Genomic DNA, 144,179 nt, shown 5'->3' on the forward strand with positions numbered 1-144,179 from the left:
AAGGTTAAATAAGTTAGAGGAGTGTTAAATTAATTAGAAAACATAAGAGTGCCTTATTTGTTATTAGGTGTAATGTGATTGTTATGTAATCCATGACTGAATAAACAGAGCATATTGTAATAGCCATTTGTCTATTAACTATGTCAAGTGATACAGTCTTAAAGGTAAGGATCACATACAACTTCCATTATGTCTCTGATGCCTACCTGGTTCCAAGTAAGACATCAGTAAAATACATTATATTTTACCTTTACTTAAATCCTTACTTATAGGACAATAATTTTCTCAATTCTCTGTCTTTGTGAAGTCTTGGCTAAAGCCTATCATGGATAGAAATGACCACTGATGTAGGTGTGATTAGTGCTCCTGTATTTTGTATATCTCAATAATTCTCAAACACAAATGGGATTGAGAAATAGACTTTAGGTTAAAATTTGATTCATTCACACATTATCCCCATCAGCCAACTTTCTGTTATCTTACCTTGCATCATTATTATATTGCTTTGCTTATAATTTGGTTTGGGCTATGGAAACTGCATGATCTTATCTCCCTAAGAGCATAGTACCTGGATGGCTGAGAGAGAAGCACTGAGTAAGGCACAACAAAAGGCCAGCACAGCATCATGGAAAGCAGTGATGTTTTGATTGCTAGAGAATCTGGTTTCCGAGGATTCTGTTCAGGATATTTCCATCTAAGTTTATCTGGAAAATGGGCCTCTGGTTTTCTTTTCTTGTATCTCTGTCTGGTTTTGACATTAGAGTGATGCTAGCTTCGTAGAAGGAGTAGGGGAGCAGTTCCTGTTCTCTGAGTATATGAAAAATCTTGAGGAAGAAGTGGTTTCAGTTCTTCTAAAAGGTTTGGCAGAATACAGCTGAGAATCAATCAGATACTTTACTTTTCCTTTTGGAGACCCAAGTATTATTAATAACTTGTCCTGAAGAGTCTGTTTCATTTTTTTCTTTTTTTGACTAGTCAGAGCAAGAGTGGTCATTTCTCTCTCATTCTTTTCTCAAGATAGCAGGAAAAACACACAACCCACAGCCAAGCCCTCCCTCTCAATGCCACTTAAAATTAGACAACTAGTCATTACAGTGGCCCATTTACCCTTGTTCAAGGAAACTGACTGAAAAGAATGTTTATCAAAAACAGCTTTCTCTATGTTCCAAAGGTTAGTGTGGGCATAGACACAGTACAGTAGGGTGGTTTTGTGTCAGAACTCATTAAAACTTCATTCTCTCTAAGAGAAAAACTTGTGTTCAAGAAAATAATTCCATTCCATAGATATCATTCTTTATGGTTTGTTTCTTTCAAAAAGGTTGACTTGTGAACTAGATGTTGTGTGTAAGTGTATGCACAGAGCTCAAAAAGCATTGATATCTGAGTGAATGTACAATCATATGATAATCTGAGTCACATTACCTTCCTATTTTAGTCTTTTCGCCCTTCAATCCAAAGCACTGGACGTCAAAATAGCTAACGGAGGGGATTGTGTACAAAATCCTTCAAGACAGTGCATGTACAATGACTGTATTCTGATCATGACACACGCATCATATCGTATCCATACCTATGTATAATTATAAATTAAAACTAAGAGTCTAGAGGGAGAGTCAGGTTCATCACTGCCAGTGCAAAATTGCCTATTACATACTTAGTAACCTTCCACCCATGATCATGTGAAGCAAAACTAATTTAGCTCAGTGGGTTAGAAAAGAGTAATGAGGGGCTGGAGAGATGGCTCAGTGGTTAAGGCACTTGCCAGCAAAGTCTAACCACAGAGTTTGATTCCCCAGTACCTATGTAAAGCCAGATGGACAAGGTAACACATGCATCTCAAGTTTGTTTGCAGTGACTGGAGGCCCTGGCATGTCTACTCTTATTCTTTGCTTGGTGTGGTGGCACATGCCTTTAATCCCAGAACTGGGGAGACTGAGGTAGGAGTATCACTATGAGTTTTAGGCCAGTCTGAGACCTATCTAGGTCATCCTAGGCTAGAGCAAGATCCTACCTCAAAAACCTCCCCCAAAAGATAATGAAAGTAAGCTGAAGATTAATGAGGAAGAAGAAAGGTCTTAGTAGAATATGGTGGAAGATAAAAGATATAATTGGGAGAATAAGATCAAAATATATCAAATACATGTATGAAAATGTCAAAATAAGGAAAACTATATGATTTTTTAAAAATTTTACATATATATTTTAAAACCACGAAACTCTGCATACATAGTGGATGATGGGCAGAAAGTACTGTGAATTGCAAATAGACAAAAATATTCTAATGTCCTTATCTTAATACCCAAGTAGAAGACAAAGGTGACATTCTTTGGTTAATACTTAAATTTTTCTTGATGTAATGGCTTTTAGCTCCATGTCGAGCAGTGAAAACCTACTTTCCATGCCTAGGTATTGGCTCTTGGCTGTCATCTTACTCAGTGCTTCTCTCCCAGCTGCCCAGCTACTATGCCTGCAGGAGATAAAATTATACAGTTCCCACAGCCCAGATCAAATTATGAACAAGGCAATAAAGTAATAAAACAAGGCAAGATAGAAGAAAGTAAGCTGGCGGGGATAATCTGTGAGTGAATCAAATTATAACCTAAGGTCTATTTCTCAACTCCTTTTGTGTTTGAGAATGACTGTGGTGTAAAAAACACAGGAGCACAAACCCCACCTGTATCAGCGGCCATTTCTATCCACGATGTATACATGAGATTTTGGCTAAGACGTTACAAAGATAATTAGAAAAGTATTTAATTACAAGTAAGGATTCAATTACAATTAAAATATTATACTTTACTGAGTTCTTACTTGGAGTCAAGTAAGCATCAGAGATGTACTGAAAATTGAGTGTAGTCCTTACATTAAAGACAACTTAAGACAGAAGGCCAGGTAGTAGACAAATGTCTATTAGAATATTCTCTGTTTTTTATCAGTCACGTAGTAGATAATAATAAGACCCAACACTTGCATTGCACCTCATAATAAATAAGGAGCAGTTACGTGTATCTATGAAGTCATAGCATCTCCACCATATGAACCTCTGTTACTTTGATGTTTCTGTGACCCAAGTACCAAAGTGGTGTTCTCTTTGCACATGGCCTGTGCATACCCCCTGCACTTGTCAAATCATTCTCAATTAGTCATGATACTTAAGTGATGCCACTGCTATGTAGATACTTGCCCTATGTAGTTTAGCGAATAATGACAGGGAAAATTTTTATACATGTTCAGCTCAGATGCAATATTTTTTTCTTTGTTTTGCGTGTTTTTCAAGGTAGGGTCTCACTCTAACTCAGGCTGACTTTGAATTCACTATGTAGTCTCAGGGTGGCCTCGAACTCATGGCAATCCTCCTACCTCTGCCTCCCGAGTGCTGGGATTAAAGGCGTGTGCCACCACGCCCAACCAGATGTAATATATATATATATATATATATATATATATATATATATATATATATATTTTAAATTTTATTTTATTTAATTTATTTGAGAGCGACAGACACAGAGAGAAAGACAGATAGAGGGGGAGAGAGAGAATGGGCGCGCCAGGGCTTCCAGCCTTTGCAAACGAACTCCAGACGCGTGCGCCCCCTTGTGCATCTGGCTAACGTGGGACCTGGGGAACCGAGCCTCAAACCGGGGTCCTTAGGCTTCACAGGCAAGCGCTTAACTGCTAAGCCATCTCTCCAGCCCTATATGTATATTTTTAAAGCACTTACTAGCATTAAATGAGCCTCCTTGAGTGGCTTCAAGACGCCGGGACAGAGGCGCCCCCAACACCCTTTATCTTCTCAGCTCTTCTGTGAAAATTTTGGCCTTCACGATGACAGTTGCTCAGGGAGTCTTCCTTTACCTGGAACTCTATAATATCCCGATCACAAAACATCACTGATGGGGGCAACTCGGGTCTTGTTTTTGGCAGCTCCGTACTGCATCTGGTCACTGACCAAAGTCCACCATTTGTCAAGGCTGACAGTGGGGCAGAAGCTCTGGTTCCTCTTTAAGTGGTAATGCCTTGTACCAACTTACCCAGGCATTTGCCGAACTTGAACATGTGGTGATGCCACCAGCACTGCCCGGCCTCCTGGGTGTTTCTGATGCTTGTCACACAGCCCTGGCCCTGGCTCAAATGGCCTGGAAGCTTCCAGGTCTTCTTCAGCCTGAAGGCATGGAGGTGGTGGAAATGAAAGAGGAGATGTAATATTTTTTTTTAAAACTATTATGCTTCTGTGGTTGTATGAATTCATATAGAAGGCTAAAGATATTAGCAGACTGTAAGTGTATATAATTTGGGTTCTTTGCTTGGCATTTAAATTTTCTCTGGGGACCATGATCACTTGAGCTGGTAGCTAAAATCCCAGGATTTCACCACTTTGTCATGCATTTACAAACAGACTGAAAGGAACTAAGGATTTATATGACCTACCTAAATTAAATCAAGCTGAGATTAATCATTTAAATAGACCTATAACAAGCATGGAGATCAAAGCAGTTATCAAAAATCTCCCAACTAAAAAGCCCAGGACCAGATGGATTCACTGCTGAATTTTACCAGACCTTCAGGGAAGAACTAACACCATTGCTTCTTAAGCTTTTCCATAAAATAGAAAAAGAAGGAATCCTACCAAACTCCTTCTATGAAGCCAGCATCACCCTGATACCAAAACCAGGCAAAGATAGAACAAAGAAAAAAAAATGACAGACCAATCTCCCTCATGAACATAGATGCAAAAATTCTCAACAAAATATTGACAAACAGAATTCAAGAATATATCAGAAAAATCATTCACCCTGACCAAGTAGGCTTTATCCCAGAGATGCAGAGATGGTTAAACATACACAAATCAATAAGTGTAATTCGTTATATAAATGGACTGAAGAGCAAAAATCACATGATCATCTCATTAGATGCAGAGAAAGCATTTGACAAAATCCAACATCCCTTCATGATAAAAGTCCTACAGAGACTGGGAATAGAAGGAACGTATCTCAATATAATAAAGACTATTTATGACAAGCCTACTGCAAGCATATTACTAAATGGGGAAAAACTGGAAGCTTTCCCATTAAAATCAGGAACAAGACAAGGGTATCCACTGTCCCCACTTTTATTTAATATAGTACTGGAAATCTTAGCCATAGCAATAAGGCAAGAGACACACATAAAAGGGATACAAATTGGAAAGGAAGAGATCAAGTTATCATTATTTGCAGATGACATGATTCTATATATAAATGACCCTAAAGACTCTACCAGAAAACTGTTAGAGCTGATAAACACCTACAGCCATGTAGCAGGATACAAAATAAATACAAAGAAATCAGTAGCCTTCATATATGCTAACAACAAAGACACAGAGGATGAAATCAGAGAATCACTCCCATTCACAATTGCATCAAAAAAAAAAAAATAAAGTACCTTGGAATAAACCTAACCAAGGAAGTAAAGAATCTCTACAATGAGAACTTTAAAACACTCAAGTGAGAAATTGCATAAGACACTAGGAAATGGAAAAACATCCCTTGTTCCTGGATCAGAAGAATTAATATTGTGAAAATGGCAATCTTACCAAAAGCAATCTACACATTTAATGCAATCCCCATCAAAATTCCAATGGCATTCTTCATGGAAATAGAAAAAACAATCCAAAAATTCATTTGGAATCACAAAAACCTGGAATATCTAAAGTAATACTGAGCAACAAAAATAAGGCTGGTGGTATCACCATACCTGATTTTAACCTATACTACAGAGCCATAGTAACAAAACAGTGTGATACTGGCACAAAAGCAGACATGTAGATCAGTGGCATAGAATAGAGGACCTAGATGTAAGTCCAGGTAGCTATAGCCACCTGATATTCAATAAAAATGTCAAAAATACTCATTGGATAAATGACAGCCTCTTCAGCAAATCGTGCTGGGAAAACTGGATATGTATTTGTAGAAGGATGAAAATAGATTCTTCTCTCTCTCCATGCACAAGAATTAAGTCCAAATGGATTAAAGACCTTAACATCATATTGGAAACTCTAAAACTGCTAGTGGAAAAAGTAGGGGAACCCCTTCAACATATTGGTCTTGGCAAAGACTTTCTGAATACAACCCCAATTGCTCAGGCAATAAAACCACAGATTAATCACTGGGACCTCATGAAATTACAAAGATTTTGCACTGCAAAGAACATTGTGAATAAAGCAAAGAGGCAACCCACAGAATGGGAAAAAATCTTCACCAGCTATATATCTTATAGAAGATTAATATCAAGGATATACAAAGAACTGAAAAATTAAATAATAAGAAATCAAATAAGCCAATTAAGAATTGGGCTATGGAGCTAAATAGAGAGTTCTCAAAAAAAGAAATACAGATGGCGTATAAGCATCTAAAAAAGTGTTCTACATCCCTAGTCATCAGGGAAATGCAGATTAAAACTACAAAACTACATTGAGATTCCATCTCATTCCTGTCAGATAGGCTACCATCATGAAAACAAATGATCATAAATGCTGGCAGGGATGCGGAAGAAGAGGAACCCTTCTACACTGCTGGCAGGAATGCAATCTGGTCCAGCCAGTGTGGAAATCAGTGTGGAGGTTCCTAAGACAGCTAAATATTGATCTACCATATGACCCAGCTATACCACTCCTAGGCATATATCCTAAGGACTCATCTCATTTCCTTAGAAGTACGTACTCAACCATGTTTATTGCTGCTCAATTCACAATAGCTGGGAAATGGAACCAGCCTAGATGTTCCTCAACTGATGAGTGGATAATGAAGATGTGGCACTTTTATACAATGGAGTTCTACTTAGCAGTAAAGAAAAATGAAGTTATGAAATTTTCAGGAAAATGGATGGATCTGGAAAGGATTATACTGAGGCAACCCAGGCCCAGAAAGCCAAGTACCACATGTTCTCTCTCATATGTGGATCCTAGCTACAGATGATTGGGCTTCTGTGTGGGAAAGAAAAAACTCATTAGCGGAGGCCAGTAAGCTAAAAAAGAGATATAAAGGGAAGAGAAAGGAAAAGAGGAGGGTTCTTAATATGATGGTATTGTATATATGTAAGTAGAAGAATATATTAACAGGGGTGAAAAGGCCCAAAGTCAGGTCAAGGGAAGAGATTAAATAAAGGAAAGGTGGAGGGGCTGCTAATCAAAATGTAAGAGGATATAGATAAATCATATGGAATCCTCCGGTTTTGGACAATGGAACATTCAGGAGCTGTAGATTGTTGCTATGAAATTTACAGTGCCAGGGATGGGATAACTTCCAGTGAGTTGTTGGCCAGTGAGGTTCCTGATACCCCCAAAACATTATAGGCCATTGCCAAGACTCTTGGTTCCCCACCAGGAATAGATGGTAAGACTCTATTGATGAAGACTGCACATACTTGGGCAGCAAGGCCACGGAGAAATCCTGCTGGAACTGAGCTGATAACCTCCTCCATGTAGACCAGCTGACAGAAAGCTGGAAGAAGCCATTCTACATGCCGTTCAATGGGAGAAAGAGATACCACCAGTGAAGATACTCAACAGTGGACACTGCAAGCCTTATAATTGGCCAGCCAGGCAAAATGTACCAATGGGTGCACTTGTGGCATGTTTATCATGGTGGAAACCAACTGCCCTCTAATTCAACTGGAGGCTAGCTTTATGGGCCTGATGCTGAAAACTTAAAACAGTGGTAGTCATGAGCCCTAGGAGTGTAACGTCTGCTGCTGTCTGGCTAAATGTATATACTATGCTTATCAAACTGCCCAGTAAGCACTTCTCATAATGTTTATACCCTTATATTAATGCTACTCTCACTTTGGGTAGAGAATCTTCTCTTTTCAGATGTCAGTTACCTTGGGACGATTCAGAACATATCATGGTGCTGGAAAGAAGTGACTGGAGTACTGAGTAATATCTTGATCACACCTTCCAACGCTCAGGGTCTAATGCAGAAGAGGTGACAGAAAGAATGTAAGAGCCAAAGGAAGGGTAGGACTCCTTACAACGTGCTCCCTCCAGACATAAAATGGCCTGGATATCCATGACCTCACAGTGCCTGACACTACCTACACAAGACCATCATAAGAGGAAGGAAAGATCATGACATCAAAATAAAAGAGAGACTGACTGAGATGGGGAGGAGATATGATGGAGAATGGAATTTCAAAGGGGAAAGTTGGGGGAGGGAGGGTATTACCATGGGATTTTTTTTATAGCCATGGAAGATGTTAATAAAAATTGAAAAAATTAAATAAATAAATAAAACTGAAAATACCAAATCCTGATGAAGAAATGATCACTTGAACATTGTGTGCCACTAGCTAAAGTATTCAGAAGACATAATAATATGAAAAGTTATTAAGTTAAGAGATGGCTTAGTGGTTAAGGTGCTTGTCTGCAAAGCCAAAGGATCTCGGTTCAATTCCCCAGGACAAAGCCAGATACACAAGGTGGCACATGCATCTGGAGTTTGTTTGCAGTGGTTGGAGGGCCTGGTGCACCCATTGTTCTGTCTCTCTGTCCAATAAATAAATAAATAAATAAATAAATAAATAAATAAATAATATTTAAAAAATATTAAGTTATAACATTAAATAAAGAAGAAATGAAGGAAAACTAATTGCAAGTCTTGATGTCATTTCTAAAAAGTTATATGTACATAGAGAAATAGATTTGAAAAATATAACCCAGTGTAAATAAAATCACAGATAGGTTTGTGGCTTTTTTATTTTTTAAATATGTCATTTATAAATGGTTAAATTGTACATACCAATAGGGTGTGATGTGTTACCTTGATCACCAGTTTTTGAAAATTATCCTTAATTGATAGAGCTTCATATTTGGATGAGAAAAAAAGTAATACAAAACATAGAAGAATACAAAGAGTTTAGCAGTAATGATTAGGGAAGAGGATGAGCAGTCGGTGAAGACAAAGGATGATGAACTAAGTTAAGATGCACAAAAATTTATAAATCGTGGTGTAACACTGCTTCCCCATCACAACTTCTTAAGGTTCTACCAGTGGATATGATGTGCTAAAGAACTGGTCTCTCAAATCTGCCTCATCTCTGAGGATACTCAGATGAGTAAAGAATTGATATTTGGAAAAGACAAAACAAAATTTTCTGATAAATAGCCTATATTCTAAAGTTTGCAATGATAGGAAAGTTGTCAGAGACCCTAATGGCAAAATTAAGCATTAGTTTTCTGGAGAATTACCACTTTAAGATATTTTTAAGATATGTTTCCTTTTGAATCATTCCACTTAAATTATTAGGTTTGTTTATTGAATTACTTTGGGGGATTTCAAGGTAGGGTCTCACTCTAGTCCCGGCTGACCTGGAATTCACTATGGAGTCTCAGGGTGGCCTGGAACTCATAGTGATCCTCCAACCTCTGCCTCCCGAGCGCTGTGATGAAAGAGGTGTGCACGCTATGCCCAGCTCACTGAAATAATTAATCCCCCTTACTCTTTTCTACAAAAGCCAAGGAGAACAATTTATACAATGCTTTCTGATAAGATTGAACTGGTTTTACCAGTGAAAAAGGAAGAGAAGGGCTAAAGCTGTCAGTTAAAGTCAAAGACCATGAAGGAAGCATAGAATAGTTGGAAATTGGAAAACGTTTTACGCATGGGGGGGAGCCTATAAAACTAAATACCATACTTTTGAACTAGGAAGTCACCTGGGGAAATGTTAATGGTCAATCTTTGAGTGGTATACAGGAAAACTACTTAAATATTTTGTGGGAAAAGAGTTTGCTCCAGCAGCCCTTGCCGAGACCATTTCTGTAAAATTCTTTTGCACATTGTATTTTCTGCATTGCTCTGCAGTTCTACTAACCATCAAATCTAAGACTTGGTCTATGAATGTCTTTATCTGGATCATTATGATCTTTCTTACGTTGTTTTATTTAATTTAGTCCGTAAGCATATTATCTTATTAACAAAGCAAAAGGTATGCCAAAACAATCAAAAAGAGCAAGCACAGATTCCCAAGACAGCTGTAGTGAAGACTCAGATGTCTTATCATAGGATGACCAGATTTGTGAATCTATGTTCTTTCCAGGCTAGAATATTAAGTTTTGAGTTACCCCATGAATCATTTATTTCTAGACCATCAACAAAATCTTTCAGCCTCATTTGTCATGGAGAAACCAGACTATTATTGTTTATTCTATTGTCAACTTGCTAGTATAAAGAAAACCCTACATAATGAAAGAGACACACCTCTGGGGGCATATGTAAGGTTGTTTCTCAAGGGCTTTAGCCTGGGGGTGAGGAAAATTGTTCTTGAGTGTGTTTGTCCCCTGAGTTGGGACCCTGCGCTGAATCAAAAGTGGGGAGAAGAGAGCCCGTTGAACATCATCATTCATCTCTCTCTGCTTCTTGACTATGGGTACACTGACCTCATGTCTTCCCCCTGTACAGATTTTATCATCTGAACCACCAGCAAAATTAAACAGTTCCTTCATCACAACAATAAGTAAAGTACCCATCCCACCACTGCCTGAGATGACACTGGGGAACTTGAAAAAAATCTCACAATATGTCTGCACCAGATCACAAACCTCTCCTATGATTGCCCCAGAGCTGACAATGAGACATGAGGGTCCAAAGTCACTGCCCAATACTCATGCATGAATAACCCAGATGTGTGGGGACATTAAAAAGTCACGAGGTAAGTTTTCAGCAAGGACAACTAGGCAACAATCAGTAAATCATTTCCTGTTTAATTTCCTAGAGATTATCACGAACCATATGAGGTGAGTATTCAGAGGCAGTTATGCATAATGAGGCAATGTTGACTGATAATGCAGGCTGCTGCTCACTGTTTACTTGTTGTCTCTCAATTTCACATTCCTTTTGTCTGCCCTATAAAGGTGATGGGGGCACTGTAAGTGCTTTTTCTTTTTCCACCTGGAAAATGTTACCTCTTGGTACTGGGGAGTAGAAGAGGGACATAGGAGGAAGGAGACATTTTCTTCCTGGTTTCAATGCGATTTACTGGTAGATGTCTTTGACCTGCTGTTCTATCCTGTGTGGCTTCTCCCAGGGCCGGCTTTCAGCAGTACACAGCATTGAGCAGTTGAGAGTGTCCTCCTCCTCTCCTCTAACACCAATGGCAAAACCATGACACCCAGACAGGATGAAAGGCACTGAAGCTGAGGTAGCTGCTTCCACATCAACCTCTTCACGGCTGTGTGTGCGCACCTTAAATGCTCCACAGACTAGGAGCCCTTAAATGTAAACACTGGACTCTAAATAGTTGGCTTGTAGCCTGCCCAGCTTGAGTGCACAAGGAAATGCATGTGTAAAGCCTCACTGGCTCTCAGGTACAGCAGGACCTAGCACCTGGGAGATATCCTGCCACCCAGGGAGTTCTGAGAATTGTCAGCTTTATGGGAAAGGAGCTCTCTCCAGCAAGAGATGAGGTGGATTATTTTCAATTGACAGTAATAAGACAACTCAGAGACTTCATAGTCATGGAGGCAGGAAAAGAGGGCTCTGAGGAGCTCTGTCTAGGGGTTTTTCTTCTTATAAGGACTTCTAGTAGACTTATAAGTCTGGTTAATTCTTTCTTACTGGTCAATTACCTTACTACTTTCTTACCTGTTTATAATTATTCATATTATTTTTATGTTCATAAAAATGTGTGGATTTTTTCTCCTGACTGGACTCTAACATAAAGTCTAATAAATCATCTTATCTTGTACTTTATTATTATTATTATTATTTTTACCTAAACCCTCTCTCACTTATAAGCCCTGGAATCACATTATCACAGTCATAGGCAATTTGCTACTAAGAGCATATTGATTATGTCAGGAAGGCTGTATATGATCTTTAAAGTTAGGAAGACTGCCACCTGTGTGAATGACTTTGTAAAGCTTAACTGAAAGAAAGAAAAAGTAGTTATAAGTGACTGTGGGTCTCAGACATAGACTTCCCATTTATCTAAAGACATTATTCAACACACCAAACACAAGAGCATCCTTCCTATTACCTTTTACCCAGCTACAATGAAACTGATATCACTTCCACCAGATCTCCATCACCATTGTTCTTTGAGTCATCTCCATCTTTTTATGCAATAAATGTTTTTTTAAAAAGATTTTATCTGCCTATTAAATCAAAATGGATGTGCCAAATCCCTGTTCAGGAACCATATCTGGCAGGTCTCACTCTATGCCACTTCTCATAGAGTAAGAATCATTAATCACTACCTTTGTGGCTTGGATGGGAAATAGAGAGGGTATTCCTTCTTCAATTTTTGAAGCTTGGCATGTTATGAAGTTTAAGTGTATTTGCCTTTGGTTTTTATGGAGCAGGTTACATACATTGCATTAAATTTCTATGGGACCATAATACAAAAAGAGGATGTAAGCATTTGACTTGAACTTCCTTGAATTTTTTCATAATATTTCCTAATTTCCTAGAGTTCTCATGTTTTATAGTAAATAAGAAAATATCCCAACTTTCTAAAGAATTTCTTTAGGCAGTCTAGCACTGGATAATAACTTATGCTTCCATGTTTGCTTTCTATATTAGGGACTATCAATCAGGACAATATTCTCTATCAGATCTTTATCAATTTTTTTAGAGACAGTGTGTAGATTCATGAGAATATAGGTCTTTTTCTTATATTTACCTTGTAACATTTCTTTTAGATGTGTTTGGCAGAGGATATAATACAATTGTGAAGAACACGTTGCTTGAGATACAGAGTCTAGGATTAAAATCTCAACTGTGTCCCATTTTAATTGTGGGTGGGGTGTGGAGGTGCATGCCTTTAATCCAAGCACTCACTTGAGAGGTTGATCATCTTGAGTGTAAGGCCAGCCTGAGACTACATAGTGAATCCTATGTCAGCCATGGCTAGAGCAAGACCCTACCTCAAAAAAAAAAAAAAAAATTGTGGGATTTGGTCACTTGAATATCTCCAGACTATAAGTATTTCTGATATATTTAAAATAAGAGAAAAATATGTTAAATGATACTAGTAGAATGCCTAACATAAAAATAAAATAAGTTTGTGGCTATGAGTATTATTTTTATTATTTCAAAATTATCATTACCTTTTTCACTTATTAGAGTGCAAAATTTTTGGGTAACATAGAATTCTTATATTTTATGACTGGAAGCTCTGAATGTTTATTAAGATTAAATGGGTAAAAATATTTTAAAAATCTAATAAGTAGCAACTTTGTAGTTTCTTTTCTATAGTTAAAACCATTTGATCAAGTCTTTCTCAAAACTGTAATAATACATGCTTATTTCTCAGCGAATAGATCTACTATAGCCTTGTGAATCTGCTTGTTTTTTATGCTATAGATGATAGGGTTAGTCACAGGGGACAAAAGCAGGTAAACATTGGCCATCATTGAATGGACCACTTCAGGGCCTTGCCCACCACAGTGATGCACCAGGGACAGGCTCGTCATGGGAATGTAGAAAATAGCAACCACAGGCTGCAGAGCAGTTAAGGTGCTTGCCTATGAAACCTAAAGACCCCTGTTCCACTCTCCAGATCCCACAATACCAGATGCACAAAGGTGAGGCAGGCACAAAATATTGACTGTTCCAATGTGAGACATGCAGGTGCTGAAGGCCTTGTACCATTATTCAAAGGAGGCAGTCCTAATGACAGAGGTAATAATCAAGACACAAGACATGGCAATGCATGATGTATCAGCCCTGTGATAAATATGAGATCAATTAATCCACAAATGCTGTTGACCCGAATGTCTGAAGTCCAAGGTGAATGGAGGATATTTGGAAGAGAAGAAGGTAACTTGATCACATCTTGATGGTAGCAGTAGGAATGGGAAAGGGTATTCATCTCACAGGAGAGGGTCTTATAGAGCAATAGTAGTGGTACTATTAATACCATAGGACATACCATCACTAGGAGATCCATCTGAATTATTCTGGAATTAGTAAGAATCATAGTGTACCTGAGGGGGTTATAGATTGTCACATAACGGTCAAAAGCCATTGTCATCAGCACCCCAGATTTCATCAAAGGGAATCCATGAAGGAAATAACATCTGGATAATGCAAGCATCTAGACTGATTTCGTGTGCCTGGAACCAGAAGACACCCAAGGTTGCTGACATTGTAGACACAGTGAGGCCCAGGTGAGCAGCTGAAAGCATGGAAAGAAAACAGTGCATGGGTTCATGGAGACTCTGCCTGGTAACAATGACAAGGAGGATCATGCTGTTTCCAGAGATGGCTGTGACATAAAGAAAACAGAAGGGAATGGAGATCCAGGTGTGAGCAGACTCAAGACCAGAAATTCCAGTCAATAAGAGGTTGGAAATTTAGACATGACATTGCTTAGAAGTATCACGTTATCCTGTATTTATAACGTTTGTTCTTAGAATGCTTGTATTCTATAGAAGTAACAAATTGCATTGTTATAAAAATAATAATTAGGGCTGGAGAGATGGCTTAGCGGTTAAGCGCTTGCCTGTGAAGCCTAAGGACCCCGGTTCGAGGCTCGGTTCCCCAGGTCCCACGTTAGCCAGATGCACAAGGGGGCGCACGCGTCTGGAGTACGTTTGCAGAGGCTGGAAGCCCTGGCGTGCCCATTCCCTCTCTCTCCCTCTATCTGTCTTTCTCTCTGTGTCTATCACTCTCAAATAAATAAATAAATAATTAAAAAAATAATAATTAGTAGATGAAAAGAATTATACAAGGAAATAAAATCTCTGTTATTAAAAAAACCACTTCATTAATTTGCAATATTCATTTACCAACCATAATAAGGGCATTTAACCAAGGTAGTGATTTTTACTCATATATCTAAGGAAAATATGTTCATATAATTTTACATATTACTATGATAATTATTTTTGTATTGATAGATTCATAGAACTATCTAAAATAGTCATTTATGAGACCTCAGTATCTTAAATCAAAAATAAAATAAAATAAAAATATGTTGAAACCTGAAGAAACAGGAAAATATTATCTGTAAATCATCAATACTGCTGTTAACTGAAACACATATTTTGGGACCGTGCTTTAGAAAACAGATATAAAGGGAAAGGAAAGTAAGGGGGGGTACTTAATAGGATGGTATTTTATATATGTAAGTTGAAGAATAGATTAATGGGGGTGAAAAGGGCCAAAGTGAGGTCAGGGGAAGAGATTGAGTAAAGGAAAGGTAGAGGGAGGGCTAATCAAAATCTAAGAGGATATAAATAAGTCATATAGAATCATCAGGTTTTGGACAATGGAACACTTAGGAGCAGTAGATCTTTGCTAGAAAATTTTGTGACTGAAGAGTTTACTTGCCTTTTCCTACAGAGGAACTTTAAGTTTCATAGCATGCCATTCATGGTAGTTATAAGCTCTAATATAATCATATTTTTTCAATGTTTCTGATGGAGATAACAAAATTGTTAGAGTTAATATTTTTAGGAATAATTGGAAAGCTAGGCACAATCACCACAGTCATCATATAACTTGCCTTGTGTTTTCCTAATCAGCAGGTCGTCATACTTCAAAGATCATATTCAGCCTCTTAAATATTTATTTATTTATTTAACAGAGGAAGAAGGAAAGAGAGAGAAAGGAAGAGAGAGGGAAAATGGGTACACCAGGGCCACCAGCAACTGCAAACAAACTCCAGAAGTGTGTGCCCCTTGTACATCTGGCTAATGTGGGTCCTGGGGAATCACACCTAGATCCTTTGGCTTTGCAGGCAAACACCTTAACCCCTAAGCCATGCTGAAAATATTATGAATGAAAAATGGCATATATTCAATACACATAGATAATTCAAAAGCTTTTCATATGTGAGGTGTTCTATTGATAGATTAGGATGATTACAAAAAATGAATAAAGAGCAAGACAACTAATTTTAAAATGTTTAAGCATTTCTGAGTAAATTGGAATTGAAAGAGACATCAATAAAAATTTGAATTTAGGAAAAAACGCAGTAGAAGTGGCCAGTAAGTTAAAAAGGAGATATAAAGGGAAGAGAAAGGTTGGTATTGTATATATGCAAGTAGAAGAATAGATTAATGGGGGTGAAAAGGCCCAAAGTGAAGTCAGGGGAAGAGATTGTGTAAAGGAATGGTGGAGGGAGGGCTAATCAAAATCTAAGAGTATGCAAATAAATCATATGGAATTCTCTGATTTCAGGCAACAGAACACTCAGGAGCCATAGATCGTTGTTAGAAAATTTTCAGTGCCAGGGATGGGATACCTCCAGTGAGTTGTTGGCTAGGGAGGTCCCTGATGCCCCCAAAACATTATAGGCCATTGCCGAGGCCCTTGGTTTCCCACCAGGAATAGATGGTAAGACTCTATTGCTGAAAACTTCACATACTTGGGCTGCAAGGCCACTGAGAAATCCTGCTGGAACTGAGCTGATAACCTCCTCCATATAGACCAGCTGACAAAAAGCTAGAAAAAGCCATTCTACATGTAGTTCAATGGGAGAAAGCGATACCACCAGTAAAGATACTCAACAGTGGAAACTGCAAGCCTTATAATTGGCCAGCCAGGCCAAATGAGCCAACAGGTGCAATAGTGGCACGTTGGTCATTGTGGAAACCAACTGCCCTCTAATTGGGCTGGAGGCCCACTCCATGGGGGAGGGGAAACAGATCCCTGATACTGAAAACTTAAAACAAGGGTAGTCTTGAGCCCTAGGGGTATGACATCTGCTGATGTCTGGATAAATATATATACTATACTTATCAAACTGCCCAGTAAGCACTTCTCTTAATATTCATACCCTTATATTAAAACTACTCTCACTTTGGTAGAGAATCTTCTCTTTTCAGATGGCAGTGACTTTGGGATGACTCAGAAGGTATCATAGTGCTGGAAAGAAGTGGCTGGATAACTGAGTAACATCTTGATCACAGCTTCCAAGGCTCAGGGTCTAATGTGGAAGAGGTGGCAGAAAGAATATAAGAGCCAAAGGAAGGGTAGGACTCTGTACAACGTGCTCCCTCTAGACGTAAAATGGCCTGGATATCCATGACCTCATAGTGCCTGACACTACCTACACAAGACCATTATAAGAGGAGGAAAAGACCATGACATCAAAATTAAAGAGCCTGATTGAGATGGGGAGGGGATATGATGGAGAATGGAATTTCAAGGGGGAAAGTGGGGGTGGGGAGAGGGTATTACCATGGGATGCATTTTATAATCATGTAAAATGTTAATAAAAATTGAGAAAAAAAATTGAACTTCAAACAACATACTTCTAAGTAACGAATTGTCAAACCATAAAGAAGTGAATTAAGAACACTTTTGATCTATATGAAAATTAAATCATAGCCTATCCAAATTACAGTATACAGCTAATACATGAATTCGAGGGACATTTATCTTGAAATGCCTATGCCAGGGATAAAGGCATTCAGGAACCTCAGTGTGTACCATAACTACATAGTTAAGGTGAAATAAATAAAAACATTAAATATGTGTTGATGGAGAAGTGCAGAAAAGGAGACACATGTAGGTTGCTGGTTAAATGTAAATATAAACAACAAAATAAAGCCATTATAGAAAAGTATGTGGAAGTTCTTCTAAGATTAACCATATTAGGGGAGGAGAGATGGCTTAGTGGTTAAAGACACTTTCCTACCAAGCCGAAGGACCCAGGTTTGATTCACCAGTACCCATGTAAGCCAGATACACAAGGTGGGGAATGTGTCTGGAGTTAATTGCAATGGCTAGAGGCCCTGCTATGCCCATTATCCCCTCATCTTGTCAAATAAATAAATAAGAATATAAAAGCAACTTTAAAAATAGCCATATTAGTGCTATTTGATTATTTCTCTTCTGAGCACATGTACAAAGGTGGTACGATTACTGTCTTAAAGAGGTGCTGCAACACAATGTTCACTGAATATTACTCATAGTAGTCCTTCCCATAACTCTACTCATACCTACAAATACTAGATATTGTTCACAGTCCAAAAAGAGGGCATCTACATCTTTGTGACAAGATATATTAATTCAGGACCCATTTTAAGTAGAATAAACCATGCAGAGAGGAATGAATAGCTCAATTTTGTTTTAAAACTTCATACTTTTAGTTTTTCTATAGTTTTAAGCCATATGTTATTATTCCTCATGTAAGTATTGCTTCAAGGCTGGAGAGATGGCTTAGCAGTTAAGGTACTTGCCTGGAGAGCCTAAGGACCCAGGTTCAATTCCCCAGTACCCACATAAAGCCAGATACAAGAAGTGGCACATGCATCTGGAGTTTGTTTGCAGTGGCTTAAGGCTCTGGTGCAACTTCTCTCTCTCTCTCCCACCCTCTCTGTCCTTGAAAATCAATATTTAAGAAAGTTTAAGTTTAAGGGCTTGAGAAATGGCTTAGCAGTTAAGGCACTTGCTACAAAGCCTAAGGACCCAGGTTTGATTTTCCAGGTCCCACATAAGCCAGATTCACATGCATCTAGAGTTCGTTTGCAGTGGCTAGAAATCCTGGTACACCCATTCCCACTCTCTCTCCCTCCTTCCCATCCCTCTCTCTGTTTTTAATAAATAAATAGAAATAAATATTTTTTAAAAAGATTTTTGAAAACTTAAATTTAAACTAAATAAGTAAATAACAATTTAACATCTAGGTAGAAGCTGAAATTTAATATTCTTTTGTCATATACATGTTTAGTCATCCTAGAAAATGATTTTTTTCAATTAGTTACATCAATTTTATTGATAAATGGCTAATTGTGTATGAGGAGCTATTTCTGATTTCTTTTTGTTTCTGTTTATTTTTGCTTGTGTGTGTATGATATGTGTCGTATGGTGTATCTGTGGTGTGCGGGGTGCACATTGCATACATGGAATGAGACGGGAACATCAGGTGCCCCTTTCCATCACTCATCCACGTCTCTTGAGAAAAAAAATCTTAATCATTCTGGAGCTTGCTGGATTCACAAGCCACAGCAATTTTCTGATCTCTGATCCCCTCAGGATGGTAGTAACAGATGCTCAAGGCCACAGCCAGATGTCTATATGGGTGCTGGGGAAATGAACTCTGGCTGTGCTTAATAATATTTTTATAATGTAATGATCTGCTTTTACATAAACTCAGAAGCAGCTAGAGTGAAGGTGAGGTATTTATTACTCACTTCTAGGAGTTTCAAGATATTGCTATCTGGCAGACCAAGTTCCATCAAGTTTTGCAAGCCTTGTGCATTTTAATCTGTTCTTTTGCCCTGTGTCTCCATAGGTGTTTCATTGAATTACTCTAGTTCTGGGTGCTGAACTGTTTCATTAACTTTTGTCCTTATACTAACTTATAAGCTCTGTCACTTAAGGATAATTTTCGAAACATCATGCTGAAATCTCACTTTGTATAACTAAAACATTTTGTGTAGTTTTAATTTTTCACATGTGTGTGGGTGTGGTGTGTGTACGTATGGTCACATGCATATATAACTGTATGCATGTGTGCAGGTATGTGAGCATGTGCATAGGTGTGTTCAGTGCATTTGAGACAGGTTCTCTCTTAGGACATAGAGCATAGTGACTCGGCTACAGTAGCTAGCCAGTGAGCCCCTGATTCCCATTCTCTGCCTCCCCAGCACTGGGATGATCAGCATACTCCACATTCCCAGGTATTTGATGTGGGTACTGGGGATCAAAACTCAGGTCCTCATGTTTACAGAAACTGGTTTACCCATTCAGCCTTCTGCCCAGACTCAATTAAAATAATTAGAGGCAAGAGGGAATGAAAGAAAGTATTTTAAACAAGTGAAAAAGAAATAACGATAGACAAAGCATATAATCAAAATTTATATTTCTCAAGGATGGAGAGATAGCTTAGTGGTCAAGACAGCCCCTTGCCTGCAAAGCCTAAGAATTCATGTTGGAATCTCCAGGTTCCACATAGCCAGACACACAGTGATACAAGCACACAATATCACACATGTGCCCAAGGGGACACATGCAGCTGGAGTCTGTTCTCTCTCCCTCAGTCTCTCTCTTGGCCTGTTTCTTTCTGTCTCTCTCTCTCTCTCTCTCTAAATAAAAAAATTGTGTTTCTGAACACCTTTTCTCTATACTGACATTCTTTTTTATAAATGGCATTAAGGCATGCCAACATTTTTGTTTTCTTTCTTACATTTTTTTAAAAAGTATTTATTTTTATTTTTTATTTATTTATTTGAGAGTGACAGACAGAGCAAGAGACAGACAGAGAGAGAGAGAGAGAAAGGGAGGGAGAGAATGGGCATACCAGGGCTTCCAGCCACTGCAAATGAACTCCTGACGTGAGTGCCCCCTTGTGCATCTGGCTAACTTGAGTCCTGGGGAATCGAGCTTCATACTGGGATCCTTAGGCTTCACAGGCAAGCTTTTAACCACTAAGCCATTGCTCCAGCCCTCTTTCTTATATTTAAAGTTAAATCTTGATTTTTCACATCTTCATATACTGTGAATACTATATTATATAGCACGCAAAACCGAATTTCACATTGCTTGGCCTGGTTTCAGCTCCTGAGGAGTTTTCTGGGATTTTTTTTAGTTAATAATGACTTTATCCATTTGTTTTATACAATTTTTTTTTCTGAGATGAGCTCAATAGAGTGACCTTTTCCTTTTATGAGAGAGAGCAAGAGAAAGAGAAAGAGAAAGAACTGGCTTGCAAGGGCCTCCAGACACTGTAATCAAACTCCAAAAGCAAGGGCCCCAAGTACACATGTGCAGTCTTGTGCATGGGTCCCCTTGTACATCTGGCTTACATGGGATCTGGGGAGTCTAACATGGTCCTTGGGCTTCAAAGGAGTGTCTTAACCACTAAGCCACCTCTCCAACCCTATAAATTTTAAAATTATTTCTATACAGAGATTTCCAGGTGGATGGAGATAAATAAATAAATAAATATATATATATATATATATATACATACACATAGACATATACATATATATGTATATGTATATGTGTATATATATATATATACATATATATGTATATGTATATGTGTATATATATATATGAAACTTACTAGCGGTTACACCTCCCATGAGTAAGACTCCCCCTTTACTATCAACTGTTAGCTGCTATAGCTACTCTTGGAGGGTAGAAATCATAAGCTCTTCCCCCATTCACAATGAAATATTGACAGGCTCAATCACATGCAGGAAACTCACAGCTACTGTGAGGTCATGAGTATAAATGCATAGTTTCAACTATAATTTCAACTATCTGCAATCGTTTTCAAGAGTGTGTCAACATATAGAACTGCTGCTAGTTAAAGGTATTACCACACGGGGCTGGGGAGACGGTTCATGGGTACAGCACTTGCTGAGCAAGCAGGGCAGCCTGGGTTCTGACCGGCAGCACTGACATAAAAGTTAGGAATGGCAGAGCTCACTTGTAACCCCAGCACTAGGGACCTGGGAACAAGAGGATCCATAATGCTTACTGGCCAAATTGGTCAACTCTTGGTTCTGTGAGAGACCTTATCCCACAAGTAAGATGGGGAGCAATTTCAGGAAGACACTGAACACTAACCTTTAGCCTCCACACACATGCACACACAAATGTGCATGTACACACATACCCCCATACAGATTAACATGCAAACACACACACAAAATCATTATCTAACTCATTTAAAATATTCATTTGTATGCATAGCAATATTGTTTCCTTTGACAAGGAATAGATCAACCAAATATGTATGACCCATCACAGTACTCTCAAGACATACACTGAAAATCATACTTGTTCCTCTGAATGGGTGCCAACTACAGGGATACATACTCACAGAGATGACTTAGGGTGATGCATAAGGGCAAGTAATGTGTTTTAATAGATAGATCAAAAGCCTTTCATGTTGGAAAGATTGTGATCATTGGCTCAAGGGTCTTTCCCACTACACGCATGAATCACCCTGTCCCTGATCTGCTTGGTTCTAACTCCATAGATGATGGGGTTGAGCATTGGGGGAACAAGAAGATAGACATTAGCAAACATGATGTGCACAACATGGGGAACTTGATGGCCAAACCGATGCGTGAGGAAGGTGAAGAGGGCTGGGATATATAAAGCCAAAATGACACCAATATGAGAAGCGCATGTACCAAAAGCTTTGAAGCGGGCTTCACCTGACGGCAACTGCAACACCGCTCTCAAGATCATCACATAGGATGCACTGATGACAATTATATCTAAGCCAACCACAGAGAAGGCCACGAAGAGCCCATACACACGGTTGACTCTGGTGTCAGCACACACCAACTTGAGCACAGCCATGTGCTCGCAGTACAGCTGGGGAATGACATTGTTGGGGCAGAAGGGCATGCCGGAGATCATGAAGCAGAAGGGGCTTACCAACACCAATCCTCTCACCATCACAGCTGCCCCCAGTTTGATCACTACAGAGGTGGTCAGGATACTGGAGTGTCGGAGGGGGGAGCAGATGGCCACATAGCGGTCCAAGGCCATAGTCATGAGCACCCCAGACTCCACAGATGAAAAGGTGTGGATGAAGAAGACCTGGATGAGGCAGGCATGATACTCGATCTCATGAGCATGAAACCAGAGTATGGCCAGCATTTTAGGCTGGGTGGAGGAGGAAAGGACCAGATCCGTGACAGCCAACATCGCCAGGAAGAGGTACATGGGCTCGTGCAGGGTGTGGTCAATTCGGATTATATGTAGGATGGTGATGTTTCCAACTACCGCCATCATATACATGACACAGAATGGGAAGGTGATCCAAAAGTGGTACTTCTCCCAGGCTGGGATTCCAAGCAAGATGAAGAACACAGGATGAGAAGAGTTGTCCTGTGAAGGCCGCATGAGGACACGGGTAATATTGTCTCTGAAGTGAAAGTAATCTACCTTCTGCAGATGATGAAAGACAAAGTAAAGGCTGTTAGCACTTCTACATTATTGCATACCACAACTGTGTTTAATAAGTTATACAATAATCATCCTTTATAATTAACAAAGTACTTTAACATAAAATGCTGTTTCTTATTATTTTCTTGTTAATTGTGACATTCAAATAGGAGTAAGAATGCATCAAGTTCAAGTGCAATTATTTCCCAAAGAAAAAATAAATGTGTTTTTAAATGTTGAATCTGCTGAGGGAAAAACTAACACTTATTTTCCCTGCCTTTCTAATATGTCCATTTTTTTCCACCTGTGCTCAGCCATTCGGCCAACATATCAGTAGAGAAAGGCATACAGGCAAAAGAACCCAGCACTTTATTCAGTAGTGTTTAATTACCCTTAAATGCAAGAAAGTTCCCGTGAGGGCTTCAGTCTGAAGAAAATGGTGGACCATTTTTCCATCCATAATTGAATATACTACTGTTAGCATATGGCTTCTCTTAGATTAGAGTTCAGGAATCATTTTCTGGATAAGTGTGGAAGATGAATGTTTTTCACTGTGTGGGCCACACCATCTCCAATGGGCATTTCAGGTCAAATACATGCACTGTTAGCACTTAAACACATTTATGTGGCTACAGTACAATACAGACTGATTTATGCCAACAACTACAAACATTTGATCTCTGTCCTGAATTTGATCAGGACTATTCCAGATGGCAAAATAGCCTTGAACCCCACGTTACCTCTAGCACCTCTGTTTTAGTAAAGAGATGGAGGCAGATAAGCACATAGTGAGAGAAATAGCAAGTGAATGCCAGTGTTCAGTAGTAGCAGGGTCATTAACATAGTACCAATATCCTCATAAATTCTGAAAGAGTCCCCTTCCTGATTGTGAACCATGCTCAGTCGAGTTAGGACCATTTCTCATGACACAGGTTATCCTGTGCCATTGAGTGCCAGCCTCGGTCTGTACTTGTCTTACCATGGGGTAACAGTTGCTCTTGGATCCCTGTGGACAACATGGCATCATACCATCCATAAGACAAAGGTGACTTGTGTCTCACCAGTGCCTTTCCTTAGTCTCAGCCATGTAGTCCCTGTCTTTGATACCCTTGGTCTTTATCTTTTTCATAACAGGAATCCTCAGACAAGAAGAGGATCCTTTCCAGTCACCCTTAACAAATCATCTCTGGGGAGTAACAACTACTCATTTATTAGAACCAGTTGATCCTAAAAATGGTTTATTTTAAATACCAAAAAAACCGCATCCTTTATAACTCCCCAAGATGTAGAACAGTCTCAGATGAATAGGGATTAAGCTGTAGAAGTCATTTCTACACCAGAAAACTTACCAACTTAACTAATAGCCACAGGGTTGGGCAAAATAAATATTCCTATAGGATGTTTCAAGAAACTGTCATGAGAAATACACCCACAATAATAATTGTTGTTCCGTTTCTTAAAACTAACACTTGGCTTACACATGTGTTCGTTAGAAATTCAGCTGCTCACAGTATCTGTCACCCAGGTCCTCTGCTTTGGTCCTATCAGAGGATATCAGGCTTTCTGTTGCAAGAAGAGGCTTTGTTCTCACCTGACTTTTAACTCTCAGTACACCACTCTTACTTTGGCGGGGAGGGGGAGGGGAGGGGGGGACGGGGGGGGGGGGACTGTTAATGCAAAGAGCAGCTTAAGCCATCCTACTTAGGCTGTCGTCATACCTGCCCCAGGGGTGGAAATAGGCACTGGCTAAAGGCTCAACTTCTCAGTATGCAGCTTAACAGTGGAAGAAGGGTTGTTATTTACTGAGACCCTTAATCATAGGCTCTCATATTACTTGTTTTTAACTTGTGGGAAACTTCCACATCCTCATTTAAATTTTTTTATTTTTTATTTTTTGGTTTTTGAGGTAGGGTCTCACTGTAGCCCAGGCTGACCTGGAATTCACTATGGAGTCTCAGGGTGGCCTCAAACTCTCGGGTGATCCTCCTACCTCTGCCTCCTGAGTGTTGGGATTAAAGGCGTGCGCCACCACACCTGGCCACATCCTCGTTTTTTTTTTTAAATTTTTTTTTGTTGTTCATTTTTATTTATTGAGAGTGACAGAGAGAGAGAGAGAGGTAGAGAGAGAGAGAGAGAATGGGCACGCCAGGGCTTCTAGCCACTGCAAACGAACTCCAGATGCGTGCGCCCCCTTGTGCATCTGGCTAACATGGGTCCTGGGGAATCGAGCCTCGAACCGGGGTCCTTAGGCTTCACAGGCAAGTGCTTAACCGCTAAGCCATCTCTCCAGCCCCACATCCTCGTTTTTAAAAATTTGTATTTATTAATTATGGACACACTTAATGTGGATACATTATGTGTTGGTACCATCCTTCCCTTTGTCCCTGCCCCCATTCCACTGGAGGCCCTCTTCAGGGGGGTTGGAGCTATTCCGCATGGGTAGTTTATGCATTGTGGGAGCAGCAGATGGCACAGGCAACCGAACGAATGAGAATCCTAGTTGTGTAAAGCAGATTGTGGTAAAGGCTGGTATATAGGGGACTAGTGCCACTGTGTACTGAATTATAGACAGATTTGCATTTGGACCCAGGATTCCTGCTACTTCACACAACTGCAGCCGCTGGATTGGGCTCCAGCTTAACCTACTGGTGTCTGAGGATATGGTTCTCCTCTGGGATGTCATCATGTTTTCATTCTCTCTCTTCTTCCTTTCTTTCATTCTTTTTCCACTATTCTTTCATTTCTTTCCTTCCTACCTTTCTACCTGTGCATCTCTTCTTTTCTCTTTGGAATTATTTCCTCTCCTCTCCCCTCCTCTTTTTCTCCTCCTTTCTTCTCTTCTTTCCCCTCCTCTCTTCTCTTCTCCTTTCCCAGGCCTTGAATTTTCTATATAGTTCAGAGTGGCTTCAAGATCAGTTTCCAAGTACATGGACTTTAGGTATATACCATAGCACACAGCCTTGGCTTTTACCCATCAGCCTTAACAACAGACTCATCTCTGATATACAAGCTGGTGCTGGGATTCCTCCACATTGAACAGAAGAGTTGCCTATGTTATATACAAGGTGATTCTATGATTCCTTCCACAGCCACATTGAACTGAGGACTTCCCTCATGTTACACAAAATGGTGTGGAATTCCTACACAACCACATATAACCAGGACTCACCTATATAGCTCAAGCTGGGGCTGGCATTCCTTCCACAACCACATTTAACTGAAGACTTCCCTTGTGTTACACAATCAGATGCTGGAATTCCTCCACAACCACATTTCATCTGCTACATTGCGCAGCTTCTTTTGAAATTCAGTCTTTCTCTTGCCCTCCATTCACACCTGTGATCCTTCAAATGGCTTCTCAGAGCTCCAAGGTTAAGATGTTTCTCAGACTCTTGTGCTGCTTCTGAAATTCTGACCTTTGAGTTTCTTTCTTGGGTAGACAATGGAAAACAGAGATGACGATGACTTTTATTTAGAGAGGTTTTTTGTTTGTTTGTTTTCTGTTCCTCTAAATGAAATGTAACTTCTATGAATTCAGTGTCATTGTTCACTAAGGAAATTTAGTTTGAAAGACTGCATTCCCACATTAAGTATAACTCAGCTTTCATGTGTGAAAATGGGTTTAAATCAAGCCCTCTCATATTCTTAGAACTTTGTTATTCCAACGTTGAGCAGAAATAATTATTTCTACCAATCCCCATCTGCTGTGTTGCTGAAACTTGTACAGGGACAAAAGATTAAATTGGTCAAGACACTGGTAGAAATAGCTTCAGGGGAATTTAGACTGTGTTTGCCCTGTGGGGTATCTGAAGCTAAGGTGTGCAGCAGGTGAGGTTCAGATGAAACCCTCTTCCTAGGAATTGCCGTGTGGAGGCAGTCTCCCCACCTGTGTAGGTCATGGATTTCTAGCCCTTGCTCCCCTAGTGAGTCAGGCCTTAGTGCTCAGTGAACCACCTCACCTTCTCGCCTCTTGGAGATCGCGTGCATCCTATTGCTTCCTTGAAAGGGAAAAGGTATCTGGGGCTAAGGAAACCACTCTCTGAGCTCTGCTATGCCTTTGACAAGCTGAGTTTGACCAGGGAACTTCTACCTAGCCCCTGGGATTCAGCCTTTGTCAGGGTCTATTTGAAGGACTGTGCCTGGTCTATCAGATCCCCCAAGAATTGATTCCCATCCTCTCTCATGACACCACTGCTTCATTCTCACAACGACTTCCTCTGAGACTAGAGATAAATCTGTAAGCATTAACTCCTAACTTTCCTCCCTTCTCTGTGTACACAAAGACAGCTTTTACATATATATTACAAGAACACGTGTTGTTGGGAAAAGTGACTCTGAACCGAGTTTTAGCCTTGTATTGTTTTGTTAGCTAGAATATTTCTAGATGTCATCACAAGTACTTTTTGTGCACCATGAAAATTTGTTGATATTTTATGTGTGTTTATATGTGTATAGGAGAGACAGTTCAATAAATGAACGTTATTAATTTGCATTTGAGCATGTGTGTGTGTGAATGTTATGTGTCTGTGGATGCACATTTTTATGAATAGTCTGGCTCAGTACAGCAGCTTTTTCTGCGCACGCGTGTGTGTGTGAATGTTATGTGCCTATGGATGCACATGTTTATGAATAGTCTGTCTCACTTCAACAGCTTTTTCTCTATGCGTGCATATGTGTGTGTGTGTGTGTGTGAATGTTATATGCCTATGGATGCACATGTTTATGAATAGTCTGTCTCACTTCAACAGCTTTTTCTCTATGCGTGCGTGTGTGTGTGTGTGTGTGTGTGAATGTTATATGCCTATGGATGCACATGTTTATGAATATTATGTTTGCATGAATGATTGTGGAGGCCATAGGTCACAATTGGGTGTCTTTCTAAATTACCATCCAACTTGCTCCTTCAGATAGGTTTTCTAACATGCTGTTCACTAGTTAATCTAGGCTTGCTGGCCAGATGCACAAGCGGGAGAGAGAGAGAGAAAAGGAGGAAGAGGAGGAGGAAGAAGAGAGAGTGGGTATGCCAGGGCCTCTAGCCCTGCAAATGAACTCCAGACACATGTTTCCCCTTGTATATCTGGCATACGTGGGTTCTAGGGAAACAAACCTAGTTTCTTTGTCTTTTCATGCAAGCACCTTAACTGCTAAACCATGTCTCCAACCCTTTTCTGGATATTCTGAGAATCATCGCTCTTCTTTTTAGTGACAGATGTCAAGATATCTCTTCAGGGGCTGGAGAGATGGCTTAGTGGTGAAGGCACTTGCCTGAAAAGCCAAAGGACCCAGGTTATATTCCCCAAGACCCATGTAAGCCAGATGCACAAGGTGACACATGTATTTGGAGTTTGTTTGCAGTGGCTAGACCCCATTGTGTCCATTCATTTTTCTCTCTCTAATAAATAAATGAAAAATATTTTTTAAAGATAGCTCTTCACAGAGATAATGTTTTGGTGACAAGGAAGGACTTGGAAACTATGCTTATTGTGTTCCTAGATCAATAGCTTGGACATATTGGAAACAATGTGACCAATGGTTCAAGGGTCTTTTCAACAGTACCCTTGGGTAGCCCTGTCCATAGTCTGCTTTGTTCTAACCCCATCAATGATGGAATTAAGCATCGGAAGAACCAGAAAATAGACACTAGGAAACATGATGTGTACAACTTGGGGAATGTGATGGCCAAAGCAGTGGGTGAGAAAAGTAAAAAGGGCTGGGACATAGAAAGCCAAGATAACACAGGCATGGGAAGCACATGTACCACAAGCTTTGAAGTGGGCTTCACCTGAGGGCAACTGCAACATGGCTCTCAAGATCATCACATAGGAGACACTGATGACAATTAAATCAAGGCCAACCACAGAGAAGGCCACAAAGAGTCAAAACTCATGGTTGACTCTGGTGTCAGAGAGCATACCAACTTCAGCCCAGCCAGATGATCACATTAAGACTGGGGAATGACATTATTGATCCTGGAGATCATGAAACAGAATGGGTCTACTGAGACAAATTCTCTCATCATCACAACTGCCCCCAGTTTGGTCATTACAAATGTGGTCAGACTACTGCAGTGACAGAGCAGGAAACAGACAGCTAAATAGCAGTCCAAGGCCATAGCCATGAGCACTCCTTACCCAACATAAGAAATGGTATGAGTGAAGTAGAGCAGAGTAAGGCAATATTGGTACTCGATTGCATGATATCCTAATTTTGCTAATTTGAGACGTCTCCTTTTTTTTTTTTTTTATCATATTGTCAATGGTTTGATCAATCTTGTTTACTTTTTCGAAGAACCAGCTCTTTGTTTCATCAATTTTTAAATTGTTCTCTTAGTTTCCAATTCACTAATTTCTGTTCTGATCTTAAATAGTTTCTTTCCATATGGAGCTCTTAGGGTTGAAGGCATGCTTTATGCCCTAGTATATGATCTATTTTGGAGGTTTCATGGGTTTCTGAGAAGAATGTGTACTCTGTAGAAATGGATAGACTCAAGTTAGGTCTAGCTGATCTATCATGTTGTTAAGCTTTATTCCTTCCCTGTTGATTTTCTGTTTGGATTATCCATTGATGATAGTATGGAATTAAAGTTCCCTAAAGGACGGTATTGGATTTATTTCTGGTTTGTTGTTAAGTAGGTTTTGTTTTATAAGCAGTAGTGCACCTGTGTTTGATGCATGTAGATGTATGATTATTAGGACCTCCTGTTGGATTGTTCCCTTTAGAATAAAAAGTGGCCTTCTAGGGCTGGAGATGCGGCTTAGCAGTTAAGCTCTGGCCTGTGAAGCCAAAGGACACTGGTTCGAGGCTCGACTCCTCAGGACCCATGTTAGCCAGATGTACAAGGGGGCGCGCGTGTCTGGAGTTTGTTTGCAGAGGCTGGAGGCCCTGGCATGCCCATTCTCTCTCTGTCTATCACTCTTCTTTATCTCTTTCTCTCTGTGTGCTTGCAAATAAAATAAAATTTAAAAAAAGTGGCCTTCTTTTGGTTTGAAGTCCATTTATCAGATCTTAATATAGCCACACCCACTTATTTCTTATTTCCATTTGCTTAGAAAATTAGTCCTTAGTGGCGAGGTGGGTTTCTTGAACACAACAGATAGAAGGGTCCATTTTTTTGTTCCACCCTGTTAATTTGTGTCTTTGGATGGGTAAGTTAAGACCATTAATATTCAGCATTATAACCGTGATGTTTGATTTATTCCCTGCCGTATTGGAGGATTTATGGAGTTTGGTGCTTTTCTGGGCTTTGCATATTTTTGAACCTGCTCTAGTTTTGATTATTGTGATCTTTCTATCATAAGATTTTGAGGTTGGTTGTTGGACTCTTGTGTGTGGAATATTCTCTGTAGTATTCTTGGTAGGTTTGGTTTTGTGTTCATATATTCATTGAGCTGGCTTTTATCATGGAAAGTTTTCCTTTAACCATCTGTTATGAGGGATTCCTTCCCTGGGTGCAGTAGTTTGGATTGGAAGCTATAAATTTTTAGATTTTGAAGTATTAGTTCTAGGCCTTTCTGCATTTCACAGTTTCCATTAAGAAATCTGAGGCAACTTTGATGGGATAGTCCTTGTATGTAATGTGTTGTTTCTCTCTTGCTGCTTTGAGCACTCTGCCTTTGTTGTCATTATTTAGAGCATTAACAATGATGTGCCTTGGGGAGTTTCTTCTGTGGTCTAGTCTGTTTGGAGTTCTGTGAGCTTCTGTGTCTGGATAGGTCTCTCTTTTGAGAGGGTGAGAGAGTTTTCTTGTCGAGTATGTTATTAATGCTTTTGGCCTGAATTTTTTCCCTTTCTGGTATACCCATCAAACAGATATTTGGTCATTTTAGGGTATCCCACAATTCCCTCATGTTCTGTTCACATGATTTTTTTTAAAGTTATCAACTTTTTGGACTCCTGAGCTATTTCTCCTGTCTTGTCTTCCAGATCTGTTGTTCTGTCTTCCACATGATTAACTCTGTTAGTGAGTGATTCTAGCAAGGCATTTACAAGCTCGGTTTGATTTGTATTTTCTATTGCCTTTCTTTATTTAGTAACCATTCCTTTGTTGAATTCTAATTTTAGGTCATGGTTTGTTTCTCATGATGTTTTTTGGAATTCAGTCTTGCATTTAATTATTAAGCTTAATCAACCTGGTTATTGAGATCCTTTATTTTTTGATTCACCTTCAATTCATTTATCTCATTTTTGAGGTTTGTCTGATTTTCTTCAGTTAAGTTAAGCCAAGTGACAAAAGATGAGTGCTTTAAGACATGATTCTACTTAATTTCATTTATTCAATTGTTGGTTTTTTTATGATTTGTGTCTAGTTAAGTGATTTTATTGGCCACAACAAATAAACTTATTGTGCTTTTATTTGAGAATTCAATTTCGGTTGTCCCCTCTATGTTTTAATTGGAACTAGGCAGCCTGGGTGCAGATATCTCAGTTTGTTGTCTTGTATGTGTGTGTATGTGTTTCTTTTGGGTTAGGGGTATACCCATTTCAGGGTAAAGTCTTTTTGTCTTAAGGAGAAAGCAAGTATTTGACCTTGTAGGATCTTTAGTGAGTATTCAATTTTGGATTTGACCCAGATTGGAGTTTTATTGCATGGTATTCATAGATATGCAGGTTGTGGAGGTTACACATATTCCTGTATCTCTGGGCCAAGGATCAGGCTGGAGTATAGGTCAGTGAACTGGCAGTGATTGGATGCACAGGCCTCAGAGACTCTGAGCCCCTCACCAAGTGGGTTACATGCATCTCTCCCTTCTTAAGTTTCATTGTCATACTCACATTGGCTTCCTTTTATTAAATACTAAAGTTGAAGTTGTTAAGCCTTAACTTTTGTCTCTCCACTGTGTACATGAATGTACACAGAGGGGATTTTAATGCATCTGCAAACAGGTATGTGATGATTCTCTGAATGTGAACAAAGTTTTCACACATTGTTTTGTTAAATACAGGTGTGTATTCACAACTGAAAGATTATTTGCAATTTGAAAACATGTTGGTAGTTCATGTCTGATGTGTTTATAAATGTGTATATAGGAGTGGATTTGAATGTGTGTGAATATTATATATATATATATGTAAATGTATGAGTAATTGTTTTACTGTCACATAATTAGAGTGATGCCATCATTTCCTGAATTAATGATTATCGATTCCACATGCTTTGTGCCACATGAGTGGGCCTAGCTCCACCTTGATGATGTGAAATGTCATATCAGTGCACATATAACACCAAGTGTGCCAGCATTAGTTGGCACTTTAGTATACACTGTGGTTCCAAGGCATTCCTGTTGAGTTTATTTATTTATTTTTTTTTTTCAGAGAGAGAGAGAGAGAGAGAGAGGGAGAGAGAGAGAAAATTGGTATACCAGGGTCTAAGCCACTGATATTGAACTCTGGATTCTTGTGCCACCTAGTGGGCATGTGTGACTTTTCACCAGCCTCACCTTTGTGTTTTTGGATTACTTGGGATCTGGAGAGTCGAACATGGGACCTTGGGTTTCACAGGCAAGTGTCTTAACCACTAAACCATCTCTCCAGACACAATTATGAGTTTTTGATCATACAGAGAAGAAAAGAGGTTCTGTTGAAAACCGTCCATAGACATTTATGAACTGTTCTTAGGCTAGACGATTATCAAAATATTACTGAGTATGCTGACATGAGAATCTTGAGACATTTTACTATTTATGTGTGGAAATCTTGTCCACATGTTTAGCCTAACAGTCTGTGAGGTATTGAAATTGCCTGGAATTTGTCACAGCTCCAAGCCACTAGTTTTTTCTCTGAATAACTACAACATCCTCTATTTCTAGGTCTTTTATTCATCCTATATTCTTCCATAGTATTCATTCCTTATGTTCATGTACACAAATAGTTGTATATGTATTATATTATGTGTTATAAGTATTATAATAGGCATATATTATATATGCTACATAATAAGTTGTATACACATATATTTTTAAGTTTTCTCCTGAATTTATTTGTATACTCTCATTTTATTTTTATTTTTTAAATTGTTTGTTTAAGAAAGAGAGAGGGAGAAACAGAGAGAAGGGGAGGAATAGGCAGATAGAGAGAGAATGGGCACACCAGGGCTGCTATCCACTGCAGATGAACTCCAGATGCATATGCCACCCTGTGCATCTGGCTTATGTGGGTCCTGGGGAACTGAACCTGGGTCCTTATGCTTTGCAGGCAAGTGTCTTAATTGCTAAGCCATCTCTCCAGTTGCCATTATTTTAATTTTTATTTACTTACTATGTTTAATATATGAACATACTGTAATTTGGTCATGTTTCCTCACATTTCCTCTTTTGTTCGCTCTCCACACTTTCACCCCAACCACTGAGGACCCTCCTCTTTCAAGGTAGTCCTTCCTGTGTTTTGTTGTCTCATTCCTTTTACCTCATATGGGCTCAGGACATTGAAGGTCATGTGGGGATATTGGTAAAGTCTCACTCTTATAGCCCCCAATATTAAGCACACTCAAATAAATGACAATGCATATATAAAGAGTATATATCATGTGCCTACATCTATACTGAAAGCACAAGTGGATGTTTTTGAGGGAGGAAGGATAGCAGTATGAGAGAGAGAATGGGCACCATGGCAGAGAATGGAGGTAAATATGAGCAATGCATAATGATATCTGTGTGTGAAGCTGTTGTAATGAAACACATTGATTTTAAATGTTTAATGTTTAATTTTTTGTTTATTTTTATTTTTTATTTGAGAGCAACAGACAGAGAAAGAGACAGAGAGACAGAGAGTGCACCAGGGACTCCAGGTACTGCAAACAAACTCCAGATGCATGCGCCCTTGTGCATCTGGCTAACGTGGGTCCTGGGGAATCAAGCCTAGAACTGGGATCCTTAGGATTCACAGGCAAGTGCTTAACTGCTAAACCATCTCTCCAGCCCCTAAATATTTTATTTTTATTTATTTATTTGACTGAGAAAAACGGAGAGAGAAAGAGGGAGAAAATGAATGGGTATGCCAGGGCCTCCAGCCAAGGCAAACAAACTCCAGATGTGTGCAGCCCCTTGTGCATCTGGCTAACATGGGTCCTGGGGAATTGAACCTGGATCTTTTTGCTTTGCAGGAAAATGCCTTAACCACTAAGCCATCTCTCCAGTCCAAAATCATTTTGTATGTTGACATGAATATTTCATTAGAAATTATTTTAATTATAATATATTTACCTCATTGGATAAAAGTATATTGTCAAACCCTGTCCTTAAAACTATTCTTAAAACTACAGTAGGGGAGAGGGAGATGGATTGGGTAAAGTGTTCGCCATTTAAGCATGATCACCTAAATTTGAGCCCCAGCACCTGTGTAAAATATCTGGCATAGCACCATGCTTCTGTAATCCTAGCTCTGGAGAAGTAGAGAATCCCAGGATTTGTTGACCAGCAAGCCTAGCCTAACTAGTGAACAGCATGTTAGAAAACATATCTGAAGGAGCAAGTAGGACAGTAACTCTAGAAAGACACCCAAGTGTGACCTATGGCTTCCGCAACCATGCATGCACACATAATATTCATAAAAATGTGCATCCACAGACACATAACATTCACACACACACATGCTCAAATGCAAATTAATAACTTTCATTTATTGAACTGTCTCTCCTATACACATATAAACACACATAAAATATCAACAAATTTTCATGGTGCACAAAAAGTACTTGTGATGACATCTAGAAATATTCTAGCTAACAAAACAATACAAGGCTAAAACTCAGTTCAGAGTCACTTTTCCCAACAACACGTGTTCTTGTAATATATATGTAAAAGCTGTCTTTGTGTACACAGAGAAGGGAGGAAAGTTAGGAGTTAATGCTTACAGATTTATCTCTAGCCTCAGAGGAAGTCGTTGTGAGAACGAAGCAGTGGTGTCATGAGAGAGGATGGGAATCAATTCTTGGGGGATCTGATAGACCAGGCACAGTCCTTCAAATAGACCCTGACAAAGGCTGAATCCCAGGGGCTAGGTAGAAGTTCCCTGGTCAAACTCAGCTTGTCAAAAGCATAGCAGAGCTCAGAGAGTGGTTTCCTTAGCCCCAGATACCTTTTCCCTTTCAAGGAAGCAATAGGATGCACGCGATCTCCAAGAGGCGAGAAGGTGAGGTGGTTCACTGAGCACTAAGCCTGACTCACTAGGGGAGCAAGGGCTAGAAATCCATGACCTACACAGGTGGGGAGACTGCCTCCACACGGCAATTCCTAGGAAGAGGGTTTCATCTGAACTTCACCTGCTGCACACCTTAGCTTCAGATACCCCACAGGGCAAACACAGTCTAAATTCCCCTGAAGCTATTTCTACCAGTGTCTTGACCAATTTAATCTTTTGTCCCTTTACAAGTTTCAGCAACACAGCAGATGGGGATTGGTAGAAATGATTATTTCTGCTCAACGTTGGAATAACAAAGTTCTAAGAATATGAGAGGGCTTGATTTAAACCCATTTTCACACATGAAAGCTGAGTTATACTTAATGTGGGAATACAGTCTTTCAAACTAAATTTCCTTAGTGAACAATGACACTGAATTCATAGAAGTTACATTTCATTTAGAGGAACAGAAAACAAACAAACATAAAACCTCTCTAAATAAAAGTCATCGTCATCTCTGTTTTCCATTGTCTACCCAAGAAAGAAACTCAAAGGTCAGAATTTCAGAAGCAGCACAAGAGTCTGAGAAACATCTTAACCTTGGAGCTCTGAGAAGCCATTTGAAGGATCACAGGTGTGAATGGAGGGCAAGAGAAAGACTGGATTTCAAAAGAAGCTGTGCAATGTAGTAGATGAAATGTGGTTGTGGAGGAATTCCAGCACCTGATTGTGTAACACAAGGGAAGTCTTCAGTTAAATGTGGTTGTGGAAGGAATGCCAGCCCCATCTTGAGCTATATAGGTGAGTCCTGGTTAAATGAGGTTGTATAGGAATTCCACACCAGTTTGTGTAACATGAGGGAAGTCCTCAGTTCAATGTGGCTGTGGAAGGAATCATAGAACCACCTTGTATAGTAACATAGGTAACTCTTCTATTCAATGTGGAGGAATCCCAGCATCAGCTTGAACTATATAGGTGAGTCTTCATTAAATGTGTTTGTGGAGGAATTCCAGCACCAGCTTGTGTAACATGAGGGAAGTCCTCAGTTAAATGTGGTTGTGGATGGAATCGTAGAAGAGTATTATTGTGGCTATATTTCTCATGACAGTTTCGTGAAACATCCTATAGATATATTTATTTTGCCCAAACCTGCGGTTATTAAGTAGTTAAGTTGGTAGGTTTTCTGCTGTAGAAATGACTTCTAGAGATTAATCCCTATTCATGTGAGACTGTTCTACATCTTGGGAAGTTATAAAGGTGAGGCTTTTGGGGTATTTAAAATAAACCATTTTTAGGATCCCTCTGTTCTCATAAATGAGTAGTTGTTACTCCCCAGAGATGATTTTTAAGGGTGACTGGAAAGGATCCTCTTCTTGTCTGAGGCTTCCTGTTATGAAAAAGGTAAAGACCAAGGGTATCAAAGACTGGGACTACATGGCTGAGACTAAGGTAAGGCACTGGTGAGACACAAGTCACCTTTGTCTTATGGATGGTATGATGCCATGTTGTCCACAGGGAGCCAGAAGCAACTGTTACCCCATGGTAAGACAAGTACAGACCGAGGCTGGCACTCAATGGCACAGGATAACCTGTGTCATGAGAAATGGTCCTAACTCGACTGAGCATGGTTCATAGTCAGGGGAGGGGACTCTTTCAGAATTTATGGGGTTGTTGGTAATATGTTAATGAAGCTGCTGCTACTGAACACTGACATTCTCTTGCTATTTCTCTCACTATAAGCTTATCTGCCTTCATTTCTTTACCAAAACAGAGGTGCTGGAGATAATGTGGTTTTCAAGGTTATTTCAATGAAAAATTTGCCCACACAGTGAAAAATACTCATCTTCCACACTTATCAGGAAATTATTCCTGAACTCTAATCTAAGAGAAGCCACACACTAAAAGTAGTATATTCAATTATGGGTGGAGAAATGGTCCATTATTTTATTCAGACTGAAGCCCTCATGGTAACTTTCCTGAAGTTAAGGGTAATTAGACACTTCTTAATAAAGTGCTGGGTTCTTTTGCCCATATGCCTTTTTCTACAGATATACTGCCCAAATGGCTGAGCACAGGGACCTATTTGAAAGGCAGGTTCAACATTCAAAAACATATTCATTTTTTTCTTTGGGAAGTAATTGCACTTGAATGTGAGGCATTCTTGCTCCTTTTTTGTTTGTTTGTTTGTTTTTTCAAGATTGGGTCACACTCTAGCCCAGGCTGACCTGGAATTCACTATGGAGTCTCAGGGTGGCCTCGAACTCATGTGATCCTCCTACCTCTGCAGCCTGATGCTGGGATTAAAGGCATGTGCCACCACGCCCAGCTTCTTACTCCATTTTGAATGTCACAATTAAGAAGAAAATAACAAGAAACAGCATTTTATGATGAAGTACTTTGTTAATTGTAAAGGATGATTATTATATAACTTATTAAATACTGTTGTGATATGCGATAATGTAGAAGTGCTAACAGCCTTTACTTTGTCTGTCATCGTCTGCAGAAGGTAGATTATTTTCACTTCAGAGACAATATTACCCGTGTCCTCATGCGGCCTTCACAGGACAACTCTTCTCATCCTGTGTTCTTCGTCTTGCTTGGAATCCCAGCCTGGGAGAAGTACCACTTTTGGATCGCCTTCCCATTCTGTGTCATGTATATGATGGCGGTAGTTGGAAACATCACCATCCTACATATAATCCGAATTGACCACACCCTGCATGAGCCCATGTACCTCTTCCTGGCGATGCTGGCTACCACTGATGTTGTTCTTTCCTCCTCCACCCAGCCTAAAATGCTGGCCATACTCTGGTTTCATGCTCATGAGATCGAGTATCATGCCTGCCTCATCCAGGTCTTCTTCATCCACACCTTTTCATCTGTGGAGTCTGGGGTGCTCATGACTATGGCCTTGGACCGCTATGTGGCCATCTGCTCCCCCCTCCGACACTCCAGTATCCTGACCACCTCTGTAGTGATCAAACTGGGGGCAGCTGTGATGGTGAGAGGATTGGTGTTGGTAAGCCCCTTCTGCTTCATGATCTCCGGCATGCCCTTCTGCCCCAACAATGTCATTCCCCAGCTGTACTGCGAGCACATGGCTGTGCTCAAGTTGGTGTGTGCTGACACCAGAGTCAACCGTGTGTACGGGCTCTTCGTGGCCTTCTCTGTGGGGGGCTTAGATATAATTGTCATCAGTGCATCCTATGTGATGATCTTGAGAGCGGTGTTGCAGTTGCCGTCAGGTGAAGCCCGCTTCAAAGCTTTTGGTACTTGTGCTTCTCATATTGGTGTCATTTTGGCTTTATATATCCCAGCCCTCTTCACCTTCCTCACGCATCGGTTTGGCCATCAAGTTCCCCATGTTGTGCACATCATGTTTGCTAATGTCTATCTTCTTGTTCCTCCCATGCTCAACCCCATCATCTATGGAGTTAGAACCAAGCAGATCAGGGACAGGGTGATTCATGCGTGTAGTGGGAAAGACCCTTGAGCCAATGATCACAATCTTTCCAACATGAAAGGCTTTTGATCTATCTATTAAAAAAAAAAGTGACTGGCCCTTATGCATCACCCTAAGTCATCTCTGTGAGTATGTATCCCTGTAGTTGGCACCTACTCAGAAGAACAAGTATGATTTTCAGTGTATGTCTTGAGAGTACTGTGATGGGTCATACATATTTGGTTGATCTATTCCTTGTCAAAGGAAACAATATTGCTATGCATACAAATGAATATTTTAAATGAGTTAGATAATGATTTTGTGTGTGTGTTTGCATGTTAATCTGTATGGGGGTATGTGTGTACATGCACATTTGTGTGTGCATGTGTGTGGAGGCTAAAGGTTAGTGTTCAGTGTCTTCCTGAAATTGCTCCCCATCTTACTTGTGGGATAAGGTCTCTCACAGAACCAAGAGCTGACCAATTTGGCCAGTAAGCATTATGGATCCTCTTGTTCCCAGGTCCCTAGTGCTGGGGTTACAAGTGAGCTCTGCCATTCTTAACTTTTATGTCAGTGCTGCTGGTCAGAACCCAGGCTGCCCTGCTTGCTCAGCAAGTGCTGTACCCATGAACCGTCTCCCCAGCCCCGTGTGGTAATACCTTTAACTAGCAGCAGTTCTATATGTTGACACACTCTTGAAAACGATTGCAGATAGTTGAAATTATAGTTGAAACTGTGCATTTACACTCATGACCTCACAGTAGCTGTGAGTTTCCTGCATGTGATTGAGCCTGTCAATATTTCCTTGTGAATGGGGGAAGAGCTTATGATTTCTACCCTCCAAGAGTAGCTATAGCAGCTAACAGTTGATAGTAAAGGGGGAGTCTTACTCGGGAGGTGTAACACTCATAACTTTCATATATATATATATATATGTTTTTTATAAAATATAGATATATTATTTTTAATACACACACATATATATGTGTATATATATGTATATGTATATATATATATATATATATATATATATATATATATATATATATTTATCTCCATCCACCTGGATATCTCTGTATAGAAATAATTTTAAAATATGTAGGGTTGGAGAGGTGGCTTAGTGGTTAAGACACTTGCGTGTGATGCCCAAGGACCATGTTAGACTCCCCAGATCCCATGTAAGGCAGATGTACAAGGGGACCCATGCACAAGACCGCACATGTGTACATGGGGCCCTTGCTTTTTGAGTTTGATTACAGTGGCTGGAGGCAATGGCAAGCCAGTTCTTTCTCTTTCTCTTGCTCTCTCTCATATAGGAAAAGGCCAGTCTGTTGAGCTCGTCTCAGAAAAAAATTGCATAAAACAAACGGATAATGTTATTATTAATAAAAAATCCCAGAAAACTCTTCAGTAGTTGAAACCAGGCAAAGCAATGTGAAATTGAGTGTTGCGTGCTACTTTACTATAGTATTCACAGTATATGAAGGTGTGATAAATCAAGATGTAACTTTATAAACTAAGAAAACAAAAACGCTTGCATGTCTTAATGCCATTTATAAAAAAGAAGATCTGTATAGAGAAAAAGTGTTGAGAAATACAATTTTTTTACTTAGAGAGAGAGTGAGAAAGAGAGAGAGAGAGAGAGAGAGAGAGAGAGAGAGAGAGAGAGAGAGGAAGAAAGAAAGAAACAGGCCAAGAGAGAGAGGGAGGGAGAGATAACAGACTCCAGCTGCATGTGTCCCCTTGGGCACATGTGTGATGTTGTGTGCTTCTATCACTGTGTGTCTGGCTATGTGGAACATGGAGATTCCAACATGAATTCTTAGGCTTTGCAGGCAAGGGGGTGTCTTGACCACTAAACTATCTCTCCATCCTTGAGAAATATAAATTTTGATTATATGCTTTGTCTATCATTATTTCTTTTTCACTTGTTTAAAATACTTTCTTTCATTCCCTCTTGCCTCTAATTATTTTAATTGAGTCTGGGCAGAAGGCTGGATGGGTAAACCAGTTTCTGTAAACATGAGGACCTGAGTTCTGATCCCCAGTACCCACATCAAATACCTGGGAAGGTGGAGTATGCTGATCATCCCAGTGCTGGGGAGGCAGAGAATGGGAATCAGGGGCTCACTGGCTAGCTACTGTAGCCGAGTCACTATGCTCTATGTTCTAGGAGAGAACCTGTCTCAAATGCACTGAACACACCTATGCACATGCTCACATACCTGCACACATGCATACAGTTATATATGCATGTGACCATACGTACACACACCACACCCACACACATGTGAAAAATTAAAACTACACAAAATGTTTTAATTATACAATGTGAGATTTCAGCATGATGGTTTGAAAATTATCCTTAAGTGACAGAGCTTATAAGTTAGTATGAGGACAAAAGTTAATGAAACAGTTCATCACCCAAAACTAGAGTAATATAGTGAAACATCTGTGGAGACATAGGGCAAAAGAACAGATTAAAATGCACAAGGCTTGCAAAACTTGATGGAACTTGGTCTGCCAGATAACAATATCTTGAAATTCCTTGAAGTGAGTATTAAATACCTCTCCTTCTCTCTAGCTGCTTCTTAGTTTCTATAAAAGCAGATCATTATATTATAAAAATATTATTAAGCACAGCCAGAGTTCATTACCCCAGCACCCATATAAATACCCAGGTCTGGCCTTGAACATCTGTTCCTCCCATCCTGAGGGGAGCAGAGATCAGAATATTGCTGTGGCTTGTGAATCCAGCAAGCTCCAGAATCAGTCAGATTTTTTTTTTCTCAAGATACATGTGGATTAGTGATGGAAAGGGGCACCTGACGTTCCCCTCTCATTTCATATATGCAATGCTTACCCCGCACACCATAGATACACCATATGACACATATTGCACACATAGAAGAAAAAGTAAAAATAAGAAGAAACAAAAGAAATCAGAAATAGCTCCTATTACACAGTTAGCCATTTATCAATAGAATTGATGTAATTGATTGACAAAAATCATTTTCTAGAATGACTAAACATGTATATGATAAAAAATATTAAATTTCAACTTCTACCTAGATGTTAAAGCATTATTTATTTATTTTTTAAAAATCTTTTCTTAAAAAAGATTTATTTATATTTATTTATTATAATTATTTATTTATTTGAGAGCGACAGACACAGAGAGAAAGACAGATAGAGGGAGAGAGAGAGAATGGGCGCGCCAGGGCTTCCAGCCTCTGCAAACGAACTCCAGACGAACGTGGGACCTGGGGAACCGAGCCTTGAACTGGGGTCCTTAGGCTTCACAGGCAAGCGCTTAACCACTAAGCCATCTCTCCAGCCCTATATTTATTTATTATACACAGGGAGAGGGGTGGGAGGGAGGGAGGGAGAGAGAGAGTGAGAATGGGTGCACCAGGTTCTCTAGCCACTGCAAACGAACTCTAGACGCATGTGCATCTGGCTTATGTGGGACCTGGAGAATCAAACCTGGGTCCTTAGGCTTTGTAGGCAAGTACCTTAGCTGCTAAGCCATTTCTCTAGCCCTTAAATTTAAATTTTTTAAATATTGATTTTCAAGGACAGAGAGTGTGGGAGAGAGAGTGAGAGAAGTTGCACTAGAGCCTCAAGCCACTGCAAACAAACTCCAGATGCATGTGCCACTTCTTGTATCTGGCTTTATAGGGATACTGGGGAATTGAACCTGGGTCCTTAGCCTCTCCAGGCAAGTACCTTAACTGCTAAGCCATCTCTCCAGCTTTAAAGCAATACTTATATGAGGAAAACTATATGGCTAAAAACTATAGAAAAACTAGAAGTATAAAGTTTTAAAACAAAATTGAGCTATTCATTCCTCTCTGCATGGTTTATTCTACTTAAAATGGGTCCTGAATTAATATATCTTGTCACAAAGATGTAGATTCCCTCTTTTTGGACTGTGAACAATATCTAGTATTTGTAGGTATGAGTAGAGTTATGGGAAGGACTACTATGAGTAATGTTCAGTGAACATTGTGTTGAAGCACCTCTTTAAGACAGTAATCATATCACCTTTGTACATGTGCTCAGAAAAGAAATAATCAAATAGCACTAATATGGCTATTTTTAAAGTTGCTTTAATATTCTTATTTATTTATTTGACAAGATGAGGGGAGAATGGGCATAGCAGGGCCTCTAGCCATTGCAATTAACTCCAGACACATTCCCCACCTTGTGTATCTGGCTTACATTGGTACTGGTGAATCAAACCTGGGTCCTTAGGCTTGGTAGGAAAGTGTCTTTAACCACTAAGCAATCTGTCCCCCCTAATATGGTTAATTTTATAAGAACTTCCACATACTTTTCTATAATGGCTTTATTTTGTTGTTTATATTTACATTTAACTGCAACCTACATGTGTCTCCTTTTCTGCACTTCTCCATCAACACATATTTAGTATTTTTATTTATTTCATCTTAACTATGTAGTTATGGTACACACTTAGGTTCCTGAATGCCTTTATCCCTGACATAGGCATTTCAAGATAAATGTCCCTTGAATTCATGTATTAGCTGTATACTGTCATTTGGATAGGCTATGATTTAATTTTCATATAGATCAAAAGAGTTATTAATTCATTTCTTTATGATTTGACAGCTAGTTACTTAGAAGTATATTGTTTAAAGTTCAAATTTTTATTGATGACTGTTTCAATTCCAGTTTACTCAGAAACATTTAAACATTAGTTAAGTCTTGCTGTTTATTCATTCTATCTAATCATTCTAATCTATCATATAGAACACCTCACATAGGAAAGGCTTGTGAATTATCTATGTGTATTGAATATATACCATTTTTGGTAAATAATATTTTCAGCACAGATTAATCATGCTCAAAATGCTTCATATGGGCTGGATGAATGGCTTATGGATTAAGACATTTGCCTGCAAAGCCAAAGGATCTAATTTGATGCCCTAGGACCCACATTAGCCAGATGCACAGGGGTACACTCTTCTGGACTTCGTTTACAGTGGCTGGAGGCCCTGGTGCACCCATTCTCTCTCTCTCCTTCTTTATCTTTCAAATAAATAAATAAATATTAAAAAGGCTGAATATGATCTTTGAAGTATGACGACCTGCTGATTAGAAAAATACAAGACAAGTTATATGCTGACTGTGGTGATTGTGCCTAGCTTTCCAATTATTCCTAAAAATATTAACTCTAACAGTTTTGTTATGTTCATCAGAAATCTTGAAAAAATATGATTATGTTAGAGCTTCTAACTACCATGAATGGCATGCTATGAAACTTAAAGGTCCTCTATGGGAAAAGGCAAGTAAAGTCTTTAGTCACAGATCACATGACTCTACAACTCAGGGTCCTTTCCTTTTTTCCTCCCTTTCTCTCCTTCCATCCTCTCTCTTTCTTAGAATTGAGCCTAGAGTTTCACATACTCTATAATCAACATGGACCAAATCTACTTCATTTTTATATTGCTATTTTTTCATATATGTACATAATGTATTTTTCACTTTTTGTTTCTTTTTAAAAATTATTTATTTATGAGAGAGAGAGATAAAGAGGCAGTGAGTGAGAAAGAGAATGGGCACACTAGGGCCTTCAGTCAGTGAAAATGAAGTCCAGATGTACGCACCCCCTTGTGTGCATGTGCAACATCTTGCGCTTGCGTCACTGTATGTCTGGCTTACATGGGACCTAGAGATTCAAACATAGGTTTTTAGGCTTGGCAGGCAAGTGCCTTAATCACTGGCCCATCTTCCCAGCCCATCTTTTTTTTGTTTTTGAGGTAGAGTCTTGCTCTAGCCCAGGCTGACCTAGAATTCATTATATAGACCAAGGATGGCCTTGAAATCATAGCAGTCCTCCTACCTTTGCCTTCTAAGTGCTGAGATTAAAGGCATGTACCACACAAAATATTTTGAATGAAAGAAAGGAGAAAGAGAACAGAGAAGGAAATTTGCTAAGCTATTTTGTGCATGACCCTCACCCATTTTGAGTCCTCCGGCAGATGACATTGCCTCCCATGGAGATCCATTCACTGAGCCCCAGCTCCTCAGCACTTACTCTGCCTTGTCCCCTTCATGGTGGCCCTGTCTCTGTATCTCAGCTTTGTCTGTCCTTCTCTCTGGCCTCCAGTGCTTGACCAGCATTGCTTTAGAAACCTTATTTCCATTTCTACAATGAACAAGAAGAATTTTAGATTAATTAAGTAAAATAAAAAAAAAACAAACTTTGAGTTTATTTTAACTGGAAGGGAGGCAGAGCTATAAGATGAACTGGCTGAATGTTCAGTGGGGATAAATTTCTGGTTAAAAAAAAAAAAAAGAAAAGAAAAAATCAGAGCCGGGGGTCTTGGCACATGCCTTTGATACCAGTACTTGGGAGGCAGAGTAGGAGGATTGCCATAAGTTTGAGGCCACCCTGAGACTCCATAGTGAATTCCAGGTCTGCCTGAGCTAGAGCGAGACCCAACCTCAAAATACCAAAATAAATAAATAAGTAAAATAAAAAATTCAAAAAAATCAGAGCATTAGATTAGGAGAGATTGCTCAGTGGTTAAGCTGCTTGCCTAGAAAGCCTAAGGGCACTGGTACCCACATAAAGCCACATGCACAGAGTGGCAGCAGGCGGGCGCCCTGGCGCGTCCCTTCTCTCTCTCCTTCTCTTTCTCTCTCACCCTCTCTTTTCTTGCAAATAAACAAACAAACTGTTTTTAAAAAACAAGAGTATTGGAAAAGGACTGGTATGAAATAATGGAAAATTACATGATCCTCACTTCTGAAGGACTGATATTTGTACAAAGCTCTAAATCTTTATGCCATTCAATAACCTTTCAGTGCTGTTGCAGTGACTTTTGTGTTGCTGGGACAAACACCTAACTAGAAGTAGTTTATGGGAAGGAAGGGTTTATTTTAGGATCACAGAATCAAGGGAAACACCATCAATGGTGGAAAAAGATGGCTCTAGTTCATAGATCCATAGTAAAGAGCAGTCAGCAAACATGAATAGCCGGAGTTCCAACTTGGCTCTCTACACACCCAGTAGAGGTGATCTATAAGATCCTCTCTTAGTAATATATTCTTCAGCTGGCTGCTGGAGACTTATGTAGGAAGCTTAATCTTAATCAAAACTCTATGAGGCTTTGGGGGGACACACATTCATGTTCAAACCACTAAAAATGTCGCTGAAATACTCATGCTGTTTTAAGAGTTTTCTATGGTGCTCATTTGTTCCAGTGCATGAACTTTGAAAACTCAAACCTGACACCTTTGCATTACAAGAACTGCCCACCCTTTCTCACTGTACCTCAGTCATCCATTACTTTGGTACCAGAAAAAGCAGAATGAACTGGGAAACTTTAATAACATTTTGGGAAAAAATAGCCTATCTACTGAAGGAATTGTAGAACCTATCCAACTTCAGTCGTGGTTGAAGGGGTTAGATCCAGGTGACAGAAATGTAGTTGGTGGTGAGTGGAATTTACACACACACACACACACACACACACACACACACACACACAGATTGAAATGAAAGAATTCCCCCATGTCTCGGGGTTATGTTAGTTATTTTCTTCTTTGTTGTGATCAAATTCCAGAAAAGAAGCTATTTAAATAAGGAAGGCTTTATTTTGGCTTTCAGTTCCATAGGATGTAGTCTACCATGGTAGGAAAGGCATAGTAGCAAGAACAGGAGGTGGTGGATCAGATTTCCTATCACAGTTGAAGTGATGAATAATGATGCTCAGTTTACTTTCTACTTCTTTTTTTTTTCAAATTTTTATTAGCATTTTCCATGATTACAAAAAATATCCCATGTTAATTCCCCCCCCCACTTCCTCCTTTGAAATTCCATTCTACTTTCTACTTCTTATTCAGCTTACAAAACCAGCACATTGGATAGTATGAACCCACAGTTAGGGTGGGTCTTCCCATCTCAATGAACCTTATCTAGACACTCCCTCACACACATGCTGATATTAGTGCCTTGGGTGATTCTAAATCCTGTCAAGTTGACAATTAAAATTAAGCATACATATTAACGTTTAACATAAAATAATAACCCCCTTTTCAACCTGACATCCAAGTATGTCACTTATTACATTTTTATTGTTTTCTTATTTGCATTTGTATGTATATAGGAACATACCATACACACATTTTTTTATTTTATATAGGAACATACCATACACACAATTTTTTATTTTAATTTTTTTATTGACAACTTCCATAATTGTAAACAATATCCCATGGTAATTCCCTCCCTCCCCCACCTTCCCCTTTGAAACTCCACTTTCCATCATATCCCCTCCCCCTCTCAACCAGTCTCTCTTTCATTTTGATGTAGTCATCTTTTCTTCTCATTATACTGGTCTTGTGTAGAGAAACCAAGGGCCTTGGCAATGGCTGGTAATATTTTGGGGCATGAGGGACCTCCCTGGCCAACAACTCACTGGAAGGTATCCCATCTCTGGCACTGAAAATTTTTTAGTAACAATCTATGGCTTCTAAGTGTTCCATTGTCCAAAAAAGTAAGTTTCCATATGACTTATTTATATCCTCTTAGATTTTGATTAGCCCTCCCTCTACTTTTCCTTTACTCAATCTCTTTCCCTCACCTCATTCAGGCCTTTTCTTGCTCAGGTTTTCTTTTATTTCTTAACTGGATTAAATGATTAGCTTGGAAACTGAACCCAGGCCTGCATGCATGCTTTAAAGAGAAGTGCCTTTAACCACTCAGTGCCTTTCCTAACTCCCACAGACCACTTTTTAAAATCATAACCTTCTGCACCTTTTCCCCAATAGGCTCACAACTATTTCATGATGCGAAATGCATTTAGTCCAACTTCAAAAGTCCCCATGGTCTTTAACAGTCCCAACATTATGCAAAAAGTCCTAAGTGTCTTCTGAGATTCCAAACACAACAGGCTTACATAGAGTTCCAACAGAGAATAGCAGTGAAGGATAATTTTCATCAAGGGCAGACATTTAATAGTAAGCTTGGATGCAATTCTATATGAAAGGAAAGATTGTCTTAGTTAAGTAGATATACATGGGATTCCAGCTTTTGTTGAAAGTCTTAGATATTTGGTTTGCATATGAGACTACAAATACAGGAAGAAGGGATAGAAAAACCTCAGGAGACTCTGTATGTGATAGGCTTATGAAGCAAAGGATGGCAGTATTTGCACCCTATGTTAACATAACCTGATGGTGCCCACTTCACAGAAGGAATGCAACAAATGAGGGACACATTACTTGTATGTGATTATCTATCACCTAGGCTCTCCTGTTGCTATTCCAGGGGACTGTAGAGGAGAATAATAATGGCAGAGACACAGCTGAGCATAAGCATACAATTAGAGTTCTCTTTGACAAAGCCTGACCATGATAAAATATTTGAAAATAATGTCATTTCTTTCCTATAAGGTTAGCAATGTCGTAACATACTTTAATATTCAACTAATAGCACTTGAACACTCAACACACTATTTTGTATTCACATCAACTATGTCTCTCTTCACATAATGAAGGTCAGCATAGCTCCATCTACACAAGACTCAAGGTCAAGTTGCATTGGTATGCATTTAGGAAATTCGCTTATTTATGTGTGCCATATTAAACCTACACTTTAAAATTGTGTGCAGTTCTGAATTATTTTTCACAAAAGTTTAAGACAATTTGCAAATATAGTTATTCCCTTACAATATTTTGTGTTATATTGAAAACAAACATTATAATTCAGGTGGTATGAATATGAATTTACTCACAGAGAAACAGAATAAGCCAGCATCATACATCCTAGAAGCTGCATAGTTTTAGACTCTTGGAGGGATGCTTGGTACCGTCAGTACCACCATCCCGTTCTTCTACTCAGAGATAACTATTGTTCAGGATTGGCAGTGCTTCTGAATGAAAACCTTGATGATAGCCTTTCGAATTGGCTTAGTCTTGACCCTGTAGATGATAGGGTTGAGTACAGGAGGGACGAGCAGGAAGACGTTGGCCATGATGGTGTGGACAAAGTCAGGTGCTGCGCGGCCATAGTGATGGACAAGAGACAAACTGATGAGAGGGATGTAGAAGATGGCAACTGCGCTGACGTGGGATATACACGTACTGAAGGCTGTCTGTCGCTCCTCTGAGGAAGCGATGCTGAGGACGGACCAGATAATCAGGATATAGGAGAGCAAGATGAGGGCAGGCAAACCCTGTGGTGGAGAAGAGTGCAACCAGACCAAGGATGCTCTTGGCTCTGTTGTCTGTGCAGGACAGCTGAATGAGATTGGCGCGGTAGCAGTAGGAGTGTGAAAGTACCCGGGAGCTGCAGAAGGACAACCTCTTGACACACAGCACGATTGGTAACATGACAGCCACATTCCTTGTCAACACAATCATGCCAATCTGGGCAATCCTGGAGTTGGTAAGGATAGTGGTGTACCTCAGTGGGTCACAGATGGCCACAAAGTGATCCAAGGCCATGGCCAGCAGAACCCCAGACTCCATGAAAGTGAATCCATGGAGAAGGAACATTTGGGCAATGCAAGGATCCAAGTTGATCTCTCGAGCTTCAAACCAAAGGATACCAAGGGTTATGGAAAGCGTGCACAGGGACAAGCTCAGGTCAGGGGCTGAAAGCATGGACAGGAAGTAGTCCATAGGCTCATGGAGGCTCTGCTCACGAAGGACCACCAATAAGATCATGCTGTTTCCAGAGAGGGCGATGACATACAGGAGGCAAAAGGGAATGGAGATCCAGACCTGAGCTGCTCTCAGGCCTGGGGTACCAGTCAGGAAGAAGGTCAGAGGCTGAGCATTGGTATGATTGAGGATCAGCATCGTGAAGAACTGGGAAGACAGGGGCATTTGGATGAGAGAGCATAGCCTAAGGGATCCACAGATTACCATCTAAACATCTTTCTGTTACTCTAAGATTCTCTCAATCAACATCGCTAATTTTAAAAGAAATTTAGTATTTCTTTCTTTTTTAAAAATACCTCAACAAGGAGGGGTCAAGGGGAGGGGGTAGGTCATGGATGAGCCTAATAATGGTACCAAACTGAGTGTATTCACTGAGTACAAAACTAATTAATAAAAAAAAATGGTTTTAAAAAAAAGAATTTTCAGAAGAAAAAAATACTAAATAAAAATAAAAATATACATTTTTATATCATTTTATTTTAATTACTTATTTATTTTTCATTTAAAAAATTTAATTAAACAATTTATTAATTTGAGAGAGAACAATGTAGAGAGTGAGAGAGAGAAAGAGAGAGAGAGAGAGGGAGAATGGGTGCACCAGGGCCTCCAGCCACTGCAAATAAACTCCAAATGCATGTGTCCCCTTGTGCATCTGGCTTAAGTGGGTCCTGGGGAATCAAACTGGGATCCTTTGGCTTTGCAGGGAAATGCCTTAACCATTAAGCCATCTCTCCAGCCTGAAATTTAGTATTTCTTAATTTACTAGAGATACAAGCTTCTCTTTGAATCTTTTGTTTGACATTTATTGAGAAAATTGCTTGATTTGTTTCACATCAAATCTTCTTAAACTAAGCCTGCCCTTCCTTTTTTTTGATTGATTTTTAAATTAATTAATTTTTATTAATTAGTTTTGTACTTGGTGAATACAGTCAAGTTGGTACCATTGTTAGTCTCTATCCCCTCCCCTTGGCCCCTTCTTGTTGAGGTATATGGGTCTTGCATTGTGGAGTTAGCCTGCCCTTTCTTATTGGTGGCAAATATCATAAGAAAATCCCACCTACTCTCAAAAGTTTTCATTAAATACCCAAGTAATATTGGAAGAAGTCTAGTTTCAAGCAATTTTGAAAATAAATGTTTAATTCTAGCATTGAACAAATAAAATCTTTTTTTTGAAACTGTGTGCCTTGGAAATACTAAGAAGAATAAATATATCTGAGCTGTCCATGTTTATATACATATATATGATAGAGTAATTCAGAAACATTGATATCAGTACCATTTGTTGAGAATGCTTTCTACTCTTGACACTTTATATGTGTTATGGTCATGATTTTATGTGTTTAATAATTCTAGGAGTTAGATAATGGTATGTACATTTTGCAGGTGAGGAAGTCATGGCTCAGGAATTAAATCATTAAGTAATTGCAAGGTTACTGTTAAAAATCACTGTCTAAATCTTGAGAAAAGCATCAAAAAATACCTGCAAGACAAGTTTTTTTAAATATTTTTTTTCTTTTTTTTAAGTATTTTTATTTGTTTATTTGAGAGCGACAGACACAGAGAGAAAGACAGATAGAGGAAGAGAGAGAGAGTGGGCGTGCCAGGGCTTCCAGCCTCTGCAAACGAACTCCAGACACGTGCACCCCCTTGTGCATCTGGCTAACGTGGGACCTGGGGAACCGAGCCTCGAACTGGGGTCCTTAGGCTTCACAGGCAAGAGCTTAACCGCTAAGCCATCTCTCCAGCCCTGCAAGACAAGTTTTAATTGAGAAAGAGATGTAGAAGAGATTGAGATATGGAAGAGAGAGAAGATAGGAAGGAGGATGGAAGGGAGGCAGGATGGGAAAATAAAATTTGCCTTATATTTTAAAATTTCATATATATTGGGAGAGAGAGAGAGAGAGAGAGAGAGAGAACAGACAGAAAGTGAGTATGTGTATGCCAGGGCCTCCTGCCATTGCAAATGAACTCCAGACACACACACCATATTGTGCTTTTGGCTTCATATGGATACTGGGAATTCAACCCCAGCCATCAAGCATTGCAAGCAAGTCCTTTAACTGCTAAGCCATTTCCCCAACCTCAAATTGACCCTATTTTTAAACACAATATAGTAAGGACCACATTTTGATAAACTGTCACAGATTGCTACTAAAACTCAGAGAAGAATAATATGCAGAATTTCATGAATATACAAATATGATAAGTGCCATCATATTCAGATCCATGCTCGAAGTTCATCACCATAGTTACTCAAGGAAGTCAATAAAATTTCTGTCTATCTATCTATCTATCTATCTATCTATCTATCTATCTATCTATAATCTATCTATCTATCATCATCATCTATATGGATAAAGTGATGTTTAAGTTGATTAATTTGTCTCAATTTAAGCAGTTAGGCAACAGAATGCATGGAATCTTCGTATCTGACCCTGATGCCTTTCACTCAGTAAAACTGAGGAGTGCCCTAGCCTTTTTCAACATTTCTAACAGACATTTTTCAGATGTGTGCTTTCTAGAGCCATGCTGTGGCTAAAACAATACCTTTGATATATCTACCTGTCAAATGTAATTCCAGGTAACCTATGAGGCTTTTAGGCATGTCTGTATAGATTGTCAATATTACAGTGTTCAATACAAAATTTGTCACATCCTTCTATACCTTCCATAATCATGTATATTTTGTATAAAGCTTATAGTTATCACAGAAATGATCCAGTTTATGGAAGTCACCCAGTAGTCTCTCTTTCATTTCTTTAACCTACACATTTCCAGTCAGTTACCCAAGCTTTCCTATTCCAACTATAAAAGTTTTTTGGTTCACTTCAGCGTTAGCTTAATACAAAATAACAAACCTCTGACACGTTAATACACTATAACCTGGACTATTTAACCAACAACTAATTATGGCATGCTATTTCCCTTAAGATAATAATATTGAAATATTTTTAAACTAATAAATTTATTTATTTGAGTGACAGAGGGAGAGAAAGACGTAGATAGAGAATGGGCACACCAGGGCCTCTAGCTACTGCAAACGAACTCCAGATGCATGTGCCAGTATGTGCATCTGGCTTACGTGGGAATCTAACCTGTGTCCTTAGGCAAGCAAGCACCTTAACAACTAAGCAATCTTTCCAGCCCCAATAACACTGAAATATTGATATGTATCTAAACCAACAACTTCCAATTAATAGTTTCTTATATAGGCCAAAAATTGTATAATTGAGAAAAACAGACTTTTAAGGTAAATAACAGTAATAAAACTTCATACCAGCATTTAACTGTAAGTAATAGCCAAAAGAAATTATATTTATATTAAAACAAGGATGGAAATATTACTTACTTCTAAGTATAAGAAAATATGATATTCTTAAACATCAACATGAGAAATTAATAACAATAAAAGGTGAAAATGAATTAGTTTACAATAAAATCAAAGTTGACTATTTAAGTTTATTTAAAATATAACTGAATTTTCTAAATAGTTATCCAGAGACAATTTAAGAATGAAACCTAAGATGATATACAAGCAGAGTTACAGAAATAAGCTAGAGACATATACCTTTAAATATAATGGAATAGTATACATGAGTATAACATTTCATTTCACAACATGTATGAAGCAGATAATTTCACATGAAACATCTATCATTGATTTATCATGGGGAATAATAAGCAGGGGAGAAAAATGGTTATGACATGAAAATCTACACAAATGAATTAATATCATTTATTTTAACTTGTATGAGTTCTAGTAAACTGATAGAGAGAAGGAGAGGGAGAGTGAAGAAGAGAAAAAGGGAAGAAAGAGAGAGATACACAGAGAGAGGTGGAGATCTGGCTAACCTGGAAACACTTATGACAGTTTTAATGAAGGAAAAAGCATTATAGGCGTCTAAGTAGAGGTCAAGAATGCCGCAAAGCATCTTAAAGCTTACCAGAGAGCGTTTCACAATAAAATAAATGTCCAATCTAAAATACTTCTGATTCCAAGATTGTGAAACACAAGTCCAGAGCACAGGAACTGATGGAGAGGTATTTACCTAACCACTTTGGTAGACATAAGACTAGCAACAACATCTCCAAGTCAGACACAACTCTTTTTAAAAAGAATGCATTTTGATACTACAGACTGTGTTACTATAGAAAACTGACACAAAAATACCATTAGGTTTTACTCGGTATTTTACCTGAATAAATGTCAACTGTAAACTTTTGAAAGCACAAGTAGCCAAAGAACCACATAAAAGATCAATATCGAATATCAGGTGGCTATAGCTACTTGGGCTTACATCTGGGTCCTCTATTCTGTTCCACTGATCTACATGTCTGTTTTTGTGCCAGTACCATGCTGTTTTTGTTACTATGGCTCTGTAGTATAGGTTAAAATCAGGTATGGTGATACCACCAGCCTCTTTTTTGTTTCTCAGTATTATTTTAGATATTCGAGATTTTTTGTGATTCCAAATGAATTTTTGGATTGTTTTTTCTATTTCCATTCCAAGCCTTTGGAATTTTGATAGGGATTGCATTAAATGTGTAGATTGCTTTAGGTAAGATTGCCATTTGCACAATATTGATTCTTCCAATCCAGGAACAAGGGATGTTTCTCCACTTTCTAGTGTCTTCTGCAATTTCTCGCTTGAGTGTTTTAAAGTTCTCATTGTATAGATTCTTTACTTCCTTGGTTAGGTTTATTCCAAGGTACTTTATTTTTTTTTGATGCAATTGTGAATGGGAGTGATTCTCTGATTTCATCCTCTGTGTGTTTGTTGTTAGCATATACGAAGGCTACTGATTTCTGTGTATTTATTTTGTATCCTGCTACATTGCTGTAGGTTTTGATCAGCTCTAACAGCTTGCTAGTAGAGTCTTTAGGGTCCTTTATGTATAGAATCATGTCATCTGCAAATAATGATAACTTGATTTCTTCCTTTCCAATTTGTATCCCTTTTATGTGTGTCTCTTGCCTTATTGCTATGGCTAAGACTTCCAAAACTATATTAAATAAAAGTGGGGACAGTGGACACCCTTGTCTTGTTCCTGATTTTAGTGGAAAAGCTTCCAGTTTTTCCCCATTTAGTAATATGTTTAGTAATATGTTGGCTGTAGGCTTGTCATAAATAGCCAAATATAGCCAAAAATACTCATTGGAGAAGAGACAGCCTCTTCAGCAAATGGTGTTTTGAAAACTGGATATATATCTGCAGAAAGATGAAAATAGATTCTTCTCTCTCGCCATACACAAGAATTAAGTCCCAATGGATTAAAGACCTTAACATCAGACCGGAAACTCTGAAACTGCTAGAGGAAAAAGTAGGGGAAACCCTTCAACATATTGGTCTTGGCAAAGACTTTCTGAATACAACCCCAATTGCTCAGGCAATAAAACCACAGATTAACCACTGGGACCTAATGAAATTACAAAGATTTTGCACTGCAAAGGACACAGTGAAAAAAGCAAAGAGGCAATCTACAGAATGGGAAAAAATCTTCGCCAGCTATATATCTGATAGAGGATTAATATCTAGGATATACAAAAAACTCAAACAGTTAAATAATAAGGAATCAAACAAGCCAATCAAAATATGGGCTATGGAGCTAAATAGAGAGTTCTCAAAGGAAGAAATATGAATGGCATATAAGCATCTAAAAAAATGTTCTACGTCACTAGTCATCAGGGAAATGCAGATTAAAACTACATTGAGATTCCATCTCACTCCTGTCAGATTGGCCACCATCATGAAAACAAATGATCATAAATGTTGGCGGGGATGTGGAAAAAAAGGAACGCTTCTGCACTGCTGGTAGGAATGCAATCTGGTCCAGCCATTGTGGAAATCAGTGTGGAGGTTCCTAAAACAGCTAGAGATTGATCTACCATATGACCCAGCTATAGCACTCCTAGGCATATATCCAAAGGACTCATCTCCTTTCCTTAGAAGTATGTGCTCAACCATGTTTATTGGTGCTCAATTTATAATAGCTGGGAAATGGAACCAGCCTAGATGTCTCTCAACAGATGAGTGGATAATGAAGATGTGGCACGTTTATACAATGGAGTTCTACTCAGCGGTAAAGCAAAATGAAGTTATGAAATTTGCAGAAAAATGGATGGACCTGGAAAGTATTATACTAAGTGAGGTAACCCAGGCCCAGAAATCCAAGCGCCACATGTTCTCTCTCATATGTGGATCCTAGCTACAGATGACTGGGCTTCTGCGTGAGAATGAAAATACGTAGTAGCAGAGGCCAGTAAGTTAAGAAGGAGACATAAAGGGTAGAGAAAGGAAGGGAGGAGGATACTTAATAGGTTGATATTGTATATATGTAATTACAATGATTGTAATGGGGAGGTAATATGATGGAGAATGGAATTTCAAATGGGAAAGTGTGGGGGTGGGGAGGGAGGGAATTACCATGGGATATATTTTATAATCATGGAAAATGTTAATAAAAATTAAAAAAAGATCAATATCACCAATTAGTAGTTGTTCACATTCTAAACATTCACTACTAACTAAATAGCTTGTGGAATATGGCTTTACTAACAATAGCCATAAAACTATAAAATGTATCCATATATCAAAACAGTTTGTTTTACATCCAAGGAAGCTTTAGTAATGTGTACTAAATAAATAAATAATTCTCTTCATCCCTAATATTTCTGCCTGATGACAGGACATGAATCTTCTACTGTGAATAGATGTTAATTGCGCTATTAACCAGCCCATAAGTTCAAAGCATTATTAATCAATAACAATAATTGGCAGTGACAGATTCTACTACAACTATTGCAAATGTGCAAACATATCCAGTGTCACATTGAGAAACCCAAATGGTGGACTTGTCCTTTGATATATAAATTTATAGTAATAACAATGAATAAAAGCTTATGTCTGAGAAAATAAGAGCCTCTTCAAAAATAATTTTGAGTGATGATAAAGATTCATTGTCACTAGAAAAAGAAAGAACTGATTATGAGGTTTGACCAATTAGCTAATATCTTTAATAAGGCATTACTTTTAACATTCATTTTGTAGATCCTTGTACTTGGAATATATGTAAGTTTTTGTGGCACACAAATACCCACATATATACAAATTCTACAATAATATTGAAACACATAAAGAAAAATACATACAAGTTTTTAAAGATTAAATTAAAAACATTAGTAAATTATTGACATGGAACACTGCAGTGAATGGAAGATTACTTACTGGAAAGATATGAACATTGGAAGGCCAGACTGAAGCATGATTATATATCTAATAAAGTGATACTCTGAATATATAAAATGATCTAGAAACAGATGATTTGAAAATATTTTGGAAATTAGAACAAAGGTGACAAAGTGAACCTGGACACAAACAGATGGAAGATCAAATATTAAAAATGACCTGATTTACAGTATTGAATGTTACAGTAGAGGAATTAGAAGTTAATAAATACAGTGGTTTAAACACTTTTTAGAAAATATAAGAAAATGTCCCCTACCAACTCATCATTCGCACATTTTAGTGATAAAGCAAGCATCAAAACACATGAGCTTCTTTTGACACATACTTATTATCAAAAGGGTATATTACATCTGGGCCGGAGAGGTGGGTTAGCAGTTAAGGCACCTGCCAGCAAAGCCTCAGGACCTAGGTTCAAGTCTCCAAAGCCCACATAAGTCAGATGCACATGGTAGTGTATGGTCTGGAGTTTGTTTTCAGTGGCTGGAGGCCCTAGTGTGCCCATTCTCCCTCTCTTTCTCTCTCTCATAAATAAAAACAAATATTAAAAAGTAAAGCATATGCTTTGTAAGTTTTTTTCTTGTTAAATTATCAAAAAAGGTACGTTATCAATAAAGCAAAGCTTAACACTTATAGATTGTGACTGGACATTTAGTATCATTTGGGAAAATCCTAAAATATGAAGCCAGATATCAGCCTCTTTCAAATAAATCCAGTATATTGAGATGGTATCCCATTCATTTGTGATAGCTACATTATGTTTTGTTGATGATAAAGAACTTAGACACTGGAAACCATAGCATTAAATATAGACTTATGTATCCAGAAGTTTTACTCATTGTATTTATATTGGGATGCATGAATATTCAGGCTTTGCAAAGAAATAAAGATAAAGATATATATCTTTGCTCCTCCATTGATAAAAGGTAGGGACTTGGTATCTCATTTCTACCTTTGGCCATATCTTATATAAACCCTGAATTTAAAATTATTCCCAACCTGAATATTTCTAGTTATACCCATGATGGTCAACAATGTCAAGATATTTTAGTAGTATTTATTTATTAGCAAGGAGAGAGAGGAGGGGGGGAGAGAATGGGCCTGCCAAGGTCTTCAGCTGCTGCAAGTGAACTCCAGATGCATGTGTACCTTTGTGTATCTGGCTTTACGTGGGTACTAGGGAACCAAACCCACATTGTTAGGCTTTGCAGGCAATTGCCTTAACTGCTGATCCATCAATGAAAGATTTATGAAGTACATTAATCTAAAACTAAATGGCTAGTATTAAGAAAAAACATAAAGAAAGTCAGAATATGGAGGAATTGGCATTAAAGAAAACACTAAAACTGAAGTCAAAATAAAAGATTTAAAGAACTTACTTCCTAATGAATTGTGATACAAACCCTAATTTCAAAACTAAGTGAAGCAGAACTAAAATACATGATGAATATTACATTTAGGCGTGCCTGGACTCACGACATTTCTGTCTTGTTTCCTTGCCATGTTTGGCTTTGACGTTTTCTGCTGGGAAGAAATATTTCTCTGCAAACTTCTTGCTGATATCACTTAACTCCTATCACTTTCAGCGTTAAGCCTATTCCTTTACCTCCTCTTCCCAGTATTTCTACTATTTCATCTCTGCTCTGCAGTTTACATGGTATAACCACCTGTCTCTCCACTCCCATTCTTTTTTCTCTGCTCTGTCCTGCCCCTCTAGGTAGAACTCAGCAGTCTGTCTCTTGCGGGCTTGGCCTTTGGTGTCTCAGTACCTTACCTGGTTTTAATATCTCATAACCAGAGGCAGAACTCCACTTTCCATTGCTGACAGGCCATGTATGCGTGTTAGTGGTTTGTATGTGCACCGGTGTCTCTGAGAACCCTCTATAAAGATGCCAGCATGTAATACACACTTGGTACCAAAGGATCTATGGGTCTCCAACCAGGTGTGGCAATTATCATTTCCCAAGTGCATTCTAACACTCCACTGAAACTAGCCCAAACCACCTATTTACATCTCTCTTTCATTTGAGGTGCTCATTATTATGGAAAATTATACCCTTTGTGCAGTATACAATGTACAACATGTACACTGTTGTATAAAGGGAAATAAAATCCATGAAATGCAGCATTTATAGAAAATTATATGGTGGTTCTTCTAAAAACTAACTATAATAATCCTATGTGGTTCCATTGTCTTACTTCTGACTCTATTTTCAAAGATAACACAGCTACTATGTTGATGAGATACCTGCAACCCAATGTTCACCACAGCACTGCTCATGCTAACATTACTGATAATTCACTTGTGCTACGTTTTACATGGGTACTTGGGATCAGAGCCCAGGAACTCATGTTTATGCAGAAATTGCTTTATTCACTGAGCCTCATGTCCGTCCCCAATTAAAATAATTTGAGAATAAAACAAGGTATTTTAGAAGAGTGAAAAGGAAATGAAAACACCACATACTTCAATGTGGCTATTATTATTATTATTATTTTTTTTTTTTGAGGTAGGGTCTCACTGTGGCCTGGGCTGACCTGGAATTCACTATGCAATCTCAAGCTGGCCTCAAACTCATGGTGAACCTCCTACCTCTGCCTCCTGAGTGCTAGGATTAAAGGTGTGCGCCACCATGCCTGGCTCAATGTGGCTATTATTAACAATTGTTTCTCAGGTCCTTGTCTCTACATGTGTATTCTTTCTTGGAAAGGGCATCAAATATATGGGCAATTCTTTTATTTTAATTAATTAATGAATGAATTTAATAGAGAAGGGGGTGGGGAGAGAGAAAGAGAATGGGAGGGAGAGAATGGGTGCTCCAGGGCCTCCAGCCACTGAAAATGAACTCTAGATGCATATGTTCCCTTGTGTATCTGGCTAATGTGGGTCCTAGGGAATTGAACCTGAGTCCTCTGGCTTTGCAGGCAAATGCCTTAACTGCTAAGTCATCCCTGCAGCCTCATTTTTTCTTTTTTAAAAAGATTAAAAACTTTATTAAAAATATATACACATTCCCCTCCCAGCCAAAGTCTTTTGTTCCCCACTCCCCTCCATTCAACTTCTACATTTTCTTACTATTCCCTCTCCTATATTGATATCTTTTGTCTATTTTTTTTCTCTCTCTCTCTCTTTTTGGTTTTTCAAGGTAGGGTTTCACTCAGGCCCAGGCTATATCCTGGAATTCACAATGTAGTCTCTGGGTAGCCTCAAACCCATGGTGATCTTCCTACCTCTGCCTCCTAAATGCTGGGATTAAAGGCGTGCGCCACCATGCCTGGCTGTTTTTTCTTTTTGTGGCCTCCTCTATCATCCATGACAATCTTTTGGGCCCATTATTATACAGGTTCTTTGCAGATAACAACAACCACTGTGAGATTGTGATTGCAATGACCCCTTTACGTCATCATTCCAAAGTCCTTTTACCCGTTTGGCTATTAACACTCTCTTCATCACATCTTCTGCAATATATATATATATATATATATATATATATATATATATATATATATATATATATATATATTGGAGGGTGTGACAGAGATGTTTCATTAAGTGTTGAACACTAAACTGTCTCTTCTTCTCAATGCTTTGATGAGGTTTGAGTCTTCCCGGCAGTAATTGACATCTGAAGAGACTTTACAAAGCAACATTAGGAGCAGTACTAATTTAGAGGGCCATTTGGTGGACATAATGCAATCACATATCCAAACAACAGTAGTAACTCCCCCACTAAGGTCTGTGACCCTCCCAGACATGGGCTTTTAAGTAGGTTTTCAGTATCAGGCATGAATTGTCTCTCATGTAGCAGGCCTCCAATTGAATTAGAGAATGATTTGATGCCCACATATCAGATGTTCCACCATTGAACTAGTGGTTGTATTTTGTCTGGGTAGCCAGTTGTGGAGCTTGGTTCCATTGCTGGCTAAGGCTACTGGTGGCTTTTCACCCCCAGCAGACTGTATAGCACCTTCCAGCACTATGACCTTTAGTCAACAGGGAGGAGTCGTCCAATACAATTCTAGCTTGATTTCTCAGTGTCCTACGCCCATACCATGTGGTATCTTCAGCAATAGGGTCTTACTATCTAATTCTGGTGGGCAACCAAGAGCTTTGACAATAGCCTGTATTGTTTAGAGGAGCTCAGGGACCTTAATGACCAACAATTCAGTAGGAGGTATCCCAACCCTGGCACTGAATTTTTTTGCAATAACCTGTGCCTTCTGGGCACAGAATTTATAACCCCACAAGGTGCTTTTGCTCAATTTCTCTCTCTTAACATGTATATATGTTTAATTTGGTAATAACAAAGTGGGTTTTCATATTGCTCATTTATAGCCTCATTAATTTTATTAATCACCTTCTACTCACTCTTTTCCTTCAATTATCCCTCCTGACCATACTTAGACCATTTCACCCCCGATATGCCCCTCTTCTACTTATTTATCTGCTACCTCATTATCTTATCTGTTCTAGCTTCCTGGTCTCTACTGGTGACTATTACAACTACTCAGAAATCTAAACATTGGAAGTTAGGATCCATATTTGTGAGAGAACTACGCAGCATTTGTCTTTCTGATCCCAGGTTACCTCACTTAGATAATCTTTTCCAGATCCACCTATTTCCCAACTATTGTGAATAGAGCAGTTTAGATATTGGTGAGCATGTATCCCTGTGGCAAAGTGTAGTCTTCAGGATACATGCACAGGAGTGCTGTAGCTGGGTCATATGGTAGGCCTACTTTCAGCTGTGTCAGAAACATCCACACTGTTTTCCACACTGGTAGTACCAGTTTACATTCCCTCCAGCAGGGGATAAGGGTTCCTCTTTTCCCACATCCTCCCCAGCATTTGCTGTTACTAGATTTCTTGATGATATCCTTTTTGACTGGAGTATGATGGAACTGCAAAGTAGTTTCAATTTGCATTTCATTGCTGGCTAAAGATGTTGAACATATTTTAAAATACTAAGTGGTCATTTGTATTTCTTCAGTTGTTTTTTTCTTTCTTTATTTTCTTTATTATTATTATTTTTTGAGGCAAGGCCAACAGGCTGGCCTTTTTTTTTTTTTAAATGAAAGAGAAGGAGAGGAGAAAGAGAGAGAGAACTGGCATGCCAGGACCTAGAGCCACTGCAACTGAGTCCCAGACACGGGAGTCCCCTTGTGCCCATGTGCGACCTCGTGTGCTTGCCTTACTGTGTGTTTTACTTATGTGGGACCTGGACAGTTGAATATCAATCCTCAGTCTGCACAGGCAAGTACCTTAATTGCTAAGCCATCTCTACAATCCTCTTTCTTTTTTACGTAAAGTTTTATCTTTATTTTTCACATCTTTATATGCTGTGAATATTGTGGTTAAGTGGCACACAATATGGACTTGTGCATTGATTTACCTGATTTTAGTATTTGAAGTAATTTTTATTTTATTATTATAAATAATGACTTACATATATGTTTTACACAGTTTTTTAAAAATTTTTTTTTTTTTATTTTTTATTTATTTATTTATTTATTTATTTGAGAGCGACAGGCACAGAGAGAAAGACGGATAGAGGGAGAGAGAGAGAATGGGCACGCCAGGGCTTCCAGCCTCTGCAAACGAACTCCAGACGCGTGCGCCCCCCTGTGCATCTGGCTAACGTGGGACCTGGGGAACCGAGCCTCGAACCGGGGTCCTTAGGCTTCACAGGCAATCGCTTTAACCGCCAAGCCATCGCCCCAGCCCTAAAAAATTATATTTTTATAGAGATATTTCCAGATGGGGGAGGATGGAGATTTTATATATATATATAGACATGATTCCTAGTCTCCCAGCAACTATTAACTACTCTGTGAGGTATGGGTTTTTATGAACTCCTTTCCAATCCATAATGAAATCCTGACAGACTTAAACTTGTGCAGGAAATCACAGGTGCTGTGAATTCAAGAGTGTAAATGCATATATTTTAACTGGTTGGTGCAAATTTCTGTGATCCTTTTACACAGTGTATTGACTACTACCTTGGGCTGAGGGAGTGTCTCAGTGGATAAAGTGCTTTCTTTGCAAGCAGGAGAACTGAGTTTCCATCTCTAGCACTCATGTGAATGCTTGATGGTGCTCCTATGTAGTCTCAGTAATGGGGATATGGGACAGAGGATCATTGATCATGCTAGGAAAGCAAAATTAGAAGGTACTGGCATTGATCTCTTGTTCCATACAAAGTACACACATGTACACATTCACATGCACATATACTCACACATACAAATAGGTATACACACTTGCACAGACACATTCCCATAAATTACTACCTTACTAAACTATAGAATATGATATTATTAAAAAATATTTATTGTATAAGTAAATAAAAATATTTTCTTCTTTTGATAACATAGATCAACAGAATCTAAACTATATCACACTTTTCAGAATACCTGCTCTGGGTATTCTGAATTTTTCTGCTTTTTCTGGACAGTGCCAACTATGAGGTAGCCTATCACAGAGATGACATTTTGGTGATAGATAAAGGTGCTGGAAAGTTTGTTTTCTAGGTCAACAGCATAGGAATATTGGTGATAATGTGATTCTTGGCTCAAGGGTCTTTCCCACAACATCCATGAATCACCCTGTCCCTGATCTGCCTGGTTCCAACTCCATAGATGATGGGGTTGAGCATGGGAGGAACAAGAAGATAGAAATTAGCAAACATGATGTGTACAAGTTGGGGGACGTGATGCCCAAAGCGATGGGTGAGAAAAGTGAAGAGGGCTGGGATATAGAAAGCCAAGATAACACAGACATGGGAAGCACATGTACCAAATGCTTTGAAGCGGGCTTCACCTGATGGCAGCTGCAACACCGCTCTCAAGATCATCACATAGGATACACTGATGACAATTACATCAAATCCAACTACAGAGAAGGCCGCAAAGAGTCCATACCCACGGTTGACTCTGGTGTCAGCACACACCAACTTGAGCACAGCCATGTGCTCGCAGTACGACTGGGGAATGACATTGTTGGGGCAGAAGGGCATGCCGGAGATCATGAAGCAGAAGGGGCTTACCAACACCAATCCTCTCACCATCACAGCTGCCCCCAGTTTGATCACTACAGAGGTGGTCAGGATACTGGAGTGTCGGAGGGGGAAGCAGATGGCCACATAGCGGTCCAAGGCCATAGTCATGAGCACCCCGGACTCCACAGATGAAAAGGTGTGGATGAAGAAGACCTGGATGAGGCAGGCATGATACTCGATCTCATGAGCATGAAACCAGAGTATGGCCAGCATTTTAGGCTGGGTGGAGGAGGAAAGGACCAGATCTGTGACAGCCAGCATCGCCAGGAAGAGGTACATGGGCTCGTGCAGGCTGTGGTCCGTTCGGATTATATGCAAGATGGTGATGTTTCCAGCTACGGCTACAGCATACATGACAAGAAATGGAAAGGCGATCCAAAAGTGGTACTTCTCCAAGGCTGGGATTCCAAGCAAGATGAAGAGCACCGGATGAGAAGAGTTGTTCCCTGTAGCCAGCGTGGGTGGATGCATACTATGTTGTTGTTTTTTTTTTCTAGAGAAGGTAATCTATTTTCTGCAGATGGTAACAGTCAAAGGGATATTTATTAGTTTTAAATCTTTCGAATGATTCAATTGAGTTTTTTGTTAAACCAAAATAATTTCTACTTTTATAATTTATACATTGCAGCATAGAAAAATACAACTCATTTCTATTATTCACACTGATCATCCAACCAGGGACTAAGTTTTATAAAACTGGTATTTTTTTTTCATGGCAGTAAATTATACTACCAGAAATGTTTTGAAAGTAATTTTAGTTTTGTCTATTTTTTTATGAGTAACTCAGTCTTGCCCATGTCCTTTCCATTACTCTATTAGTAATACTTTGGGGCAGGAAGGCAGCAGAGTTTAAAGGACCATATCTCTTTAATTATGTTAAATTAGCTTTAAATTAAGGAGAGTTCTCAAGAGGGTTTAGGACTGACTGACAAGTTGCCCTTCTGTAGTTACATGTGGTACTGCAGTGTGTGCATCCTCCTAGATTAGAAGTAAGCAGATTTCTTCCTCGAAAGCTCAGCTCACAGCTACTTCCCTTTTTGTAAGCAGTGACACTGTATTACAGCTGACCAGCTGACTGGCACAGCCTTTGTGGTGTAGAAATAGCTGTAGCGAATGCATGTGGGCAAATGTGTCAGTGTCTTCCAGGAGGACTTCATTTGGAATTCAGTACTGGTCTTCAGGATGTAAGATGTCACATAGGACAAATTTTACATGAAGTTAGTTTTGAAATATTTTTTTTTGTCCCTATCACATCCAAGCCTAGTACAAAGTAGGAGTTTAATGTACCTTCCCAAGGGAATAACAAATAGAATGGCTAAACATGTCTTAAATGTCCCAACAGAGCTCACTTTATCCTACTTTGAGCCAAACACAGAACAGTTGGTGTTTCTTTCTCATTGTAGAGGTTGTCCTGTGCCAGTATAACTTAAGAGCCCCCCCCTTTTCTGTCTGTGCTTGATGTACATGGATCTCAAGTTTACTTGACTTCCACTGAGGAAGGCAGTCTTCCTCAGCATGAATTGTTCAGAGACTCTCCCTTGGTTTTTGTTCCTCAGTTTTTCTCTACTTAGTCTTGCTGTACTGAGTCTTGGTTTGCAAACCTTAGTCAAAAAAAAAAGATTCAAAATATCTAATACCAATGAACAAGTCAGCTATAGGAACTAACACATATTTCATTTTTCCAAGCAAAATTTTTCCAAAATTAGCTTTTAAAGATACCAAAGGTGGGCCTGGAGAGATGGCTCAGCCTGCAAAGCCTAAGGATTGGGGTTTGATTCTCTAATGCCCACATAAAGACAGATGCATATATCTGGAATTTGCAGTGGTTAGTGTTTATGGCACACCCATTCTCTACTTGCCTCTTTCTCTCTATATCAAATAAATAAATATATAAAAATTATTTAAAAATGAAAAAAGATAGCAAATATGTCTAGCATCTATAAAGGATACTAAATATGCCAAACATTGTTTTGATTTCTGCATATTTATAATAGTTTGAGAGAAATGTAGCCCAGATTTCACATTCTAAGTTGAAAACTTTGCTGTCCTATATAGATAATGGCTGTAAGTTTGCTCAAAGCAAATAGTGATAAAAGGGCACAGCGTGAATTCCCCAACACTTAGCATCTGGAATAGGGATTTGCACATTGTCTTCTTTTCTCTGGTCTGATCTTCTCAGCCTTAAATGACCTGTTTGAGGCAGGCTTCCTCCATACCTGGCTCTGGCTCCTTATATGCCATTTTAGTTCTTTGATCCTCAGCCACTGAGTCTCATAGCCAGTCAGGAAAACACAGAGACCATCCTCATCCCTGTACAGGCTGAGGGCAAGGGACTGGCTAGAAGTACCACTTCTCACTGTGAATGTTGATCTTCAGTGGGCTGTAGAATGGATTGCCAACTTTTATATGATCATGAATTATGCACAGTTATAATTATTTCTTCTAATTCATGCCATGCCTCAGCTCCCTCAACTTACCATGAGAAGAACAGAATGTAGAGTCATCAAAAGACTTATCTATGTTCACATCTCTATCTTTAGTAAACCACCACATAGCCAGAGCTCCTGATAGCTCACACCACTGCCTTACCTGGTAATAAAGGAATGGGATAATCTCCCACGAGCCCTCTTCCAGGCAAGCAGATATTGCACCACACTGTTAAAAGGCTGATATGAAGGGGCTTACACAAATGTATACTGTAATTAGAGATCCATGTGTGTTTGCACCCAGGACCACTGATTCTTTAGTGGGTTGAGATCTCTGGACTAAGCCTTAGGCTTTGCTGGGCATGTGCTGTTTTCTCTAAGAGAACATTTTTATGGACTTTTTAATGCAAAATTACCATGCTCTATGTTCCCTCTAAGTCACTATTAAATATGCTCTTTTATTCTATCTTTCACAGACTGTTATTGTGATCACAGCACATATTGAAAGATGAAATTGAGTCATATGTTTTGGGAGCATTATATCCAGGATAATCATATTTTAAGTGTCTGATTCTCTTTTCTTGTCCCCCCAAAGAAACTCCAACTTATAAAATGTGTGTGTTGAATTTGTTTGAGAAAATTTACTTATAAGAACTATATCCTCAGCCGGGCTTGGTGCTGCATGCCTTTAATCCCAGCACTCTAGAGGCAGAGGTAGGAGGATTGCCAAGAGTTCAAGGTCACCCTGAAATTATATAGTGAATCCCAGGTCAGCCTGGGCCAGAGAGAGATCCTACCTTGAAAAACCAAAAACAAACAAACAACAACAATAATAAAAAAGAACTATGTCCTCAAACTGGGTAGGGATCAGCTTTTAATATTGATTTGGAATTCAATGTAGCTATAGTATCTACTGGCAATATTCAATCTTCACTGTTCTACCAACCAACATGGTGGATTATTTGCATCCATAACTAGCAATTTTTTTGAACCTTAAAAGAAATGTAAAATACAAAATAAGATCTCGCTAAACAACAGCCTGAGGGAAACTTAGACTATTTTCTCACTTTAGAGTATCTACAGCTGAGTTGTAGAGCTACGTAATGGAGTGCACTAGGACTCAGTGCAGTGTCCTCCAGGATGCCTGGGGTGGGGGGCAGTCCTCCTACCTTCGCAGGTCTCTCTGGAGGGCACAGAGGAAATCTTCATTCTCTTTCCCCATCACAGGGATAGTCAGTGCTCTTGGATGTGGAACTCGAGCTCGCTGGGATGCGCATGCATTGTCCTGCCTGCCAGTTTCTTATGAGACACTGTGAGTCCCACTGCTCTCTAGGAAGGACGCAGGAGCCCATGGCACAGGAATTCCTCACCCTGAAGACTTCTCTTTTATTGACCCAGATGAACATGAATACAAGCAGTTCTAATAAGCCATCATGTTTCAGTTTTTGGCAGAGACCTTAGATGAGGGCCTATTTGAATAATTATGCTGGCATTTTCTTCCCCTTGAGAGTTAATTCTCTGTCCCTTCCTAAGTCTTACTGTCTCATATTGTTATTGGCTTTCTCTGAGATTGGGTACTGAAGTTCGAGAATATTAACCCCTCACTTTCCTCTCTTCTCAGTACACATGAATGTAAAGGCGGAGGATTTGAATTCAGGCAGATGCACTGTGATTACCTGAGTGTGAGCCACGCTTACCTACATTGTTTTGTTAATCTGTCAATGTGAAGTGTGTGAATAAATATGGTGTAAGGAGGTGAATTTCAGTGCTCAAGTATACTGTTTATATGTAGATGTATGAATAGTTATTTGCTTCATTGCTACATTATTAGTGTGATACCATTAATTCCTGAATTAATGGTCACTGAATGCATGTGCTTTGCAATCACATGTGTCTAGCTCCACACTGATGGTGTGAGATGGCACAGTAGTGCACATACATGAGTATGTATATGAAATGCATGTGTGCCAGAAAATATACTGGTGCTTTAGCATATGCTGGGGAATGTGTGGTTGTATGACCTTCCTCCTTCTGGGTTGGTGAGCATCCTGAGAAGAAAAACAATTCTGATGGAGTTTCTATCATAATCATTTTTCAACTTTCTGAAGATAGAAGGACCTCTTCACTTTACAGGAACAGTGAAATCCTACACAGACACTCTTTCCCATGACTTTTATGTGGGCCCTTGTGGTTTTACCTTATTTATTGTTATCAGCATATACTGAACTTTTAAAACTGTGAGAGGAGGGCTGGAGAGAGATGGCTTAGTGGTTAAGCGCTTGCCTGTGAAGCCTAAGGACCCCAGTTCGAGGCTTGATTCCCCAGGACCTACGTTAGCCAGATGCACAAGGAGGTGCACACTTCTGGAGTTCGTTTGCAATGGCTGGGAGCCCTGGCAAGCCCATTTTCTCTCTCTCTCTCTCTCTTTCTCTTTCTGTTGCTCTCAAATAATAAAAGTAAACAAAAAATTACTTTATATAAAAAAAAACTGTGAGAGGAAAGTAAGAACACAGCTTTTAAAAACAAAAGGAATGGTGTCTCATGCCTATAATACCAGGCATATGTCTCACAAAATATAAAAACCAGTATACATTTTTACATTTTAAAGTAAAAGAATAATGCAAAATCTGAAAATGTTATCAAAGTATGTCATTGAAGAATCCAGGTTCATAGAAAGTATTCAGGATTAAATAAGTCTGTAGATTAATCTGACATTATATAATGAAATTTGTGTTTGTCTTTGGTGGAAAATTATTTTTTGCTATTTCTCTTAAGCACACAGTCAATATGATGAAAACAGAAGGTCATCTTTTCTCCCACCCCATTTTTAGATTGTTCAGGAAGTCTTTTCCCATTCCTATATCATGGATTGTTGCAAATTTAGTTTCTAAGGAGAATGTGACATGGAGGGGTAGGACTGTGTTTCCTCACCTTCTGACTCTTCTCCACTCCAAAATTCCATGCAAATCACAGTCCATCTTCCAATGGCATTGCCAGCCTATCAGTGTCATCATGCCCTACCTCTTGCCATGTCTCAGCAGTGGCTACTGGAACCATGTACACTTTACCCCCTCCATGCATTTTTCATGTTATCAAAAATAATACCAGGTGTGCAGGAGAAAGCCATATTTTTTAATTTGGACATGAAATAAACCAGTGACTTTGAGGAGCAGGTTTCTTTCTTACAGTTATCTCATTTTAAAAGAGTTTGTATTCCTAGCATTCAGTCTTTCTGGGGGTGGGAATTTTCTCAGGCATTCTTTCCATTGTTTTAATGTAAAGCAGCTGGGACATCTTCCTTAAGATTGCTACAGTGTTTGATAATATCAGCTTCAGCAACCAGTCTCTGTACCAGTAAGTTTAAACTTGCTTGAATTTTTCCAACATTAAATCTTAGACCTCTCAATTCCATCTCTTTAGCCAAGCACACCAGTGCATTACAAAATTGACCTTGGCCAGCCTCTTTGGACATGGGTGGTAGAATGCTGCAAGCCCTTATGCCAGTAGCCTAGTTCCCACAAAGTTTTCTGCCCTCTTTCTTTCCTGGTAGAAAGTTCTTAAGTGAAGCCTCCAAATACAATTCTCTCTGCACTTAGCATTTTCAAACTCTCACAAGAATAGCCCAAAACTCTTGGCTTGCCACTCCAGAAGGTGTCTTCAGTTGCAAGTACCAAGTCCATGTCCATTCCTCCAAAAGTAATGACCCAAAGACCAAAATTTACAATGTCAGATTCATCTCATCCACAACTATACCCCACTCCTGGTACTAATTCTATAACAGATAGCTTCACAACTCTGGGATGAACCTATAGACCAGATACAGCTTATTGGATGAAGAAAAGATTTATTGAAGCTTACAGATTCAGGGGAAGTTCCATAATGGCAGAAAAAGTTGGCCTCCTTTCACAGGACCAAGGAGAGAGAGAGGCCACCACCAAAAATCAAACAAGCAAGCACACTTTAGGAACTCTAGGCAAAGTTCAATTACTTTGTATATCTTTAGACTGGAATTTCAAATTTATCCAAATTTAGCCTCATACCTTAGGTCTGGACATTAGTACCCACCCCCAGTGACAAGTGCGTCAGCCAGGTGGCTGGAGATCCAAATTACAAGCTTTTAATAAACTTCTGAATCAATTGGGAGTTATTCATTCAAACCACCATAGTTATTATTGTAAATCCAGCAGCTAGTTACTATAAACTTGAAGCTACATCATCCTGTGATTATTAGATTACAAGGGTAGTGAAAGTGGGAGAAAAGATTGTTGAGAATACTGAAATGACTTTTTTATTTTTGAATTTCTTTGTATAAAATATCATTCTTTTAGTGCATGACTTCTAGGACACTCAGATAAAGGACCTTAGCAGCTATTTTTCCATTGCAGTTGACATTCATGACATCACTGTCCCTCACTACACACAAAAAAATACAAAGGAATTATAAGAATAAAACTTGATTATATAAAATGACCTATATTTGCCTATGAGTTGGTTATTCAAAAAGGCTCAAAATCAATATCAGAATGTGAATAACATAAAAAGATAATTCACAAAATTTATATTTAAAACATTAAACACCAAGAAAATGGATGAAAGTTATTTTTTAAAAGACTCTTCATGGACTAGGAGACAAAATAATCATACACATGATAGATATTCTTTTTCATTATTAGGGGAATTTAAAATGAAATAAAATGAGATAGTTCTCTCAAAATTGATGAGAATTTAAAAATACTAATATGTAAGAAAGGAAGAATTCTTTTCTTTTATAAACTTATTTTTATTTATTTGCTTGAGGGGGGGGGGGAGAGAGAGAGAGAGAGAGAGAGAGAGAGAGGGAGAGAAAGAGAGAGGGAGAGAATGGGTGCCCCAGGGCCTCCAGCCATTGCAAACGAACTCCAGATGCATGTGCTCCCTAATGCATCTGGCTTATGTGGGTCCTGGAGAGTTGAACAGGGATCCTTTGACTTTGTAGGCAAATGCCTTAACCACTAAGCAATCTCTCCATCCTAGAAAGCACTCTTTTCTAGATATAAAATTTGAATTCATATAGTCTTTTGTGAAAGGGTCATAATTGTAAAATTTAAAAATTTATGTTCTTTTAGAGCTAGTAACAATGTTTCAGATATTCACCTTAGAGAAACATTAGCTTAAGTACACATAGGCAGTTGCACAGGGATTTTTATTGAAGCATTGTTTGGAGTGTCATAAACACACAGAATTTTAGTACTCATTAATAGGAAACAGTTGAATAAAAGATAATCCATCTACACTATCAAGTGTCATGGATTTGTGACTAAATTACAATACAAAGTTGAGTTGGAAGGATTTCCACTCTTAGAAAACTGACAAATAAATGTAGAATATTATTCAACAATTGTGTTGTAAACAAGATGAAATCTTTATATGTGTGTATTAGTAATTATAATAATGTAAAATCAGTAAATTAAGCATGTTTACCAAATGAAACTGCAGTGACACTTAGTTTACTTTGCTCCCCACCACCACACCAACAATCCTTACTGTACTGCTCAGCGGTCATTGTGGGTCCAGAACTCTTCTTGCTCTGGGCACAGTTGACAGGGTTGATTCCCCAGGCTGTGGACTTTGCTCAGGCCTTCACCATGGCTCTTATTCTGGAAAGCAGGCTGAAGAGGAGGAGCTCCTGGGGAGTAGTTCCCATAGGCTAAACCTCACTGAAAAGCCACGTTGAAGTCTCTGCACATACTTCCCTCGTTAACACTACTAAGTGCATTGAGGACCACATTGAACAGAGCAACTTGTGCATCGAAGCTCAAAGTCATTATACAAGTAAGCTTGGTGCACCCACTGTGACTTTGGATGCACCATAGTACTGCTCAGGGAGAGTTAAGACTGATGATTCTGTACTCAGTGTATAAAATTCCACTTAGGAAAGACATTGAATACACACACATATATACATGCACGTGCATACAAAGGGAGGAAGAAAGAGGTGAAGGTGAGAGGAGGGGGGAGAGAGAGAATGAGATGTGCTCTGAGGCTCAAAAAGGCCTTAGACTCACAAGGTGGCTCAGGATGGCCTTGAACTCATTCCAGCTGCTTGAGATTCCTGGGTACTAGGATGGCAGGCGTACACCACCATGTGCAGCAATCAACACATCGTTACTAATGTTCATTAAAAACTTAATAATGGGGCTGGAGAGATGGCTTAGTGGTTAAGGCACTTGCCTACAAAGCCAAAAGACCCAGGTTCGATTCGCCAGGACCCATGTAAGCCAGATGCACAAGAGGGCACACACATCTGGAGTTCATTTGCGGTAGCTGGAGGCCCTGGTGTGCCTTCTCCTTTTCTCTCTCTCTCTCTCCCAGCCTATTTCTCTCTCTGTCTCTCTTAAATAAATAAAATTAAAAAAAACTTTACAATTCCTTGATAATGATTGTTTAGATGTTGGAATTTAAGGTGATTTAATTTGTTTTTGAATTACATAACATTTTAACCACAGATAAGCATCTATTCAGAAAATTCATTTAGCATGTTGAAAACTAAAGGATGAAAAGTATCCAGTTGCCCTTTGTCCAGGTTGATGAGTCAGATGGCCTCTTCTTGGTGTGGAGAGCAAGAAAGAGTCTCAGCACACCCTCCTTTTTCCGCTCATCCCCGAGGGCCAGTGACAATACTTCCCATGGTAGAACATTAGGAGGAAGGTGCTCCATCCAACTGGGCATGATGACTGCTTTCTGTCACATTAGCTGTTCAACTCCTCCACCTTCTAATGAAGGGATTAACACCACCCCACCTGGCTGGTTGGGACAAGACAGAAACCACTGGGTTCTAATGCCCTTGACAGGTAGTGACATCGTGGGCGGGGTCCCTTCCTCTCTCCGAGGCTTTGGAGTTTTTCTTCTGCATACATGGGCACACACATGGGCAGCTGCACTCATGCCTAGGGAGGTGAGGACCTGAGCCACCTTGCCATGCTGTGCCGCATTTCCCTCTCGGTCAGGGAGGCCTTTGAACCCGAGAACATTCTACCTCCAAGGGCAGAGGGGCAGCTCCCTCACTGAGCGCAGCCCACTTTCCTGGGCAGCGCCCTCTTTAGTATCTTTCCCCTCACCTCCCTCATCTTGACGCTGTAGAGAACCGGGTTCAGCAGCGGAGGGAGCAGAAAGTGGACGTAGGAGAGGAGGGTGCGCGCAGGCCGAGGGATGGGCAGCTTGAACCGGTTGAGGAGCGCCAGCAGAACCATGGGCGTGTAGAAGAGAAGGACGGCGGAGAGGTGGGCAGCGCAGGTCTGAGCAGCCTTCCAGCGGTCCTCACCGGAGCCCACACCCTGCAACACCCGGACAATCAGGCCGTAGGAGAAGAAAATGAGCAGAGGGTCTACTGCCATGGCCGACAGAACCACGCCGAGGCTGTAGACGGCGCTCGGTGCGCCCGGGCAGGCGAGGCGAGCCATATCTGGGTGCAGGCAGTACGAGTGGGTCAGGACCTGGGGGCGGCAGTAGGACATGTGGGCCAGGAGGAAGGGCAGGGGCAGGTGGAGACCCAGGCTTCGAAAAGCGATGGCCAGGCCGATCTTGCAGGTGACTCCGTGGGTGAGGAGCGCTGGGTAGCGGAGAGGGCTGCAGATGGCCAGGGCCCGATCGAAGGCCATGGCGAGCAAGACGGAGGACTCCATGACGGAGAAGACGTGGACAAAGAACATCTGGAGGAGACAGGCCGAGGCAGGGACGGCGTGAGCGTTGGCAAAGGCCAGGCCCAGCAGGCTGGGCATCAGCGCTGTGGCCAAGCCCATGTCGGACACGCTTAGCAGGAAGAGAAAGAAGTACATTGGGCGGTGGAGGGTGGGCTCCAGGGCGATTATCCAGAGGATTGTACCGTTGCCGAGGGCAGAGCAAAGGTAGATGGCGACGAGAGGAATCGCCCACCACGATGGTGTAGCCTCCAGGCCAGGCAGGCCCACCAGCAGGAAGGTGGGAGCCATTGAAGTGCTGCTGCTGTTGACCGCTGCCTGAGCCGAAAGCGCTGGCATGGCTACGCGGGTCACACTTTCAACTCTGGAACCTGAAAAGTCATTAGAAACATTGACTTGTTATTTACATGAAATCATTGCACTGGGTTCCCTATAGCAGCCTGGCTCTCCCGTCTCCCTCCGTGCGGGGTTCTGACCCGCGTGTTACCCTCGGAGCACAGACACATTCCAGGTGTCCCTGCACGTCTGTCTATTCCTTGTCTTGGAGCCTTTCGAGCCCGTGTTCCCAGAGTTCTCTCGTCACGCGCTTTTTACTGCGCTCCTTTGACCCTGACACTCTTCTGTAGTTTTCCATAATCTAACTCCCTCATTTGGTATACACCCGAGAAGAGCTGTACTCCATCTTTACTTCTTTTTCTCTCACCAGCAGACTGACCGTCTTCTGTGATGCCTTAATAAGGCCCTAAGCAATTACTTAGAAAAGTTTAAGAGTATAAGCTCTGCAATAAAGAGTTAATAATTTTATATGAGGCACAATAGTTTTCAAACTGAAAAATCAATATAAAAATAAGAAATACTCGGGAGGCAGAGGTAGGAGGATTGCCATGAGTTCGAGGCCACCCTGAGATTACATAGTGAATTCCAGGTCAGCCTGGGCTAGACTGAGACCCTATCTCGAAAAGACCAAAAAAAAAAAAAAAAAAAAAAAAAAAAAAAGAAATATCTTAATCCAGTAAAAAAGAAGAGGAATTTAAAAAATCATTTTTTGGATGAATGAATAAGACTGATAAGTCTATTCCTCCCCAAAGCAGCTGTAAAGTGGGCAAACTGTAGATGCCAACCATTTCAGCACTCTGCAAGCCAACCAATAATGGCATAACTATAATCACTGAGCTGTGGGAAATGACAGTCAAGTTCATGGCATTTGTGTCTAAAGCTGTTCTCGTCACCCCACACCTCCAGCCTACCTCGAAAAATGACAACAACAACAAAATAAAATAAAAATAAATAAAAAACAAAAAAACTGTGGACTGATGGGCAAAGCCAGTGGCTGGGTTCCAGTTTTCTGGAGGAACTCCTTTGGCTTGAGGATCGTCAGTTAGCATGGCTGTCTTGATGAAGATCAGACAGGATGGGCAATGTTTTACCATGCAGAGTTTGTGATCCTCAAGCTGTTGGCCAGAGAGAAATAACATATACCATGACGAGTACAGTTAATAATAATAATGATATTATTTGCACTTGAAATTTTCTGGGAAAGTAGATCTTAAGCATTGTCACCATGCTATATGTATATTGGATACCTATGTAAGGTCATAGACGTGTTCATTCATTCATTTGATTATGCTGATCATCTCACAATACATATTCATATCCAAAATATCACCCAGTGGGGCAGGGGAGGTGGCACAGGAGGTAGAGTGTTTGTTATGTAATCGTGAAGACTTGAGTTTAGATCCCTATTACCAACACCAAAACCAAACATGATGGTGTTCACCTGTAACCCCAGCACTGCAGAGGCAAACTCTAGCTAGTCTAGCTAAACCAGTGAGCTCTGGGTTCAGTGTGAGAGCCTGTCTCAAAGAATAAAGTGGAGAGTGACCGAGGAAGACAAAAAATGTTGACCTCCGGCCTCCACATGCATGCACACAGACATACTTACATGCCCCCACACACATATAAGAATACATGTACACATGCAAAAAGCATATTGTATACATTAGATATACAGCATGAAATTCTTATTTATCAATTATACAACCCAAATGATGAAAATTTTGTTCATATAGTAGATTTTCAAATTAATAAAACTAAATCTAAAAAACATGCACTATTGGGCTGGAGAGATGGCTTAGTGGTTCAGCGCTTGCCTGTGAAGCCTAAGGACCCTGGTTGGAGGCTTGATTCCCCAGGACCCATGTAAGCCAAATGCACAAGGTGGCACATTCATCTGGAGTTCATTTGTAGTGATTGGAGATCCTAGCATGCCCATTCTCTCACTCTGTCAAATAAATAAATAAAAATAAACAAAAATGCAGTATTATCCAAAATTTGATAGAAAAAAAGCTTCAATAAGGTCAATAGAGGTGAAGTGATTAAATAGCAGCAAAAGTTTAAAAATATTTAGGTTGACTTAAACAAAAAATAAAGGGGAAGTACAAATTATTAAAGTCAAATGTGAGATAATACTCTCAACTGAAAATATTATTGAACAAAAATTACTATGCATATACCTATTTGCTAACATAGCTATATGCAAACAGGTTAGGCAACTTAGATAAAACAGAGAAGACACAAATTAGGCTGAATAAATGCAGAAAGAAAGTCATTTACTAATTAAAAGTGTTTCCACAAAAGAAAAACTATAGGTCTCATACAGTTTGAGTGGTAAAGTATAGCATCTATTAACAAAGAAGAAATATGCCAGAAACTGATCAAGCTGTTTAAAAACTGAAGATTTGGACTTCCGGTCAAGATGGTGACCGCCTAGCTGCACTGCAAACCCAGGGGAAAGAAAGGCAGACCAAATGGCTGAACCTTCACCAGGCCCTTACAGGAAACACCTGAACCACAAGACACTGGAGAGGGTAAGATCAAGTCTAACCTAAATCTTCTATATCTTCCCTCCTTCCCTCTTCCTCTCCCTCTCTCTCTCATCTCTCTAACTCTTGTATATTAGTTATCTTTTTCCTCATTTTCTTAGTGGGCACTGACCTGTAACTCCCAGTACCAGCATGGGGCTATCATCCACAATGAGCTTTTGATCAGAGAAACCTACAAGGTTTCTTAAAAGAATGACAGATTTCTGTCAGAGTACTTGATGACCCACCAAAGGTTAGTGGTAAGACCCTATTGCTGAAGACACCATATGCAGCTGACATGTAAAATGGAACGGCATGCCTGGAAGCCATGAGAGAGTCAGTCCCCAGACAGTCAGCGTGTCTAGTGGCGACTGGGGGAAATGACCAATATCTGTCCAAGCAACACATGGTCTCACCTAGTTAGCAGCAAATAACCTGTTGTGATGCCCACACAAGTGTAATAGTGGCACACAGCCATGGTGGGGAACCAACTGCTCTTGATTTGGCTAAGTGATCCCCTCAGTGGTATGGGATTCATAGCTGGAGATGGGAAACAAGTCAGAACCATATCCAAACATAAGCCCACTCTCCAATATCCAGCTACCATCAATCATGGGCTACAAAAGGGCCTACACCTATTAAATTCTCTATTAAAAAAAGTAAGGGATATCACATTTGTCCTGGTGCTAACTTACTCTCCGCTGGAGAATCTGCTTCTCTTTTTCAGATAGATGCAGATCCTAAGGAGCAAGCCACCCCATCATACCTCAAAAGGACCCCAGCTGAAACTAAGAAAAATTGGTGAAACAAGCAAGGGTGCTGTTTTCCTGATGAACCAGATACCAGCACAAGGGGGAAGGAGACCAACACAGAGAAAAATCAACTCCTACCAAATCAGAGAGCCAGAGCCTCAGAGGCCCCCAACACCTCATCACTGAAGCAGACCAAAAATGAACCGAACATGGCTCAGGGAAATTTTGCAGAAGAGGGGGTGGAAAGAATGTCAGAGGCATATGTTGGGTCATGATATGCAGAGACATTTATCTTACCCATAACTGTGGGCTAACTCCACAATGCATGACCCATATACCTCAATAAGGAGGGGCCAATGGGAAGGGGGTAGGTCACGGATGAGCCTAATAATGGTACCAAACTGCCTGTATTTGCTGAATACAAAACTTAAAAAAAAACCCAAAACTGAAGAGTTTATAAGCCCCAACTCAGTCTGGTAATATAGTGTGCTCTTGTTTCTAAGGCCAGACAAAAATATTAGAGAAAGAAAACCAAAGGAAAAAAAATATTCCTGTATTAGCAAATAAGTGTCTTAACTGCTGAGCCATCTCTCCAGCCCATATTTTTGTATTTTATTTGCCACTGAACAATCGAATTCTGCATATTAATAAGGTAAATGACAAGCTCTCCATATTCATCTCAAAGGACAGAGAAGAGGCAAAATCATATACCCAATCCCAGCGCTTGGGATGTGACTGCTAGAAGATGACAATTTTGATGCTAGCCTGGGCTACATGTAGTGAGGTACTGTCTCAAGAAAATGACAAAACAACAATAGACAAAAAGCCAAAAAAAAAAAACCAAAGGAAAAAGAAACCCTAAAACCCTACTTTATACATACTCAACATGAAACTTTTACATGGGGCTGGGAAGATCGCTCAGTGGTTAAAAATGCATGCTTGCAAATCCTGCTGGCCTGAGTTTAATTCCTCAGCTACCCATGTACGCCACACTCAAAAAGTAGCACAAGAGGCCCTGACACATCCAAACGCCCAATTACACACATGCAAATAAATAAGTCAAAATAATTCTTTAAAAAGCCATAAATAAAAGGAGCTTCCTCAATATGATAAAAGGCATCTATGAATAACCTACTTTGAGTATATCCAGAAAGATTTGATTTCTTACTAGAAAGAAATACTGTCCATTTCCTTTGCAAATTACACCGAATGATCTAGAAAAAATGCACTGAAGAGAGAAAATAAAGATTCTAGCTTGACAAGATAAATGCAATAATCTGCATCCAGATATGTCATGAATGCATAATGCAAAGAATTCCCAGGAATCTACTAGGAGACAAAGGGATGAGCACAGCAAGGACACAGGACAGAGCTTGTCAGGAACAGGACTTGTGGGGTCTCTGTGTAGCTTAGACTCTGGGCAGTGCCTCTGAATGACAGTTTACCATCAGGGGAAGCAGAGGCCCATATGCATATCACAGAACATCCCTGCTCTTTAAGAACTGGTCAAAGACTGGTAGGAGACAAAGCAGAAAGGAGGCAGTGAAAGGTGCCTGTTGTGGTAAGCCCAGGATGTTTGCACAGGACAATTTAAAAAGCCCATAGGAAAATGTTTGCATTCTCAAGATTCAAAATTTCTTCCATGCACACCAAGTCAGCATACAAGAAGCCCATTCACATACCAAAACATTCATCCTTTAACTAATGTACATGTTCACATATAACAGGCATATACAGACACTCATGCACATGAAACATTTCACACACATGCATCTAAATTCATATATAGCAACACACACACACACACACACACACACACACACACACACACACACACACGAGTTTATATTTTCCCAACAAATTATTACAGAGGCAGATGTTTGCTCCTGCCCATACCACATGTACGAGTGCAGAATAACAAATGCATGTTCATTCTCTAAGGCAGAAATGCTTCTGAAATGCATTTGTTCTGCTATGGAAAGGTGAGTGGAAGCAAAGCGTATGCACGCACATGTATGTTCTTATCACATGCTACATACTGCTTCATGACTACAAATCCTGGATGGTAATGCTCTGAGTTAGCCTCCTGCCATTTCACACAATCCACAAATTTCTTCTTTTGTTTTTGCGGGGGGTTTCGAGGTAGGGTCTTGCTCTAGCTCAGGCTGACCTGGAATTCCCTCTGTAGTCTCAGGGTGGCCTTGAACTCATGGTGAGCCTCCTACCTCTGCCTCCCGAGTGCTGGGATTAAAGGCATGAACCACCACGCCTGGCAAAACACTCTTAATGCAGGCAGTTAGTAACTCCCTTCAGATACAGCTACATTATAAGTTCATAAGCCTCCCATTCATATTCTGACCTGCACATGAAGTATTTATTTACATGCATGCAACATCATCAATGTATTCCTTGAGATATTTCATCTTGGGTTATTCTTACTTTGTTTCCATAGAGGATAGACTGTTATAAAGACCAGCAAATTGCCAAATGAAATTTTGCTTTCTATTACTTTAAGATATCAAGATAGAAAGTGGCAACATTATTGTTAGAGGACATTTCCTGATACCAAACAGAATTTTCTAGATGACAAAGGTTTCATTCATTGCTAGGTTAGTTTCATGTTATCTAATACACAAAAGACTGTGATTAATAAATGGTTGGATCACAGAATATTTTTATGAGGGGGAGTTGATACTGGCATAATAGAGGGAATAAGCAGCCACCTAAAGAGAGCAGATGTTGCCAAAGTTCCCAGTCATTTGTGGGCAGACCTGGTGCTGTCTACTAGGCACTTCATCACAATTCTTCCTGGTATTTACCAGACAAATATAAAGTGTGTGGGTTAGACAGAATTTTTGGTTGCAGGAAGTGCTGCCATCTTAGGATGGTTTTAAGCTGTGAGCATGGTGATAGAATTTATACCATGCACTCCTCAGGAACTGAGCCATCTGGAATAGGCCAGCACAGAGAGCAGTGGGCAAGACAGCGACTTTGTTTCCTAGGCGGTGACTACCCCTTTATCTCCTGAAAGACCCCTGTGTTTCTCATGTTAACTCTGAATGTACTCAGAAAGATATATCTCTTCAGTGGTGAGAACTGTTGGGAGGCCAAAGGCAGATTTCATGTGGACACACTGCCTTACAGAATAAGAGATCAAATTAAGTACATTATAAAATATGGATACAAGAAAATACATGTGAATATAGTGAGCATAAACAATAGAAAAAAAATCACAAACTGAACATAAAACACCCAGGGATGTTAGATTGTAGCTAAGTTATAGATCCTAATGTAAATACTAAGCTCATGTGTTATTAGTTTCCAATCTCTATGGGTGGTTGGACTATCCTATAAGGAAACATATGTGTCACATTATTTTCAAATTATGCCTTATGCTTCATCTCCTCTAGAGAACTCCTTGGATCACATCTTTTCCCTGAATAACCAGAAGAAATCCCTGATAGATTTTATTGGCGCAAAGAAGTTCAGAAAATAAGCTCTGACTGAGTTTTCATGATTCCTCAAATCTCCCATTCAGGGCTTTTGGCCATTTGTAAGTTGGTTAAACTACATGATGCAATGTGTAAGATATCTATCAACCACAGAAATGGGTCAGCAAAGTCTGCTCCAAAAGATGTTCCACTTCTTAAGTCTGGCATTAATACATAGAGTATTGAATCTCCAGTTGCCTGTTTTACCAAATCCCCAATACTGCATGCCACTTCATAGGACTTGCCTTTGTACATACAGCTACATTTACCTCTTTCCGTTTTCTTTATCAGACACCAGCATAACGTTGCTGGCACTCACATGCTACCTGATCTTTTAGGCACTATGATGCACAGCTATTCTTATGCAGTATCCTCTATCCTGCCAACACCCAGTGTTCTCCACACAACCCCGCAGCAAAAAACCAGCACACTATTGCAACCCTCTCCATGCTTCCCTATTGCAATTTGAGGTACCTGAACACAAAGCCTCTTTTATGTGTTTTTATTTCTATAACACCACCTATCCGTTCTGCCTGACACAAGATTGTTGAATTCCTGAGTTCTTTTTAGGTATCAGAGTATACAGAAATTCCATTCACTGCCTGTGTTCCTGGATCCATATGCCTGTAGTTTTTCATTGTACTTTCCTTGTCTATCTGCCTCACTCTAGTTTTTCAACACTGTTCTGATTTTTAACTTTTCAAAAGCTGAAAGAAAACAGTTCAAGAAGAAACTTTTTCTTATCTTCCTTTTAAAACCTGTCTCTTTTTTCTCCTTTCTTTCATTTCTCATCTTTCAACTTCCTTCCCACTTATTATCATCCCTACCCATGCCCACTTCTCCCTTCAGCAATATTTTCACAATACCTGGTCTCTCCCAGCGACCCTCACACACTTTGGTGTTGCCTGGATTCTTTATGTTTTGTTGGTGGCACCAGCTCTGAAGGGGTGGGTGGGGCATAAGGTAAACACAGACGTCCAGCCTCTCTTTGCCAGAGCCCCATGAGGAAGCCACAATGAGAACACAGTAGTTACTTAAGAGCCTGCGGTTTGTCCTAGAAGAAGGACCAAGATGACCCAGCAGGAATGGAAGACGCCCTCCATCACTAGCATCCAGTCCTCTCTCAAAACCTGCCAGGCAGGTCCCCTTCCACCTGACCCTACTCTGATGTCCATAGACCCAATAAGTGCAATGCCCCGTCTTCCCCTGGACCGTTTGCCAGTTGGACATTATCACAGTCTCTACCCAGCCCTTTTCTTTTTCAGACAATAGATAATGAGCCCCAGAGATTACCCTGGGCTCAGTCCTCAGGGACACCTTCTGGCTTTGTTGCTTCTGGTTTTGACTAATTGCCATTAGTCCAGGGTGGTGCCACATGGTGCTAATAGCACCCAGGTCACAGGTCTCGTCTCTGCAGGGATCACTTATTCACTTTTCTTTTCACCAAACTTACACCAGCATCATTCAGACCCTACCCTTGATGTCTAATGACATCTTAACTGTTGGTATGCTTTGATGTCTACCTGTGACCACATGTACATGCCTGCATGCAAAGTCAAGTTTCCCTACGTACCTCAGCAAGCTTGACTGAATCTTCCCTCTCCTCTGACTGTCATTTATCCTTCCTTTCCTTCTCTCTTCTTTGCACTACACTTTCTCTGTTTCTCTGCTAGTGTTCATTCTTAATAGATGCCTTGTGTTCTGATCAACTGTCATCAGATACCCCCGTTCCATCCCAGTGTGTGGCTTTCCCATTGTATCCTGGACATAATCAGCCCAAATCCCTGCAAACAGCTTGGATCCTCGTTGTATGTCATGACAAACCTTGCTTCTTCCCCCCCTCCCTGAGACCTCTCAGAGGTGCTTTTGTTCCAGTAATCCTTGCAGCAGGCCTGGGTAACCAGATCCCACACTGCAGGTTTATCCACTCTCATTTCTATCACGCCTTTATGCCCCTTCAGGAGATGGCACATTAATCTTTCTATCCCCAGATTATAACAAAATATATCTTGGACTGAGGTTACCATGTTCTTCCCACCACTTCCTCCAATACCAGTTTGTCTGGTATGATCTGAAGGACAAGGAAGCTGAACTCACATTCACCATGTTAAATGAATAAGGGACACTGGTTAAGTTGGCCTTAGTTCCTCATGACCCACATAGTACCATATCTAGGTCTTCTCTTAGGCTTTTTGTTTAGTTCAATGTAGTTAAAAGGCTGATAAAGGCTAATTTACATCTCTGAGTTTCAATTTCTAGTCAGTAAGGAGTTCAGGTGTAATGCTAGTGAAATGTCCAGCACAACACTTCCTGTACATTTTTACCTGCTTTCCACCAACCTCAGTTCCTTAATTCCTGCTCCTTGCTGTTTGAAAATGGCATTTTTGAGCCAGATGTTGTTATAGGATATGGCTGTAAAAAGAGACTGTTGTTTTAAGGATGCTACTTTCTAGTAGGGAGTGACAGAAAACAAATGAATAAATAATTGTTTACAATCCCAGATAGCTCTGCCTAAGGTCTATAAAATCATTAGGAAAGGGGGCTGGAGAGATGGCTTACCTGTGAAGCCTAAGGACCCCGGTTCGAGGCTCAGTTCCCCAGGTCCCACGTTAGCCAGATGCACAAGGGGGCGCACGCGTCTGGAGTTCGTTTGCAGAGGCTGGAAGCCCTGGCGCGCCCATTCTCTCTCTCTCCCTCTACCTGTCTTTCTCTCTGTGTCTGTCGCTCTCAAATAAATAAATTAAAAAAAATCATTAGGAAAGGGTAGAAAGATATTAAATGCAGAGTGGCTGAATTCTACAGAAAGAGAAACATTACTGAATAAGTGCTATTTAAGCTGAGGCCTACATACTAACACAAACTGACCCTGTGTAGCTATGGCGAAGGCGTGTTCCAGGGCAGGAATAAGACAGAGAAGCACAGCCAGAGCTGATGTCAGTAGCGAGTCAGAGCGTGCCTTGTCTACATAGAGTAGAAGGAAGGAAGAAACGGCAATCAGGTTGGAGGCCGTTACAGGGGTATCATCCATGGTCAGAAGTTTTATTTTTAAATGGGTTGATAAATACTAGGAAGTTTTCAAATCAGAAGAGTATAAAATGTAGTTTGTGATTAAAAAAAAAAAATCTTTCTATCAGCAATGTAGAGTAAGGATGAGCTTTCATTGATAAAAAGCAGTCAGGGGAACCATTTAAGGGAAAACTTTTAAAGAGCAATGAAGATTGAAAGTGACTTCTCATGTCTTTCAAGTCCACTGTGATTCGTTTGTGTCTAACACCGCCTTCTGTTGTGTGAGGGAAAATGATTATAAAACCCTTCAGGCTCTCTGGCCCGTCAGTGCGCACTCACCAGGTCCTGCTGGGTCTCTGTCTGCATTCTGTTTCCCAGTCCATGTTTGCGCTCTGGTAGCCATGTTTTATGTCCAGTTCTCTGTTTTCTCTTGCTCCCCTAAAGAGTATATCTGAGCTTTTAACTCTCCTGCAGCATTGTTCTATTGTCCATTCTTGGTCCCTGGGATGAATTTTTGACTCTTAAACTATTCAAGTTCCTGGTTGCCCCATTTTACTTTCACCGAGATCTTTCCTCTTGTCAACTTTCACGCAGGGCTCTTGTGTCATTTCCTAAGAACGTCCTGAATGCCTGGCCCACATGTATTTATGTGTGTCCTTTGCCTTGCCTGAAACGTTCTCTCCGGTATCATCTCAGTTTAAAATGCTGATGATTCTCCCAGACAACTCAAACTTCACTTTGTACATTAATTTCCCTCAGACCTTCCTATGCTTTACCAAAAATGATTATCCTGCTTTGAAATGCCTGATTTTTCTGACTTGCTTGTATAGCCTGTAACATACTGAATCTTCCTAATGGATGCATTATTGATTGCTTTTTTGTTTATTTTCTTAATATTTGTTAAGTCTTTTGAAATTTTGATTTAAAGGAAAACAAAATTTACCTTTGGAACCACTTGTTATATATTATTATTTTTGCATTTTGATACAGATTATGTATCTTGATTTCATTCCCCAAAACTACTCTCTCATATTCCCCCTACCTCCCAGTCACACCTAGCTTCCCCATTAATCCTCATTTAGCTTTTTTTTCTCAGGTAGGGTCTCACTCTAGTCCAGGCTGACCTGGGATGAACTATGTAGTCTCAGGGATTAAAAGCATGCACCACCATTTACAGCTTTAATGCTTTTTTATTGACTCACCCAGTGAAATTAAGTTTGCTTACATGACCCAGTTATAAATGTGTGGGCCAATAATTTTAAGCATGTTCACATAGCTATTGAAAAGAACTTTAAATTTTTCTCATCTTACAAATCTGAAATTTCATTTCCATTCAACCTTATAACAACTTTTCCAATAGTTTGTGGATCTTTCCATTTTAATTCTGCTATTGACTTGCAGCCTCAGTTGGTCATAGCTGGGTAAGATGATTACTAAGATGTAATTCTACTTGAATTTTCAAAGATTTCTTACATATGCGTTTGGAACCAATATACATTATACTGTTGCTGGGTAAAATGATGGATACTCTGTATCTATGTCATTAATTAATGGAAGATTTCTGCTGAAAAATTCTTTAATAATATAGAAATTCAATGGATAAGATCAGTTGCTTTTGTCTTGTTTTTGACATTTGAGATTCTTTTCTGTTCTTTGAATTTAAACATTCTCATGTTGTGTTTAAGCACAGTTCTGTTTGGATTTATCTTAATTGGAATTATCTGAGTCTCTTAGATTTATATGTCCATTGCTTCTCTGAAACTTGGGATATTATTTTTATGTTTTTTTTAATTTTCAGATTTTATTTTTACTTATTTTAAAGAGAGAATGAGGGAGAGAGAAAAAGGGAGGTAGGGAGAGAGGAAGAAAATGGATGCATGAGGGCCTTTAACCACTATAAATGAACTCCAGACACATATACCACCTATAGATATACCACCTTGTGCATCTGGCTGTGGGTACTGAGGAATTGAACCTGGGTCCTTAGGCTTCACAGGCAAGCACTTTAACCACTGGGCAGTCTCTCCAGTGCTGTTCATTTTCTTTTTTTGCTATCCTGAGCTAAGGATTCCTAATAACCTATCTTTAAGGTGATAATTATTTCCTCTGTCTTGTCAAGCCAGAGATTGAGCCTCTGTCATGATTTTTTTTTGGTTCAATTGTTATTTTTTTTTTTAACTAGTAGACTTTCTGTTTTATTCATTTTAAAGTGGCTTCTAGTCACTTTTTAAGTATTTCTCTTTCTTTCATTCATCATATTCCAGGTTTTGCCTGTGTTCTCTTGCAGCTCATTGAACATTGTTATGTTGTTCTTTTAATAATTTCTTTTCTTTTCAAATATATTTATTTATTTGAGAGAGGTTAGGGTGGGGGAGAGAGAATAGGTGCTCCAGAGCCTTTAGGCACTGCAAATGAACTCCAGACATAGGCTTCTCTTGTGAATCTGGCTTGCATGGATTCTGGGGAACTGAATCTGGTTCCTTTGGCTTCACAGACAAGTGCCTTAACCACTAAGCCATCACTCCAGCCCTAACATTTTATTTTCAGGTAGTTTCTAGATCTACATTTCTTTAGGGTATCTGGAGTTTTGTTTTTGTCCTTTCCATGAGCTTTTCTCTGACTTTGTACACCTTGCAGTCTTTTGCTAGGGTTTGACTGTTTGAGAAAACAGTCCTTATCACTTGTCTTCACACATTGATTTACAGTGGAGACTTTCTTTCTCCCTTTTTTCCTTCCTTCCTTCCTTCCTCCCTCCTTCCCTCTCTCCCTTCCTTCCTTCCTTCCTTCCTTCCTTCCTTCCTCCTTCCCTCCCTCCCTCCCTCCATTTCTCCCTCCCTCCCTTCCTCTTTCTCTCTTTCTCTTTCTTTCTTTCTTTCTTTCTTTCTTTCTTTCTTTCTTTCTTTCTTTCTTTCTTTCTTTCTTTCTTTCTTTCTTTCTTTCTCTCTTATTAGTTATGTACACAGTGTACACAATCTTGTTGGTACCATCATTAGCCTCCTCCCTGTCCTCCCCCCTCCGCAGGGACCCTCCTCATTGGGGAATATGGGTCATGCATTGCGGGGTTAGCCCTCAGTTATGGGTAGGTAATGTCTCTGTGCATAATGACCCAACGTGTGGCTCTAACAATCTTTCTGCCCCCATCTTCCTCAAATTTCCCCGAGCCACATTGGATTCATTTTAGGTCTGCTTCAGTAATGAGGTCTTGGGAACTGCTGTGTCTCTGGGTATCTGGTTTGGTAGGAGTTGAGTGTTCTCTGTGTCTATCTCCTTCACCTTGTGCTGGTTCACCAAGGAAGCAGCACTCTTGCTCATGTCCCCAAATACTCTTAGTTTCAGCTGGGGCCCTTTTGAGGTTAGGCTGGTTCTTTCCTTAGAATCTGCTTCCTTCTGAAAAAGAGAAGCAAATTCTTCAAGGGAGAGTGAAGTTAGCTTCAGATAAATGGGATAACTTTTGCAGAGACTTTCTGCCGGAAAGGGCTATCAGCAGTCTGCAGGCTAATCATCCCTCAAAAACCATCGCTAATCTCTTATGCCCCCTGGTGTCTTCCTGTGGAACCACAGCTGTAAGATCCTTAGGGTTTAAAGTGTGTTCAGCAGTTGCTATACTGTTGAGGGTCATTCCATGCACCATGTCAGGTGACATAGTTACCAATCCTTTGGGCAGCTCCCAGAGAATATAAAACACTGAACTCACGGTCCTTTTCATTATTTTTACCCCAATGGAGGAGTCCAGGGGTTGAGGGGAGTTCCACTTGGTTACATGCACTGCACTGGGTAAGAAAAGGACCATGTCAGGAGAGTAACATGCTGTAAAATTTCCCAATCTTTTCAGCGGCCTGAGCGCTTTAGATTCTTATCTGGTCTCTACCCTTCTCACAGAGAAGTTTAAACCTGTATGGTATGCTAATAAGTTTCTAGATGCGAGAAAAAAAAAATCCCAAGCTCTCTGGTCTTCCTTCTTGAAATCACACATACATATTCTTCTCATGGGTTATTTTATTTATTACTAGCCTAAAATTTTTATATCTTTGAACACCGCACAGAACAAAGTAGAGTTTCACTGTGGTTTGTAACGTTGGATGATAGGCTTTAAAATGATAGGGAAAGGAGAGATTTTTCCCAGTGGGGCTTTTTAGAACAAAAAAGATAGAAACGTCGTTATACTCCACAGGGACACAATATAGAACTCTTCAACAACATGCTGAAGATGGGACAGCTGTGATCTGTGCAGTAAGCAGATACTGGAGAAGGAGCCCTGTACTTCTTGTTTTCTAGCTGAAGCAGCACTGGGGAGCCATTTTGAGGGGATTTATATGCAAACCTTTCAGCTAGAGAGGTAAAGCACCCACATATTTCCAAGCCCCAAGGAACCTCCTTCTTCACTAGGGATACCGTGAGAATCAGTGTGGGCCCACACACTTGGTTGTTGCTTGAGCACAGAGTCCTTTCTTTTTCTGTTAACATCACGGGATGATGTTCATGACTTCATTTCATTCACAATACTTGAGCACCTGGTTCATTTCAAGTTGTTGTTTTACTACTGTCTTCTTTCTCTCTAAGTGGCAGTGGGGACCAAGATGTCGAGAGAAAGCTATCCACCAAGAAGACCCTCTGCCCCCAATATAAGACCAGAGAAAATGCCATCCAAATTGCAACAAAGAAACAAGACATACGAAGAACAAATAAGCCAATATTGCCCCTCCAGAAGTTTATAATTCTTCATTAACTAAATTTAAAAATATTGAAATGGTTGAAATATTGCACAGTGGATGAAGAACATCGCTTGAAAACTGGTTACTGTGGTAGTTTGAATGTGTGTTCCTCATAGACTCAGAAGTTTTATTAAAGCTTGTAACTTGGGTCTCCACTTTCCTAGCTGGAGGAAGTGTCGTTGAGGGCAGACCCTAAGGTCCAGCCCTAAGGTGTGTTTGGGGGTGAAACTAATTTCCAGCTCAAAGGTATGCAGAGAGGTCTGAGCCCTGGCAGAGTTCCTGCTATCTAGTCATACTTTCTACCTTTGGTTTCTATGGGCTGTTTGGTTTTCTCTCTGCTTGTATGTTTGGAAGCAGCTTCTTCTGCCATTGATGGAACTTCCCCTGGATATTTAAGCCTGAAATAAGCTCCTTTCTCCCCTAAACTGCCGCTCATTTGGATGTTCATCCCAGAAACATGAAACGGTCTCCAACAGTCACCGACCTCAGAGGATTCAAACAGATAAATGAAGTCAATGAGTCAATTGAAAACTGAGATGATAAATGCAATAACTTGGATGAGGGAGTTAGAAACTGAAAATAAAATCCAGATGAAAACACTGGCAGTGAAAAGCTAAATAAATCAACTGAAAGCATCACCCTTTGACCTATGTCAAGCAGAAGGTCTGATACTGGTGATTGAAGACAAAGTTGACGAGTTATTATATTCAAACAATAAAGAATACAGAATTGATTATAACCACAACTTTCAAAAATACCATCAAAAGATCAAATGTAAGATTCCTTGGTATAAAGGAAGGATCTGAGTTTCAAATTAAAAGCACAGGAAACCCATATGATGAATTATATCAAATAATCCTCCCAATTGAGGAAAATATGTAGACATTTAAGGACAGGAGCCCTTAGAACCACCAAATAAAAATGACAAGAATATTTTCACATCATAGATAATTGAAATTCTAAATACAGAACATAGAAAAATATTGAAATTTGCACTGGAGATATGGCTTAGTGCTTAAGGTGCTTGCCAGCAAAGCCAAAGGACTCAGGTTTGATTTCCCAGGATCCACATAAGCCTGATGGTGGTGCACACCTCTGGATTTCATTTGCAGTGGCTGGAGTCCCTGGAACACTCATACTCTTTCTCCCTCTCTTTGTCTCTTTCTCTCCGTGCTTCTTTCTCTCTTTCTCTCCCTCAAAACAGAAAAATATTGAGCTGGAGGGATGGCTTAGAAGTTAAGGCGTTTGCGTGCAAATCCAGAGGACCCAGGTTCTATTCCCTAGGACCTATGTTAGCAAGATGCACAGAGGGCGCACACATCTGGATTTCATTTTCAGTGGCTGCAGGCCCTGGTACACCCATTCTCTCTCTCTTTCTCGGTCAAATAAATAAATAAAAAATATTTTAAAAAAATAAATAAAAATAAAAAAGAAAAATATTGAAAGCTTTAAGTAACTGTCAACTTACATACAAGACAAACAAGTCAGTTATATCAGACTGTTCAGTAGAAACCTTAAATCCTGGAATGCAAGGAATGACATGTTTAGACTATTTGGCCAACAAGGTGTTATAGACAGCCAAAATATTCTTTTTGAAATTTTTTTGTAATTTTATTTGATTTTTTTCTCAATTTTTAAAAACATTTTCCATGATTATAAAAAATATCCCATGGTAATACCCTCCCTCCCCCCACTTTCCCCTTTGAAATTCCATTCTCCATCATATCCCCTCCCCATCTCAATAAGTCTCTCTTTTATTTTGATGTCATGATCTTGAAATTTTATTTTATTTTTTATTTATTGATCTGAGAGAGGGAGAAAGAGAGTAAGAATGGGCCCCTTAGGGCCTCTAGCCACTGCAAATGAACTCTGGACCCATGCACCACCTTGTGCATCTGGTTTATGTGGGTTCTAGGGAATGGAACTTGAGTCCTTTGGCTTTTCAGGTAAGTGTCTTAACCACTAAGCCATCTCTCCAGCCCCCAATATAGTCTTTAAAATCAATGAAGAATGCCTACAACACCAACTATCATGAAGATGAGGCCAGAGGATTGTCCCAAGTTTAAAGCCAGCCTGAGCCACATAATGAGTTTCAAGCCAGCCTGGGCTATAGAGTGAAACACTGTCTCAAAATGAACAAGGGAAAATGTGACGACATCAGTATGGAAATTACCATCTAAGATAAGCCCAGCCAAAGCCATCTGTGACCACTAGGGTAGTGCTATAAAAATACTTAAGAAACTCATGCACAGAGGGAAGGAAGAAGGACAGTCACAGTCATGAAGTCTTTGGAAAGAACAGAACAAGTGAGAGAGTCAAGCATGCTAACTTAAATCCAACAGCAAGCCTACTAGATGAATAAAGGAGAAAGCAAGGAATGAAGCGTACTCAAATCAATCAAGATATAATAAAGCCAGTAAAGGCTCAGGAAGAAGCAGATCACTTTCAATAATAAATTTAAACATAGATGGTCCCACATCTCCAATGAAAAACAAGGAGTTGTTGAGTTAAACAAACAATAAGGTTCAATTGTTTGTTATGTTTAAGATACACACCACACTGAAAAGACAAGTATAAGAAGGAATGGTATAGAATTGTTTTTAAGAGGATAATATTAGAAGTAATTAAATAGTGCTTTTGTATGTACATTGCTCATTAGATATTTATATTTTACTATTTTATACAAGTAGATTATACTGTCAACAAAAGACTCTATCATTATTATTATTATTATTATTACTATTTAATTTTTGTTTTTTTGAGGTAGGGTTTTACTGTAGCCCAGGCTAACCTGAAATTCACTATGTAGTCTCAGGGTGGCCTCAAACTCAGGGCAATCCTCCTACCTCTGCCTCCCAAGTGCTGGGATTAAAGGCGTGCACCACCATGGCTGGCACTAAAAGATTCTATTATTAACTGAGTTACATAGTTGAAGAAATAACCAGATATTATTGGATGGGGGTTAGGAAGTTGCATTTAAAAGTAATAAACCTGCTTATTTGGGGCAATCCTTGTGATATAGTAATGAGAAGAGAAGTAGACAGAAATAGATAAATGTGAAATTCATGACAGAAGGTGTCAAAGTTAAAAATTTGCAATAAAACATATTTGAATATTTGGGAACTGCAAATATATGTGTATGTGATTAACTAAAAAAGAAGGTAGTTGAAAAAAGCAAGTGTCACATATAAAATGGAGTAATAGGCATTGAGAATGCAGTGGAATATTATTTTTTTAATATTTTATTTTCATTTATGTATTTATTTGACAGAGAAAGAGGGGGAGAGAGAATGGGCATGCCAGGGCCTCCAGCCACTGCAGATAGACTCCAGATGTGTGCGCCTCCTTGTGTATCTGGCGAATGTGCCCCCTGGGGAATCGAACCTGGGTCCTTTGGCTTTGCAGGCAAATGCCTTAACTACAGTGGGATGTTATTAAGCCTGATAGAAAGAAATTTATTTAAAGTCAATAAAGGAAAGGATGGGTGTTGATGTGTTTCAATGAATAGCTTGGCAGTGGAGAACTGAGATGGGTCAGATCCTCACAAAATTTTGGTTAGCACGGAATGTATTTTGCATAGAAAGTAACAGAAGAGCAGTTCTGTTGAGGAGATCCAAAAGGTGGTGGATTTTTAAAGTTGCCTTTGATAACAGCGAGATAGTTAATTCAATCAAGAATAAGTTAAATGATTAATCATAAATTTCCTGAATATAATCTGATAAGTACAGATACTAAACTTAATCTTCTTTAAAAGGCTGAGAATCAAGTCTGTAGGTCCATAAACCAGCCATTTTCAGGTGTTAAATTATTTAAATAAAAAAAGGTATGGTTGGTCTGGAGAGATGGCTTATCAGTCAAGGCACTAGTATGTAAAGCCTAAAGACCCAGGTTTGACTCTTCAGAACCCAGGTAAGCCAGACACACAAGGTGATGCACGTGCACAAGGTTGTCCACATGTCGGGAATTTGATTGCAGTGGCTAGAGGCCCTGGTGTGCTAATTCTCTCTCTCTCACTCTCATAAATAAAATAAATAAATAAAAAATAAAAATAAATTTAAAAATATTTTAAAAGGTGTGGTGAATATTTGTTAACATTTTATACTAATGCAAGTCCGAATTTTCATGTTATACAAATATTGACTTTCATAAGTAATTAAATAAAATTAGTTGAGTAATTAAAATTATAGTGTTTCAGTTACTCCATTAAATACAAGTGAATAAGAACAAGAAAGTGCTCCAAGATGATATGCTTATGATAGACACCAGAATATAGAGGTTAAGATATTGCAATACAAGCAGGTTTGCATACTCTTAGCTTAAATACTACAAAGTTACAGTGTGTTAGGGAGATGAACTTTGAGGTCATAAATTACAGTCGGAAGAGGCTATGAGATTGGAAGAACACTGACTGATTCTGGAACTGTCATGTCGACAGTTGGCAGGTAAAGAGGAGAGTTAGTCCACTAGCTTTATTCCATGTGGACGTGTCTTCTTTTCCACTTCAGGGGACTCCTGAGATTCAAGGAGTCTGTAACATACATAAGGCCAATGAAGAGTTCCTGCTCCATTATTTCTATGCTTTGTAAGTTCTACAATCTAATTCCTACAAATACCGAGTATGGGCCAATTCCTAACATGATCTTCTTTTCTGAACAATGAAGAGAAGCTACTCGCATGTTTATAAAGGTTCACGAGTATTGTGATCAAGGTGAGAATGACTGTAGTCATATTCGTAACACAGGCCATGGTTGTTATAGGATATTGTTTATTACTACTACAGCACAGGCAGTATTGTTTTGATATTCTTCATAAGGCAAGTAGGGCCAGTGGCATTATCTGAAGGTGATAACTGACAGTACAGAAGTCATTGTCTCCTGATTGACTGAGGTATTGATTACTGATTTCCCAAATGGCTTCTTACATTACTTTAAATGTTGGGCCTTGACGTTAGGCCTAGTGGAACTTCCTGAGCCTAGCTAAAGTTTGGCGATCTGCCTCTGGCCAGCTAGGACTCAGCAAGACGCCTAATGGCCTCTGGCCTGTTACTTCTGCGTAGGAGTTGGAATTCCCGCACTTAGAACCAATCATTTCAAAAGTCGCGGTATACTATTGGCCCTTACCTCTCCCCCATCCTAGAATCCCCACCCTCGTTCTCAACACTATATAGGCAACCGCCTGAAACAATAAAGTGAGTTCCTGCTTTGACGAGACCCCCGGCTTGGTGGTGTGTCCCTGGCCGTTGACACTCATCCTCCTCCTCAACCCCTTGGGAGGAACCAGCGGGCCTGGTCCTTCCTCAGCACTACCTGCCAGGGGAGCCCGGCATTTAAAAATATTTTATTTTTATTTGTTTGACAGAGAGAAAGAGGGAGAGAGAGAGAGAAAGAGAATGGGTGTGCCAGGGCCTCCAGCCACTATAAACAAACTCCAGACGCGTACACCCCCTTGTACATCTGGCTAACATGGGTCCTGGGGAATCGAACCTGGGTCCCTTGGTTTTGCAGGCAAATGCCTTAACTGCTAAGCCATCCCTCCAGCCCATACTTTACTTTTTAAGAAATTTATTTTTAGTTATGGACATACTTAGTATGTAAACAACACATGTTGTTACCATCCTTTCCCTCCTCCCTGCCCCTTTTCCATAGGTTGGGGATGCAGGACATCTCCATGGGGATTGTGGGTCATACATTGTGGGGACAGCAGCCAGTTATGGGGAGAGGCAATATCTCTGTGCATATCTCAACTTGTGGCTCTAAGAACCTTTCCATCCCTCTTCCACAAAATTCCCTGAGCCATGTTGGGGGCTTTTGCAAAGGTCAAATGTCATGACTAGATTTATTAGGCAATATTGAGGACTGAAAAATGAAGGTGAAATATTAGAAAAGGTCATGAGTCACTTCAACTTTGGAATTAACTTTGGAATTTGTTTTCCTTTGAGGATTTTGTTGTTGTTGTTGTTAGTTTTGAGAAAAAGAAAGAGCAACTACCATTTGTCACTGCATAGGAACAATGAGATGTTTGAGAAGGCCAGGGAGTGTGTAATGGGAGGAACTAGGCTCTAAAATTTTCCACTCCCACACCCCTCCACCTTCTGAATCGTTTCCTCAATACTCTCACTTTTCCAGACACAAGAAGCTGGTGATGACTTGCCAGCCCTGGAGAGACTCCTCTGTCTTGAAAACCTTGGGGAATAACATTGTTGATCTGCAGCGCTCTCCATGGTCCAGCAAAGGGAGAACCCTGGGGCAGCTGGATTCATAAAAGTCCACATGGAGTCACAGCAATGGTTTTGCCAGGTGAACCTCCGGCCGCTTAGTAAGCTTCATGTAGCTGAGGGTTCTCTCAGCAGTCAGGTAAGCTTGAGAGGACAAGAGGACAAGGCTGCTGTGAGCAGAGTGTTTTAAGATAGCATCACAGATCCGCTCCTTTGTGGGTGCTTTTCTCCTCCCCTTGTCTCTCATGCTCCAAGGTCAGGAACCTGTCTCCTGTGTCAGTTCTTTCTCTAACTCACATCTTCTCTAAAAGATAGAGGAGAAGCCAGTATGCTTCTCAAACCTAGTGGTGTCAGAGAGAGATCTATGCCATCTTCCATCGTGCACATGTTACCTTAGAAGATAGGGAATTCCAAGTAACTGGGATCAGTGTAGGCAGAAGATAAGTGTCATCTATGGGGTATAGTGTGCTTATTTCTATTTTGGTCAGGATTTAAAAAAATCATTTAGTCTGAGACCTAGAATGATTAGAAGTAGTAAACTTTTGTAAAAGGATGGGAATTCAGGGCATTTTCATCAAATGAGGGTGGTTACAATCAATCTCTTTAAGAGTTTTTTTTTTTTTAATTCCTATTTTAAGTCTTCCTTGCCAATTATACTTTTTGTGGTAATGAAGGGTAAATCACTCCGTTAAGTTCCAGTTCCAGGCTTATTCTATTTGTCCGTAAATGTCCTTGGGTGCTTAGAAATTTAGATATTCTCTATAAGTTGTAACAAATGAGAATTTCTTTTATTCCTGTTATTTATGTAACCAAGAGATTTAAAATTACCTTTAAATTTTGCATCTGCTTCTTCAATGTGGGATCTATAATGAGGCTGTGCATCTTGTAGGAACCTAAGGGGCAGATGTGAGCACATTCCAATGTGGGATCTATAATGAGGCTGTGCATCTTGTAGGAACCTAAGGGGCAGATGTGAGCACATTCCATGGCCTTGCTAGAAATGGGGCAGCATACAGGGGAGTGGCCAGGCTGCCCAAGAGCCTGCTTTTAGAGGATATAAATGAACCTTGTCTGCTTTTAAGATTATTAATACCTATAAAAAACAAAACCTGAGGAACTGTACAAAAGGAGTCTGTCAGGAGCTTCAATTTGACTTCGTCTTTTCTGATTGAGAGGCTAACACAGCACTTAGCCACCCACAGCTCTTTGTAACAAGGCTGGGCAGTTCCTTCCACTTCTCACCATTTTGCTCTTAACAGCACAGTTAACTCAGGGAAACTTATTTTAAATAGGTAGGTTTTATTCATAAAAATGTGAAATATGTTAGTTATGTCTGGACTGTTTTTTGAATTTCTTTCTTCTTTTCATTTCCTTTCTCAACTCTCCTTCCTTTCTCTCATCTTACGTTTTCTCCCCTTCTTCATTTTCCCACTTCATTTTTTCTCACTCTCACTTTTATTACAGCTACTTGATAAGCTTGTAAGTTTTTAATTGTCAAAAGTAGCTAAGACACAAAATATAAAACAGAGTTTATGAGAGGGGGTGGAGAGAGAGAGACAGAATAGATGTTGGTAATATAATAGATCAAAGACTAGTCAATAATCTTTCATAAGCACAATGGAAGGAAATGACCATTTTATGGAAATAGATAAAATAACCTGGCCAGGGGATTCCTAATTAGAAATCTTTTAGAAAGAGTTTTTGGGAAGAGTTGAAAAACAGATATAATATATTTTTATTATCATGACAGAGAATCGGGGATGACTGTATAACTTCAGGGCAAAATTCTTAATAGCTGTAGAGCTGAAGATAAAATAACTTTTAATTACAAGGTAGACAAATTAAATACAATGCATTGTGACAGAGGAGAATCTATCAGTTTCAACTTCCATTATTGATTAGAAAGAATGCTGGGCAAAATCTCCAAATAAACAACAAAAAAAAATAAAGAAATAAACCAAAAATTAAGTATCAGTATTGAACATGTATGAAGACTAAAACTGTTTGTTCCATGTAATCATGTTAAACTTACATTCTCTTTCTAGGGATTTAGACTTTTAAAAAATATTTTTATTTTTATTTTTATTTATTTATTTATGAGAGAGAGAGAGAGAATGGGCATGCTAGGGGCTCAAGCCCCACTGCAAATGACTCCAGACACACATGCACCACCTTGTGTAACTGGCTAATGCGGGTCCTGGGAATGGAACCCAGGTGCCTGGATTTACACTTTTATCGTCACACTGGTCCTAAGGGGTTAGTACTAATGTCTTTCACATATATTACTCACATAAGGACTCTACAGGGTCCTTACATGATAGCAGGCTCTTAACAGTGGCATTAGTTCTTAGTCAACTTCATTTCAATCAATTGATAAAAGCCATTGGTATTTTTCAAGGTTGAGAGATTTTTTTAAAATTTATTTATTTAAATTAATTAATTTATTAGAGAGAGAGAGAGAGAGAGAGAGAGAGAGAGAGAGAGAGAGAGAGAGAATGGGCATGCCAGGACCTCCAGCCACTGCAAACAAATTCCAGATGCATGTGTCCCCTTGTGCATCTGGCTTACATGGGCCCCAGAGAGTCAAACCAGGATCCGCTGGCTTTGCAGGCAAATGCCTTAACTTCTGAGCCATCTCTCCAGCCTGGTTGAGAGATTTTTAAAGAAAACAGTCTCCCTCTGACTAGCAATCATGTTAAGAGTGTCTCAAAGGGGGTCTTTGGAGAAAACATAAGTACTGGTTCTAGAAATATAAATAAGAACATCTTACAAATATCCATATAGAAAGGTCCATATTGCTCCCTTGACCATGGGGTGACATGGTCAAAGTGCTTAGAAATAGCATATTGCAATATGATCTTATCCTGGAAACATTGTTAGGTGAGTGCTAGTATCAATCCATCTTTTTGTACATAAGAGGTTTCGCTAAATTTTATTTTTTACTTTCACAAGTATAATTCATTCCCCTTTCTACTAATATCAACTTATAAGTGACATGAATGATTTAGGTGACTAAGGTGTCTGGGTTGAGAATGATTTTGGGTCACATTCAGACTCAGCGGGATGACACCTGTGTGAGGAGGACACATGTCCTTTAGTGAAGTAGCCACTGGTGGGCTACTCATTTTCCAGGAAATGACCTCCTACCTGTGATCATGCAAGCAAGCCTAATTTAACTCAGTGGGACTCTCTCTCTCTCTCTCTCTCCCTCTCTCTCTCTTTCATACACACACACATGCGCGCGCGCACACACACACACACACACACACACACACACACACACCACACAAAATGCATGATGGTAGGAAGGGTTCAAATGAGAAAAAGAGTTCTAGTGGGATTGGGGAAAAGGAAGGGTAGATGGGGGAATGGGATCAAAAGCATACATGTATGAAAGTGTCAAAACCACAATAATGAAAAAAAATGGTTGTGCTCAAACTAGAAACATACAAATGTGACTAAGAATTTCTGTGTTGGGGACAAGGCCTATTTCCTTTTTGCGAGATCAGGACCTAAGAAGTGTGATTGGTGGGAGTGGTATCAATTGTTGGAAATCAAAATTTCATACTTTAGGGTCTAGGGAGATGGATCAGAAGTTAAAGGTGCTTGCTTGCAAAGCTTCATGATCTAGGTTTGATTACGCAGTATCCACATGAATTCAGCCATAGCACAGAGTGGTACATTCATCCGGAGTTTGTTTGTAGTGGTAGAATGCCCAAACACACACACACACACACACACACACACACACACACACACACACACTTTCTGCTTCTCTCTTTCACATAAATACATTAAATTTTTTTTTATCCTTTACTCTATTGTTAGAATTGTACTGACTATAATTTTTCCTTGGTCTGCCATTGTGTTGACATTGCCCACTTATTACACACATAAGGATTGTAAAGGGGGAGCTGGGAATCTCACTAGGAGGGGCTGGGGAAACAGCAGAACGGTAGATCTGGAAGAGATGAAAGAAACAGTTCAAGTGACACTCTTGAAAAACAAGGAAATGAGAACATGAGAGGTCATCTGATCGTCCATGTGCTGCTAGCTGGATGGAGACCTTGATCTTCTATACATATCCAGTCACTCCTGACTTTTCCAACTGGTACACCAACTGCTCAGTACATCGTGACATTACTAATAGGGCTGGCTGACATAGAGTTATATTGGAGAAGTAAATGCTAATTATACATTTTAATTGATATGTTCCAGCTGCTCATTCCCACTACTATTCAGTTATTGGATGTATATGTTCTAATCATTGAAATGAATTCTATGATTATAAAAGTTGCTATCAAAAAATTGCTATCACACTCAAAAAAAGATGTATTGATCTAAAGTTCATACTCTTAATGGTGCATAGCTTCTTACTATCCTTGATAAAGGCCACCAATGAATTCCTTAAGGTTGACAGATTTTTCCAAGTGCATGCTTTACCTCTGACTGACTGTGTTTTTCATCCTCACCTCTGACTCACACCCTTGTAAATCATTTATGAGGAAGAAGGAACAAAGGACAGGGAAGGGAGATTATTGTTATCATTATTATTTTTTACCTTATGGGTTGGGACTACAGTGCTTGCTTTAAGCTGAAGGTGAGTTATTTGTATGTGGGTGGATCGTTTTCCCCTGGGCTATTAGGCACGTCTTCAACAGGATATATGTTCGAGTAGTACTTTTACTCTGCAGACAGACAGACAGACACATGCACATGCATGGGGAAATAAAATAACCTGGGGAAATCAGATTCTAACACAGCAGTACTTCTGTCTCTTGTTTTTAGGAAGCACTCATTGGGACCCTCTAGATCCCTCTCCATGTGTACCCCACATCGGCTGAATGGCAGGTCATAACCACTCTTACTTCCAGCACCCTTACTTTGTCTTAACTGGCATCCCAGGGCTTGAGCAGAAGTATTACTGGATGGCATTCCCACTGGGTGCCATCTATGCCATCGCTCTCTTTGGTAATGGCATCATCATCTCCACCATCAAGTCTGAACCTTCGCTGCACATCCCCATGTACTACTTTCTGTGTATGCTGGCCTTCGCAGACGTGGGGCTCACCCTCTGCACTCTGCCCTCTGTGCTGGGCATATTCTGGTTTAACCACAAGCTCATTGCCTTTGATGCCTGTCTTGTTCAGATGTACTTCATCCACACCTTCTCCGCCATTGAGTCGGGTGTGCTGGTGGCGATGGCCATTGACCGGGTGGTGGCGATCTGGAGCCCGCTCAGGTACAGCACTGTCCTAACCGATGGTGTGGTCTGCAAAACTGGGGTCACTATCTTGTCAAGAGCAGTGTGTGTGGTCTTCCCTGTGCCTTTCCTCATCAAGCGGCTCCCTTTCTACCGCTCCAGCATCCTCTCCCACTCCTTCTGCCTCCACCAAGATGTCATGCGTCTCGCCTGCGCCAGCACCCGCGTCAACAGTCTCTATGGCCTCATCGCTGTCATCTTCACCAAGGGTTCTGACTCTCTCTCCATCCTCTTCTCCTACGTGTTCATACTCCGCACGGTGATGGCTATTGCCTCGGGCGAGGGCCGGCTGAAAGCGCTCAACACGTGCGTGTCCCACGTCTGTGCGGTGCTCATTTTCTATGTGCCGCTGATTGGGGTGTCCGTCATCCATCGCTTTGGGAAGCACCTGTCACCACTGACTCATTCCCTCATGGCAAATGCATACCTTCTGGTTCCCCCTGTGATGAACCCCATAGTCTATACGGTGAAGACCAAGGAGATACGTAAGAAGATCATCCAGATATTTGTCCGATCCAAAATTACTGCAGTGGGGTAGACACGGACACTTTGAGATGGCTTTTAAAGAAATCTTATTTAAAATCTTAATGACAACTATGGAAAATAAATTTGTACTTATTTTTTTAAAGTTTTCTGTGTGTGATTTGAATTAGGCAGACAGGTTTTCTTGCTCAGAAAATAAAAATTCTTCCTGTGTTTCCTGTGCAAATTGTCTTTTGCCTCGTACAGAAAGAGTGTTGTGTGTAGAAACTATACTTCTAAGTCAACTTTCATTTTAGATGTGACATTTAACAGCTGATGGTAGGACATATTACTAGTTGTCTCTTTTTAATTTTTTAAACATTTATTTGCAAGGGAAAAGGAGAGATAGAGAGAGAGAGAAGGAGAGAGAATGAATAGGGGTATTCCAGGGCCTCTAGCCACCACATATAAACTCCAGAAGCATGCACCACTTTGTGCTTTATGTGGGTTCTGGGGAAATTGCATTGCAGGCAAGTGCCTTAACCACTGAACAATCACTCCAGCTCACTAGTTTTCTTTTAAAAAGAGCTTTTTTTGATCAAAAACAAACCAAGTGTTTCATTCCCTTTAAGCTACAGATAAATTAATTTTATTTAGCATCATAACTTAAGATCATAAGAGTTAGAAATTGCCTCCATATTAACATGAGGAGAAATAAACTCTTTTTATTAAATAGTAAAAGGCGACCTTGGGAGAATATACTGTGAAATTAATTTTAAAGCAGTAAAATGATCAAGTTTTAGAAATAAGAATATAAGTATACATCAATGGGAAGAGGTTAATTTTGTTGGTATAACATGGCATCAAAAAACAGGGTGAGGGCTGGAGAGATGGCTTAGCAGTTAAGTGCTTGCCTGTGAAGCCTAAGGATCCTGGTTCGAGGCTCAGTTCCCCAGGTCCCACGTTAGCCAGATGCACAAGGGGGCGCACGCATCTGGAGTTCGTTTGCAGAGGCTGGAAGCCCTGGCGCGCCCATTCTCTCTCTCTCCATCTGTCTTTTTCTCTGTGTCTGACGCTCTCAAGCAAACAAACAAACAAATAAATAAATAATAAAAAAAAACAGGGTGAAAGCTGGGCGTGGTGACACATGCCTTTAATCCCAGCACTTGGGAGGCAGAGGTAGGCAAAGCACCATGAGTTCAAGGTCACCCTGAGACTACATAGTGAATTCCAGGTCAGCCTGGGCCAGAGTGGGACCCTACCTCAAAAAACCACAAAATAAGACAGGGTGACACAATGCATAGCCCATAACCCCATGGGGAATACCTGGAATGGGGGCAGGGATGAGGGAAAAGAGGGTATCAACACATGATGTATCCATATTTTGATAATAATAATGATAAAATAAAAGTAAAAAAACAAGAAGACAGGGTGAGTTTTAGCTCTTCCATCCAAGAGGTAAATGACACTGGGCATTATCCTAATTTTTCTTACTTATTATTTTGAAACAAGAGACACTGACATTTGCCACTCGAACTATATGACTTTAAATTTAACCAAAAACTGAATAAGTAGCCAAGGAAAAACTATTTGCAGGCAATAACATGCTGTATAAAATACAGAGTGCTCGAGAACACTGAATGCAAGGGATTCTGAGAACTTTCATGTGTAGACTATTAGGTAAAAGGGACAGTGCCAGGTTTATTTTTACATGTTCTCTCACCTGATAATTATGACATCTGTAGAAGGGACAGTCTTAGGCACTGTTTCTAGGTGAAAATATCAAGGAGCAGAGCAATAGACCAGCTAGGCAGACTTCCTGGAAAATGTTAGGCATTTTGGTAGAGAGAGATGATGGGCTATGTCAGGAGATAGTGAAAACATGATCATACTCGGCAAACTATACAATCACATACAGGCAAATGCCGCATGTTCTCGGTCATCTGCAGTTCCTGACCTAGGCTACCTTGAGTGGCTGATATACCTGATAGGCAACTTGAGCCCCAGCCAGTAGGGATGGAAGGGTTTGGGTGTGGGGGGGGGGAGGCAAGGCTTGGGAGGGGGGCTAAAACCACAAAACTAATCCCCAAATGAACTAGCACCACAGAAACCTTTACCCCGAAGATAGACTAAAAGATTGACCCCTCAACAGGAGCATGGGGGAAGCACTTGAAAAGAAAGACCCTGGAGAGGGTATGATGAAGCCTAACCTTTAAATATTTTGTTTTTGGCTCTAGCTGGTAACTCCTAGTACCAGAATGCAATTGCTACCCACAGTGAGCTATTGATCAGAGAGAACGACGAGGTCCCCAAAGCAAGAAGAGCTTCTGTCAAAGAATTGATTACCCACCTGAGGTAAAAGGTAAGACCCTATTGCTGAAGACACCCTGTATTGCCAGCACAGAACATAGGGGACAGCTGGCTGGAATCAGGAAGGGAGCCAGTCCCCAGACAGTTAACCCATCTAGTGCCGGAAAGTGCTACATGAGCTACTGGGGGAAAGTGCCAAACAACAGTTCAAGCAACCAGGGATATAAGCGACTCAGAAGCAAATACAAGCAAGATGTTCATGCAAGCGCAGTAGTGGCACACAGCCTTGATGGGTAACCGGTAGCTTTCTGATTGGCTACGAGATCCACTCATTGGAAAGGAACCCATATCTGGAAGTGGGAGCCAGGTCAGAATCCTATGGGGACAAAGAATATGCTCCCCAATGTCAAACTCTCACTAGTCTTGGGCTAAAAGAAGGGCTGTATCCATCAAATACTCCCTAAACTGATAAGGCTTATCTCATTTAACCTATGTTGACTTCACTCTCCATTGGAGAATCTGTTTTTCTTTTTCAGAAGATAGTGAGACCTGAAGAGATAAACCACCCCTCACACATCAGCCAAAGCCCGGGTGAAAGCATGGAGGAAGTGGGGAGAGGAGCAAGAGCGCTGCTTCCATGGTGACCCTGACATTCAGCGCCACGGTGAAGGAGACAGACCCTGAGGACACTCAACACACACCGAAGCAGAGAGCCAGAGGCTCTAAGAGCTCATTGCTGAAGTAGACTTAAAACACACCCACTACAGCTCAGGCCATTTTGTGGAAGAGGGGGTAGGAAGATTGTAAGAGCCACATCATGCCCAGAGGTGCTGTGTTGCCTTCCCCCAACAACTGTCTGCTGCTCCCACAAGGCATAATCTACAACTCCATGGGGAATACCTGCAACTCCACTGAGGAGGGCTCCCTGCGAAATTGGGCAGGGACTAGGGAAAGAATGGTACCAACACATGATATATCCATACTAAGTATGTCCATAATTAATAAAAAATAAAATAAAAATCAGAAATTAAAAAAATGTGTAGCATGGGTTTAATGAGTCATCATGGATTTTTTGAAGTCTATCTTAGAACAAAAAGTGGAGAGGCTGGAGAGATGGCATAGCAGAAGCACTTGCCTGAAATGCCTAAGGACCCCAGTTCAAGGCTCGATTCCCCAGGGCCCATGTTTAGCCAGAGGCACAAGGGGGCACATGCGTCTGGAATTTGTTTGCAGTGGCTGGAGGCCCTGGCGTGCCCATTCTCTCTCTTTCTCTTTATCTGCCTCTTTCTCTCTCTGTCTGTTGCACTCAAATAAATGAACAACAACAAAAAAAAAAAAATAGAAAAGTGGAAAGAATAAAGAAAAAAAAATATATATTGAGCTTCCTTATCTACTTACATTCTCAGGTAGCTTCTTTAAAAATTATCATTCAATTGTTAAAATAAAATGCAACAGATTCTTTGAGGTTTCAATGGTTATTTCTCAACTTGGTGGCTCTATCAGAATTTTTAAAATCAATTTTGTGAGATTTTGTGTATGAGTACTTTATTTAAATGCTGCTTTCCATTCAAATTCTCCTTTCATATTGCATAAGGCCTTCCTGAAGTGATTCATAAAATTAGACCCTAATGTGCATACCTATATAAGAAAAATATTTATTGAAGTAATATAAATAGAAAATATAATTTAAGCAAGGATGTGTTGGTGTATGCCTGTAGTCCTGGCGCTCAGGGGGCTGAGGTGATAGAGTTAGAAGTTTGAGACCAGCCCTTGCTTTAAAAACAAGCAAGCAAGCAAACAAAGAAGAATAAAACTGAGATGAAATGTCACCTAAGTGTTATGAACTTTATGGAGAGAATGGAGCTTGACCACATAGGGAGATAATTGTTAAAGGCTTTCCAAAAGGATCAAAGCCTTGAGTCTGAAGGAGAGATTGTAAGCATGTAAGCTCAGAATGCTTTCTGCTCCTAATGAGCAAACATGACACGGTGCATGTTAGTATGTACAACATTTATGTGCCTATGTGTGTGTGTATGCATGTATGTATGTGTGTATGTATGAAAAGAGACTGTACCTACGAGACCCCAGGGGGCATTTTACAAATTAGGAGGAAAGTCCTAGAAGCAGTGAAATTAATCAGTCTCCTCTAGGGATGAGCCAATCTCTAATCATATATAGGTTTTGGGTATTTTCATCCATTTGATATACTTGAAATGTACGTGGGAAGAATTCTAAATCACATTTTCTTCCTTTGAGAATGTTCTCAGTAGAAGGGAATTCATACCTGTCACTGAGAAACAAGTTAAAAACTAGTGGCTTGGAAAATCATGGACATCTTTAGCCATAAGGGAAATGACTCTAATTCCCTCTCACTCCTGTAAGAATGGTTATCATCAAAATATCAAATGGCAACAAATGCTGGTGAAGGTGTGAGGGGAGAAAAACCCTCATCCACAGCTGGTGTATGTGTGAACTTGGGAAGCTGCCACGGATAGCAGTATGGAGGTTCCTCCTGGGCAGATCCCCAAGGACTCTACTTCTTACTATAGAGATACTTGCTCAGCTGTGTTTGTTGCTTCTCTATTCACAATAGCTAGAGCATTTAATCACCCAGATGTCCAGCAACTGATGAACAGATCATGAAGGTGTGGTGCATATACAAAATGCTTTCCCAGGAAGTATTCTTAACCACTAAGCCATCTCTCCCGCCTGGTATACTGTTGTTGAGTTAGATTATTAAAAAACAGTAACTTTTACCTCATAAAGTTGATCATGAATATATCCATCAATGCATTTTAAAAAGTGTAGAACAATTTTTGATACACATTTTGTGCTCCTAAAACACTGCAGATGTGACTCCACTCAGACATCTCAAGAAGGGTTCCTGTGTAGAGGAGGGCGGAGAGACAATGGGACCTATTAGACAGGAATATATTAGTTGCATAGAACAGAGAGATTATTTCTTTGCCCTGTTCTATTTACCTTTGACATTCAAGGGGTCTCTTTGCCCAAAGCTAGTGAAGAGGAATGGCTGTACTTACCTGATGCAGGCAAGATTTTTTTTTTCTTTTCTTTTTTTACAGACACCTATTACTGTCAGCCTGCAGGAACGAGGCTCTGCTCTTAGCACCTGATGGATTAGGCTTGCCTGGGCCTGGGAGCAGAGCTTGAAGCTGTGTCTGAGCTACTTTAGTGGAACATTTTCATATTGAGTACATCACTCTTGTTCTAATCAGTTCACTAAGTGATCAAGATCACTTCTGTTGCTTAGTGATTCTACACAGATGACTATAAAGCCCCCACCTTGGGAGCAGGTTTAATCTCTTCTCTGTGATGAGGCCAAAGAGATGTGACCAGGTAAGGAGAATGAATATATGACTAGGGATGAAAGGGTGAAGAATTAGAATGAAGGATGGAGGAGGAGGATGGGAGGAAAATAAACCAATTCATGGGAGATATGAATAAAATTGTTGAAGAAATATAAGATGCACTAGATCTTGGAAACAACTGCTATAAAGAGACAGAGAACTGGAGAGAAAAAAAAATGGAGGTAGGACTCAGGCCATTCTTACTGTGGCCATCATTGCTTAGCAACCAATTGATATTACTAATTAAAACTTTTCACTGTTCCAGATTTTGCATTGCTAGTTAGCAATGAGACATGAAACTCATGCATGCCCAAAGTTTCAAGGAACTTTAAAAGATGAAAAACAAGATTACATGTACATATAGCCTTATCAAAAATATCAGCTCTGCCTCATAATTAAGAATGTAGCCCAAGCCTATGAACTAAGTGATATAAAGACTTACCAGCATGGGGGAATTTTCACGTTAACATGTCTGGTAGTTGTCAGGGCAGATTCTGCATTGTGACAAGAATAGCATACATTATTGATAAATGAACAAAAGGCACTGGTCGAGAACTGAAAGGGATGGGTCTTTATCACTACTGATGCCAAAGGCAGTGATATTAACCTTTGAACATAGGTTTAGAGTTGAAGGGGTGTTATCAAAGTCATTGCTTCTGTTCTCCTGTATATATTTGGACAGATGTTTCCTTCTGCCTATCCAGTTAGATGGAAAATTGTGCCTATAATTAGAAAGTACTAGTCCATTTTTTTCGGGTTAGTGGGTAGTGTAATAGTGTTTGTATACCTGTACAGGACTCATTAAAACATCCTACTCACAGTGAGTAGGTTCAATTTCATATGGCAGATAATCATGGGAAGTATATACAAAAATCTTCCAAGTGTAATAAGGGGAAATAGGTATTTCAGTAGAGCTGGGAAACCACACAAAGAAAGGAAACAGAACCCAGTGAATTCATCTCACAAATATGCCAGGTGGGGAAGGGAAGAATTACCTGCATCTTGTAATACAGGAGTCATGGTACTAAGAATAGACTTCTAATAAGATAAAATGAGGTAAGGCCAGCCTCTGGTCCAGGTACAAGGATTCCTATAGATATAATATCTTAGACCACATTCAACAAGGACATCACAGAGTGTGCATCACAAATGTCCAGAGTGGTCCTCATGTTCTTCCCCATTGCTCTGGAACAACATATATACCATGTGGGATTAATACAAATTCCTATCATGTTGTAATTGTGATTGTAATTTTTTTGTATGCCTTAATATATATGACCTAGGGTTTATAAGCTTTTATTAAGTCATCACTAGTGTAGATAATAAGGTGGGGACGAACCCAGAGAGATGGAAAGAATCAGCTTACCAGGTGGTAAGTCTCACTTTGGTTCCTGGCTCCAGACATCACAGTCAAGGGTTCCTTGGCTCAGTTACTTAGGCCTGTGGTGAAGCACTCAGCACAGTGAATGCTCATGGAAGAGGAAAGCAGCTCACCTCATAGCAACCAGGAAACCTATGGAAAGATGAAGAGCCAGGGGTCAGAATATACCCTTCCTAGGCATTCTCACAGGAACCAACTTCCTTCAAGTAGAACCCACCGCCTAAAGTTTCCAGCACCTGCCAACAGCCCATTAAGTTCTGAATCTACACATGGAATAAATGGATTCATACGTACTCAAGGTCCGAGTCCTCATTATCCAATCACCTCTCAATCTCCCACCACCCAACACAGATGCAATAGGGACCAAGATTACATCACATTGCCTTTTGAAGGTCATTTCAGGTTCAAAACACAACAGGTGGTTGTAATCTGGAGAGCACTGAGACAGAAAATGAGGCCAGGCTATAGAAAGACCAGTGCCATAAGGTATGGCAGGCATAGAAAATAGATTTAATGGTTTTCATGTTCTCTCACTCTGGGGTTGGAGCTCTCAAATAAACACACTTGTGTCACTGAGGAAGGGTGAAGAATCAAATGACAGATATTGTCACTGTTGCCCTTTGTTTGCTTCCAGGGTGTGTCCCTCCACTCACTATGTTGATCTCCAATAACACCACATCCTCCTCCTCTTACTTCTTTCTCACGGCCTTCCCGGGGTTGGAACTTGTTCACACCTGGATCTCCATTCCCATCTGCTGTCTCTACACGGTGGCCCTCCTGGGAAACAGTGCGATCGTGGTTGTTGTTACGGCTGAGCGCAGTCTCCACAAGCCCATGTACTACTTCCTCTCCATGCTTTCTGCTGTGGACCTAGGTCTGACCATCACAACCCTTCCCACAGTCCTTGGGGTCCTCTGGTTTCATGCCCGGGAGATCAGTATAAAAGCCTGCCTCATTCAGATGTCCTTTGTGCACGTGTTCTCCTTCTTGGAGTCCTCAGTGCTGGTGGCCATGGCCTTTGACCGCTACATGGCCATCTGTAGCCCACTGAAGTATGCTATGTTCCTCACAGACACGATGAGTCTTGTCATTGGACTGATCATCTGCATGCGACAAGTGATTTTCCTGTTCCCCTGCATCCTGGTCTTGAACAGTGTGTCATTTCAGGGAGGCCAAGAGCTTTCTCATCCATTTTGTTTCCATCCGGATATGATCAAATTTACATATTCCAACCCCTGGGTGAGCAGTTTTTGGGGAATGTTTCTTCAGCTATACCTGAATGGCACTGACATGCTGTTCATTCTTTTCTCTTACGTCCTGATCCTTCGTACTGTTCTGAGCATCGTGGCCCCTCAAAAGCAAAGAAAAGCCCTCAGCACTTGTGTGTGTCACATTTGTGCAGTGACAGTTTTCTATGTGCCGATGATCAGCCTGTCCTTAGCACACCGTCTCTTCAGTTCCACTCCAAGGGTGATCTGTAGTGTTTTGGCCAATATGTATCTGCTCCTGCCTCCTGTACTGAACCCAATCATTTACAGTTTGAAGACAAAGGTGATCCGTCAGGCCATCTTCCAGCTGTTCCAATTTAAGGGTAGACGAGATTCCAGTGTGAGGAGCCTTACAGGAAGGTGGGATACAAGGGGGCAATTTTCTAGTACATAGGATATGGTTAAGCAGGAAAGTGATTGGGGCAGGTCATCCACAATCATTTTGATCAGCAAGAAAATTCTTATTGGAATAGAGTGAGAAAGGATCAAAATTCCTTGAGCTTATGAGTTGTTTTATTTTAAACACCACAGTTCAAAGCTAATTTTGTTTGATTGTGGTTAAATATCTAAAATACTGACATAAAACAATAACATGGGTCCCTGTGCACATTGCAATGATATATCAATCCAGTGGAACCATATGTCTAACTTCAAAAAGTAATATATAGGCCAGAAATAAATGGCACTAGTTTTCATTTTTTTCATTCAGCTTAATAAACTCTTCTTCCCTGCAATGAGGTTTAAATTTCCCATGGAATGACAAAACTTTTTCCTTGAGCTGGTAAAAGAAAAAGTAACTTTTTTGTATAAGGGAAAATGAATAGAAATTTGTAATAAAAAATTAAAACAACTGTAGAAAAATTTTGCATGCTGGCTTCAGTTCATTATAGTCACTTCTAGAGAGTGCTGTCTCACAGGGCGTGGTGGCACATGCCTTTAATCCCAGCACTTGGGAGGCAGTGGTAGGAGGATCACCTTGAGTTCAAGGCTACCCCAAGACTACACAGGGAACTCCAGATCAGCCTGGGCTACAATAAGACCCTACATGGAAAAGAGAGAGGAGAAAGGGAGAGGGGGCTGTCTCCTTATACATGCTGTCCTCTACTTCTTTAATCCTTTTTATTTTCTTGACAGAAGTAATGCTTTTTAGCCATTCAAATTGTTCTGTATACTTCCCTGCAGCCTAATATGTAATACTGTGTATTTTATTTTTCCATTGCCTACTTATATTAGGATAGGTTTTGATTCTGATTGGTAATTCCTCTTCAGTGGTCATAATACCTTAGGACCAAACCTTTTACTTGAAGGTACTTAATTATTTCCTGTCTTCTCCCCAGCTGTGAGCTGCCTCCACCTTCCATCATACTTGTCACAGTGGCTCTGGTGCTATTTAGTCAAATTTAATGTTGTTAATATTCTGATGCTACTTAGAAATCTCAAGTCCACCTTCATTAAGGGAACTTGTATTGTAAAGAAATGTTGGTAAAATATTGGATGGAATTCTCCAAATTTTTCTTCCATACACACAGTGATGGAACTTTATTTCCACCCAGGCTAATCCATTGCCAAGCATAGCGGACTAAGCGATTATTTGGATTTGAGCTGCCTGCCTTCACTCTGCTCTTTGAAAGATGGAGAATATCACTCCCCACTGCTGTCTCCGTGTTTCAGGTTTCTGTAAATAATACTGTTCTGCTGAAACGTACATGGCTCTGTGATTATGCATTGATTGTTTCACAGCTGTCTTTAATCTAATCATTACCAACTGTCATCGCTTTATTTATAAACAGAGCCATGAGGATTCTTTTCCCTTTTCAATGTAGCCAGGTGCTGTAGATAGTACACTGGTGTCACTAAACATCACAGAAAGTTTGAGGCAACAGTTAGTATTTGACACGCAGAAAAGCCAGTGTTGTGACCATCCTAGAAAGTCATGTAATTGGAAATAAAATTCAGATTTGTTTTCATTTTTTTTTAAATTAATTTTCTATTCAGCAAATACAGGCAGTTTGGTCCTATTATTAGGCTCATCCATGACCTACCCCTCTCCCCATTGGCCCCTCCTTGTTGAGGTATATGGGTTGTGCATTGTGGAGTTAGCCCACAGTTATTGGTACGATAAATGTCTCTGCATATCATGATCCAACATGTGGCTCTGACATTCGTTCCTCCCCCTCTTCCGCAAAATTTCCCTGAGCTACGTTGGGTTCATTTTTCAGATGCCAAGTTAAGCACTGCAGCAAAATCTCTCTTGGCTGTGTGCACTTTAGGGAATGAACTCTTTGAACTGCATTAGACCACACTTTGATATTTCATATTTAAAATTTTTATTCTCATCTGGCCTCCAAATGAATATTTCTTTGGTTCTGCTTCCTTTAGAAGATAAGAAAATGCTACCTAAAAGTAACAGGTTCAAGGTTCATCTGCATTTCTTCAAGAGCACAGATCTCTGTTACAGACAGCTTGTTAATAATCCTAGTACAAAACCTCAGCCTTGGTATAATTACTAGGATTAGATTTAGATAAGAATCTGTGGAGTACATTGAGACAGAGAAAACTGTCACAGAGTTTAGAATTAGCAGTGCTAGATAAATGGCACAATGTGAGACCTTCAGTTAGTGATATAAAGTACCAAATAATATTTTTTTAAGATTTAAGATTTTTTAAGATTCTTGTTTTTGAGCCCAGACATTTCTTTGTATGAAAGAAAAGGGCTTGTCCATAAGAAATGAGCTATGAGCTGGGAGAAGAGACAATTCTCCTTAGCATTCCACTGAGTCAGATTCTGATCCTGAAGTCAACCTCTGGTTTAGTGCACATCCCAGATTACACCTTCATGTCACCATCCTGACATTTCTTCATCTTTCATGTAGATTGCTATGGTTCTTTAATCTTTTATTTTGAAGATCTTTCTAAAAATTTTCTTTGGTAGATCCAATATCCATAAATGACTCTTTAAAAATATATAAGCATCAACAAAACAAAACAAAACAAAAACCTATTTGTTACATTTTTACAAGTTTGATGTCAAAATTTATAGGCCAAAGAAAACCTAACATGAACTTACATGGATATTCTCATGGTTAATGTTTATACCACCTAAGTTGAATATCTACATATTTTACATAGAAATGGCAGTGTGTTTGAACAGGAGATAATGCTTCAAAGGATATGTGATCTTTTAGAATTCTGAATATTTGTGCATTTTCAAGTATTTTAGATGTTCAATTAAGGAAATATACAATAATTTTCCCATTTTTATGACAGCTTGCACCTAGAGCAGTCTGCTTTACGTGTGTCTCCCTTTTTGCTGCTACAAATACACTCTTCGTATCTGACTCATGGGAAGCCTACAATTCAACCCCCAAAGTATTTCCACCAATGTACTTTATCTTTATAGTGTGATTGTAAATATAATGTGAATTTGTTATTATAAGAGATGTGCTTGTAGGTGATTTTTCCTAATTATGTAATATATTACAAAGTTTAAATTAGTGATTATATTGGTAAATGCAGAAAAATATAAAATATATAAAGATTGGTCATATTTCTGGTCATAGATGATTATGTGTGACAATATTTTTGAATATTAATATTTGTGCCCATATGTCCACACATTAAAATTAAAATAAGGGTTTATACATGTACTTGTGTACTACCTGTTTGCATGTTTACTCATTGTCCTCTATTAAGCTGTGATATTTTATATTAGGTTTTACTTTGAGGAAGATTACCTTTCATTCTCTGTCAAAATATGTGATGTGTTATTCTTTTATATGTGCTTAAACTTACCATACATAATGAATGTAATTATTTAGTTGTTCTTTCCACCTCTAGAATGTAAGTTGTTGGATAGCTACATCTTGTGTTAATCTTTCACATTGATATAGTACCATTTAGTTCATATAGTGTGGTATGAATACTATTTCAATCAATGTTTATATTATTATTTACTATCACCTAACATTTCTGTAACTTGACATAAATTCTCACAAATATTTATTTTATAATATCACTGATTATCTGCTTAGAGTCTTACAATACCAATTCCTAAATTCAGAAGGAAGCAAAGTAATTGTCAGTTTAATATGGCATCTGTGTTTGTATGTTTGGCTTTAGATGCAATTTCTGAACACTCTGACACATAGGTCCTTGAAAAAGCTTTTCATTGTTAAAAATGTTAACTTCTTAATTTAAAGAACAGAAGTATGAAATGAAATCTCTTTTAACATGTTCTTGAAAAAGTTACTGGTATTAACAGAGGTAATGCTTACACCTGGCAAACACCCTGTGCATCCTATAACCATTGTTTCTAAATTATAGCTATGTGTCCTATGACTGTTATTTCTAAATTATAGCTACACAAAAGTTATTCACATAAGCAACTTATTTTTAATAAAGCATAGTTCTTTTTTTCTCCTTTCCTCTGTCATTTCCTTGTAAAACTGTTTTTATAAAAATATTTTATACATTAGAATAAAGAAAATAACTGGTGCATTCATGAGTGAATCTATAGTGAACACTGATAACCCCTCTGAGGAGGACCTTTGGTGGAGTGGGAATGGGGAGGCTAGAAGTCCTATTCAAAATCTAAAATTTGGGCTGGAGAGATGGCTTGGCGGTTAATCACTTGCTTGTGAAGCCTAAGGACCCCAGTTAGAGGCTCGATTTCCCAGAACCCACGTTAGCCAGATGCACAAGAGGGCGCACAGGTCTGGAGTTTGTTTGCAGTGGCTGGAGGCCCTGGCGCTCATTCTCTCTCTCTCTCTATCTGCCGCTTTCTCTCTCTGTCTGTCACTCTCAAATAAATAAATAAAAATGAACAAAAAAAATCTAAAATTTTTTGCCAAGTTCCAATATTTTGCATGGCATATTGATTTTTTTTTTTTTTTTAGTTTCCTTGCTCTGAGCAATGATTTGTTAAGGAACCATAAAATTATAATTTTTTAATATATTCTTTTTCCTAATATTTTTTATCATTTAGTCTTTTCTATACTCTTGTAACTCCATTCTTAGAATTGCTTTGGTAAATTCTAAAATAATGATAGTGTAAGCCTGATGGCAAATGTATGAACTCTATAAAGAGCTTAAAAGCCTATTCTTAGCCTATTCACTCTTCTGGTGTAAAAATGTCATTGATTATTTAGGTTATGGCTTGAGCATTCCTCTCTGGTAGATGTGAGTTTTCAAATTTAGGACCAAAATGGAAGACATGTTTTCTTGTTTCTTCTATGACAGTATACTTGCTTCATTATGGTTTCACAGAACATAAACCCCGCTGTGAACAACTTCATTGCACTTAAAGTTTGTAGTTGCTTCTCACTTATTTTTAACAGCATGCTTTTTAAATATAATATTTTATTTACTTAGTTGCAAGGAGAGAGGGGTGTGGGGGAGATAGGCACATGTTAATACCTCTAGTTGCTACATATGAACTCCTGATACATGCACCACTTTGTGTATTTGGGTTTATGTGGGTTCTGGGGAATTGAGCCTGAGTTAGGCTCTGCAGGCAAGTGCCTTAACTGCTGAGAAATCTCACCAGCCCAATAGTATGCTTCTGTTTAAGATAGTGTAGTGATACAGACCTGTAATCCTAGAGTCTTTGTCTTCTTCCCTTAATCCCTCTCTCCTAATTCTCTCCTTCTTTTCCTTTCTTCACTACTCTGTCCATTCTAAGGAGCCAGAGTATCCCTGTACATGGCCAATTAAGCCCAATAACGCATCGACTCCTTGATATTTTCCATTAAACCCGTCACAAAAATCCTATTTCTTCTTTCACTACATAATTATCTACCATGATGTCTACAGTGACCCTCTGTTACAAAACAGCACCCTATTCACCTGGGATGTTATGATAACCTCTTACTAATTTCCCTGCTGCCTCTGCTAGATGTTCCTATAAAATACAAATCCTACTATGTCGTATTTGGTTGCAATGCTCCAAAGACTCCCACCTCATTCTGAATTGAAATTCCAAGTCTGTCAATAACTTACCTTCCTTTGTTCCTTCATAGAACTTTTCACTCTATTAACTATTTAATCCTTTCCTTTTATATTGACTCTCTGTGCAAGAACCAAGAAATGCAGTATCACAGTCATTTCTTCTTTTTTTTCTGTAATATTTCTACAATGTATGAGCAGCTATGACTGAAAGACAGCGAAGATACAGCAACTCTTTCTGCTCACATACCTTCTGCATGGACTTTGAGACCCAGCTAAGGCAAGCTTTCTAGCAAACCACCCTTGACCCTTCTGTTGCAGGGAGGCTTTTCTTTCGAATTTAGTCATTTATCGCATTCTCCATGGTAGGCTTCACTTTGTGCTACAACAATTTTTGTCTGTTCATTTTAGAAATTAGAGTTGCTAAAGTTTATTGTGAACCAAAAATAAAGACCAAGAATTTCCTTACTTCACTTAAAGTAATTCGGTCTAGGTCCATAAGAATGTATAGTTAATGGTATATTTATGGGCAAAACCTGTCAAGATAGAAGGATAACCAAGAGGGAATAAAGAGATGAGCAGAGAGAGGGATGGTGGAAGAAAGGACTCATGTGAAATGTAAACAGAAATAGGGAGGACATGGAGGGAGGGAGATAGAGGGGTATAAGAATCAACTAAAAGTATTTTTTTGAAAATATCAGAATGAATGATATCTAAATCTTTGTATGCCAATTTAAAAATAAAAAAAATATAAAAAGAATTTCCTTACAAATTTCCTTAAACATGCAATTAAATTATGCAGACACTATTGTTAGATAAACATTATTAGATTTGTTTTTAATAAAAAATGACTTCAGATGAGTTTAGCATAATAGTAGCAAATAAGCTACATAGTTTGATCAATTCTTGCGGTAAGTAGAACCTTCTAAACCAGATTTTAAGATATCAAAATACTCATTTAATTCATTAAAGTACGTAAGAAGAACCGATTTATTCTTCAGTATTGAAGTTACAAGTAAGCAGCACAAACTTGGATTTCAGCTGTGGATTTGCAACTATGCTGCAGAATTTCCAGTGGTTTAACATTTTTGTGAAGTTGTGTGTATTCATTGATATATAATGAATACTGTATATTGGTGTTCTTACATCTTTCAGATGATGATACTCAAAGCTCACACAAAGACATTGCAGAAATAGCTCTCTCAAGCCAGACAGGAGGAAGAAGGTGATGGTGGTAAAGGGTAGGTGCCTGTGTCCAAGAGAAGTGGCAAGAATACTCAGCAGCCTTGAAACAGACCAACTGCAAGTGAGACATAGCTCTTCACAGCAGGGGCTTTGTTCTTAGCTCATCTCTGTCTTGATCCTACATTACAGCTGAACAGGAACACAGTGCCCTTATGTTTCTTTCTAGGTGCTCCAAGCAATCTTCACCAGTATCTTATCTACAAGTTAAAATTGCAAGTAATCTACTGACACGTGCTTTTCAAACTTTCTTTTTGCTCAGCAATGTACAGTTATTGATGTGGATGCAGTAAGGTATAACAAACTATGTCTCCTTGGTTGATTGGTTTGTGACCTTTCTGTTGCCATCAGTGCATCTCTTTCCACTTACCTGTCCTTAAACCTTCCCTGATGGACAACAGTGCAGCAGCAGCAGCAGCAGCAGCAGCAGCAGCAGCAGCAAGAGTAACAAAAGTCACTTGTTCCTCCCTTGAGTACACTGTTCTCTTGCACATTCTCTTCTATCAGCTTCAAACATACTCGGGCTCTCCTTCCTAGAATCTCTGACCTCCTAACTCCCTCACTGCCACTCCAAGGGTGGTTCCTATGTTACCTCAGAGAAAGCTTTCCTTGTCCTCTTTTTCTCACCTGGAGGGGAGAAATCTGCACTTCAATAACTTTGTTATTTTTAGCAACACAAATTAACATGGGGTTTTAAAGCAATTCATCTCGAATTTTGTGTCTTGAAATTTACTTTGCTTATTGATCTGCCATTAGTCTAGGTTCACACAGTAGGATTGATTTCTTTTTTGAGTGTCTGTAGAATGGTTGAAAATATGGAGGTGGAATAATCTGATGTTTGCTCACTAACTGGTGGTTGATACTGATTTAGCTAATGCTCAGCTATCAACTGAGCCTATTGGATGGAACATGCACATATGGTTTGCCCATGTGGTCTAGACTTCCTCTCAGTACTGGGCTCCAAAAGCAAGCATTGAGTGGTCATGAGGAAATGAGGATGGAGAAGAATAGATATGAAGAAGGAAAGAGAAGATAAGGGAGGAGAGAAAGGGGGAGGGACAGAAGAGAGATGGAGACAGATTAAAAACACATATATCTATTTATCTATATCTATATCTATCTAGCATGTGTGTGTGTGTGTGTGTGTGTGTGTAGACAGTGTGAGAGAGAAGAGGAAAACTTATCATTTAACCATGATCTAACCTTGAAAGACTCCCATAGTCTCAACATTCAATTTATTGAGGAAGTTATACACCTCTATTCATTTATAAAAAATGTAATAGATTCAAAATAGACTCCATTTTTTGATGAAGACTGTCAAATTTATGGAATTGAAATCAGTATTATAGCTCTGCACACATCATTGGAAAATATGGCTTACCAGGTCACGCTACATTATGTTACTATGTATCCACATAATTAAACTGAGAAATTAAACTGAGCTGTGATTTTGTTCATCCTTGTGTATGTCAGTTGAATAAGCACATATATCCTCTATTTCAAGCATGTATAACACCAGAGAAGAAAGGGTGCATTGAAGGAGACAGTGCCTTTATGAGTTGACCTAGTTACAAAAGGCATGGGTCACCCGATCCCGGATCTGTTTGGTCTTCACACTGTAAACTATAGGGTTCATTACAGGAGGGAACAGAAGGTACACAAAGCCCATGATCACTTGCACAAGATGTGGTGCCTGCTTTCCAAAGCGGTGGATGACAGACAAGCCGATCATGGGGGTGTAAAAGAGGAGCACAGCACAGATGTGGGAAACGCACGTGTTGAGGGCTTTGAGCCTCTCCGCCCTGGAAGCGATGGATAGCACGGTGCGCAGGATGAGGGCGTAGGAGAAGAGGATGAGCAGCGAGTCGACCCCGACGGTGGAAACAATGACAAACATGCCGTAGATGCTGTTGGCCTTGATGTCGGCACAAGCCAGTTTCATCACTTCTTGGTGGAGACAATAGGAATGAGAGAGGACCGGGGAGCCACAGTAGGGGAATCTCTTGAGCATAAAAGGCAGTGGGAAGATGAGTGCTACACTACGGCCCACAGAAGCCAGGCCTATTCTGCCAATGACCGTGTTGGTGAGAATGGAGGCGTAGTGCAAGGGGCGACAAATGGCCACGAAGCGGTCAAAGGCCATAGACAGGAGCACAGAGGACTCCAGGAAGGACAAACAGTGGATGAAAAAGAGCTGGGCAAAGCATGCATCATGACCAATACCTCGAGCTCCCGTCCAGAAGATGCCCAGCACTGTAGGGAGGGTGCAAAGAGACAGGCCCAGGTCGGTCAGAGCCAGCATGGACAGGAAGAGGTACATGGGCTCATGAAGCGAGGGCTCTGTCTTAATGATGAAAAGGATCATGCAGTTGCCCAGTATGGAAATCAGGTACATGAAGCACAGTGGGAGGGAGATCCAGATGTGCACGTGCTCCAGCCCAGGAATGCCACTCAGCAGGAAGGTAGAGGACATGCTTCCATTTGCCAGGGATCCTGGTGTCATTGTATGTGGAGACACGGGTGAGGTGGATTCCTTCCAAAATCCTGAAGTGAACTATGGATGTGCTGGTGTTTGAACCTGGAATAATTTGAAAAATAACAACAAACCAAAAAAAAAAAAAAAAAAAAAAAAGATTAGAATCAAACAAGCCTAGCATGATATAGTTCCTCCAAGAAATTGTTTCACTTTATTTTTTTCTTTTTGAGACAGAGTCTCATGTATCCCAGGCTGACTTTATCTTGCTATATAGCCAAGACAGGCCTATTACTGTTGATCTCCCTGCCTCCACCTCTTCAGTGCCGGGATTAGAGGGATGCACTGCTATGCTCAGTTTATCAACATCCTTTTGGATGAAATAGTTTTGTAGTCTCACAGTTTCAATCAGTAACAAAGATATAAAATTTTAAAGTGACTTACTAAGCCTGTGCAACTTTAGGAGTTAAACTAGTTGAGTTGGATATTATAGTTTAATTATTTTACCCTTTCTGTTCTGGCCTTCACATCACCCTCACTAGACTCCCATTTTTTTTTTTTTTTTTGAGATATAACATTGGTATGTTGCCTAGGCTGATCCCTAGTTCTTTGGGCTCAAGTCATCCTCCTGTCTCAGGTGTTGAGTAGGTGGTTTTTAGGAGGGTGTCACTATGCACAGCTTTGTAGTTTTCATTATATTTTGATACTGGGAAACACAGAGAGAAGATCATGTGCAGGGATAATTCAAGTTCCTTCCCTTGGCACTGTGGGCTGGCAATGGTTGTGTTTCACTGTTGGATGACAATCACAGTTCTCTGGGGAACCTTTCTTTTATAGCAACTCATCTCTATTGATTCCTTTCATAACTCAGTTTGCTCCTCCAGTGTAAGCAGTGAGAATACCTTCATAATTCTGCCGTGCATATTAAATTTGCCTTCTCCTTATGAACAGATTCTTCAATGAACATTTCATGCCTCTCATTAATGTTCCAACTTTTCTTTAACCTTCTCCTTCTTTACCATTTCCTTTATTATCATTTGACATTTGACTTTCTCTTTCATTTATGTTTTTTAATATTTTTATTTATTTATTTGAGAGAGAAGTAGGGAGGGAAGGAGAGAGAGAGAGAGAGAGAGAGAGAGAGAGAGAGAGAGAGAGAATGGGTGTGCCAGAGCCTCTAGCCACTGCAAAAGAACTCCAGACAACACATGAGCCATCTGGCTTATGTGAGTACTGGGGAATTGAACCTGGGTCCTTATGCTTTTCAGGCAAGCACCTTGACCACTAAGCCATCTCTCCAGCCCTCATTTCTGTTTTAATGCTAGAAACAGACAGTTCTTCCTGACATGGAAACCTTTCCTGCTCCATATAGCTGCTCAGTTCACAGGACTCTATAGAGGCTAGAGGGTAAGTCACAGCTTACGGTGAGCAATTCCTGACTACTAGAGAAAGAAAGAAAGTCCTGATCCTCTACTCACTCAGCAAATGTCATTCCAGGAAGTCTAGGAACCCAGCCTCTAGGAACTCCAGTGGCAGGACTGTGGCCTCATCTTCTGTCCTAAGTGAAGCCCATGAAAGTCTACAGAGCAAAGCCCAATAATGCTGGTAGGTCTCATTCTATTAGAGAAGAAATAGACTTGGGAGTGCCATCACCAGACAGAGGTCAGATGCAGGTGATACCTCCACTCCTCATCCTGATGGAATGTGAGTTAAAGAAGACGATTTACTTTGTTCACCCTGTAGAGACTAGTACAGGCGTTCAGTCCAATTTTCTCTCATGAATAGGAGATAATTTTATTTAGTTAATAATTTAGTAATGTAGTACATGTTTTATCTCCTTAAAGATATCATGAGCAATCTATTAACAGTGTCATATTACAGATGAGTATAGAGTATTAAAGGAGCTTATTAACATTAAGATCGGAGAGATAAAAATTGGCTGAAATGGGTCTGAACAAATACCTCACTTGCCTTGGAGTGTGGGCTCTGAACAGATGCCATAGTTTCTATTCACATAGATGATAATCAGTGACAAAGAGGAGCAGTTTGCATAGCATCAAGCATAAATAGGCCCTTAAAAATAACTGACTGCTGGGCTGGAGAGATGGCTTAGTGGTTAAACGCTTGCCTGTGAAGCCTAAGTACCCCGGTTCGAGTCTTGATTCTCCAGGACCCACTTTAGCCAGATGCACAAGGGGGTGCACACGCATCTGGAGTTCGTTTGCAGTGGCTGGAGGCCCTGGTGTGCCCATTCTCTCTCTCTCTCTGCCTCTTACTCTCTGTCTGTCGCTTTCAAGTAAATAAATAAAAAATAAACAAAATAAATTTTAAAATACTGACAAGCTAAATCACAAAATGTGTTGGGGATGTGGATCATTTGTAGAGCTCTTGTCTTACATGCCTTCAGCCTTAAGTTGATTTTCATCAGTGGAAAAAAAACTGATTAGAGAATATGCAATAAATATATATTTATTTTTTCCCTCACTGCATCTCAATTCCAGTGACATGAAGTCATTGTCATTCATTCACTGTCTACTTGGCTACAGATCCCACTGGCTCTTGTGCTGAGTTGTCTGTATTCTGATGCATCGTGATCAGTTATTTATCAAAGTCCATGCAGAAGAACTGTGGTGAACTTACTTGTCAGGGACACCTCAAAACACAAAACAAAACAAAAACTGATGGTAACATATGTTTTTGTTATTAAAATTAAGTAGGGTGGTTGTGGTGGTTTGATTCAGGTGTCCCCCATAAACCTAGGTGTTCTGAATGCTAGGTTCCCAGCTGATGGAGATTTGGGAATTAATGCCTCCTGGAGGGAATGTATTGTTGGGGGCAGGCTTATGGGCTTTATAGCCAGTTTCCCCTTGCCAGTGTTTGGCACACCCTCCTGTTGCTGTGGTCCATCTTATGTTGGCCAGGGTGTGATGTCCACCCTCTGCTCATGCCATCGTTTTCCCCTGCCATCGTGGAGCTTCCCCTCGAGCCTGTAAGCTAAAATAAACCTCTTTTTCCCAGAAGCTACTCTTGGTTGGGTGATTTCTAACAGCAATGCGAACCGGACTGCAACAGTAAAGTGGTACCGAGGAGTGGGGTCGCTGCTAGACACCTGACTGTGGCTTCAGCCTTTTGGAGCTGATTTTCAAGAGGAATGTGGAAGGAGTTGAAACCTTGGCCTAAGAGATGCCTTGCAGTGCTGTAAGTACAGCTTAAAGGACTATTCTGGTCTGAGCTCCAAGACCTGAATGCAGTAAGAACTATGGACTGTGAGGTTTGGCTTATGAGGGTGAGAAAGAGCTGTGCCTGGACTGGGCTAGCAGTTTGTGTGAGAAGCTTGCTCTTGTGCCCATGTCCTGAGAAGTTGTGCAGGGTTGCTTAGCGTAGAAATGAACTGGTGTGTGCAGAGGGATATGGCACAGAAAGAAAAATCTTTGGGTGAACTGTTGCCCGTTCAGCTGCAACTGAGAGATTACAACCTTTGAGACTGGGCTAGCTGACCTGCGCTGGGGCAACAAGGAGAATGTCAACTCTTTTGAAGGGGTCTGAGTGCTCAAGGAGTGTCCTGTTCTTCAAAGTCTGCTTTAATCCCCCCTGGATTAACAAATTGGCACCCTACCTGGTATTGTGGAGTATAAGAAATGCTGGAAAGAGGGTCATTGAGTTTGCAACACGGTCTTGTGTTTTGGAAATGGCCATGGGCAGTGTGAAGCAGGTTTGCTTTTTGCCTGCATAGAGACCCCATGGGGCCATGAGGATGAACCGTGGCTTGCAGTGGAGACCCAGTGGAGATGCTGGGACCATGAGATGGCTGCCGAGGAGCTGCCGGCCCTGATGAAGTTTCCCAGGACTGTGAGTAGCCTAGCTGGAGGGGCGGAATTGGAATGCCAGAGACTTGTTGCTGGTTAGAATTATCAGACTTGAAGATTTGTCACTGGTTTGAGTTGCTGGACTTGAAGCTACAGAGTTTGATGTTTGCCCTGGTTGTTTTAAATCTTGTATTGGTTGAATGTTTCTTTGCTATGCCCAATGTCATCTATTGCAGTGTGAATATTTATTCTGTGCCATTCTGGGTTTTTTGAGGTTATATTTTGGTATTATGGCTCAGTTAAAAGATCTTAAACTATGGGGATGTATGAACATCATTGAGATTGATAAAAACTATGGGGACTTTAAAAGTCAGACTGAAAGCATTGTATTTTACATCATGTATGGATATCAGTTTATGGGGGCCAGGGGCGGAATGTGGTGGTTTGATTCAGGTGTCCCCCATAAACCTAGGTGTTCTGAATGCTAGGTTCCCAGCTGATGGATATTTGGGAATTAATGCCTCCTGGAGGGAGTGTATCATTGGGGGCGGGCTTATGGGCTTTATAGCCAGTTTCCCCTTGCCAGTGTTTGGCACACCCTCCTGTTGCTGTGGTCCATCTTATGTTGGCCAGGGTGTGATGTCCACCCTCTGCTCATGCCATCGTTTTCCCCTGCCATCGTGGAGCTTCCCCTCGAGCCTGTAAGCTAAAATAAACCTCTTTTTCCCAGAAGCTACTCTTGGTTGGGTGATTTCTAACAGCAATGCGAACCGGACTGCAACAGTGGTGAATAAGAAATAAATTTAATTCCCAATGAACAAGATGCCAAGTGCTGTCTCAGAAACAGTCTAAAAGTGATCATATTAGAATCTTGGAAACTCTTGTAAGTTAGTGTTATCTAAATTTTCAAATGTGGAAAGAATGACTTCATGAATTTGATAATATGACTAAAATCATACATCTACCTAGTGGTGAATCTGGGATTCAAATTTAAATCCTTGAAACTAAAAGAGTAATAATGAAAATTGAAAAAAAAAATACATCCAAGCAGCTGTTTAGCCCAACCTGAAGTGGTGGAGGTTAAATAACAAATCATAAACAGAGATATGAAAAATTTGTTGTTTCTTACCTTCTGTCTGTGACAAGACAGACACTCTGAAGTTAGAAGTTTTCCTCCTCATTGTACAGGAGTGGCTGGATAGGAACCAGGGATAATGATGGGATAGATTTCAGCAGACCTAGAAATAAAAACAAATCCAGAATCACGGTGCCATGAAACATCTCCTATGGAATGATCATTTTTATCCCAGTACACAGAAATCTTACTAAGAGACCTCTTCTCAGAGCTTCTTATGGTAAGGTTGTCTGTCAGGGAATCTATTTTTCTATCTGGGGAATATTTCATTGTTACTGACTAGTACTAATACAGAGCAGTTAAATAGTGTACTATTGGAGAGCAGAATATATTTTAGATTTTACTCATGATCTTCAGCCCTATTACCTAATTGCTCTACTTAGAGACTTTTTTTTTGCTAATGGGATTTTAGCAACTGTAGTGAGTCTTTTGATTCTATTATTGGTACTCTGTAGTCACTTAAATCACCTAAGAAAAGTTTTTCCTCTAGAAGGTCACAGAAAAGTTTTTCCTCCAGAAGGTCACATAGGTCCTTTCTATCTATATTTTTGCTTCTTAGAAATAACTCTGGAGCCTCTCGACTTCATGCATGAGACTAAGTGGTATCTGTTGAATGTAAGAACTGAGTCCATCTCATTTTAGCATATAAATTTTGTATACCTAACTTGTCTCTCAGGGCCTCATCAATAGTCCTGCTGTTATAGGAGGTAACTTCTTGGGAAAAAAAATAAGGGAGTGAATGGATATGGAAAAGCTGCTGTTTACATTCTGAGCTAGTGTTGAGATCAGTCCTGGGATCCCACATAGTCAGGAAAGCCAGACTGCAGCCGCAGCTGGCATCTTCAGCAAGTGTGCTTGGCGGGTATTTTTTGTAGTTATGGTCCCTTCTCTTGCATCTCCAAGACTCAAGCAGAGCCTGCTGGGATTTCTTTTTGTCTCCACCAGTGAACTTCAAATACCTGCCTGCTGTACTGACTCATCACAAACTGACACTCATTCCAGAAGCTGAGGACCTCTCACCAGAAAAGAAGAAAGCTGAAATTAGAGACCGTGGAGTTATGGTGGAACTAGAGATTATTTACTTAAATCCCCTATTTTATGAAACTGTCTAAGGTGCCAGGAGACCTTTTCAGTCACCTTTAGTCAACTCCCTACTTACAATGGGCCCCTGAGTCTTGTTATCTCAGACTCTGGAGACAAGGCAAAGAAAAGAGCAGTGGAGGGGTCTTGTGGAACAGGAAGCCCAGTGAGTGTCAGGTATTGTACCTAACACTGAATAATATGGAGAAACTTTTGCACATTCTCCACAATGCTAAAAATCAGAGTGGGTGTTGTTGATAATATTTTGTTTGTGATATATGACACTACAATTTATGTACATTGGATGTGGCAAAGTGAGTGTTATAGGTAGATAAGCATACGCCAGTGGGACGGGGGTGGGAGAGAGGGATATGAGAGTATGAAATGATGGGAATATGACCAATATGCAATACGTTCATACTGTAAAGTTCACAACAATAACAATAAAGACAACATAATTCATTAGAGACATTCAGCACATTGGGTTAATAATAAAAATTTACTTCTTACTAAGGTAAGCCAAGAAAGGTAAATCTCATAGGAAATCACTCATACATGGAATCTCTAATGTTGACCCTAGAAATGTCAGGGGATGGGAAGTATGGAGAAAGAATCAATGGGTACTAAGCTACAGGGAGATAGTAGAGATAAGTTTTAATGAGATATTGTGTAATAGGCTGACTATTTTAAAATGGAAAAGTAGGAGCTAGGGTGTACACAGTGGTTGAATGCATGCTTAGACTGCATGAGGTGTTGGTTTTAATTTCACATAACAAACCAAAACAAACAAGACAACCTGAAAAGAAAGTTTTGTATGTTGGATGTATGAAACATTAGGTATATGAAGGGAATCTGATGGCAAAGAATTTTCAAAAAAAGTGAAATGGAGGTTGTTTCCTTGTTTACTTATTCCACAGCTAATTGGTATTCAACTGATCAGATTTATCTTGGGAGTATAGAAGGACAAACATTAAGGGATCTCCCAGTTTTGAAACCAGCACAAGGATTTATTCCCATTCATTCACCTGGCTCATCTTTTTGGAATGTGGCTGGTTTTCTGTGGACACAACCACAGTCTTTGGTTGAGAACATCGTGTGTACATTTGGTTCTTAGAAAGTTTGTTCAAATCATAGTCCCCAGGTTATCTGGACTATGATCATCTAAGATGTTTGTTACCATGCAGATAGATGAGTCTGGGTCTCATTCTTGGCATAAGAGATCAGAAAATTTGACATTTATGGCCAGCACAAGATTTAGGCACTTTTGCATATCTTTGTCTTTATGATTTATTCATGACTGTGATTACAGAATTTTGTTACAAAGAGACTAATAGCTTGTTTGGGGTGACATTACAAAATACCATAGACTAGGCAGCTTAATAATTGCAGTTTATTTTTCCACCGTTCTGAAAGTGAGCAATATCCAAGATTAAGGTAATGACAGTTTTGTTTGCTGTGGAGGCCTCTATTCTGGATTGAAGATGGTCACCTCCCCATTGTGCCATTGTGATCTTCACATGCTTTAGCCTCCTGCAGATGACCCCTGCCTTCTCTTTAAGTGTTCATATTTCCTCTCCTTATAAGGATAATAATTATAATGGATTTTGACCCCATCTTCTTGTCCTTATCTTAATTGTCTGGTTTATGACCTCATGTCCAAGTATAGTGGCATCTTTTATTCCTATAATTCAGGACTTGAACAAATAATTTTTGGATAATACTGATTTATCTGTTATCATGCCACCCACTTACTCTTGTATTTAGAGCTCAGTTTGCACTATTTTTCATGAAATAAAAGAATATATTTGTCATTCTGCTCTGGCAAAATGAATTTATAGACTCTAAGACTAAGCTCTTGAAGAAGAAAGCTAGCATTAAAGATGTTTTGGCTAGGTTTGAATGTGTCTGAGACAGGGAAGAATGGAGGAATGGAAGGAAGGAAGGAAAGAAGAAGAAAGAAAGAATAGTGATGGATCTTTGAATCACCCTCAACAGCCTTAATTAGAAAGATCATAGAAAATGATTTGATAATTCACTTTGTACAGATTAATCTATCTGCATTAAAAATCAGTCATGAGTCTTTTGTAAGAGGGAAACAAAATATGATGTGAGAACAATATAATTCATGTCTAAAGTGAACACTGCTAAACAAATCTGGTTTTCATGTCAGGCTGACCTGCATGTGGTTCTGGGTTACAAATGATCAGATATTGTAATATTGGTTATGATAATTAATGTCACAAGGCCTTTTCTCTAAAAGGTTTATATGATAATTTAAAGGAATTAGTTCTTATAATTAATGATTGTGAAATGCAACTGGATTAAAAATTGTGAAAATTAAAATTTTGACAAAATGAATGATATTCTACATTATTACCATTTTAATTCTGTATTGTAGGGATATCTTTTGGTTAACAGTCAAAAACAACTCACTCATTAAAAGTTGAAAAATAAGAACTATTTAAAACAAATTAGCACTTATCATTGTGAAGGTAAAAACCCATCAAGTAGCCTGAAAAATGGCAAGCCCTATCTACCACAAAAATCACAGAGGGGCTCAATGTGTAGCTAGGCAACACAGTATTGGCATAGTACTTGCAAAGCCTTGGGTTTAATCTCCACTGTACACACACACACACACACGCACGCACACATACACACACACACACACACACACACACACACACACACACACACACACGAACAGTGCAGACTTAGGAATCACATATCAAGCCAGTTTCCAGGATCCGTGCAGTAAGATCTTAGTAAGACTGTGGGAGGTAAAAATGAGGGTGGCATCCATGCCGAAACTCGCATCCATTGATACTAGGCCATACATCTAGTTGACAGTGACACCAGAGCCAGTCAGCATCATGCTAAGTTGGTGTTGGTAGAGGGGTGTGGAGAATGTTTTCCCCAAAATAAAGGGGTTATCCTAGACCAAGGAGGGAAAGCACAAGAGTCAGGGTCCTGACCCCAAACCGTTCTATTTCTAGAATTATGGAAATAGTGAGTAATGAAGTACATCTCCAAGGCTGAGGAATGACTAGCCAGTGAATGGCCCAAGGACATTATGAGAACTGAAGAAAGAGGCAGTGAGTATGAAGAGCTGAGTGAAGCACGTGGATTTGGCAATCACATGCTGATAAGCCGGAAGGCAGCTTGGATGTGAGAAGGGTGGACTTCCATTGGGATGTATGTCTCATATGATTGCACATACTTAAGACGTGAATGTTTTCATAGCTACATGTGCTTAGGTATGTTACACAGTCATGATTATTTTTATGGTTTTTCTCCCTTGCTACAATTCCTATAGGGATAGTTAAGGCCTAAAACTGGCCATTTTCGTTAAATGTGGCCAAATTTCTTTTAGCACTACTAGTTCTTGTTTGTTTTCTTTTCATGGTGACATGTTCTATCTTGTCATTTCCATCACAAGAGCATCCTTTTCATTATCTGGAGTTAGGCAAATGTAAATGGACAGGAGAGAAATTGCTGGGTCCATACTTTTGCCTCCTCGGGTCTCCTGGTCAAGTCGCAGAAGAGGACACATCTCCCACATGAGAATATAAAATATCATCGTTCACCATTTACTTACTTAGACAAATGTGGTAAAAGAAATGATTTAGCACAAAATGACCCACTGGGACATAAGGATCAAACACAAAGAAAAGCACAGAAAATGTGCATATATAGGAATATAAAAAAAAAAAACTCACCCAGTAAGAGTAACTGTTGTATGTGTGTGTGTGTGTGTGTATGTGTGTGTGTGTGTGTGTATCTAGCACACTGTTGATGTGGCTAGACAGATGAGAGCAACAACTAAGAATAAACAAAGTAGTGTGTCTTCTTCCACCCATATGACATACATCATAGCTGAAGAAAGAGAGGAGTTCCTTGGCTTACTCCAACTGTGAATGACCCTCATTTCAATTTCTTGTTTTGAAAAGTAACCACAAATTTTTTTTACACTGTTGTAATTTGAAATCTTTCCTTAAATTCCCACGACATCTGTTCCTGGTCTTCATTTAGTGAGTGTGTGCTTACAGAACATCCTCTTAGAGAATTATTACTGAGAGTGTGGTCATGGGGATATGCCAAAGAATGATAATCAAATACAATATATTAAAGCGCAAGATAAAAAACAGACAAGCATCAATTAAAAAGCACTGACCAGAAGATTGACGTATAGTACTATTTTGGATTTCCTAAAAAAAAACCAGTAATCATTAGAGGTCATTACAATTACATATTTGATGCTATGTTAGGGGGCTTACATGACCCTTCTCATTTAATCTTCACAGTATCCCCACAAATAAGGAAGCTATTAAAAGTATTTGCATGTTATTTCCCCAGCTAAGAACCTGAAGAGTGGAGATCTAGATACATTTCCCAAGGTTACACATCCTGTATGGTTGCATCGCTTTTCTTTTGTTAGTTCATATATATGAGTTTGTTATTTATTCCATGACACAGCTGAGACATACGAACAAAACTTCTTCGAGCTAGTTCTTCTGTAAACATCTAAGTGACTTAAAAAACTCAAACTTTTTAATAATACGCTGGCGAATTTGCTTGGTCTTGATGCTGTAGACAATGGGGTTCATGAGGGGTGGTACCAAAAGGTACACATAGGACATTAGAAGGTGCACGATGCGGGGCAGATGCTCCCCGAAGCGATGCACAAGAGACAAGCCAATCATGGGGATGTAGAAGAGCAGCACGGCGCAGACGTGCGAGACGCAGGTGTTGAGCGTCCGCAGGCGCTCGCGGCGGGAGGCTTTGCCCAGCACCGCGCGCAGGATCAGCGCGTAGGAGAGGAAGATGAGCAAGGAGTCCACGCCCACGGTGCAGGCCACGACGAAGAGCCCGTAGATGTGATTGACGACGATGCTGGAGCAGGCCAGCTTCATGATTTCTAGGTGCAGACAGTAGGCGTGGGCCAGCACATGGCTGCGGCAATATTGGAAGCGCTTGAGGAGGAACGGCAAGGGGAGGATGAGGACTGCGCTCCTGAGCACCGAGCTCAGCCCCATCTTGACGATGCGCGTGGATGTCAGGATGGTGGAGTAACGCAGCGGGTTGCAGATGGCCACGTAGCGGTCGAAGGACATGGACAGTAAAACTGAAGACTCCACCAGGGACAAGGTGTGGATGAAGAAGAGCTGAGTAAAGCAGGCGGCGATGCCAATCTCTCGGGCATCAAACCAGAAGATACCCAGCACAGTGGGCAGTGTGGAGAGGCAAAGGCCCAAGTCTGTTAGGGCCAGCATGGCCAAGAAATAGTACATGGGTTCGTGGAGTGTGGCATCAGTCCGGATGACGTGCAGAATGGTAATGTTCCCTAAAATAACAGTCAAGTAGATGGAGCAGAAAGGAATGGAGATCCAGCCATGGAGTTCTTCCAGACCTTGAAAACCCGTCAGGAAAAAAGTGGCTTTTTGAAGGCTGTTGTTGTAAAGGATGGCCATGGATTTATAATCTTGGATTCACAAACCTGAAATATGGAACAGATTCCAGGAAAGAGACAGGGATCAGTACTCTGTTGCCTAAGTGTGCAGGAAATGAGGACGCACCTTTAGATGGTCTGGAAGACAAATGGGGAATCTTATCTATTACCCTTTTCCAGAGGAACTGGGGAGGGGGCGGTTGTCATAGTAGATTACTATAGCTTGGAGATACCATGATTTAGTTTGATGTTAGCATATCCTCCAGGGAGGCCTTTCTGAGATTCGTTGGGGTCAACTCAGAAAGTACTTTGTAATGTGTTCCTCCCTGAAAACTGTCTGCAACTCAATCACTAAAGCATTCAGGATCATCTCATATATATGGGGATGGGTACCATGGGTCACTCTGCACAGCTGCCAAGCAGGATCAGAGGTACATAATGCACTTTCTAGTTTAGTTGCAGTTGGCCTGCATATGTTGTTTTATCCTGAAGTACCTGATGTTCAATAGAGGATCATAAAATATGCTTATATAGGGTTTGTCGAAATCTTTTGAACTTGAAGCTTATGACCAAAGTGATGCATTTCCTGAATCTATATAGCAGTTTTTAGTACGTGTTGCATTGCTTTTGCTGGGGAGATGTCCAAATAGTGTACCAAGGACAGCCAAAGAAACGATTCTAGCCAAGATTAACTAGGCGAGTTTATTGGGATTACTTTTGGGAGCATGGGTGAGGAATTATTAAAAGCATGGATGATCTCAAAACAACTGTACCACTGAAAGGCCCCACCTCAGTGTGGGTAATGACCCAGCAAAATTTATAAACTTTTCATAGCCTATGTACACCAGCTCCTGAGTCCGTGTGCAGTTTGGGCAGGATTGCATGCAGATTGAGAATAGGGGGATAGGTGGGAGCAAGTGATCATAATTTCGGGTGAATGTCCAGTCCTCTTTCCCCACATAGTCCATCTACCCTTTCTAGCTAGATCTTTTGATGTTTTTGTGTCCTGCAGGTAACCATAGCTGCTGTGCTATCAAGTTGGCAATGGCCTGGAGACAACTTCCTGTAACAGTGGATGCGGAGACATAAGATAATATGGAAATCTGAAGCCTGGAATTGAGAACTTCAGAAAACTCTTCTGGGAGAGAGGGTGTGAGTGTTTAGTCCTGGAGGCAACAGGAAAGATGTCTAGCTCCATTACCACAGAGGGTAAGCCAGGCCTTGATGTGGAGGTGGATGTACAGAGGGGGGTCCATGAAACCTGATGCACAAGGAAAAGTGTTGAAATATATGAAATGAGCAGGGAAATTTTCTAAGAAATAGAAACTGAACTGAAGCCACTCAGCTGAGAGAGGGAGCTTTGTCTCTGGGGCTTGGACTGGTCAGACTTCCAGGCGTAGGTTTCTGTAGTAAGTGGATGGGGCTGTCCTTTGCTTTGCCTTCAGAACTAATTACACTGTGTCCTGTCCATACAAATGTTTATCACTGGCACATTATTTATCTCATGAACAAAGACTTAAATAGTGTTTGCTACCTGTTACTTTTCTAAATATCAAATGTGAATCATGTCACTGAGAGAATCTGACACCAATGTCTATGCAGAAGTCTGGTTGTTAGGAACATTGTTATAGGTTCGGAATTCTGTATGATCACTGAGCAAATAAGGGTTAAGTATGAAATTTAAATTTTGAAGGTATAGTCTAGAGTCAATACTATGTTCTATACACTATATTTCTACCACTATTGCATAGAAAATTAGCTTTTATAAGAGTTAAGCAATTAAAATATAAATCTAAAACCCTGTGAGTCACCTACCTTTGGGCCAGTCTATGGATCTCAATTTTCATTATATGAATAACAGCAGGTGAACCCAGACTGGAAACAATGGAAAGAAAACATATGGGAAGCTGAGTTCAGATTGGAACATGCTAAGTGTAAGTTAAAAGGAATTCCTGGGGTGTGTATAGAGATTTTATCTTGATATTTGGTTTGTATAAAAACTTTCATTGCAGGACATCTGCTGTGAGGATGGAAGATGTGGTGTGGAAAGAAGGTTAGGGACTCAGATCATAGCACTGAAAATCATTTAAACAAACAGGGAAAATATGAAAATAATGAGACAGAATGGAATGGAGAATTAGAGAAACAGAATGAAAGAATGTAATGTGAAGAAAATTAAGTTACCTCCATTGATTCTAAAAATGAGTGAGGTAGTTGCTCGTTCAGAAAGTGTTGTGTCTATTTGTTTATTTATTTATGTATTTGAGAGAGAGAGGCAGATATAGAGAGAAGGATCAAGAATGGACATGCCAGGGACTTTAGCCACTGTAAATGAACTCCAAACATATGTGCCATCTTGTGCATCTGGCTTACATGGGTCCTGGGGAATCGAACTAGGGTCCTTGGGCTTCACAGGGAAACACCTTAACTGTTAAGCCATCTCTCCAGCCCATGGAAAATGTTTTAAATATGCCTGGAGTGGTTTTTTAGTGGTTATGGAACTTTACTGCAAAGCCAAAGGTCCGAGGTTCCATTCCCCAAAGCCAGGTGCACAAGGTGGCATATGTGTCTGGAGTTTGTTTGCAGTGGATAGAGGCCCTGGTGCACCCATTCCTCTACCTGCTTCTCTCTCTCTCTCTCTCTCTCTCTCTCTCTCTCTCTCTCTCTCTCTCTCTCAAATAAGTACAATAAACTATTTTTAAAAATGTTTTATACAATGGAGATAATGTAAGCACTAAATCACTTATTCTAATTGGTTATTGAAGAATAAGTGGACAACAGAAAATCTACAGGTGGGTATGGATATCAGAATATTATTAAGAATGAAATATAGGGGGTTTAGGGAGTCCTTTCAAAAGTTTTCCTTGGGCTGGGGAGATGGTTCAGTGGTTAAAGACACTTGCTTGCAAGGCCTGCCAGCCAGAGATCAATTACCCAGTATCCACATAAAGCTAGAAGCACAAGTGGTGCGTGCCTCTGAAGTGTCTTTGTGGAAAGAGGCCCTGGTGCTCCCATTCACTCTCTTTCTCTGTCTCTCTCTCTCCCCATCTTTATCTTTCTTTCACACACACATGAATAGACATAAACACAAATAAATAAAAATTATTCATTCTCTCAGAAAGTTATCTCAGTGCTGAAGGTCACTTAAAAATAATTTTCCCTGTAGCTTTTGCTACAAACAATGCAATTAAAATAAATAGCACCAACATGTTTAATATATTGATAATGAACTTCACTTATTTCATTATTCTAAAAAAGAAACAAAGGCAGTGATGTCTAGGAAGCAGGATGAGTGCAAGTGAAAGGTGTATTGTTGGAGAAAGAGGACGTTAAGAACAAGATGAAGCATCTAGGATGTGGGGAACACAGTGTGGGTTGGTAAGACAATGGTCTAAGTTAATTTTGAAAATATTGAGAATATCGACCTGGAGAAAAAATAGCAACTGGATGTTAGAATTGAACAACAATAAAGAAAGGGAAGCTTGCCCTCTGTTCAGGGAAGACGTAAACAAAAAGCTAAAGATCTGTGTGCCGTCAGCCTCAGGCTCCCGGTGAAACTGGCTTTCATCCATCTTTCCCTGAGCTACTTAAGAGTTTGAGAAATAGAATATTTAGGGTCACCTTTTCCACTGCTACGTCTGTAGACAGAGAAGCTGTACTCATAACATTCTCTTCCCGCTACTCTCTTGCCTTCCAAGCATCTTCCTCACATATTACATTTTGGGTATCAGTCTGCAAAGGATTTGGAGGAAAAGAGGAGCAAAGCAAATCATGATGGGAACCTGCGAGATGAATTTCTACATCTCCACAGGTCACAACTCCGCCACAGACGTGCAGCTGAATAACACATTGCTGAATGAGTCAGCAGTGAAGAAGAGGGTGAGGAAGATGAGACAGTCTATATTTTTTTTCTCATTTTTTCGTTTTATTTCAGTACTCATCACTGACCCTAGGACTTACACAATGTTTAAGGAAGGAAGGTAGAGACTGCAACTCCAATTTTAATGATCAAAGAATTATACTCCAAGTGGTGAGTAAAAGAAATGAGACACATCAGGAATTTAAGAAGCCTGGCTTTTACAGGGTCACACACAGTGACAAAGCGACAACTCACACACTGCAATAAAGCTAAGATTACAATTTCAGGTCCCTTTTCCCCACATCTATCCATCTGCCACTACAAATTTTCTTCCATAATATGGTATGGGGATTTGGCTGGGCCTGAGAACTCAGTGTATGGCATGTCCACGCTCCCGGTTATCTGTGGGCTCTCCGCTGCTCTCATGCATGCACTTCCCACTGCTGCCTATGTGCGCGTGTTTACAATACATACCTGGGTAACTGAAGCTCAATAGCACCAAGGGCTTGGAGAGCATACTTCAGTCCAGAGCTCAGTTCCCATGCAGCTCAGCTCAACGAATAATTCCCGTTTGAAAATTCATGGCCTTTTTGAAGCGTCCAAAGCTTCCCCACAGGAGCCTCTGCTGAAACAGAATTCCCAAAAGAGTTCTCATGCCTCTGAAGCAGAGCTTGGAGGGAAGGAGATGCTGAGCGACACCAGTCTGGGAACATTAAGGAGAAGATGGAAGTATCAAGAGGAGAAACGGATCTTGCATGAAGGGAAGAGTTAGCTTCAAGATATAAGGACACTTCTACTTATGGATTTCCTGTTCTGATGTTGGATATGAAGGGCTAAGATTGGAGGGGATGAAAAAGGAGAGGGGGATAGGAGGAAAGAAGGAATGGGGGAAGAATAGAGTTTTGAGATTCAAATTAAAAAGATAAAACTGATTCCAGCCTTATCTTTGCCACTTTCCATTCATGCTGTCTTGTGACCAACACAAATGACTGTCTCTGATTATCCTATGATATAGACGGGGATGTCTCTGCTCTTTTTCTTATAGAATTTGGCACCATCAAGCATTCTCTACAGGAAGTTTCCAGTTATCCTAGGCAGAAGCCATAGCTAAAGTGGAGGTATTCTCCAGAAAGCCATGGTGCCCCATCCTTTGGTTATATTATCACTTCTTTTCCTCTGTAAGAATGCATGAGACTGAAACTTGGAACTGACCTCTAAAGGAAGGATGTACTGCACTCTTCACTTACTCAAGGAATGGAGATACAACCAAGAACCATCACTGGCTAGGAATGGTGGGTTTCTACATCCCACAAAACCTAATCTCTTTCTCTTTCAAAATGAGGTATCTTCAAGACTGCATATTCTTCCAAAAAGGGCTTAAGAAACAGAAACAAACAAACAACAAACAAACAAACAAAAACCTGTTTTTGTGACAACCTGGGCTCAAGTACTTTTTCCCCAAGGAACAGGTCAAGTAGCCCTTCTCTCAGTTTAATTTACTCAGTTAAGTGTTCCAGCCTTTGTCTCATGGGTTTGTGCAAATTGTAAGATGGTCAAGAGTAGGATGTAGAGGAAATATGCAATCCTCCTCTCGTAGCCAAACTAAATAAATTCAGTTCTCTCTTACCAATTTCTGTTTCCTAATTTCTTTTAAAAGCACACAGGAACTCTTATCGTATGGGTTTATGAATCAGAGGATTAACCTGTTAACAGCAGAAGGACAAAGGTGACAATATGAATCCCAAGAGTAGAAGCATTTCCAGACCAGAATGGACACTGAGATTTATTTTAAAATTATACCACAGGAGATTCAGAGGGTGAACTATCCAAGAGAGAAATGCACTCTGAGGGGAAATGGGAATTCTTTATAGCAGTCACAGGGAAGGTGCTTGGTCTTATCCCTTGTGCCATTTGTATGGAGCCCGTGCCTGGATAAATAAGTGGGCTTTTGCCAGGTGTGGTGGTGCATGACTTTAATCCCAGCACTTGGGAGGCAGAGGTAGGTGGATCGCTGTGAGTTCAAGGCCACCCTGAGACTACATAGTGAATTCCAGGCCAGCCTGGGCTAGAGTGAGACCCTACCTCGAAGAAAAAAAAAAAAAAAAACAAACAAAAAAAAGTGGTCTTTTCACTATCTTTATTATCATTATTGTTAACAACATATTTCGTGTGGATACATCATGTGTTGGTACCCTCTTTGCCCTCATCCTTATGTCCATTCTATTAGGGACATTGCTCAATTGGGTTGCAGGTATTCCCCATAGTGTTGTGGGCTATGGGTTATGGGAGCAGTATTCAGTTATTTTTTTTTTTTGAGGGGGTGGGGAATGCCTCTGGGCATGATGTCTCAACCTGTGGCATTACAATCTTTCTTTTCCATCTTCTACAAAATTCCCTGAACTGTGGTGGGTGAGTTTTAAGTCTACTTCAGTGATGAGCTGTTAGGAGGCCTTGGACCTCTACTTTGGTAGGTGTTGAGTGTTCTCAGGGTCTGTATTCTACACCCTGGTGCTGACTATCAGCTTCAGCATGGAAACAGCGCTCATGCTTCTCTCCACAATTCCTCTGTGGTTTCAGCTGTAAAATATTTTTAAAAAATTATTTGTCATAAAGAGGTAAGGAAGAAAGTGTCAGCTCTAGTTTGGAAATAGAAGCATTGAAATGAAGCAGCACATGGACTTGTGGAGGCTTTGGAGTTATATGTTTTATACCCATTTTTCAGTATGTGATTGAACAAAACAGGTCTGGAAATAGTGTATATGGGTGTGTGTGTGTGTGTGTGTGTGTATATATATATATATATATACACACACACACACATATATATATATGTACACCTCTCTCTCTCTCTCTCTCTCTATCTATCTATATATATGTATATGTGTATGGAAAGTTTTGTGTCAAACATGTTTTCTCAATTCACCCTAAAATCACTGAAGGCATCTTTTATCTCTTACTCTTTCTTATCACATATCATTGACATATTGTTTTGTCACAGTTTTGCTATCATTCTCACTCTAATTGATTTAGTTTTTATACAAGACATGATTAGGTTCACAAGTGGAGGTACAAATAAGAGAACATTTGCTGTAAGGATGGTGATGAGAGGAGGGACATGCTGGCTAGGTGGTGGATAATGGCCAGGTTGATGGCAGGCTCATAGATATCACAGCACAGATGTGTGAGGGACAGGTATCGAGGTATCGAGGGCACAGAGTAATCAAGCTGGAAGCTTTCACCTTGTTGGCTCGCTGTCATGGTGACGTAAGGCACTATGCTGACTGCTGGAGGAGAAAGGTTATCTGTGTTTTTACCCAGCTGTGGATCCTATATGTGTGGAGATTTGTGTGCCAGGAAAGATAAGCCCCTTGGTTTAATAGTGGTATGACTATTATGGAGATAACCAATTGCATCCTGACTGGATTTATTTTTCTGATTGGATTTGATGGCTGCTCCACAAGAGGGAATTCGGGACCAGCACTGGAAACCCATGGTTAATGAGGTCATAAGTCTTGGAGAGGAATCTACTACTGTTGTTTTATTAAGTAGATGTGCTTTCAAACTGCATTTACACACACATACTAGTGCTTAATTTAGCTGTGGTCATAAAAGTTATTATTATTTTTTTTAATCTTCTGTGGTGGCAGTTAATGCAGAAACTCCTAACTGGTCAATAAGTGACTGTTGAGTGCTCAGCCCTATACTGATCATCTCTATTACCCCCTGAAAGGCTCAGGTAATATCACAGAAGATGGGGAGGAAAGATTTCAAGAATTGGAAGATGGGGAGGAGTGCTGCAGAAGTCTCTCATGTGAACATGGCATGGCCACAACACTCATGATCTCATAGCATCTGGGGTGACCTACAGAAGACTCATACAAGTTAGGTGGCAATTCAGTATTGTTTTGTGGGTGGGTGAGGGGCTTGTGAGACTATACCCTTCCTTGAGGAATTATTGGTAGTTAATGGGTGCAGGGAGAGCCATTCTCTTCAATGGTGTAGACAGTGGCAAGTGGTGGGAAGAAGGGACTCGGTGGGAGTGGGGAGAAGAGAGTATAGCGGGGGGTATATACAGTCAAAATACAGTATATACATGAATGAAATTGTCAAATAACAAACAAAAGTGAAAAAAAATAATAAGCCGACTGAAAACTTTACATGTGAATACTAAACACCTAATATAGATAAGATGAGAAGTGTGTATAAAGTGTCATTAGATTTCATGAGTATGCCAGTGCTGCAGTTAAACTTCATGGTATTGACAAATAAATTAGAAGAGTAGAATAGAATACAGACACTTATATATACTTATATATTTACTTCATATATGGTAGTGATGTAACTTAACAGGGAATAGTAAACGGAATCATTTACATAAGAAATATAAAGAAGCAGAGCCGGACTTGGTGGTACATGCCTTTAATCCCAACACTCAGGAGGTAGAGGTAGGAGGATCACCATGAGTTCAAGGCCACCCTGAGACTACATAGTGAATTCCAGGTCAGTCTGAGCTAGAGTGAGAGCCTACCTTAAAAAACAAACAAACAAACAAACAAAAAGTTTTGCAAAAGAAAAATCTCTAAATATATCCTCATGGTAGGATGGTAAAGGTACCCAGAATTGTTCTGAAAGAAGAAATAATCAGTAATCAGAATTAGTTAACAGGAATTTTATGAAAAGATCACCTACCATTGGGATTACGGTCACTAGAGTTTCATGGATCTGTCAAGGTATAGAGACTTATGTTGATTTCAAAGTCTAGTCCTGCCTCCCTTAGGCTCTCCAATTGGCCTAAAAAGCTCTGTGGGGTCAAATGCACCAGGATGTGCTTAGTAGCAAATAAAACTCCCTGGAGGTGAATCCTAAAATGACACTGGAACCAAGGGGAGTCAAACAACACTGTACTGGGAATAATCACCCATTGGTGCAGGCTGCAGCTCTGATTGCCACAAGCATACTTGTCTGTCTCATGCTCCCAGGGCACTTTGCAATAGTGCTAACACAATTTTCCAGTGCATAGCCCCTATGCCTGATGCATCTGTTTCTCCTGCTGCAATTAACCCTTTTAAGTTTACTTTTTTAAATGTTACAAATCAAGAAGGCTTTACAGGCTTGCTTGAATCTGGAATCTTAAAGGCCAGTGGTCATTTCAGTCTGTCCCTAAGGCTTTTCAGCTGTTGTTTCTGCTTACTTTTAATTTTTCTTATTTATATAATTTTGTTTGAGAGAGAAAGAAGGAGGGAGGGGAGGAGCAGAGAGAGAATGGGCACAACAGGGCCTTCAGCCACTGCAAAAGAACTCCAGATGAATGTGCCACATTGTGCATCAGGCTTACGTGGGTCCTTGGGAATCAAACCTGTATCTTTTGGCTTTGTGGGCAAGTGCCTTGATCCATCTCTTCAGTCTTGCTTCTGCTTCTTAAACCTCGCTGACTTCTGATTTTCCCTCTGTTTTGACCTCCGTGTATAACTTTCCTCACTTGTTTTACTTTGTCTGAGCTACTTCCATCTCTGGGCTATCTATGAATACTTTAGTGACATTTATTTATCTAAAGAGGTAAATTGTCAATGTAACTGCAAATTAGATATTAGTCACTAGGATAATAAGTAAGAAATGTCTTAGAAATTCTGTACCGAGTAGGAGACATTTTTCAAAAGGATAAAATGGAAGGAGAGAAATGAAAAATAAAAAGGACTGGAAAAAAAAAGGATGAAAGAAAGAAAAACACCAAACTAAAAACAGGTAAATGTTTAAATAAATTTCACCATATTTGGAAGATCTTCATACAGATTAATAAAAATGCACCAAATGAATTATTGGTTCTCTTACTAATGCATTTAATGCTATTGTGTTAATTCAGTTGTATCAGGGAATCCAGTACCAATGAAAGGATATATGTCAGACCTGGTGTCCTCTAGTTCCCAAGACTTGCTTCTGATGCTGATCTGAAAGGAATGAGTGGAACAGTAAGTAGAAATCTGAACTATAGCATAAAAGTGTTGTGGAAGAGATGTTACCTGCTTGCTTGGTGCCTGTGGTTAGTTAATCAAAAGTTGTATTTCTCTAGGATAAAGGTTTCAAAGTACAAAGTATGAGTGTGTACTTAAATATGTTTCTTTATTTATGAAATACAGACAGAGAGACAGAGATGGATAGAACCAGGAAGAGAGAGAGAGAATAAACATGAGTGGACACACCATGGCCTTTTGCCATTTCAAATGAATTCTAGTAGCATGTGCTTCTGGCTTTACCAGGGTACTAGAGAATTGAATCCAGGGTGGCAGCTTTGCAAGCAGATGCCATCACCCTAGCCCTCAAAGTGTATTGAATATTACCTTTGTCCAGGCAAATAAAAATACTTGAGACGAATATGCTACATTTTCTGCTTATCGTCTCTCCTCTGTCTAGCTGTTCTACTGAACTCATCTGTTCAGACTTCGCTTCCTCAGCCTTCCTTTTCCTTGTTGCAAGCAGCTCTTCCTGTCAAGTGCCTCTCAGATATTCTCGAACAAACTGTATTACCACATTTTATAGTTAGCCAAGAAATTGGTATTTGTGACATATAGCCTTTTAATCAACCTTCACTGTTTAAGATATGGATTAACATTCAAATTCATTAATAACTTGTTATTCATTCAGTTCTCCTAATACAAAACTGTACTTACTAGTCAATAGAGAAAATTGGGTAATAAAATTTTCACTGATATATGATTCACTGTTTATCAGTCTCTACTAATTCTTCAACTACAAAAATAATGATGTCTTCATTAGAATATTACATGTGTCTTTGGAAAAAAAACTTCTATTTTGCTATAAAAATGTCATTTTTAGTGGATCTAGAGAAGTGTAGACACTGCACAGAAGACTTCGGTTCTTTGCCTTGAGCTCAGACGGATCCAATCAAGTACATTCTCTACTTTGTATAAATGTGGAGAAAAACAGTTTCAGTATCAGATATTGAATACATTCAAAGACTAGAGTTAGTACAAAGTTTAAAATTTAGATGGAACTTAAACACTGGATATATTACTATAATCTTTACACTAATAGTAGAGAGATGTTTAATGAAATAAGTCTTGTATTCTAAAAATTGTTTCAGGTTCCAAGTGCATCCTAAGATGGAAATTTGTAGGAAAGAGTAAACTTAGTATACCTGGACCAGGGTAGGCTGAACATCAGAAACCTTTTGATTGGGGCTGGAGTGATGGCTTAGTGGTTAAGGATGTTTGTCTGCAAAGCCAAAGGATCCAGGTTTGATTCTCCAGGACCCAAGTAAGCCAGATGCACAAGGGAGCACATGCATCTGTAGCTTGTTCTCAGTGGCTAGATGCCCTGGCTTGCCCTTTCTCTCTTTCTCACAAATAGAAATAAATAAATAAAATACTTTTGGTTGATTAGACCCACGGTGGCAACATTCACAAGGGGAGCATTAGGGTTTTCAGGTACTTACCAAGATCTCTATCGCCTGGTCTGCAATTTGAAGGGTGAAAATAAATAAGCCAGGATAAAGCCAACCCCGGTCTCCTTAGGCACATTTATACATCATAAACAGCTGGTTTTAGTTCTTCCTCTTTGATACCATTTTAGTAAAACAAAGGCCCCCTGGGCCTGAAGATTCTGGATGGTATTTCTAAAGGGATTTAAAAGACCCACAGGTCCATCCTACAGGTGGAGCCCAAGAAAGAGGTCAGCTGAATTCCCACTGTGCTTATGAATTAGATGTTTAGTGCTAAAAGTCTCTGAGGCTCTATCTGACCGAATTAATTCCTCTTTGTCTGCATTTTAAGATTCTTCTGAAGAACTGATCACATTTGAATATTCTAGTTTCTCATGATTGTGAGACTATAATTAACACATTCATTTTTGCTTATCTTTGATACCTGTAATTTTTTATTAATTAGTTTTGTACTTAGTGAATACAGTCAATTTGGTACCATTATTAGGCTCATCCATGACCAGCACCCTCCCCTTGGCCCCTCCTTGTTGAGGTATATGGGTCATGCATTCTGGAGTTAGCCCACAGTTATGGATAGGATAAATGTCTCTGCATATCATGACCCAACATGTGGCTCTGACATTCTTTCCGACCCCTCTTCTGAAAATTTCCCTGAGCCATGTTGGGTTCATTTTTGGTCTGCTTCAGTGATGAGGTGTTGGGGGCCTCGGGGTCTCTAGATCTCTGATTTGGTAGGAGTTGATTATTCTCTGTGTTGATCTCCTTCCCCCTTGTGCTGGTATCCAGTTCACCAAGAAAACACACTCTTGCTTGTTTCGCCAATTGTTTTTAGTTTCAGCGGGGGTAGGGGGGTGGGGGGAGGGGGCGGGAGGGGGATTGTTTGATTTTGTCTTCCTTCAGGAAGAATACATGTTCCTGGATTTGGTGGTTCTATTCTGAAAAAGAGAATTATTAGAATGATGTGCTAGTTTGCCAGTTGGTTGCTATTATTATAAAAAAACTTGTAAAAGTAGAAATTTAAACAAGGAAAATTATTTTCCTCCCAGAGTTTATTGAGAATGGCAAAAGAAAGATAAGGCACTGCTGCTTTCTCTCAGATATTTATGTTTTATTTTATAAATTTGTGTTATTTATTTATTTAAAATTTTTAAAATTTAATTAATTAACTATTTGTGTGTGTGTGTGTGTGTGTGTGTGTCTGTGTGTGTAGAGGTTTGCATGTTACATTGCACCTGTAGAAGCCAGAGAACAACTTCCAAGTGTCTGTGCTACACTTTCTATGGGACAAGTCTTTTGCTGCTGCAAATGAAGAGCCAGAAAGCTGGCTCAAGAGCTTTGAATTATTCTGGCTTTGCCTGTGATTATTGTGGACTTGTTTGGATTACAGATGATGGACCACTTTACATCTAGCTTTACAGTGGTGCTGTGGAACTGAACCCAGGTCAAAAGGATTTTTAAGTAAGCATCTTTAACTGCTGAGACATCTCCCCAGTCCCAATTTTATAAAATGCATGTGTGTGTGTTTGGTGTGTATGTTTGAGTGTAGAAAAGACAAAAAAATTCAGCATTTGTCACCTATAACTTTGCTAATTTGGGCCAAATTATTTTTACATCTCAGCACATGAATTTTTGGGACTCTGTAATGAATTTTTCCCTAGAATTGATTGGTAAATTTCATATAAATAATCTGACACAGACATCAGTAAAAATTACCTTCTGTTATAGTTACTATATTGATAATTATCCTAATATTAAATACATTTTCATAAAATGCAAATAATAAAAGATATTTGCATGACTTCTAAATCTATATAGACTTTGCTTCTAAGAGCTATTTCCATACTTGTCCCCCCAAATGATACATAGGAAGCATTAACTTATACATATTTATTGACTACAAGATTTTGTTTTGATACATGTATGCAGTGTGTAGAATGTTATGTGTGCCTTATGTGATAGTAAAACAAAAGGCAGCATATATTTATATCTTTAAATATTTGTTAGTTCTTCAGTGGTAAACAAATTCACTTAAATGTTCTCTTTCTATTCTTATTTCTATGAAAGACATTTGCTTACTAAAAACATCACAATTAAAATAAATAAATAAATAAATAAATAAATAAATAAAGATCTAGGCTTTCCCATTGAGTTCTATAGTATAGTTTAAATCTACAATGTCAAGGAATGCTATTCCCTCTATTTAATGTCTATGACTTACTGAGGCAGGTTGGCCTATAATTCTCATTGGTCAGCAATCTAACCCATTAGAGGACCACACATTCCTCTTCTACAAACCTTCTCCTTCTGCTGAGGTAGTTAATCTAGAGGAATTATGTGATTACAAGACTGCTGTGAAGTGTCTTAAACAAGGGCTTTATTTTGATGCCAGTGTTTAACACACCAAACTCTGCTTAGTAGGTGCTTCTGGATAAACCAGCCCCTGACAGCCAATTATCTGAAAGAAGACAACAAAATAATTCATCCACCACAGGACTGGTAAGTAGAAAAGAGAGCATGTATATAAAACCAGCATTGTAATGGAAACAGAAGATATCTTGGCTCTATTGCAGACAATGTAAAATCATAAAATTGTCCAGTAAACATCAACATGTTTACACAAACTGCATACTATGAGATAAACAGAAGTTAAAAAATAGATAAATTTATAACCAGAGCATCTAGTTATGTTAAAATACAGCCTTTACATTTCTTTATAGGAAAACTTTCAAAATGAAAAAAAATCTGAATTATCTATACTAGTTAAGTAACAAATCTATATAAAAAGTACATATATATATAGCCATTTAATAAAGAAATCACTATAGGGCTGGAGAGATGGCTTAGCAGTTAAGCGCTTGCTTGTGAAGCCTAAGGACCCCGGTTCGAGGCTCGGTTCCCAGGTCCCACGTTAGCCAGATGCACAAGGGGGCGCACGCGTCTGGAGTTCGTTTGCAGTGGCTGGAAGCCCTGGTGCGCCCATTCTCTCTCTCTCCCTCTATCTGTCTTTCTCTCTGTATCTGTCGCTCTCAAATAAATAAATAAATAAATAATTAAAAAATATATTTAAAAAAATAAAGAAATCACTATAAACATAGGTAATAACTTCAGTGGTTTTTCTTAAAAATATTCAATATGAATTTATT

At 39.7% G+C, this 144,179-nt stretch overlaps 9 protein-coding genes and 3 pseudogenes across 9 annotated transcripts; 3 read left to right on the forward strand and 9 right to left on the reverse strand.

The window, feature by feature from the left end:
• Positions 1–3,753: 3,753 nt before the first annotated feature.
• LOC101595781 lies at positions 3,754–12,831 on the reverse strand (annotated as a pseudogene).
• A 448-nt stretch (positions 12,832–13,279) lies between these two features.
• LOC123459487 lies at positions 13,280–21,567 on the reverse strand (annotated as a pseudogene).
• Positions 21,568–21,860: 293 nt separating this feature from the next.
• On the reverse strand, positions 21,861–22,805 carry LOC101595488 (olfactory receptor 52R1-like). The gene has a single exon (XM_045146128.1). The coding sequence runs from the start codon at positions 22,803–22,805 to the stop codon at positions 21,861–21,863; it is 945 nt and encodes a 314-aa protein (XP_045002063.1).
• Positions 22,806–28,393: 5,588 nt separating this feature from the next.
• On the reverse strand, positions 28,394–37,511 carry LOC101594898 (annotated as a pseudogene).
• On the forward strand, positions 37,510–38,454 carry LOC123459488 (olfactory receptor 52R1-like). Its single transcript, XM_045146129.1, has one exon. The coding sequence runs from the start codon at positions 37,510–37,512 to the stop codon at positions 38,452–38,454; it is 945 nt and encodes a 314-aa protein (XP_045002064.1).
• A 9,836-nt stretch (positions 38,455–48,290) lies between these two features.
• On the reverse strand, positions 48,291–49,239 carry LOC101594612 (olfactory receptor 51F2-like). The gene is given in 2 exon segments (XM_012950378.2): positions 48,291–48,597; positions 48,599–49,239. Coding segments are annotated over 2 exon segments (948 nt in total).
• Positions 49,240–62,917: 13,678 nt separating this feature from the next.
• Positions 62,918–63,874, reverse strand: LOC101594318 (olfactory receptor 52R1). The gene has a single exon (XM_004650746.2). It carries the CDS (start codon positions 63,872–63,874, stop codon positions 62,918–62,920), a length of 957 nt encoding a protein of 318 aa, XP_004650803.2.
• Positions 63,875–72,869: 8,995 nt separating this feature from the next.
• On the reverse strand, positions 72,870–73,844 carry LOC101600589 (olfactory receptor 51S1). The gene has a single exon (XM_004650968.2). It carries the CDS (start codon positions 73,842–73,844, stop codon positions 72,870–72,872), a length of 975 nt encoding a protein of 324 aa, XP_004651025.2.
• Positions 73,845–99,385: 25,541 nt separating this feature from the next.
• On the forward strand, positions 99,386–100,342 carry LOC101600290 (olfactory receptor 51H1-like). Its single transcript, XM_004650967.2, has one exon. The coding sequence runs from the start codon at positions 99,386–99,388 to the stop codon at positions 100,340–100,342; it is 957 nt and encodes a 318-aa protein (XP_004651024.2).
• Positions 100,343–107,979: 7,637 nt separating this feature from the next.
• LOC101594032 (olfactory receptor 51T1) lies at positions 107,980–108,987 on the forward strand. The gene has a single exon (XM_004650745.3). The coding sequence runs from the start codon at positions 107,980–107,982 to the stop codon at positions 108,985–108,987; it is 1,008 nt and encodes a 335-aa protein (XP_004650802.3).
• An 8,355-nt stretch (positions 108,988–117,342) lies between these two features.
• On the reverse strand, positions 117,343–118,281 carry LOC101599999 (olfactory receptor 51G2). Its single transcript, XM_004650966.1, has one exon. It carries the CDS (start codon positions 118,279–118,281, stop codon positions 117,343–117,345), a length of 939 nt encoding a protein of 312 aa, XP_004651023.1.
• A 10,496-nt stretch (positions 118,282–128,777) lies between these two features.
• Positions 128,778–129,743, reverse strand: LOC101593744 (olfactory receptor 51G1). Its single transcript, XM_004650744.2, has one exon. The coding sequence runs from the start codon at positions 129,741–129,743 to the stop codon at positions 128,778–128,780; it is 966 nt and encodes a 321-aa protein (XP_004650801.1).
• Positions 129,744–144,179: the final 14,436 nt, after the last annotated feature.

The sequence above is a fragment of the Jaculus jaculus genome, chromosome 3, assembly GCF_020740685.1.
Source record: "Jaculus jaculus isolate mJacJac1 chromosome 3, mJacJac1.mat.Y.cur, whole genome shotgun sequence".
Classification (NCBI taxonomy): domain Eukaryota; kingdom Metazoa; phylum Chordata; class Mammalia; order Rodentia; family Dipodidae; genus Jaculus; species Jaculus jaculus.

Excerpts from the sequence above, each read along its gene's own strand:
- LOC101595488 (XM_045146128.1), bottom strand. The coding sequence starts at position 22,805 with ATGCGGCCTTCACAGGACAACTCTTCTCATCCTGTGTTCTTCATCTTG.
- LOC123459488 (XM_045146129.1), top strand. The coding sequence starts at position 37,510 with ATGCGGCCTTCACAGGACAACTCTTCTCATCCTGTGTTCTTCGTCTTG.
- LOC101594318 (XM_004650746.2), bottom strand. The coding sequence starts at position 63,874 with ATGCATCCACCCACGCTGGCTACAGGGAACAACTCTTCTCATCCGGTG.
- LOC101600589 (XM_004650968.2), bottom strand. The coding sequence starts at position 73,844 with ATGCCAGCGCTTTCGGCTCAGGCAGCGGTCAACAGCAGCAGCACTTCA.
- LOC101600290 (XM_004650967.2), top strand. The coding sequence starts at position 99,386 with ATGGCAGGTCATAACCACTCTTACTTCCAGCACCCTTACTTTGTCTTA.
- LOC101594032 (XM_004650745.3), top strand. The coding sequence starts at position 107,980 with ATGTTGATCTCCAATAACACCACATCCTCCTCCTCTTACTTCTTTCTC.
- LOC101599999 (XM_004650966.1), bottom strand. The coding sequence starts at position 118,281 with ATGACACCAGGATCCCTGGCAAATGGAAGCATGTCCTCTACCTTCCTG.
- LOC101593744 (XM_004650744.2), bottom strand. The coding sequence starts at position 129,743 with ATGGCCATCCTTTACAACAACAGCCTTCAAAAAGCCACTTTTTTCCTG.